The sequence below is a fragment of the Dromiciops gliroides genome, chromosome 2 (assembly GCF_019393635.1).
Source record: "Dromiciops gliroides isolate mDroGli1 chromosome 2, mDroGli1.pri, whole genome shotgun sequence".
Taxonomy (NCBI): Eukaryota; Metazoa; Chordata; class Mammalia; order Microbiotheria; family Microbiotheriidae; genus Dromiciops; species Dromiciops gliroides.
The window spans coordinates 50,108,250-50,251,635 of NC_057862.1; the positions used below are offsets into that span (position 1 = coordinate 50,108,250).

Sequence of the window (143,386 nt, forward strand, 5' to 3'; positions counted from 1 at the left end):
CAAGTCCTATGCTTCATCAAAGCATGGAGGTGGACCTCAGTTCTCAAATAGTAATAACTAACTTTCCTATAGCACAAGGTTTGTAAAGTGTTGTGCATATATTTATTATCTCCTTTTATCCTTCCTGTGATGTAGGTGCTATTTTATTCCCATTTTGCAGATGAGAAAAGTGAGACCAAAAGAAGTCTTTTTTTTTTTTTTTTTACATTCCATGAATTGTTATGGTCAAAATTTTAAATACCTCTTATCCAGTCTACTAATGATGAGCCTCTCTGGACTTCCCTAAGCTGGTCCTTGGACTCAAGAAATAGAGTCTGGCACAAGGACAGTATTATACTCCAAGTCTTCCCAGTTTACTAAAAACTGCCAAAACTTGTTCTCCACTAGCATAGGCTTTGAAGAGTTAGGTAACATGGTAGATATAGTGCTGGATTTGGGGTAAGAATGAGTTTGAATCCTGCCTCAGACACTTAGCTGTGTGACCCTGGGCAAGCCACTTAGTCTCTGTTTGTCTTAGTTTTCTCACTTGTAAAATGGAATTAGGAAGAAGAGAACAACTATGAGCCAGAGGCTGAACTCATTGAAGAAGGAAGAAGAATGCCCTGGGGATAGATAAATAATTGCCACCAGAATCTGGATTGGGTCAGAGATTTAGATAGTATGAACCTCAACTAACTAAGGTGGAGAATTCAGAGAAGCACAAGAACACTTATATGAACTGATGCAGAGTGAAATGAGCAGAACCAGAAAAAAACAATCTATATGTTGGTTGACTGCGACAATGGAAATGGAAATGGAAAAATAAAAGCCCTAAACTGAATGTTATATAATTATAATGACCAAGTTTGGCCCCAAAGAAAAGTTGAGAATTACAGAAGCACATAAAAACCTTCTTTTTTAGTTTCTCTAGAAATAATGACATCATAATTTTATGGTAAAAAAAAAAATCCTTTCCAGATTGTTGGAAGGTTTCCCTGTTTGAAGGTGGGTTAGACTGGGAAAGAAAGACGTTTCTTAGGGAAATAGATTAAAGGCAATAACAATAACAGAACAAAACAAGTCACTAGGTGCCAAGTTACCAGGTGTCAGGCATTGTGCTAAGCAAAGGGGATACAAAGAAAGGCAAAAAGAAAGAAGTCTCTACTCTTAAGAGGTTTGTATTCTAATGGGGAAAGACAATAAAAAGAAAGAAAAGAAAAAAAATAAAAGAAAACTAAAAAGCATCGGGAGTGGGAGAAGGTACCCTGATGGAGGATGGTGGAGAAAAATCAGGAGAGTGAGGAGAAGATCCCAGAGGGGAATGAAGGAATGCACACAGTTATCCTAAAATGAAGCTTGTGGAACAAACTGGACAATCAGAGACAGGGGCCCTCAGGGTAGAAGGAACTTCTTGGGTCAGAAGGCTGCAGGGTTTGCGCAGAGAAGCAAGTCTGGAGAATTAGGAGAATAAAGGGAATCTCTTATTGGGGCTATTGACCCATCTAAGGACAGTCTCCTATTTGTCTATCCCCTGAAAATAATTGTTTCCATTGAGAAAAGATTAAGGTTTTATCAAAGGGAGGACATCCCTGTCTTTCCTCTGGGAGATACAGAACAGAACAGAAGAGCAGAAAGGAAATGGGTGGTGACTATTCTCTTCTGGAATGAAAACCCTAAACTGTATTTGAACACATTATGACCTTTTCTTGTTCAAGATTCCAAGAAATATTACCTTGAGTGGTCTTGGGGAGGGAGACACGTTGGAGGGCACAGGTGAACTATGTCAGTTTGGACTTTTCTCTATCTCTAAGCTAGAACTGGTGTAGATAGTAGATGAATGGTTAATTTTAAAATGTAGTTTTAATTAATTAAATTAAAGAAGAAAATAAATGAATCAATGAGCTCAAATTAATAAAATTAAATCGAAGTTTAATTGATCAATTTAATAAATTAATAAATGATGGGCTTCTTCTAAAATCACAGGGATCAATATTAATATTTTTTCTTCTCTAGACTTAATTATTCAAAAAGCATTTATGAAGCACTGACAACCTGCCGGGCACAGCGCTAACTGCTGCAAACGCAAAGACAAAAGTGAAATAACTCCTGCCCGCCAGGAGCTTATATAGCAGTCTAATGGGGGTGTGTGTATGTGTGTATGACAGTATGTGTGTGTACATATACACACACATTTAGCTATATGTATATATATATATACATATATATACATATATATACACATATATGCTTACATACATGCCTCCCATTAGGATATATAAATATGTGTGTATACACATAGATACATAATATATTACAAATGATTACGGGGCGGCTAGGTGGTGCAGTGGATAGAGCACCGGCCCTGGAGTCAGGAGTACCTGAGTTCAAATCCGGCCTCAGACACTTAACACTTACTAGCTGTGTGACCCTGGGCAAGTCACTTAACCCCAATTGCCTCACAAAAAAACCAAAACAAAAACCAAAACAAAAAAATGAATACAAGACAGTTTGGGGACAAAGTGCACTGGCAACGGAGGGAATCAGGAAAGACTTCATGTAGAATGTGGGGTTTAAATTGAGTCTTTAAGGAAACTTATTGATGTTATTGTTGAATCTTTTCAGTTGTGTCTGACTCTTCATGTTCCCATTTGGGGTTTTCTTGGCAAAGATACTAGAGAGGTTTGCTTTTTCCTTCTGGAGCTGAGGCAAACAGGGTTAAGTAACTTGTCCAGGGTCACACAGCTAGTAAGTGTTTGAGGCTAGATTTGAACTCAGGAAGATGAGTCAGGAAGCTGATTCCTGGCCTGGTGCTCTATCCACTGTGCCACCTAGCTGCCCTTGAGGAAACTAGGGATCCCCAGGAGGTAGAGATGAGGAAGGAGTACATTTCAGGTATGGGGAGCAGCCAATGCCAAGGTAAGGAGAGGTGTCTAACAGAACCTGGGCCAGTATGGCTGGAACAGAGAATCCAAGGAAAGTAACATGGAAGAAGACTGGAAAAGGAGGAAGGGGCTGTGTTGTATAAACAACAGAATTTATATTTAATCCTAGGGGCAATAGGAAGCCCCTGGAATTTACTGAGGGGGTGGAAATGGGGTGTGTGGGATATGGTCAGATCTTCAGTTGAGGAACAATCATTTGGTAGCTGTGTAGGATGGGTTGGAGTGGGGAGAGGTTTGTGTCAGGGAAACCAAAGGGGAGGCTCTTTTGATAGTCTAGGCAGGAGGCAATGGGAGACTGACCTAGGAAGGTGACTGTGGGAGTGGAGAGGATACACACTGGAAAGATGTTTTGGGGCTATAGATGTGGGACACTGTCTATGCTGCCAGACGGCTTTGCTGAACTGTTCTTTTTTCTTTTTTTATTCTTTATTCTGAGGGATGACTCATTGGGTAGGGGAAAGAGGTTTGAAAATAAAGTGATATAAAAATGAAAGCTATTAATATGTTTTTAAAAATTCCTTGGGGGTGGGGTGCAGGAATGGCACACAGCTGGGTGGTACAATGGATAAAGCATGGACCCTGGAGTCAGGAGGACCTGAGTTCAAATCTGGCCTCAGACACTTAGTAGCTGTATGACCTTTGACAAGTCTCTTGACTCCATTGCCTCCAAACCTCCCAAAACAATTAAAATTCCCATGGGTACTAATGCAGTCCTGAGGATCACCTTCCATGACCTGCCCATTTTCTTTTTTGATTACATTTTCTAATTTCTAAACTTTCCTATCATTCATACTTAAAGCATTCAGTCAATGAATGAACAAGCATTTATTATGCACTTACTATATGCCAGGTACTGTGGCCCCTTTCCATCTTGGTCCCAGGATCTGTTTGGCTCCTGGGGTAAACAGAGATTGGTAGATCAGTCTCCCCTCTGGGGGTGGACTAAGGAATGGGCAGGATTCTGCTTTTTGAGCTTTTATGTTTTTTTTCTTCCTTCTCCCTCCTCTGTCACCATGACTAAATGAGTTCCCGTGTCTGCATCTGCACTCTTTCCTTTCTCATCGCTGTGTGCATGCCCTACTCCAAACCACGAGAGGGTATTTTCTAAGACTTGTCTACAGAGGAAAAGAGAATATAAAAATTCAGAAATAATCTATCAGGGCAAGGTGAATAAGACTAAGTAATAGTTAAAACTTTGAAAGCTATTTTATGTGAGACAGCCCTGGTATAGACAGTTGGAATTAGTGTGGGGCTGTTGGGGCTTTGTTCCAGGTACTAACCGAAGCCCCATCTGCCAAGGGAGGGAAGCAGATTTCCTCCCTAAGAAATCCCTAGGGTTTACATGATGCCAGCCATGTCTCACAGAGGTAATGGAGGTGGGCCCTAGGAAAAGACAAGTGAACAGATCCAGAGGTAAGCAAAGGACAGGGGAGATAGGACATGCCCTCTCCCAGTCCACGGCACAACTACCTTCCCTCTCCTCCTGTTTTTAATCCCAGGTGGAAATTTTCTAGTTATCACTAGATTAGAACTGTGGAAAAAGTACAAGATTCAGAGTCAAGATGTGTCTGACCCTTACTATCTGTGTGATCATGGGCCAATCAATGAGACTCAATTTCCTAATCTGTAAAATAGGAATCATAGCTATATTATACTGACCTTTGAGTGTTGTGAAAATCATTAACTGAGGAGTCATCTCTATTTTCTCCTCCCCAAAGAGGAAATAATTTATAATCATTAAAGTATTTTATTATTTTCTAGTTACATGTAGAGATAGTTTTCAACATTTTTTATAAGATTTCTAATTTCACATTTTTCTCCCTCCCTCCCCCCTCCCCAAGACAGCAAGCAATCTGATATAGGTTATATATGTACAATCACATTAAACATATTTCTGCATTAGTCATGTTGTGAAAGAAGAATCAGAACAAAAGGGAAAACCAAACCAAAAAAATAGAAAGAGTATGGTTCAATTTGCATCTACATGCCACAGTTCTTTTTTTCTGGATTTGGAAAGCATTTTCCATCATGAGTCCTTTGAACTATCTTGGACCATTGTATTGCTGAGAAGAGTCAAGTCTATCACAGTTGATCAACACATAATGTTGTTGATACTGTGTACAATGTTCTGGTTCTGCTCATCTCACTCAGCATAAGTTCATGTAAGTCCTTCTAGGTTTCTCTGAAATCTGTCTGTTCATCGTTTCTTACAGCACAATAGTATTCCATTACATTCATATACCACAACTTGTTCAGCCATTCCCCAATGGATGGGCATCCTCTCAATTTCCAATTCCTTGCTGCCACAAAAAGAGCAGCTATAAATATTTTTGTCCATATGGGTCCTTTTCCCTTTTTTATAATCTCTTTAGGAAAAAGACCTAATAGTGGTATTGCTGGGTCAAAGGGTATACACAGCTTTATAGCCCTTTGGGCATAGTTCCAAATTGCTCTCCAGAATGGTTGGATCAGTTCACAGCTCCACCAACAATGGATTAGTGTTCCAATTTTCCCACAGCTTCTCCAACATTTATTATTTTCCTTCTTTGTCATATGAGCCAATCTGATAGGTATGAGGTGGTACCTCAGAGTTGTTTTAATTTGCATTTCTCTAATCAATAGTGATTTAGAGCATTTTTTTCATATGGCAAAGATAGCTCTGGTTTCTTCATCAGAAAACTGCCTGTTCATATCCTTGACCATTTCTCAATTGGGGAATGACTTGGATTCTTATAAATTTGATTTAGTTCCTGATATATTTTAGAAATGAGGCCTTTATCAGAAATACTGGCTACAAAAATTGTTTCCCAGATTTCTTCCTCCCTTCTAATTTTGGATGCATTGCTTCTGTTTGTACAAAACCTTTTATATTTAATGTAATCAAAATCATCCATTTTGCATTTCATAATATTCTCTATCTCTTGTTTGGTCATAAACTGTTCTTTCCATAAATCTGAGAGGTAAACTATTCCTTCCTCTCCTAATTTACCTATGGTATCACCTTTTATGTCTAAATCATATACCCATTTTGACCTTATTTTACTATAAGGTGTAAGATGTTGGTCTATGCCTAGTTTCTGCCATACTATCTTCCAGTTTGGGGAAAGGATTTAAAAAAAAATAGTGCAATTAGGGGGCAGCTAGGTGGCACAGTGAATAAATCACTGGCCCTGGATTCAGGAGGACTTGAGTTCAAATCCAACCTCAGACACTTGACACTTACTAGCTGTGTAACCCTGGGCAAGTCACTTAACCCTCATTGCCTTGCAAAAACAAAACAAAACAAAACAAAACAAAACCCCACAGAAAACAAACAAACAAAAAATAGTGCAATTAAAGCTTTCCCTCATCATCTCAAATTAGAATACAAGACACATTTGGACAATTAAGCCAACAACAAGCCCCACAGTCTCTTTCGACCAAGGATATTCTGCAGATTTCCCCCTTCCTTCCTGAGATGGGCACTGAATGCTTTTGACCTCTGGACTCTAGGACTTGAAACTTAATAGGAAACGGGAAACATAAGGAAAGAAAAGAAGTAAACACCATTGTTCTGGTTGGTTCCACCCCAACAGACTATGTGTGAGGGAAAGGCTTGGTGAACGTGTTGGGGGTGACCTCTGCCATTAGGATCCTGCCAGCCCCATTGCCCTGACCCCACTGGTGAGGCTGGCTTAGGAATCAGATGGGTCAGAGGTACAGCAGCGGGCTGGCCGTCTCCCTCTCCTTCATCCCCCCCCCCTTGTCTCCATCCTGAGCCTCCACTGACTTCAGAAGGGCGGGGGTGGGGGTGGGGGTGGAGACTCCACCGGAGGCCAGGTGAGGGGTGGGGGAACTGTGCCCAGATCTGATGGGGTCACCACCTCTAGAGCTTAATTGGAGCATCACAGAATTTAGTGCTCCAAGGGACCTTAGAGATTATCTAGCCAAACCTCCTCATTTGCCCAAAAAGGAAACTAAGACAGGCAATAAATGACAGATTCAAACTGAGTTACTCTGACTTCAAATCCAGTAGTCTTTCTGACAACTCTGTGAGGTAAGTATAGAAGGCAGTATTTACTCTATTTTACATGTGAAGAAATGGAGGTCCAAAGGAGCTCAGTGACATGGCATCAGTAAAAGTGTTCAAACCCTTTCTGATTCCAGATCAAGTGCCCTTCCCCTCACCCCCACCTTTTCCCCTCACCGTAGTTTGGGTCTCAATGTGGATTGATGGGCAACTTCGGCTCCTTTGCTGCCCACCTTTTTTTTTCTTTTTTGTCATTTTTACAGGGCAATGAGGGTTAAGTGACTTGCCCAGGGTCACACAGCTAATGTCAAGTGTTTGAGGCTGGATTTGAATTCAGGTCCTCCTGAATCCAGGGCTGGTGCTTTATTCACTGCGCCACCTAGCTGCCCCATTTGCTGCCCTTTTAAAAGCCTGTGGTTAGGGGCAGCTAGGTGGCGCAGTGGATAGAGCACCGGCCCTGGAGTCAGGAGTACCTGAGTTCAAATCCGGCCTCAGACACTTAACACTTACTAGCTGTGTGACCCTGGGCAAGTCACTTAACCCCAATTGCCTCACTAAAAAAAAAAAAAAAGCCTGTGGTTGTCTCTGACCCAATCTAGTTGCCCACCAGTCATTGCCCACTCCCCTCCCCTTTGCTAGATCAGGCTAGCATTTATCAAGCACGTACTATATACCAGGCACAGAGCATATAACGTATGCCTGGGGATACAAGGAAAGGCAAAATCGGTCCCTGACAACATGAGAACAAGATATAGACATGATATAGATATAGATGGGGGGGTGGTCTGGGGCGGGGCGGGGGAAGGCATTGAGATTAAGGAGAACTGGAGAAGCCTTCCTGTAGAAGGTGGGACTTTAGCTGAGTCTTGAAGAAATCCACGAGGCAGAGATAAGGAACAGGAGAAAGCCGGGGACCATGTCATGGTCGAGGAATGTGCAGGCCAGCGTCATTGGCTCATTGTATACGCAGAGGGATGTAAGATGCTAGAATATCGGGAAAGGTAATCAGGAGCCAGGTAAAGAAGAGCTTCGAATGCCAAACAAAAGATGAACGGTCCCTTTCCCATGGCGGGGGGTGGGGGGGTGATTGAAAAATCAGCTTTCCAAAGTCCTTCCAGAAACAGGGGTGCCCCGTACAAAATCCGCTTTCTACATGAATACCTTTGTGGTGAGTTTGCCGTGCCTCCCCACATGCCTCAAAAGTGCTCATGGGAAAAGGATGCCAGGGCTTTCTAGGAGTTGAGAATGGCAGGCTTCCACGGAAGGACCCCTCAGGGACCTTTTCTTCCTGCCTGCTCTCCACCCCAGAAGCCACACCTAAGAGACAATCCTGGCAGCTCTCAGCCTCTTTTCCCCACCCACCCTTCTTTTGCCCCTGGGGTAGGGGTGGGGGGGGGGTCTGGATTTAGTGTTGACTCAGTAGGAGGGGAGCCCATGGACCTGAGTCACACCGCCTCCCACCGCCCTTCTAGAACCACCTGATTATTGCTATAGGAATTTTTTCCTCGTCTTCCTCCCTACTCACTCTGCCTGTCTCTGTCTCTTTCTGTCCCTCTCTATTTCTTTATCCACCCCCTTTCCCTCTTCTCTTCTTCTCTCCCCTTCTCTTTCTTTCTTTTCCCTTGCTCTCTCCTGTTCCTCTTTCCCCTCCCTTCTTCTCCTTCCCTGCTCTGTCTCTTTATTCTTTCTGTTTCCCTGTCTGTCTTGGTCCCTCCTCTCTCCCTCCCTCCCTCCCTCCCTCCCTCCCTCCCTCCTCTCTCTGCTTTCTCTCCCCACCATTGGCTCCACCTTCCCTGACAAGACCCAACAACATTCCTCTCGGTCTGGGTTCCTTCTTGTACTGGAGCTGATCTTGGCTCTGTGGCTGCCATGGAATTTCTTGCTGTAGAATGTCCCTGAGTTTCCAAGGAACTGACCCCTGGCTAGGGGCTTTCCCAAGCACCCTGTGCTCTCTTCCTCTCCCCCCCCCCCAGATCTTCTGATTTACAGTCGGATGCCCCACTTCTTGGGGCCTTGGCTGTTTTCCAGTTCCCCAACAGTGCCAGCTCTGCCACTAACTTTCCTATCAGTCTGAATTCTCTATTGAAATGAAAACATCACTGGGAGAACAAGTGAGCACCTTTAGCCCTGAGTCAAGTGATTGTGTTCACAGCTAATTTTAGGGTTCTTACAAAACATTTTGTGTGTTACCTCATTTGATCCTCACAATATCCCTGTGAGACTCGCTATTAGCTCTTATTATTCCTCTTTTATCAATACTTTTTTTTTTTTTTGGTGAGGCAATTGGGGTTAAGTGACTTGCCTAGGGTCACACAGCTAGTAAGTGTTAAGTGTCTGAAGCCGGTGCTCTATCCACTGTGCCACCTAGCTGCCCCAATGCTTTTTTTTGTTTGTTTTAAGTGAGGCAGTTGGGGTTAAGTGACTTGTCCAAGTTCACACAGCTAGTAAGTGTCAAGTGTCTGAGGCTAGATTTGAATTCAGGTCCTCCTGACTCCAGGGCCAGTTCTCCATCCACTGCACCACCTAGCTGCCCCTTCTATCCCCCCTTTTTTAATAGATGAGGAAACTGAGGCTGAGAGAGATTAAATGATTTGCCCAGGTCCACATAGCTAGTGATTGTCTTAGGTGGAATTTGAACTTAGGTCTATCAGGACTCAAAGTCTCCACCCTGACATTCAGCTGTCTCTACTTCTATTATCAATTAACAAGGTGGTTGTTTGTCTTTTGATCTCGAAGAGGACCATGACATGGGGAGGTGACATCATGACTCGCAGTGAATTGGATTGAAGTGAGGGAGAGCTATCTGGGGCCAGTGGCAAGACGACTGGAGATGGCCCTGGATGTTTAAGGCAATTGGGGTTAAGTGACTTGCCCAGGAGCACATAGCTAGTGTCTGAAGTGAGATTTGAACTCAGGTTCTCCTGACTTCAGGACCAGTGCTCACACCACCTAGCTGCCCTATCAATTAACACAGGGTAAGCAAAGGGAATGGTTGTTTCTGGCAGGTTCCAATTAATCAAGAAGAGACAGTATAGACCTCATGTGTGGTCGAGAAATTAGTGGGTAAAGACGAGGAGAATGAGTGACTTGGAGAACATGGATATTAACAGCCAGCATGTATTTAAATAAATAAAGGATGTCACACATGGCCTCTCACTTGGTCCTCAGGACGACCCTGAAAGGTAAGTGCTATTATTATCCTCCTTTTAGAGATGAGGAAACTGCGGTTAAGGAAGCTTAAGTGACCCCCCCCCCCAGGGTAAGTCCACCCCTAGCCCCATCCAGGGACACTGGTCTGCTTTCTGTAACTCCTAGAAGACACCCTCATCTCTCAGGTGAGCATCCCTTTAGTTACCAGGGTTGGTTTTCTTTTGGCGGGGGGGGGGGGGGTGCTGTCCCAGAAGGAGCTGCTGTAGATACTTTTTGTCTTCATGGGTCCTTTTGTCTCCTATCCTTTGCAAGACCACCTGGCTTAGGAAGGGAAGGAAAGGGGCAGCTAGGTGGCGCAGTGGATAAAGAGAGAAAGAGTTGGGATAAAGCACCTGCCCTGGATTCAGGAGGACCTGAGTTCAAATCCGACCTCAGACACTTGACACTTACTGGCCGTGTGACCCTGGGCAAATCACTTAACCCTCATTGCCCAGCAATGAAAGGAAAAAGGACAGAATTTCAGGCATGGAAGCATCAGCTGATCCATCCTCGGGACCCCCGGGATCATTGGGGAGCTTGGCCTGAAAGCAAACCAAGACCTATCTCCCTCCCCACTCCCAATCCCATTCCTTCTGGTTCTGAGCTGGGGGAAGTCACTCCCAGGTCTCCCCAGCCCTGGCCATGGATTCATCCCATAGCGCCTCTTCCTCCTTCGGCGCTGCCTGTTTGCTGGGGGTGGGGGAGGTGGATGGGGGGGAGAAAATGACGCACAGTGGTGTGACCTTGGCCTGCCACCTCCTCCTTTCCCTCTCTGGGGCCCACTGGAGATGGGGAGGGGCCAGGAATAGACAAAGCAGGATCCCAAGAGGCCGAGGCTGCTTGGGGGTAGATCAGCTTTCCCTGGGGCCCCATGCCCGAAACTGGGTGGGATGTGTCTGGTGGGACTTCCTGCATGCTTTGGGTTGTGGGAGCCTGATTTTAACCTCTCTCCTCCTCCATTTCTTCTGGGCCTCTGGTCTGAGGTCCCTGCAGCTAGAATTCCTCGAGTCAAGACCTTTGCCCTGATTTATTCCCTTTTGCATTCCTGCTTCCTTCCTGCTGCCTCCAGCTGAGCTGATCATTTCCCATACTCCCTAGTCTCCTAGTACCTCCTCTAAGGAGGACCTAAAGTGGTAGAGAAATCACCCAGGGCAGTACTGGCACCGTTCTGCATCCCAAACATCTCACCCAGTGACCTCCATCTGACTGGAGGCTCTTTCAGGGGATCGTAGATTTAGAGCCAAAAGGTACCTTGGAGGTTATTAAGCCCTATCCCCTCACTTTACAGATTAGGAAACTGAGGCAAATAGAGTTGATTGACCCACGGTAGTAGTTGGGCAGAGGTGGGATTTGAACCCATGTCTTACTGAGCACTACTCATCTCTATTCTGTGGTATTCCTCAGACCAGGGATATTCTGAATGTGGTCTGCATTCACCCCAGGGCACTCATCTTTTAACCAATTGCTCTGTTATTGTTATCATTGTTCAGTCATGTCCAACTCTTCTTGACCCTCCCTGGACCCTAGCACACCAGTCCCCTCTCCCCGCCCCCCCACTATCTCCCAAGTCTATCCAAGTTCATGTTCATTGTTTCCATGACACTATCTATCCATCTCATCCTCTGCCATTTCCTTCTCATTTTGCCTTCGATCTTTCCAAATATCAGGGTCTTTTCTAGTGAGTCCTATCTTCACTATGTGGCCAAAGAATTTAACCTTCAGCTTCAGTATCTGACATTCCGGTGAACAGTCTGAATTAATTTCTTTAAGTATTGATTGATTTGATCTTCTTATTTTCCAAGGGACTTTCAAAAGTCTTCCCCAGCACTGCAATTGGAAATTGTACATTTTGTGGCTCTCATCTTTCCTTATAGTTCAACTCTCACAGTCATACATTGCTAGTGGAAAAACCACAGCTTTGACTATACGGACTTTTGTCAGCAAGGTGATGTCTCTGCTTTTGGGTATGTTGTCCAGATTTGCCATAGCTTCCCTTCCAAGGGATAAAATTTCATGGCTGCAGTTGCTGTCTGGAGAGATCTTTGTGCCCAAGAATATAAAACCTGACACTGCTTCCATTTCTTCTCCTCTTTGCCAGGAAATGACAGGACCAGTTGCCAAGATCTTAGTTGTTTTTTTTTTTTTGTATTAAGCTTCAAGCCAGCTTTTACTCTCTTTTCTTCCATCCATTTAATTCCTCTTCATTCTCTGCTGTCAGAAAAGTATCATATGTAAGTCTAAGACTGTTGATATTTCTCCTGGCAACCTTCGTTGGGTCTTTTGATTCATCCAGCCTGGCATTTTGCATGATGTGCTCTGTATATAAGTTAAATAAATAAGGTGACACTATACAGCCTTCTCACGATCCTTCCCAATCTTAAATCTATCAGTTATTCCACGTTCAGTTAACTTGTATACAGGTTTCTTAGTTGACAAGTAAGATGGTCTGGGGCTCCCATCTCTTTGAGGATTTGCCACATTTTGTTGTGATCCACACAATCAGAGGCTTTAGTGTAGTCAAAGAAGCAGAATTAGATGTTTTTATAAAACTCCCTTGCTTTCTCCATAATTCAGTGAATGTTGACAATTTGGTCTCCGGTTCCTCTACCTCTTTGAAAACCAGCCTGCTCTTCTGGTAATTCTTGGTTCACATATTGCTGAAGCCTAGATTGCAGGATCTTAAGCATAACCTTGCTGGTCTGTGAAATGAGCGCAATTGTTAAGTAATTTGAACATTCTTTGGCATTGCCTTTCTTTAGGATTAGGATATAAACTGATCTTTTCCAATGCAATGGCCACAGTTGAGTTTTCCAAATTTGCTGGCATATTGAGTGCAGCAGCACTTGAGTAGCATCATCTTAACCTTAATTTTCCTGTGCCTTAATTTCCCAATCTGTAAAACTAGTCAGCTAGGTGGTACAGTGGATAGGGCACCCAGCCTGAAGTCAGAAAGAACTAAGTTTAAATCCAGTTTCAGATACTTACTAGCTATGTGATCCTGGGTAAGGAATTTAACTTCTGTTTGGCTCAGTTTCATTATCTGTAATATGGGGATGATAATAGTACTTATCTCTCAGGGTTGTTATGAGGATCAAATGAGATAATAATTATAAAGCACTTAGCACAGTGAATATTAGCTATTATCATCCTTACTTTCTAGAGTTGTTATGAGGCTCAAATAAAATAATGTATGCTAAATGCTTTACAAATTTTTAAAGTGTTCATATAAATGCTGGTTACTAATTTACTACCACTACCACTACCACCACCACTACCACCACCACCACCACCACCACCACCACCACCACCACTACAATTACTGCTACCACTACCACTACTACTGTTATAATGCATACGAGATCCAAGGTGGTCTGTGTTAGTGCTTAGATGGGATGCCATCTGGGCTCAGTCATTGCACATTTGTAGGAATATTCTCCTCCTAGTGCACTTAAGTCTTTTATTTGTTTTCCTTTGGCCCTAAGGAGATGACTCATGGAGAGGGACACTCAGCAGAGTAATTTCTGATCATCCTGGTAGAAGGGGATGACTCTTCCACTTTCCTCCTCTGGCATATTAGTAATCCCCCCTTTTTTTTTGAAGGGGCAGAAGATTAGAGATAATATGAAGGGTTCTTTTTTTTTTTTTTTGGTGAGGCAATTGGGGTTAAGTGACTTGCTCAGGGTCACACAGCTAGTGTCAAGTGACTAAGGCCGGATTTGAACTCATGTCCTTTTTTCCTTTTTTTTTTTTTTGCAGGGCAATGAGGGTTAAGTGACTTGCCCAGGGTCACACAGGTAGTAAGTGTCAAGTGTCTGAGGCCAGATTTGAACTCAGGTCCTCCTGAATCCAGGGCCGGTGCTTTATCCACTGCGCCACCTAACTGCCCCCTGAACTCATGTCCTTCTGACTCCAGGGACACTGCTCTATCCACTGCACCACCTAGCTGCCCTATATGAAGGGTTCTTAAAGGCAGATGTCACCCCCCATTAATCTGATTTTCTGTCCAAGGGCAAGATCAGAGCAGAGCTGCTTCTTTCTTAATGAGAGTGTGGACAGTCAATTCTAGTGCTATCTTAAAATTTCTACACCATCTGCCTCCTTCTCTGTATGTCCTGTTTTTCTTTTTTTCTTTCCATATTATTTGGGTTTTCTTAGGGCAACTAATGCTTCATTAATTAGTTAATTAATTAATTTTGCAGGGCAATGTTGTCTCCTTCTTTGGATCATTTCCAGGACCTTAAGATCTTCAGAGAGATGATTTGTGTGTATGTGTGTGTGTGTGTGGGAGGGGGATGAGGGTTAAGCGACTTGCCCAGGGTCACACAGCTAGTGAGTGTCAAGTGTCTGAGGCTGGATTTGAACTCAGGTTCTCCTGACTCCGGGGCGCCACCTAGCTGCCCTTGGGATGAACATTTTAAAAATGATACAGGAGGGGCAGCTAGGTGGCACAGTGGATAAAGCACCAGTCCTGGATTCAGGAATACCTGAGTTCAAATTCGACCTCAGACACTTGATACTTACTAGCTGTGTGACCCTGGCCAAGTCACTTAACCCCAATTGCCTCACCAAAAAAAAATGATACAGGAGCAAGGGGGTGCGTACTTCGGATTCAATAGATGACCCCAGACAAGCTCTACCAAGTATGACTCTTAAGCTAGAGACTGTGATGACAGATAATAAAATTAACCCCCGGGTACCAACTTCTGGTGATGAGTTCTGTAATATTTCATTTGGTCGATGCCCAGATGATAGGCATGTCATTCATTGCTGGGCCCATGTTCCAAAGTCTTTCAGCTTGGTGGGCCCTCCCTTTGGGCACAGCCTCTAAGCACTCTGGGTCAATGTATGCCATGATGAGGCATCCAACTTTACCAGATGATACGGAGGGTGATGAATGGGGCAGGTATTTGGGGAATGCTTGTTCAATTGAGTTGTGATATCTTGTGTGTGTGTGTGTGTGTGTGTGTGTGTGTGTGTGTGTATGCATTGATACTCTAATTGTGATTTCCTGGGGTGAGCCCTCCCTTCCCTGATGCAGCCGGACATCCCCCTGCAGCTGAGCACATAGATGGCCTCTGAGAGCTGCCCACACTGAACTGGCCAAAGACTCTTAGAACTCTTAACTGTTAGAACTTTTCTAGGCTGGTCCTTAGCACAAGGTGTGAAGGCCATCAGCCTTTCCAGCTTGGTAGAACTGGCCAAAGCTTGTGGTCTGCTGGGATAGCTTTGAATACCCAGGACTATCTTCCCCTCTCAATGAGGCATCCGAGGAGGATTTTTTTTTTTTTTTTTTAGTGAGGCAATTGGGGTTAAGTGACTTGCCCAGGGTCACACAGCTAGTAAGTGTTAAGTGTCTGAGGCCGCATTTGAACTCAGGTCCTCCTGACTCCAGGGCCAGTGCTCTATCCACTGCGCCACCTAGCTGCCCCTTGAGGAGGATGTTAATAGAGGATGTCTTCTTAAATTTTTGGACCTGACCAGTGTTATCATTTGTGTAGGAAATTTCCAGGGAAGAAACTTCTTCTGCCAATGCAGACCTGTACCTTCTCTGTGACCTGGAAAAAGTCACTTCCTCAGCATTAGTTTTTGCATCTGTTAAAATGGGAATAATTATAACCCCTTCCTCAAAGGGTTGCTCATTGGATCAAATTACACAATATAAGCAAAGTGCTTTGTAAGTTTTAAAATGTCATCTAAATGCCAAGCACTACTAACATTATTGTTGTCAGAATCTTGGGGTGTTGTCTGGGGCCCTGTAATAACCAGTATATGTCAGAGGCAAGCCTTGAATGTAGATCTTCCTCCCAGATAGGGTCTCCCCACTTAGGTGCTGCCCTTATTTTACAGATGGGGAAACTGAGTCTCAGAGAACCCAAGTGACTTATAATCATCACACATATAAGTGCCTGAGGCAGGATTTGAATCCAAGTCTCCTCGAAGCCAGGTCCTGAATCTTGTACATGCATTTATACATGCATGTCTATTTGGGTATGCACATGGATGTGTCTGTGTTTTATATTAGAGCTTGTGTTAGAATTTTGGAATGTTACTACTCCCAGAAGGGGACTTGGAAATCGTTTCATCTTCTTCTTGTGTTTGACAGAGTAGATAACAACCCCAGAGCATCAGTGACTGGCCTCCCAAGTAAAAAGTGTCAGAGCTTGCATTTGAACCCAAGACTCTAAATCCACCACACCTGTGCCACACATGTTTACATGTGTGCGTGTATGGAAGCAAGTCGGATACTAGAGTGCAAGCCAGCCGCTGCAGCTGCTGCCGACATACAGGTACAGGATGCCCCCAAAATCTTAGGGCATTTTTGTGCCCCAGGAATTTTGGGACACCCCCTACTTTACTTTAGGCCTGTTGACTGACTGACAGATCACAGTAAACCTATTCTGGAAAGATACCTTTTTTTAAACTCTTTTTTTTTTTTTAAGTGAGGCAGTTGGGGTTAAGTGACTTGCCCAGGGTCACACAGCTAGTAAGTGTCTGAGGCCAGATTTGAACTCAGATACTCCTGACTCCAGGGCCAGTGCTCTATATACTGCATCACCTAGCTGTCCCAGAAAGATACCTTTTTGAAGCATATTTGGTTCTCTGAAGGAATCCTACCATTAATCTGACCATTTTGTAAGCCAGATACTGTAACCCTGCCCCTCCCTCATCAATGGCTTCAATGGGTCTGCGCACACTGGAGCCGGCCTGCTTGGGACTCTTGGCTCTGGCTTTTAGGGTGAGCAGAGGGACCTCAAGGTAGCCATTGTACTCATGGCCACGGGGGAGCAGTGCATGCAGGCTTGTGCCCGTCCAGTCGTGGTGGCTGGGTTTGAGGCCCCAGGGCTGAAAACAGCATCCTTGGGGAAGTGGGAAAAGAGCTACATCCTGTTTGGCGAGTCTAACTCCCTCTGCCGGTTCTATTTACTGTCTCCCTTGAAACTGACTGTTCTCCCCAGGGGCGGGGACTGACCCAGCTCTCACCCAGGGCCAGTGGTTTCTGTGCCAGCAGGCATCCTTCCTACTGAATCCCTGGCTCCCAGAGTTCTTTCTGGGCCTGGCTGGGGTGGGCGGCTGCTGTGACAGCTAGTGCTGCTGCTGGGGCCCTGGGCTTTGGAGGAGGGAACTAGCAGGGGCTGCCAGGGGCAGGACCGGGGGCTTGATACTCCTTCCAGGGAATGGGCTCCTTGGGGGGCTGAGCTCATGCCAGGGCATTCCATTGCCTGAGGGATTCTGGTCAGAGGAAACTTGAGGCTAGAGGTCAGGAACCAGAAGGGGTGGGGACTAGGGCCGTGGGCAGGATGGAGCCAAGGGAAGGATGATGGGCAGGCAGGAAGAACTCATTTCTATGAGAGGAAGGGATCAAGAGAGGGAGAAAGAAAAGGCAGGGACACTGAAGGAGAGGGAAGAAAGATTTGGGGAAATCTTTAGATCTGGGGGGTACTCATTGCCCCAAAATGTGTTCGACCTTGGTTCCGGTTCTGATTTGGGTCTGCTGATGGCACTTGACCTCATTCCAAGGGCAAGGAAAGAAAATCTGGGCTGGAAACTGATTGCCCTGAGTATAACCCTTCACGAAGTTCTCTTCTCCAAACTCTTCTTCCTTGTCTGACCCCTAGAATAAGGCCTTCTTGCTGCTGTTAGGGGACACTTACTTGTCTGGACCTTGAAGGCAGAGAACCTAGGGAGGGTAGGGACAAGAGGAAAGTGGTCCCCAAAGTCAGAGTGTGATCGATCCAGGTCTAGGATGGAGGCTCTCTTTGAAATATCTTAGAATTGTGCATTGATGGAGGGAGTTTCCTCAAATATATATTTTTTTTTAAAAATGGGATTGGCACTTCCAATCTCTTCTAGGTTGGAAGTAGAGCAGCCACTCATGGGCTTGAAGGTAAGTTTTCACCTGCTCTATTTCTGACCAAGGCTGGCTGGTTTGCATCTTCGTAGACAGCCTGATAGGGTGGGAGTGGGGGCTCAGGAGCTTACCAGATGGTAAGTGTTGAACATAGTGTAGACACCTGATCTGCTTCAGGCCTCCTTTAGCAACTCAGAACACCCTGGGGGCTCAATTGATACACCTGCCTCAGCCTCCCCAAGCAGAGATGGGGAGTGTGGACCACTATCCCATGTCCCTCTCCTGTTAAGAGACCTCAGTGGTCATCTAGCCCCATGGTCTCAAACTCAAATAAAAATGGGTGGGGGCAGCTGGGTGGCACAGTGGATAAAACACCAGCCTTGGATTCAGGAGGACCTGAGTTCAAATCTGACCTCAGATACTTGACACTTACTAGCTTCATGACCCTGGGCAAGTCACTTAACCCTCACTGGCCCCCCTCCCCCCCCCCCCACAAAAGCAATGGGGGCCACGACTCCATACATAAGAATCCAGGCAGGCCACGTTTTGATCTAGGGTTTTTTTTTTTTTTTTTTTAGTGAGGCAATTGGGGTTAAGTGACTTGCCCAGGGTCACATAGCTAGTAAGTGTCAAGTGTCTGAGGCTGGATTTGAACTCAGGTCCTCCTGAGTCCAGGGCCGGTGCCCTATCCACTGTGCCACCTAGCTACCCCTTGATCTAGTTTTAAGATGTAAGAGCAGCTATGTTTTATTGTACTTTTCTTCATTTTGTTAAATATTTCTCAATTCCATTTTCATATGGTTTGGGCCACACCTGGCAGTGTTGCAGGACACCGGCCTGACATCTCCATCTAGTTTCTGTCTCACACCTGAAAAAGAGTGACCATAGTAATACCCCCAACAAAGGGTCACGGAACTCCTTCTCAAAGGCCTCAAGAGAAGGCCAACTTAGCACCTCCAGAGGGGGCCCATTGCATTCATGGATACCTCTAAATGCTGGAGCAGAGGAAGATCAGTGTGCAATTGAGCAGAGCCTCTCAGAAGGAGGCTCCCCTGGTTCCAAACGATGCTCTGGAGAGGAGAAGGAGGAGGAAGAAGGGGGAGGGGAGGAGAGGAGGAGGAGAAGGAAAAGGGGGAGGAGGAGGAGAGGAGGAGGACAGGGAGAGGGAGGAGGAGGAGAAGTAGGAGGAAACGACAGTGGAGGAATGGGTCTGCAGTTTAACAGGCACTGACAGATCTCCCAGGTGGCTCCCTCCCCACTCTCTGGCCAAATCGTAGAACTCCAGCCCTGGCATAGCCCTGAGATTCTGCTTGCTTCACCCATTTCATAGAGGAGGAAACCAAGGCAAAGGAATATTTGGTGATTTGCTATAGGATGAAAACTTCTCGAGGGCAGGGCCTGTCCAGCTTTTGTGACTGTGCCTGCCCAGCATGGTCCTTGAGAAATGTTTGTTGATTGCGCAAGGTCGAACAGGTTGAGTGACAGCTTGGACTGAAATCCAGGTCTCATAGGATCAATTGCTTCAGAGCTAAAAGAGAACTCAGAAGTCACCTAGTTCAACTTTTCACTTAACACTTGAAGAAACTGAGGTCAAAGGAGACTCCATGATAGTTAAAAACAATAGCTCACATTTATATAGGGCTTCCTATGTGCCAGGCGCTGGGCTAAGCATTTTATATTTATTTTTCTCTTTTGATCCTCACAATTATTATTCCCATTCTATAGATGGGGAAACTGAGGCAAACAGGTTAAATGACTTGCCCAGGGTCATAAAACTAGTGTCTGTGGTTGGATTTGTTTTGTTTTGTTTTGTGAGGCAATTGGGGTTAAGTGACTTGCCCAGGGTCACACTGCTAGTAAGTGTTAAGTGTCTGAGGCCAGATTTGAACTCAGGTACTCCTGACTCCAGGGCTGGTGCTCTTTCCACTGTGCCACCTAGCTGCCCCTGTGGTTGTATTTGAACTGAGATCTTCCTGACTTCAGGCCCAGTGTATCACATAGAGGCCACTAAATGACTTGCCTTGGGACATATGGTGTAAAAATCAGAAGTGGGGGGGATTTGAACCCAGGTCTTCTGACTCTAGGTGAGTGCTGTTTCTACTGTACCACAATTCTCTCCTTGACTCCTAGGCTTATTCTCCCAGCATTACATGAGCTTTAGTCCATCAGCAATGACCCTTGGCATCCACCCAGAGGACCACCCAGTCCCAGAGGCCAATCAGCATTTATTAAGCACCCTGCTGTATGCCAAGACTATTAGATGCTTTTAGGGGAGGGACAGACACCAAACTGCACCAAACAGGATCGTGGCTCCCAGGAGCTGAGAAGTGATAACCCATCACATTACAGATCTATCACAGAGGAATTAACTGAATTCTCTTTGGACTCATGACAGCAGGTAGGTCAATGGACCTGAGTGTCAGGAGACTGGAACTCTAGTACCTTTTATGCCATTCATTGCTAGAACAACCTCGGGTAGGTTACTTTTCTCTGGGCCTCGGTTTCTCCATCTGTCAAATGAGCGGTTTTAGTTAACTGGACTTGAAGGTCCCCTCCGACTCTGACTTTTCATGATTCTAGTCTAAGGATTGTGGTGGGGGGTGGTGGTGTCATGGGACAGCCTAAGAGCAGCCTGTGTGCATAGAAAACTACCAACCAGCCAATTTCTTTCTCCTCCCTGTCTCCCGCCTCTCCATGCTGGGGTCTGGATCTAGGGGACCTTGACAGGAAAAGGCTACTTGGGACCTTGGATCCTCCATCTGTAAAATGACCCTCTGGGCTTGGTCCAGTGCTTGGGTTCATCTAACTCCTAGCCCAGGTGGCTGGGGGTGAGGTCACTCCTAAAAGCCCCCAGACAGGCAAAAGGATTCCATGAGTTATCCCAAGAACCCATTTTGATCCTTTACTGTCTTTCCCTTGTTTTTTTTTTTTTTTTTAGTGAGGCAATTGGGGTTAAGTGACTTGCCCAGGGTCACACAGCTAGTAAGTGTTAAGTGTCTGAGGCTGGATTTGAACTCAGGTCCTCCTGACTCCAGGGCCGGTGCTCTATCCACTGTGCCACCTAGCTGCCCCTCTGTCTTTCCCTTGTAATAGACTGCAGTCATTGCAGCTAATTACCATCCCATGAGACAGTGGATAAGGGTGGACCCTGGTTTGAACACTCCCTCTTGATACTTACCAGGTTGGTAAGCCATATCATCATTGTGAGCCTCTGTTTCCCCATCTGGGAAATAGGCCTACAACACCTTGAGTGCCTACCTCCCATGGCAAGACTCCAATGAGATCATGCACAAAACGTACTTTGTGGAACATTAAATTACTGCTGGAAGGTCAGTTATCACTTTATCTTTATGTAATATCCCTTTTGGGTGGAGAAGATTTATGCTTCCTTCTATTTCTCCCCCCTGCCAAACTAGTTTGGAAGTCAGAAGACCCAGGATCAAATCTTGGCTCTATCACTTTTTAGTTAGGTGACCTGGGGCAAGTCAATTTACCTCATTGGGCCTGTTTCCTTGTCTGTGAAATGGGGATAATAATGTCTGTGCCTCAAGCCTCACAGAGTTATCATTAATCTTAAATGTTAAAACCTTGGACCTAGGACCTAATGGATGTTTGCTCTCTTGGGTTTTGTGGGCAGGTAAGGGTGGTGGTGGTGTTGTCATTTGTTCTTCGTTCTCGAAGAAGACCATGATGTTGGGAGGTGATGTCAGGATTTGCACTGAATTAGATTTAAGTGAGTGAGGGCTGTGTAAAGTCACCAGACTCACTCTCTCCTCCAGACCCACCTGGGTCCAGTGGCAAGAGAGAGATCAGGACGACTGGAGATGGCCCCTGATGTTTGAGGCAATTGAGGTTAAGTGACTTGCCCAGGGTCACTCAGCTAGTAAGTGTCTGAGGCAAGGGCTACTTTTGGGTTGTATGAAGTATCCTGGATTAGGTGTCCAAGGACCTGAGTTTGAATCCTCCACCATATGCTTCAGGTTTCTTATTATGCCTCACACCCCCTCCCCAACCGGTCACATGCTGTTTGATCCAGTGACACTGGCTTCCTGGCTTCTACTCCAACAAGGCTGTCTATCTCTTGCCTCTGGGCATTTTTCTCTGGCTGTCCCTCAGGCCTGGAATTTCCTCCCTCCTGGTTTTTGCCTCCTGGGGCTTCCTTCAAGCCCCAGATAAAATCCCAGGAAGCCTTTCTCAACCCCTCTTACCCCTAGTGCCTTCCCTCTGCTGAGTCGTTCCCATTAGACTGTAAGCTCTTTGTTTTCCCCAGGGCTTGTCCCAGTGAGAATGACTTGGCTGCTGGGCTTCCTCTTTCCCCCGACTTAGTGGTCTAAAGGCAGCTCAGTGGGTAGAGCCTTGGAGTCAAGAATCCCTCAATTGAAATCCTGTCTCAGATGCAGGCTAGTTGTATGACCTGGGCAAGTCACTGGGCCTCAGTTTCTGCAACTCTAAATGGGGATAATAAGAGTACTGCCCACCCAGGATTGTTGTGAGGAGGGAGGGGTAATATATAAAAAGTGCTCCATGATGTTATTGTTATTGTTATTATTATTCCCTAGGCCAAGACTATCGTGTAGTAGGAACAATAGTGGCTTATGGGTCAGAGAACTGCTGTGTGACTGGTCTGGTGTCTCTCCTTCTCTGGATGTTGGATAAAGTGAGGAAGTTGGCCTTCCAATGCTAAGTCTGTGATTCTCTGATGCCTGTGCCCGGCCCAATGACCCTCTGGTAAAGGAGCCCAACATGGAGCAACGCATCCCTGTCACCTCCCCCACCCGCTTCCCATCCCAGAAATAAAGGCAGCTTGGACACGGAGACGTTGAGAACCAACCAAAGCACCATTTATAGAGGTCCCGGAGAATGCCCACACAATCCCAAGGAACACTACCTTCTCCAACAGGGGGGAGTGCCGAGGGACCAAGCCAGTCATGGCTGGTTGCCGGCTTAGCATCCCTGGGTCTCTCCTGGACTTGGTCCTTGGTCTTCTTGCAGAATGAGGTCTTCCTGATGGCATCTTCCCAGGATTCCAGTGCCAGAGGTGGCACCCGGTCCATTGTCTGACTCAGCTGCTCTGTGACCCCTGAGAGCCGGCCGGTCAACCCCCTTCTGTCATGACCTGGACCCCAGAGCTGGGATCCTGGTGCTTTGCTCCCCAGGTTGTTTGCAAGCTCCCAACCTGGTCCGCTTTAGCAATGTGTTAAATAGATTTTTGTGCAATATCCCTTAAATAAATGTGGATGCCCTCCCCCAGGGAACTCCCCTAAACCCTGAATATATTACCTTACTGACTGGGTGGCCACTAGTGGATAGGAGCCATCATCTCTCCTCTCTCCCCCTATCCCCACTGGCCCCTCTATGAGGGGGAAGACCTTGGCTCCTGGCTGCCACCATTCTTGGGTCCTGAGGGGAAGCCCCTTCCCAGAAACTCAAAGCAGTCAGATTGGGAAGGTGGTTTCCCCCATTGTAGAGTAAGGGAGGGTCTGTATTGGGGGGAGTGGAATCTTGAGGTGTGGACTCCTGAAGAACCCCATCTCTAGCCAATCTCCACTATTGTCCAGGTTCTCTAGAAGGGGAGAGCCTTCTCTCTTTGCCCTTCCCTTGACTCGGGGGACATGACTTACCCAAGGTCATGTCAGGAACGGGAGGTGGGATTTGATGGACCCACAAGTCCCTCTTCCCACTGGTCTCCCCATACGGCCATCCTGCCTCATAAATATTCAAATTGGGGCCCCCCACAGAGGGTCAGCTTCATTTCCTTAGTTCAATTTTCCATCCCTGCCCCCACTTTCTCTTCCTAGTACTAACCCTCCTGAGTTCTGTAGGCATGGTGGTGTGGGGGAGGGGAAGATCCTTGATCCTCGTTCCTGACCCTTCTGGGTCTTTGTTCCACCTCTAGGCCTCCCCTCTCTCTCCCACAAGTTATTGGGTTTCTCTTTCTCATCCGATAGGATGGTGATGGGGTTGGTCACCTTGGTCACCCTGAGAAACCCATTGAGAGGAAGGAATGAGAAGGGCTAGAAGGGCTAGAAGGAAGTAAGGAAAATGGAAGTGGGAGGTAGAAGTGGGACCCCAAGAAGGGGAGAGAAGTGTCCGTCAGAGCTGCTCCTGGCAGGCCAGGGACTCAGACCCAGTACTGGCCATTCTTTAGGGCAGGGTTGGGTGTCCGGCAGAACTGCAGCAGCTCTGGGTCCTGCTGGCCCCTGGCCTCGGGCCCCTTGCCGGGCACCGACGTCAGCGGGATGGTCTGGCCGGGGTCGGTCTTGCGGAAGGTCTCGGCGTCACTGGCCAGGCCATTGCGAGGCTTGGCCGACAGACCCTGGACGTTGTGCTTCCCCGTCTTGTTGCGCTTGCGGAGGTAGAAGAGCAGGGGCAGGATGAGGGCCAGCAGGAGCAGGATGAGGCAGATGGGGATAATAATGCTAAACATGTTATCTTCGATGAAGCGGAGGAAGGTGCCGCCTTCTGCGGGCGCAGCGCTGGTGGGCGTGGCCTGGCCCTGCCCACTCGTTGGGGGCCACGTCTGCCTCCCTGATGTTGGGGGGTGGGTCTCTCAGGCCCCTTGGGCCCTGTCACCGTCCGAGAGGAGCTGTCCTCTCCCCGAGAGCCCCGCTTGGTTTCGGAGGATCCGGGAGAGATGAGGAGAGTTACAGCGTAGGGCCGAGATGCGTTGTAAGGCTCGGACACATAGTCAAGAGAAGCCACAGCCGGAGGCACGCCCCTGGCCCAGAGTTCAAAGGTGATGCTATCGTGCAGCGTTGGGGACTCCCTACCCTCTGGCTTGCTCAGCTCCAGCCCGATCAGCCCCTCCTGGAGGTCCTCCTGGGTGAAGAGCTCCACCCGTTGGGCCTGAGGCTCTCGGTCCCCATCTCGGGGGAACTGCACTATTTGTCCTCTCCGTGGTCCCTGGAGGATGCGGAAGCGGGGCACACTCTGCGTCTGGTTGGCCAGCTCCCCAGCATCCAGGATGCCTGTGTCCAGACGAAGGGTGGTGCCCTGGGGCCAGGGTTCACCAGCCTGCGTCCGTACTAATGCCCGGACGGTCACGTTCACTGTCGCTGACGCATTGGCGCCACGGGCAAGTGAGAGGAGGTGGAATTGATCAGAGGCCGAGGTGAAATTGGTGAAGGAAAAGGCCACTTCTCCTTGCTCCACTTGCTTCTGGCTAAAGCTTGTTTTGGGCTGCCCATTGACCAGCAGACGTCCATGTTGGGGCATGCGGGTGATGGAATAGGTGGCGTCTGGCTCTTCTTGGTCTGATATCACAAACAGGTGCTGCTGGGTCAGTGGGGCCCAGTTCAGGCCCTGGGGTATCTCTAGTGGTGACCGGGTCCGTACCTCAATGGAGGACGGCAGGACATCCACAGACAAGGAGGTGTCCACAGGAGGACTGGCCCCATCAGAGATACTCAGCTGGAAGATGCCCAGGGTGCTGCTGCCGTTGGCTGTGAAGATCAGTCTCCCAGCATCCACGTCAGCCTGGGTGAACCGAGTCACAGGGGAAGGCTGACTGCCCATTAGCAGGAGGTAGCCATTGTGGGGCGCCCTCCTCACTTGGTATTCAATCTCTTCAGGAGAAGAATCTGGATCCACAGCGCTTAGCTGAGCCCGAGAGAGTGGGGCATGTGTACCCCGAAGGATCTGCAGGGGCCTGGAAGCTTGGGGCTGGGGCGGTTTCTCGTTGACATCCCGCACAGTGATTTGAAAAGTCTCAGAGATCACTGGCCCACGCTCTGCTGTGGAGGGCTCAGCAGAGTCTTGCTGCCCAGCCTGGGATGGAGGCTTGGAAATGGAAGACCATCTCTTTGGGTTCCGGAGCCTTGTGGGATGTAGGCCAATTGCCCCCTTGCCAGGTCAGACTGCAGGAGTATGGCTGGGCAGCATCCAGGTGGATGGCTGCCCACCCACAAATTCCCATGGCTGGCAACTCTGTCACTAAAAGACTATGTTGTGGAGGGGCCCGATCCTGCGGTGGGATGCTGGCCAGGAGGTTGGAGGCATCCAGGGATGCCCTGGTGATCTCTCCCCTCTGACCCTCGAGGGACCCAGGAGACCTGAAAAAAAAAAAAGAAGAGAAGAAGAAGAAAACCAGAATAAGTCAGTGTTGCTCTGAATCTCGGGAGGGGGGAGCAGGAGAAGAGGTGGAAGACGAAGGCCTGAAGGAAGGAGTAAGTGTGTCCCACATATAGGATGAATGAGTGAAGGAATTCATTCATTCATTCACACAGGGGATGGTAAACTGAAGATTTCAAGCTTATTTCAAGTCTTTCCTGATTCCCTCAGCTGTTATCACCCCCCCCCCCAACACACTTAATTATCTTGTATGTATTTAGTATATTTCCTTTACATACTTATTGACTATTGACAGACTTGTTTCTCCCCAGGACAGGGAATGCTCCATTTTTGCTTTGGAATCCCAAGACTTAGCACATGGTGAGTGACAGCCTTATTGTCACTGGGCTAAATAACTTATTGTTTGAAGGGCAGTCCCTGTCTGTGTCACTACTTGGAGGGTTAGGGACTGTGTTTCCCCTAACAGACTAGGGGCTACCTAATCATGGAAAAGTGATTGGATCTCCCCACTGCACCATGGCTCTCATGCCAGGGGTTCCCTAAGGATCCCCATCTTTTGTGAGTCCTCCTCTTTTAAGTTTACTCAAGGGTAGTGTCCATCAGGTCGAGAGCTCCCGGAGAGTAGGGTGGGGTCTTTCCTAACCCATTGCCTTTTCTCTTTCCCAGTGGGCTCAGAACACGGGGTATTCCATGAGTCTTTCTTGTTTCTTTGGTTTTTGGTTTTGGTGAGGCAATGGGGGTTAAGTGACTTGCCCAGGGTCACACAGCTAGTAAGTGTCAAATGTCTGAGCTCAGATTTGAACTCAGGTCCTCCTGAATCCAGGGCCAGTGCTCTATCCACTGTGTCACCTAGCTGCCCCTCCATGAGTCTTTTTGATGGGCTAGAAGTTGGTGACTTCTACTTAGTTGGCATTGGAGCAGAGCTTTCCGTACTAGGTATTGGGACTATAAATTTGAATGAGAGGAGAGAGGGAAGCTTCTGGTAGTCACAGGATTTCTTTTTTTTTTTTTCCTGGGAAATGGGGGTTAAGTGACTTGCCCAGGGTCACACAGCTAGTAAGTGTCATGTGTCTGAGGCTGGATTCAAACTCAGGTCCTCCTGAATCCAGGGTTGGTGCTTTATCCACTGCTCCACCTAGATGCCCCCAGCCACAGGATTTCTAGCCTTGCTTCTGCCTACAGGGACCCTGGGACAGAGAACAAGAATGCAGGGAGCATCATGGGGCAGTGGTTGGTCCCCACTTATCCCCAACTTAGCTTCACATCGGACTGCTCAATAGCTCCTCTGCTTGAAGCTTCTCCTAGGTTCTTTGACTTTCCAAGGTTTTGGGAGGAGCCATTGGCTTCCCACAAAGTAATATGCCGTCTTCCCTGAGGTTTCCCCACCTTACCCAACCTGGCATCACCTCCCCCCAAAACCACAAATAGTTTTCACCTTCATTCTTCCAGAGGCGACTAGAACGCTGGGAACAGGAGACCTCAAAGGACACGGCAATGGAAAGGCTGATGGCAACGTCTCGGGCAGGGGGTGAGGATACCCGGAGGCCCAGAGTGTCCTGGGCCAGCCAGAAGGGTTCTGAAGGCATCTCATGTTCATAAAGTATCTCCCCGGCATCCACCTAGAAGAGGAGAGGAATCATCTGGGATCTGTGGTTGGCAGGGAGTGAGGTTTCTGAGGTTGGAAGGAAGTGGGCACCCCCTCCAACTGGGAAATTAAGAGGTTGGGGCTGCTGTGTTCCCCCACCAGACCAGAGACTTCCAAAGTTGGGATGGTTTTCCCCTCAGAAGCCAAGGTATGTGTCAAATCTTGGGCTAAGAATGAGAGTTTTCCAGAGTAAGGATGTCTTTTTTTGTTCCTTCTACCCCTCCAATGCCCAGAACAGAGATCTGTAATAAGTAACATAATTGACTTTTCGATGTAAACGAGCCTGTCAGATCCTTCTAGAAGGGTTTGGTGGAGAGAAGGGAAGCTTAGGGCTTGTGATGCTGTCCAGAGAAGGCAGGACCAGGGAGGAGAATCTGAGGAGCCTGGGAGGGGCTAGGATAGCGAACTACACCAATGTTAACATTCTAATCTTATACTACCTCTGTGCCAAGCACGGAGTAAATGCTTGTTGACTGATTAACTGTTTAGCTCCTAGCATGTCTAGGACTAGGTGATAAGGTTCACTTCCTTGGTCAGATACATTTGGAGTATTGTGGACACACTAGATTTTAGGAATGACGTTGACAAATGGGAGCCCATAGGGAGAAAGGCAACACAACCAAGATGGTGCAAGGACTAGAGACCATGGCATACAAGGCACTAGGGAAGAGATGAGTTGGGGGTGAGTAAGGTGAGATCGTGATGGAGTGGTGATTGTTACAGAAGCACGGCACTCCTTGTTTATAAATATATCATGAAATAATATTTTTCTCTGGTCTACAAAGCCCTTTCTCGACTTCTGGGGTTTGTGGGGAGAAAACCCTTTGGAAAGGAAGGGGATAGCTTGAGGACAAAAAGGTTGTTCATAAGGAAATTGGTTAAAGGGGGGTAACCCTAATTTAGAACAAAGAATAACTGACTTAATATTGTCTTCACCCTGTGAAGATTGGCTATTGACCCATCCAAAGGCTATCTCTTGTTCTTTATCCCTAGAAGGAATTCCCCTAAGATCCACCCCTAGGAAGTGCCTTCTATTCCCTTGGAAGGGAAGGGCCCTCTTCTATTCCAAAGATATTGCCCTTTGGGAGGAGTTCTATTGATTCCTTAAGGGGAGTGGTCCAGAAAGGAATGGTGTGGTGACACATTAACTCAACTGCTCTGTTAGCCCAAACTATTTTTATACGTTGTGATTTTCTTCTTCAAGATTCTTATGTTACCTAAAATTTTCTTGGAATGGAGATATACTGGAGGGCATGGGAGATCCATTTTGGACATTGATCTAAGCCAGGAATGGCTTGGATATTAGATTAATATTAAATTTAATAAAATTGTTTCTGGTGTATTTGTGCCTGAAATTCATATGGAGTATGAAGATTTTTAGTCTTTGACGTTTATGTCTCTAATATTTGAAAGTCCGTCATGTGAAAGAAGGAATGAATAGTTTTGTTCTGCTTGATCCCAGAGAGAGGAACAAGGCATGATGGGTAGAAAGATGTCAAAAGATTGATTTTAGTTTCAATATAAGGTGGATACCCTTAATTATTATTTAAAAGCTATCCACTTTGGTGGACATTCTCCATCACTAGAGGGCTGGCTTTTCCACCGAGGTCAGGCTGGTCACTTGTTGGAAACATTGTAGAGGGCGGTTCTGTTCAGGAAGGGGTAGATGACATCAGAGAAGTTCCTACTGGGGAGAGTCTATGATTACAGACTGTGTCTTTCCTTGTAAATAAATACCCCGGGGCTCAGAGCTGTTGGTATTGTTGGAGGAGAAGTTATTTGGGTGGCCTCTAGGGAAGGTGGGAATTATGCCGCTAAAATTCCTTTTCCTATCATGGTCTCACGTTAGGAACCCTGGGGAAATCTTCCATTTCTCAGGTGACAAAATTGACAACAATGGTTGCCAAGGCAGCTCTGCTGAAAATTTCATGAGGAGGAGAAGCAAGAGATGTGGTTGGTGACCCTGGAGACTTGGAAAAGATCTAATAAAATAAATAAACGAGAAGGAAGCTGGGCCTGTTTGGGCTGGAGAAGAGAGGACTATGGGGGTGTGGGGAGGAGGGATAGCTGTCTTCAAGTATTAGAAGGGTCAGCAAGTAGAAGAGGGAGAGAGGGAGGGAATAAGCATTTTAAAAGCACCTACTGTGTGCCAAGCACTTTTGAACAAATATCTTATTTGGAAGAGGGATCAGACTTATTCTATTTGACTCCGGACTGCAGAGGCAGAAACAAGAGCAATTAGTCTAATTCCTCTTCCAAATGAGACAATATTTGTAACTGCTCTTGATTGAAAACTTGCCAGCAATGAGAACTATCTGAAAAGGGGAATGTGTCTTCCCTGTGTCGATTATTTTTATTTACCCTGTATCTAGTTTGCTTTGTATATATTTGTTTGCAAGTTGTCTCCCCCCATTAGATTCGAAACTTCTTGAGGCCAGGGACTGTTTGTTTTGCCACTGTTTGTATCTTTGGCACTTAACACAGTGCCTGGCATATAGTAGGCATTTAATAAATGTTTATTTATTGATTGACTGAATGCACTGCCTTTGGGGGTGGCTCTTCCAATTCAGTTCCATTTAATAAACACTTACTAGGTGCCTACCACATACAAGGTCTTATACTGATATTACAAAAACTGTCCCTGTCCTCAGGGAGTTTGCAATTAAACCGGTGAGGAAATAATACGGAAATGAGTTTAATTCAAGGTAGGGTGTGATTTGGAGCAAAGGAGAGATTCAAAGTGGTCTAGGAAAATTTGAGGAGACAAAGATAATTTTTAGTTTGGGGAAGAGTTCCAGGTAGAGGATGAACAAAGGCTTACTGGAGGAGGAGGCACCTGAGTCAAGCCTTAAAGGGGGAAGGGAAGGAGGGAGGGAAGAAGGAAGGAAAGAAGGAAAGAAGGGAGGAACCTACTCTGTTCCTGACACTATGCTGAGCACGTTTACAATTATTATCTCATTTGATCCTCACAACAAGCCTGGATTATCCTCATCTTGTAGATGAGGAAACTGAGGCAAAGAGAGATTAAACAATTAGACGAGCTTCTTTGAGCTAGTAAGGGTCTGAGGATGGATTTGAACTCAAGTTTCTATGGCTCCAGGTCCAAAACTCTATCCACTGCACCACCTGCTGCCTCCCCCATAATAATCTGTTTGGCAAGTGGTTTCATTTACCATCACAGACTCTCATTAAGAGATAATGAATATGAATGTCACAAAAACGTGTGAATTGGGTTTTTAATAGTGAATACTCTCCTGATTATTCTTCATCTGAGAACAGAATCCTAATTGGTGAATTTACTAAGAGTTTTCCCCCATTTTAAAAGACAATAAGTAGCCTCTCCCAGAGTCCTCTAGAGGGTGACGTTCCAGATCTCTTACTTGTATTAAGCAGGTGTTATGCAAATGGTAAGAACACTGCTTCTAGCCATACATAGAAGTGTGTGCCTCTACTTTCACATCTATAAGATAGGGGCAATCATTTCTTCACTACTTACCTCATAGGGTTTTTTGTTAGGGAAACTGCTCTGTCAGTGTTAAAGTTCCAAAATTCAAGTTACAATGAGCTTGATGGACTTTCTGGTAATGTTGAAACTTTTTTTTTTTTTTTGGTGAGGCAGTTGGGGTTAAGTGACTTGCCCAGGGTCACACAGCTAGTAAGTCTCAAATGTTTGAGGCCGGATTTGAACTCAGGTCCTCCTGAGTCCAGGGATGGTGCTTTATCCACTGTGCCATCTAGCTGCCCCAATGTTGAGACTTTTGAACAAATCATTGAGTAGATTTGGGGTTGTGCTGACCTTCAACAGGTGGTGTTGTAGTGGCTAGAACACTTGAGCCTTTAACACAAACTGTGTGACACCGGGCAAGTCGATTAACTTCTGCCTCAATTTCCCCGAATGTAAAATGGGAATAATAATAGTACTTACCTCCCAGGGTTGTGGTGAAGATCAAATGAGATAATATTGGGGGTGGGGGGAGAACGCTATTGAAATGTTAATTCCACCTTCTTTTTAAAAAAACCAATGGTGTGTTTCATTAATGGTTGACTGCCAGCCAGTCTATCCTCAGTAAGCATTGCTATTAATTAGGAGTGCATTAGCTCAGCCTGAATAGTTCTGAGCCTGGCAAAATAATAGATTGGGCTTGCATTAACTCTCATTCCCAAGGATAATTACGGTTTTAAAAAAATGTAAATAGCCTTTGATGGGTCTCTAGTCATAGTAGCTAAATAAAGGAATGATTAGCTTTTGAAGGGAAGCAAGGGGGAAGGGATTGATAAGAAGAGTTCACCCAGATAGCCTGGAGAGGAGAGGGTTTGTCTTCCTCTTCCAGAGGAAGTTGTAGAGGGGTCCACTCATTGCCTTGAGAGGATATGGGGAGGTTTCTGGAGGCATGGATGGTAACTCGTCAGCATATCTCTTTAGGTCCCGTCTTTTGGGAGGGAGCGATCAGCTTTCCCAACCATTCCACCATCAGCCCACCTGAGCCACAGAGATGGCATCCATGGGAGCCGTGGTGGCATAGCTAGATTTCTCTGACCTTTGATGACACCTGTCTTGTGACATTCTTCCTTGAGCATAGACCTGCCCTATGACATCTACCCTAAGTCCAGGTCTGACCACATCACTGCTATGTAACAATCCTTAGACTCCGGGGACCTGGACCCAGCCGTGGAAAGAGATTGGTGGAGGCCTTCAGGCTATGGTCAGAGGAAACCATGTGGTTCAGGGTATGAGTGTTCCTGAACCCCAGATTGTTGGGGGAGGAACTAAGGATGACACCGAGGCTGAGAGGCAGAATGGGTGAATTGAGAATTCCTGGATAGAGGGGTGTGTGGTTGGCAGGGAAACAGCTCAGAGGCATTACTGTCCCAGAATGCGCCTTTCTGTGGGAAGATGGAGAATTCCTGGTCAGCGCCAGTCTCCCAGTTCTCTTGTTGGCTACCCCAAGTTTGGGAGTTCCTGGACTCAGTCTTCTAGAGTGAAAGGGAGAGTTTGGGGGCAGCGCCAGTCTCCTGAAGAGAAAAGAGGCTCATATATGGGGTTGCCCGAGCTAGAGGAATGGTAGGAAATGATGATAGAGAAAAGTTAAAGATCTGGAGGGTGAACTCTGCTATTATAGCCGGGCAAGCTCTATTTTGATGGTTTTGTACATGTTTTTCAGTGGTTTTCAGTTGTGTCTGAGTCTTCATGACCTCATTTGGGATTTTCTTGGTAGAGATATTGGAGTGGTTTTCCATTTCCTTCTCCAGCTCTTTTTACAGATGAGGAAAATAGAGGCAAAGGTGAAGTGACTTGCCCAGGGTCACACGTCTAGTGCCTGAAGCCAGATTTGAACTCACAAAGATATCTTTCTGACTCCAGACCAGGCACTCTATCCATTTCACCACCTAATTGCCCCATTTTGCACATAGTAGGTGCTTACTAAATGGTTGTTGGGTGAAGGAGTGGGTGTTCTGTGGGCTGTGCAGACTTGCTGATGTAGTCAGTTATGTCTCAACATACATACTTGCAGAGGTGACAGACTTGAGACTCTTCTCTATTGGATTTCTGGGCCTGGACAAAGACAAAATCTCTGGCGTTAAGGGTTTGGGGGATGGGGATGAGCTCAGGAGTGGACTCTCTGCTTACCTCTGCCTGTGTGAAGTTCTTCAGGGCATCCCCACTGATCCCCAGCCGAGAATGGGCCAGCCGCCCTAGCCGAGGGCCCCGTTCCACCAGGTAAAACAGGTGCTGGGGGTTTGTATCTTCATTGGTGGTCACTTTCAGGTTTTGATTGGTAATGGTCTGGAAGGCGCCTGTGAGAAGGCAAGTTGAGAGCCCATTAGCTTGTGGGCAGTCATAGGATCATGGATTTAGGGCAGAAAGAAAGGGAACTTAGAAGTCATCTGGTCCAACCGCCTCATTTTACAGATAACAGAACTGAGTCACAGAGAAAAGTATCTTGCCTAAGGACAGTCAGAAAGGTAGTAAGTGACAGAGCTGAGATGTAAACCAAGATGCTCAGTGCTTTCAGTCCTGTCCAACTCTTCATGACTCTATTTAGGGTTCTCTTGGCAAAGATACTGGAGTGGTTTGCCATTTCCTTCTCCAACTCATTTTATAGATGAGGAAACTGAGGTAAATAGGGTTAAGTGACTTGCCCAGGGTCACACAATTAGTAAGTGTTTGAGGCCAGATTTGAACTCAGGAAGATGAGTCTTCCTGATTCTAAGCCCAGTCCTTTATCTGCTGTGCCACCCAGCTGCCCTCTGAACCTTGACCTTGAACCAAGGTGCGAGGTGGGGGGGGGAGGGACTCCCCGACTCTAAATGTAGTGGGATTCAATATTTTGCAGCCACAACCTGTCCGGGGACTGCTTGGTAGCGAGAAGCTAAAGGGCAGCCTGGGTTCTTGGGCAGGCTCAGCTGCTGCTGCTCTGAATCTGATTGGCTGAGGTCAAGGGGTTTCTTTGTTCTCAACTGTCAAGAAGAGTAAGCATAACCCTAATCTATCACTTTGTCAGGCTCAGCGGCACCATTCTGACAGGCGAATAGCCCCAGTAAAGACAACAGCTGGAGAGTAAATAAACAGACCATTAGTTTGCAGGCAGACTCACCTGGACAGATGGTCAGGGCTTGGTTGCTTTCCACGGTGATTTGTCGCAACTTTTGAGCCTTTACAGAGAAGAAGTGTCCAGGGGAGACATTATCTCCATCAGAGAGGTTGAAATGGAATCCACCATCCAGGGGCCCTGGAGAGTGACAGAAAGCGGTGCCATGAATATGGCTTTGACCTCTGCCTGTTCCCTAGAGATGGACCACTTTGGGGTTGGGGCACCCTGTGGTAGTGAGGGCTAGAGATGGGATAGATCCTTTTGGATGCAAGGTCGGAGTTGTAGGGGCGGAGGCTGGTGGTTTGGAGGGTGGGTGAAAGGAGTATTGGGCAGGGAGTCAGGTAGCCTGTGTTCTCGTTCAGACTTTGGTGGTTGGGCACGACACTTCGCTTTTCTGAGACTCCATTCCCTTAAGTAGAGATAACTGTCTTCACCTGCTCCAAGAAGATGGGGGTGGGGGGATGGCAGATAAGATTGGGAGAGGGCTGATCATTACACCACCCTGTTCATAACTCTCCCAACCCTTCAGCTCCCGAGTATGTGCTGAATTCCCTCATCCCAGTGTAGGTTCCTTGTCAGGGATAGCTGTGGACACCTGGAATCTCTGCTACTGGGGAGGCGGAGGCTGGTGGATTGATTGAGCTCAGGAGTTCTGAGCTGCAGTCGGGCTAAAGGTGATCAGGTGTCTACACTAAGTCTGGCACTAATATGGTGGGTCCACAGGAGTGGAGGCCACCAGGCTGCCTCGGGAGGGGCAAACTTGTTCAAGTCAGAAACAGAGCAGGTCAAAGCTTCTGTAACAATCAGATGTGGGACTGAGCCTAGACTCAGTGTACTTTCAGCCAGAACCAGAAAGGGAGACATTCTGAAAAGAAAGGAAGAAGAAAGGAAGGAAGGAAGGAAGGAGGGAGAGGGAGGGAGGGAGGAAGGAAGAAATAGAGAAAAAGGAAGGAAGAAAGAAGAAAAGGAATATAATCTCATTGAGGGCAGGGACTGTCTTGTTTGCTTTGATGTGCATCCCCAGTATATAAACAGTGCCTGGCACATAGTAAGTGCTTTTATAAGTGTCTGCATGTCCATCTGTCTGTCTGTCAGTCTGTATCTCCACTAACCTTCATGGACAAACTGAACAAGCCCATTATTGATCTGGGCCTGAGTGAACTGCTGGATCTCCGTCCTTGGTGACAACCTCAGTACCACCCTCCCGTTGGTTGGTGGCTCGATGGAGAAGATCAAATCTTCAGGTGCGGAGTCAGCATCCTCTCCTTTTAGGATATCAGGGGTGATCTGGGCTGTGGCTCCTTCCCACATCTGTAAGCACATCCCAACAATTAGCCCACCCCTAGTTAATAGACCTAGATCTTGCTAATAGGTGGCAGTCAATAGCCAAGATAGTGGTCTTCTTTGCTGGGAGGAAGGGTACAGGAATTGGGGCTTACCATCCTATATATGTGGGGATCAGGGCTGCCTTTTTTTCTTTTTGCGGGGCAATGAGGCTTAAGTGACTTGCCCAAGGTCACATAGCTAGTAAGTGTCAAGTGTCTGAGGTTGGATTTGAACTCAGGTCCTCCTGAATCCAGGGCCGATGCTTTATCCACTGTGCCACCTAGCTGTCCCTGGGCTGCCTTTTTTATATGGTCACTTACATCCCCTTCCCCATCCCTCCCCTAAACCTCTGGTGACTCCCCACTGATAAGATAATTGAGTCTAAATGCCTCAGCTCATCATTCAAAACCTTTCACGATCTGGCCCATGGCACAGTGGTAAGAATCATAGATTTGGCATTATTGGACTTGAGTTTGAATCCACTTACTACCTATATGGCCTTGGAGGAGCCAGTCATCTCCTCTGGGCCTCAGTTTCCCCATTTGTGAAATGAGGGGGTGAGGAATAAATTACCTTAAAGTACCTTCTAGCTTTGATGCAGCAGTCACACCACCTCTCCATTCTTACTTAACACCCTCAGCTTTCCAGCCAGGTCCAACTCTTCCCTGTGCTCTGTACACACCAGGCTCATTCTGCCTCTGTGCCTTTGCCAATGCTGCTTCCTGTTTAGAATGGCATCTCTTCCTCTCTCCCATCTGAGTTCTATCCATCTTCCAAGGTCCCAGGCTCACCTCCTCCAGGAAGCTTTCCCTGAATACTCAGCCCCAGACTGACTTTTCCCTCCTCTGATATATCATGTAGCATTTACCATTGCCCACAATACTCAAGACTTGATCAGTCTCTTCTGCATATAGATCTGCCTTATCTTTCCAAAGTATAGGTCTGCTCAAAACCCTTCAATGGCTCCCCATTGACTACTAGTAAGATTGAACCCACATAGCCTGACATTCAAGGCTCTCCTCAAACCTTATCTCATAGTACCACTCAACATTTATTAAGTGCCTACTATGTGCCGGTAGAGGATTAAAAAAAGAGGCAAAAAAGACAGTCCTATCCACACGTTCTGTGTGATACAGAGGAAAGAGCACTACTACACATTTAGAATCAAAAGAATGTATTCAAAGGCTGCCTCTGATGCTTACTGCCTGTACAATGCATTTGAACTCAGGTTTTCTCCACTTCAGGTCTGACACTCCAGCCCCTGTTGTAATTAGCTGCCTCCTTTAACATTTCCTGTCCACCTTCTCCCCAAAGCTAGGTGCTTCCCCCAGGAAATTACTTTGTATTTCCTTTGATTAGATTATATATCTCCTGACATGTGAAGATGCTGATGTAAGCTCCTTAGGTGTACAGACTGTTTAGCCTTTGTAGACTCATTACTTCCCTGGTGTCCAAGCACACAGCAGGTGCTTAATAAATGCCTATTGATTGATTTCAGAAGAAATGACTGGTTGTGTGATGATAGTAAAAGATCCTGGGAACTGGAAGCTTAAGGACATCCCAGAGATTGGTTTTTTTTTTTTTTTTTTAGTGAGGCAATTGGGGTTAAGTGACTTGCCCAGGGTCACACAGCTAGTAAGTGTTAAGTGTCTGAGGCCAGCTTTGAACTCAGGTCCTCCTGACTCCAGGGCCGGTGCTCTATCCACTGCGCCACCTAGCTGCCCCCCCCCCCAGAGATTGTTAAATCTAATTTTCTCATCTTTCAAATGAAAAAGTTACAGGCCTAAGCCAAGGTCACGTGCCTAGCAGAATAAGGTCCTTGGGATCTTCGAGTTCCTCAGATGTGGTGCTGGGTGTTGTAGGAAGTGGTTGTTAGAGTACATTCCAATCTGAAATTCTATGACTTAAAAAAAGACTTAGAGTTTAAAACGGCTATCTGAGGCAGAGAACTGACATATAGAATTATGGGGGTAATTGTAATATGTTCATATCTAAATTAAAAGAAAAGACGAAGGGAGTGAAGAATGGGAACTGACGCTCAGAGAGACGAAACTAGAGGGTGGGTATTGTGTGTGTGTATGTGTGTGAGTGAGTGTGCATGTGAGTGTGTGTATATGTGTATAAGTGTGTGTATGTACGTGAACATGACTGTATGTGTGTGAGCATGTGTGTACATGAGTGTGGATTATACGAATGTCTGAGTGAGTGTGTGTGTCTGTGTTTGTGTGTGTGAGTGAGAGGCCCTGGCTGTGACCACCCCACAGTGGTGGCCCACCCTGCTACCAGGTGACTCCAATACACACACCTAGGCAAGCTAAAAGGGAGAGGGCTCCCTGCCCCTGGCCCCCTCCCTGGCGCCACGCTGGGGCCCATCAGCCACCAGAGCTTCCCTAGGGAGCCATGGGGCTTCCCGCTCCAGATCCTTCATGTTACTGACACCTGTCCTCCAGGAGCTGGGTCTGTGTGTCTGCCCCCTCCAACTTGCCCCTCCCAACCCGGGAGTGGGGTTCCACAGAACCAGAGAAGGTCTTAGCCTGGGCAGAGCCTTGCTGAGGAACACGACCCCAGGAAGTTGAGGCTCAGGGGGGCCCCCGATGCCTGTCTCCCCCACCCCCTCCATCCCTCCTCTCCCTTCTGGTTGAGAGCTGAGCTCTCTCTCCCAGGAGCCAGAGCCTTTCAGTTCCCCGGGAGGACTCAGGCTTAAAATGGACACAACTATTGGCCAGGGAGCCCAGAGATGGGCTCACATGCTGGGATCAGAACTAGGCCCTTGGGGAGAGGAGAGAGGAGCAAGAGAGGAGGGTAATGAGCCCAGGCCCAGGGGCTAGTTGGGGGTGGAGGGAGTGGGTCTGGGAAGGGGCGCCAGGGAGCTAGGACAGTGCTCTGGAAGTGGGGGTGGGGTCCTGGGCCAATTCTGCTGATACTAGAGCTCTGCCCAGCCAGAAGTTCCCAAAGAGGAAGAGTGGAATGACCCTAGGCTGGGGAGCTAGCTAAGTCTCCACCTCTCTGTGATGGTCCCCTCCCTCTCTCTCAAAGAGCCAGCCTGCAGGGGGAGAGGCTGGGGCTCTGCCTCTCAAGGACGGGGCGGGTGGGAGGCCAAGAGCTCTGCATCAGGAAGCCCAACTGGCCTGAATCAAGCCATTGCCCTTGAGCCAGGTGGTCTAGGGAAGCCTATGGGCCCCTTCTCAGAATCAGACTTTTTAAATGATTGGAGAAAATGCTGAATTTCAGTTAAAGGCTAGTGAAAATGATGTCGTTTCCTTCCCATTCAAGTTCACAGACCCCTTTTAAGCAACGACTAACATTTATACAGCATCTCCTCCATGCGTGGCACTGGGCTGAGAGCTTTACAAGTATCTCATTTGATCCTCACAACAACCCTGGGAGGCAGGTGCTATTATCCCTATTAACCTGAGGCAGACAGAGGTTAAGTGATTTGCCCAGGGTCACCCAGCTATGCTCCATGGCCCCATTTGAACTCAGGTCTTCCTGACTCCAGGCCCCGTAATCTATCCACTGTGCCCCAGAATCATAGATCTGGAGTTGGAGGGGCTTAGAGGCAGCAAGTCCAACCCTTTTCTATTACAGATTAAGGAAACCTGAGGCACAGAGAGATTAAAGCGATTTGCACGGGGTCACACAGCTAATTGGTGTCTGAGCTGGGGTGTTGAGGCTAGGTCTTCCTGCTCCAAGAACAATGGACAATGACTACATTAAGTGTTTGAAGGTCAGTTTTGCTCTTGGTACCAATCCCTGGTGGATTGGTTTAGTTTGCTGGTCTGGAGGGTTTTAATTCTTTCCCTCCCTCCTGTCTTTCCTCCTATCCTTCCGGCCTTCCTGATAGCTATAATTGTATTCTGGCGCATAGTAAGCTCATAATTAAGGACTTATGATTGATGGAGATAATAATACTATAGAGCCTCCCAGGGTTTCATAGGAGGACCATAGATCTAGACTGAAAAAGAACCTCAGAGGCTAGTGGAGTCCACCTCCACTCCTCATTTTTTTTTTTTTTAGTGAGGCAATTGGGGTTAAGTGAGTTGCCCAGGGTCACATAGCTAGTAAGTGTTAAGTGTCTGAGGCCAGATTTGAACTCAGGTACTCCTGACTCCAGGGCCGGTGCTCTATCCACTGCACCATCTAGCTGCCCCTCAACCTCCTCATTTTACAGATGAGGAAACTGAGGCTCATCAAGGTAAAGTAAATTGCCCAAGGTCACCTAAGTAGTAAATGGCAAAGGCAGGATTTGAACCTAGGCCTCAAATCTGGAAGACTATGGGAGTGCCAGTTATCTTTGTGTTCAGAGGCGGTCAGTGTAATATAGCGGAAAGAGAGCTGGCTGTGGAGCCAGAAGACTTGGGATCGAATTCTGCCTCTGATGTTCGCTATTCACATGAGGCTGGACAGTCAGACCTGAGAGGCCACTGAGTGCAAACCTTATAAATAAAGGCCAAGAAAGGCTACGTGACTGGACGGCTGTTACACAGCTTACTAGCTGTCCAAGGGAGCATTTCAACTCAGGCCGCCTTGATCCTGAGCAAGCCCTCTATGCACTGCCCCACTTCTCAGGTGTAGTAATAGTAGCAGTGGTGATGGTAGTGGTGGTGGTAGTAGTAGTTGTAGTGATAGTAGTAGTAATGGTGGTGTAGTGTTTTGTTTTGTTTTTTAGTGAGGCAGTTGGGGTTAAGTGACTTGCCCAGGGTCACACAGCTAGTAAGTGTTAAGTGTCTGAGGCCGGATTTGAACTCAGGTCCTCCTGACTCCAGGGCTGGCGCTCTATCCACGGCGCCACCTAGCTTCCCCTGTGGTGGTAGTAGTAACAACAACGATGATGATGCTAACATTCTGATATAGCCACTTTTAGGTTTGCCCCAAAACAGTATATACATATTTCATCTATTCATAATTTCATTTGATGCTCACAATAATCCCTCGAGGTATAGGGGCTTATTTTTACTCCCATTTACAGATGAGAATAACTCTTTGAGGTACTTGCCCTGGGGTTGAATAGTTGTCCACTGTGTCAGAGGTGAATTCAACTCAGCTCTTCCTGACTCTAAGCCTAGTACTCCATGTACTCTACCACCCAGCTTCTAGTGGAATTTCTCCTCTCCCTGCCCCCTATGTCCTCATCTGTTCTAGTGAGGTAGTTGGACTAGATGGCTGGGGGGGGGGTGGTTACTTACAGAATTAGTTCAGGATTCTGGATCATATGGCCTTGGGAAAGTGGTTTGATTTAATTTAATTTCTCTGGATGTCAGTTTCTCTATAAAATGAGGGATAGGTGTCTGCCCCAGGACAGGGGTCTCAGGAAAGCTGACTGACAGATCTGAAGGAGTAAGGGGACTTCATGGCATTGTGATGGGGACCCTGGGTGGCAGGAAGTGGGAGCTGCTTACCCTTCCCCCCTCTCCTCCATCCTTGGTGGAGTGGGAGTGGGAGCTGCCTCTCCCCTCCCTCTAAGCCCTCCTCTGATGCTATGCACTGAGAGATGTGCCGATGCTGCACCTTGTGGCCACATGATGGTACTTAAATGTCCTCTGCTTTCCCAAGAAGATAGCCGTTGTGGGTACTAAGCCCTTCCCCAGCCAGCACACCTCCTGGGCCTAGGTAATAAGGGCAAGGAAGTCTCTGCCGCAGAAACTCAAGGGCAGGCTCTCGTCTTCTTCTTTGCACTTGCACCCTAGCACTAGCACAGGTACGTGCTTTCTGATGCATTTATTAATCCTGTGGGTTAATAAAAATCCAGGCATCCCCCCCCCCAACCCCGACTCCCCATTTCAGGCATGGCAAAAAAAATTCTGGATGCCAACAGTCTACTTTTAAGAAACCTTGGAAAATGGGAGCAGTCAGGTGATGCAGTGGATAAAGCACCAGTCCTGGAGTCAGGAGGACCTGAGTTCAAATCCGACCTCAGACACTTAACACTTACTAGCTGTGTGACCCTGGGCAAGTCACTTACCCTCATTGCCCCACAAAAAAAGAAAACAAACCTTGGAAGAAAATGACCCATTTTACTTGGAACCAAGTAGGGAATCAGTATCTGAGGCAGAATTTGCACTCAGGACTCCCGACTCCAAGCCCTTTACTCTTAGCTCTCAGCTAGAACTCCAGTAGCAAACAGGATAGTAGGGATGACATGTCCCTAGCTCATCCTGTTCCCACATAGCTTTAGTCCCATTTTTTTTGTCTCCCATAATCCTCCAGGACTCTGCCTTTCTCTCTTTGTCTCATATCACTGGCCTCCACTTATTTTCTCCTCCAGGTAAACGACTACTCTCCACAGCCCCAGAATGCTCCCTGTCCTTGCCCACCTTTGCTCATTCTGTTGCCTATGCCTTGAATGAAGTCCTTTAACCTAACTCAAATGCCACCCCTTCCATGAAGCCATCTCTGATTTCCTCCACCCTCTACCCAATGAATTAATTCTTCAGCTCTCCTAGAAGACTTTGTTTTGCACCATTCTATGGGAATGGATGGGAAGGCATTTCCTATGTGCTCCAAGGGCTAAGCGCAGAGACAAACAGAAACAGAAACCGGAGCCAATCCTTGTTCTTCAAGGGGCTCACATTCTGATTGGGAGAGAGCCCATGTAAAGGAGGGTTCAGGTTCAGGTTCAGTTCATGGAAGATGTGAAGGCTGGGCAGGACTCAGATTTTGTCAGGGAAAATTACAGGGTGGATGGCAAGGCCCTCTGGACCTTGGGGATTGGACAGGGCAGGGCGGACAGTTCCCAACTAAAAGAAGAGTGAGTCCAAGGATCAGAGTGGAGCAGATTACTTATCATGTAATATGGGGCATTATAGTTCTGTGTGTCTGATCACTGCTAGATTGTGAATACCAGGAAGTCAGGGATCATAACTTATCTAAGCTTTGTATCTCCTCTGGGGCCCCGAACAGGGCTCTGCTCACAGTAGGTGCTTAATAAATGTTTGGAGAATAAATGAATAAATGAAAGGGGAGAACAACCTGCTACTGACTGTACCCCACTGAGTCCCAGGGGAATCCTGCCTGAAGTCCTCTTAACAGTCCCGGAAAGTGAATCATGTGTATGAGGGGGAGTCTCAGCCCTGGTCTCTTATCAAAGTTCTTCTAGTTGGTGACACACTGCTGACTCTGTCATTGACCCTATGAATGTTAGCCGCTTGGTGTAGGATGGTCCTTCACAGAGCCGCTACTAACCCTTCACAGTGTAAGTAGGAGCACTTCCCGGCTGGGAGCTGCTGCCACGATGCTCCTGGAATCTCTGAGTGTTTTCTCCAGGCACATGGGAGGGGAGTTGGGAAGGATTCTGGGAGAATCTTGAACACTAGCTACCACAGCTTTCTCTCCTCTTCTGGGGAACCCCCCCCCCCCAGGTCCTTACCTGCACACCAGTGTTGACAGTGAGGGTTGGGACTTGGTCGTTGAGGGGCAGGACAGTGATGCCAAAGGCCACTGGCTGGCTTTGTCGGTCAATCTCGGAGGCATTGGCCACAAGGATGAAGCTGTCAGCCAGCGTCTCGCTGCCGTCATGTATGTAACGGATCAGCTGCTTCTCTACCTTGAGAGGGATGGGCACACAGACAGAGGGGTCAGAGGCCAGCGCAGCCCTCCTCCTGCCCCCTTACCCGCTCCTAATGTCTAACCACTGTCTCTCTGGCTGCATCCGGCCCCAAATCCAGCCACCCCTATCCTGTTGGCAATGGCTGCTCACCACCTTCTCACAAGCTATCTTTTTACCCCTCCATGACTACTGCTTTCTCCCGTTTTCTCAGGGGACTTCCTGCCAGCACAGGGGCCAAATGAGATTTAGTTACCCTGGCATTCAAGGCCCTCTCCAACCTGGGTTCCCTCTACCTGTCCAGCCTCATTTTCCTTTCTCTCCCATCATCATTCTACTATTCCATCCATGCTGGGCTGCTTACTATCCCTCACACATGCTGGGCTCCTTCTGGCTGCTGAGCCTTCTCTTTTTTCCCTCTCCTCTCTTCTCCTGTCTGCCTGGTCCAACTGAAAATGTCCTTCAAGGCCCAGTTCAGGCCTGCCTCCTCCAGGAGGCATCCCTTGACCACCCCAACCTACAGTGATCTCTCCTTCCTCTGATCCTTATTGCACCCTCTGCCCACTTAGCAAACCCTTTCCTGTGCTATCAGTAATCCTTCCAGCTGTGACCCCTGTCTCCCCAACCAGATGGGAAGCACCCAAGAAGAGAGACCACATCTATACCTCTTGTCTTAGCACCAGCGTAGCCTGGCGCAGGACTGAGCTTGAGGTGATGAGAGCCCAAACTCTTCTTGCTGGACATTCTAGGCCTCGGGGGTCTTTGCAGACATCAACCATCACTCCCCTCTGTTCTCTAAGCTCCAGCCCAACTCCTCAAACGACTCCTCAGGCATGCCCAGGGCTGTCCTGCTCCCAGGCTTCTGCTATTGCTGTCTAGATCTAGACTGGACTCCCTCTTTTCCCTTTAAAGCCTACCTCAGATGCCTCTTCTTCCAGGGAAGTCATCCCCGATTGTCCCATCAATAGTGAGTCTGCCCCTCCCCGCTTTGTTTTTACTTCTCTTTAAGTCATTTATTATGCAACACTGTATTATGGCTGATATTTTATCTCTCTACTAGAATGTAAGCTCCCAGAGTGGAGGGACCCCTTGTTGTTGTTGTTTTTTTTTTGGTTTTCGTTTATTTATTTATTTATTTGGTTTTTGCAGGGCAATGAGGGTTAAGTGACTTGCCCAGGGTCACACAGCTAGTTAAGTGTCAAGTGTTTGAGGCTGGATTTGAACTCAGGTCCTCCTGAATCCAAGGCCAGTGCTTTATCCACTGCGCCACCTAGCTGCCCGGAGGGCCCCCTTCTTATCTAAACTTTTCATTTCTGTGCTGCACACAGTAGGTTCTGAATTCTTACTTGCTGCTGCTGCTCAGTGCTGCTTTGATTGGTTTGTTAGGGATCCCTTTCATTCCCACCCTGGGGGCTGCCTGCTGGGGATGACGATACCTCTTTCCATGTGAAGGTGTTGAGGTTTCCATCCTGGGGTGTCTCTCCTCTCTTGATGCTCCCATGCCGGGGCGGCTCCAGGACCAGGAACTCTAGGCCAGACAGCGTGGGGAAGTAGGGTCCAGTGACCCTCAGCACCGCAGGGCCCAGGGGATGGGCACCACCTTCTGGTACACTGAAGTTCCGGGTCTCCAGGGGGATAGTGACGGGCAGCACCTGCAGCTCCACTTGGACGCCTTCCAGGGTGGTCCCCACGCTGGAAGCTACATCCAGGGTGAAGCGGTCAGTCCAGCCCTCCGCCTGGGAGTGGAGGTACAGGACCCGGCCCTCATTCACATCCTCCTGAGAGAAGCTGTGAACAGGGTCCAGGCTGGGCGGCTCATTAGTAGAGGCTCCCTGAGAGACGGTCACTAGGTAGCCGGCTCTTGGAGGGTCAGTCACCTTGTAGACAATCTCTTCAGGGGGCACGTCTTCCTGGGCCACCTGTGGGGAGAGGGAGGAGGGTAAGGGAGGGTGAGTGGTTGGGAGGAGTGCAGGGAACAATGGAATATTTGATAGGAGGGAAGAGGAGCTGCTACCGTTGCTTTCTCTTCCCTCCCTCCCTCCCTTCCTTCCTTCCTTCCTATTCCCCCTCTCTTCTTCCCTCCCTCTTTTCTTTCCTTCCTTTTCTTCCCTCCCTCCCTCCCTCCCTCCCTCTCTTCCTTCTAAGATTTCTAAGGCTACTGAACACAACTGGGGGGGTCTATCTTAAGACACAAGGGGGCACTCTTCCTCTTCTCAGACTGTCTGGACCTCTGTATTTTTCTACACAAAAGACTCTTTCTTGGGATAAGGAAGGGTGGAGGTGTGAAGCAGGTGCCCATTCACCCTCTACCACGAGTCCTGAGAGGGCCTTGGGCAGATCTGCCTGTAAATTCTGGGCTCACACCAACAGGGAGAGGGAGCTGCCTCCTCACTGTCTGGTATCCACCCTCTGACCACCTTACCCCCAACCCCAAGGTGCACTAATCTTGTCCAAGCCCCAAGCTGGACTTCTGAGTTCATCATTCTAAGCTTGCCCATCTTACAGATGAACAAATTGAATCCAGAAGTCACTTGCCCAAGTGACCAAGATCACACAGAGAATTGGTACCAGATTCAGAACTTGAAACCATGTTTCCTGTGTGTGAGATTTCTGCTCAGAGACAGAGAATTGCCTCAGAGCCCTCTTCATTGCTGCTCAGCCCTCAGGGTCTTTGGTTTACCACAGGCATGAATGCATGGTGTATATGTGTGAGTGTGTGTGTGTGTGTGTGTGTGTGTGTGTGTGTGTGAGAGAGAGAGAGAGAGAGAGAGAGAGAGAGAGAGAGAGAGAGAGACAAGGAGAATGAGAGGAAGAGACAGAAAGGTGAGAGAGAGGAGACAGAGATAGAAAGAGATGGGGGGGGGAGAGACAGAAAGACAGAGAAAGGAAAGGACAGAGGGAGGGAAGGGGGGGAGGAGAGATAGAGAGAGTGCCATCCGCAGAGGCAGTGGGGCTGATGGGAGATTTCGAAGTCAAGGGGTGGGGGAAGCTTCCACAGATCCCATTCACCAATGAACTTCATCTTGAATCCTCAGGACCTCTTAAGCAGTGTTCCTCACCCCCTGTTCTTGCATATACCCTTTGATGTCCATTTTTGGGGAGAAGTCCCAGCTTCCCCCCAGCCATGGGGATTTGGGGCCCCAGGGCAAGCTCCTCACCTCAAGGAGATCCCTCTTAATTTCAGCTGCCTCCCCCTGGAAGACGTAGATCTTCCCCTGATGCACCGTCTGAAGAGGGGCCAGTGGTCTGTCCAGGGACACAGTCACCTTCAGGGTGTCCTCTGCAGTCACCTGTCCAGCCTCCACTGAGAAGCCCAGGGCATCTTGGGGATTGCGGCTGCCATTGTGTTGATAGAGGACAGCACCTTCCAGTAGATCCCTCTGGGAGAAAGTGGTTGTGGGCTGGCCTGCCTGGAGCAGCTGCCCCCAGCGCGGGGCAGTGGTTATGTGGTAGTGCACCTCCTCGCTACTACGAATGTCCACATTGGTGTCTAGGCCTAGCACAGACGTGTCAATGGTCCCTTGGCCCCCCTGGGGGACGACTAGACCGGAGTTGTTTGTGATCCGGAGGTAAGGCTCGGAGGCCTGGACCTCGAGCAGTGCCGTGGACTGGTGTTGGCCATCTGACACCTGGAGCTGGATCCAGCCTCGGTCAGCTCCCGAGTGGACAAACAGGACCTTCTTCTTCCTTAGATCTTCTTGGGTGAAGCGGTAGACGGGCCGGCTGGGGTCATCAGCAGCCACAATGCTGCCAAAGAGCAAATCTTTCCGGGTGAGCACCAGCTGGGCATCGGTGAAGCCCGAGTCAGCATCGGTGAACGCCACATCATCTGTGGTCAGCAGCCGCCGCCCACCCCGAGCCACACGGAAGACACGGCTGACCGTCTGCACTGGGGCGTGGTCATTCACTGGCTGAATGGCCACACGGAAGACACCTCGGACCTCCTCCCAGGCCATGCCACCGCTGCCTTCACCTTGGCGGACTGCCACAAATGGGATGTCATCTTCTGTGGTCTCTGAATCGTCGTGCTGGTAGACCAGCCGGCCCAGGAGCAGATCATCATTGGTAAATGTCGTCACTGGTGTGGAGTCTGACCCGGAGCCCTGCCCTGTCCCCTGCCACACCAGAGTGCCATGACGTGGCTTTTCTATGACCTCATATAGGTAGTTGGCGCTGTTGAGGCTCCTGACAAACAGGTGGTCTTGGGAGATGGTACCTTTGCCCCCCTCAGGCACAGAGAGGAGCATGTTGGTGAGGACCGGGGCATCTGGGTCCCCACCGATGCGGATTGGGTAGGTGTAGAGCGGGGAGAAATGTGGTGGGGCCGTGACACGGAAGAGGAATGAGTCTTCAGCTTCCTCAGAGGCCCGGGCCGTGGCCCGATAGCTCACGTGGCCCTTCTGAAGGTCTTCTTGGGTGAAACCCTGCTTATCTGTCAGCCGCATGCTGTGCAGTCGGAGGTTACCCTTCCTAGGGGCCTGGATAATCTCGAAGTAGAAGGAAGCAGGGCTGAGACTTGGCTCCTCCTCCAGAGTGGCCTCTAGCTGCTCAGTGGTGAGCACCTCCTGCCGGGTATCATGGGTCAGCAGGGGCATGAGCCTTAGCATCCGGATGGCGGCCTTCTGGATGGTGACCAGGAAGGTGTTATTGGTCAGGGTCTCCTGTCCCACCTGCACCTCAAATATCATCTTCTCACTGGTGTCTTCGGTGTGGTGCTGGGGGTCTGTGCTCAGGTAGCGCACCTGCCCCTGCTCAATGTCCCTCTGGGAGAAGGAGTCGACAGACCTCCAGTCGCCCCCAGATGCTCCACTGGCACCCTGCTTCTGGATCTCCCCATAGAGCAGGGCTTTGGTAAGCCGGTACAAGATGCTCACCTCCTGGTTCACGGCATTAGTCTCGGCTGACAGGTTGGCAGTTGAGATGGGCACAGAGGAGCCCTGTGGCACTAACAGCCCCGTGTTGTTGTGGATCTGGATGGTGGGCCGGATGGCCACCACCCGCAGCACGGCCACGGGGCTGGTGTCCACGCCGTCAGTGACACGGAACAAGATATCCTGGGTGGGGCCGCCTCTGTGGACGTAGGACAGGCTACCTGCTTCCAGCTCCTGGCAGGAGAATTCAGCAACCCGCTCGCCTGGCTGGTCATTGCGTTCCACCGTACCACCCTCCAGGTGCTGGCTTCCAATGAGCTGGAAGGTAAGGCTCTCACAGGCGGTGTCTGGGTCATAGGCTTGGAAAATTTCAGGCCCGAGGGCCTTTTGTGTGTGCTGCAGGATGACCATGAGGCTCCCATGGGGGAAGACCACCCGGGGCGGGTCGTTCAAGGGGTTTATGCGGATGGGCAGTATGTAGGTCTGGCCCTGCCGGAGGCACTGAGGCACAGGGCTCTGGGTCATCACTGTGACCTCTAGCACCAGCTGGTCCTCGGGGTACTCGGATCCATCATGGATGAAACGGATCTTCCGACTGACCACATCAAGGAGAGTGAACTTCTTCCGGGCTTGAGCCCCAGGGATGCTGAAATCCAGCTCCCCGTGTTGGGCTTCACGAGTCACCCCGAACAGTACCTGGGACTGCCGGATGCCGGCCTCGCTTAGATCTAATGTGGGCTGAACGTGCCTCCACTCCAGCCAGGCTGTGCCCCCCTCTGCCACTACCAGGGGGCTCAGGGTCAGCAACTTGGTGAAGTTGGTGAAGATGGACGGGAGTCCTGCCTCCAGGGTGCAGGGCTCCGGCATCTCCAGGCCTGGCCAGGCTTCAGGCGCCAAGGTGGATGCCAGCTCATACACCTCATAGGCGTCATCCTCATACTCATCCTCGAGGACTCCGCAGCCTGCAGTGACGTCGCGGGTAACCAGTGCCCTCTGCAGTCCTTGTCTCTCCCCATTGACGATCAGGTCCTCCAGGCAGCCCACCAGGGATGTGTTGGCGATGGCAGATGCCAGGCCCAGCCTGTGCTCCCGCAGACGGCGGGTGGCCTCTTTGTCCAGACCCCCCAGCAGCAGGCTTCCTCGAGGCTCCAGGTAGCTGTGGACACCCCGGTTGGAAGTGCGAGTGGGGTACTGGTCCACAGAGATCTCTAGCATGTGCACATCCACGTGGACACTGATCTCATGGGGCTGCCCGTCTGCCACTGAGACACTGTTGTGCAGCATGACAGCCCCGTTGCCCTTCTCCACTATGGCCCGCAGGTGTCCGTCAAAGATCTCCAGGTAGATGAAGTCACCTTGCGGCCCCCCCGCCTGGTATGCCAGTGGCGCTCGCTTGACCCGTGTGGTTAGCGTGAACTCCAGAGTGCCCTCGTCTCGAGTACTCCAGGTGGGGAAGGCGGCCAGGGCCCGGGGCCCCGTGAAGCCCAGAGCCTCGTCTTCACTGGCCGAGAACTCGGTGGCGCAGCCGTCCCTTACTCCTTCGGCCATCCGGGCCAGGATATCCAGGCCATTGAGGGAGGCCTCCTGGAGGCAGCCTCGGAGTGGGCGGCTGGCCTGGGCCAGGTAGGAGAGATGCAGGCTCCCGGGCCCTCCCACAAAAACACCATAGGAAGCCTCTAGGGGAACCTCAGGGGCAGTCGTAGAGGAATTGAAGAGGTTATCAACTGTCAGGGAGACCTGGCCATCTGCCACCATCACCTCCACGTCGTGTGTCCCCAGGTCATTGAGTGGCACTTCTTCAGGGGACTGCAATGTGGTTTCTTCATTTCCCTGGACTAGTCGGATCTGCAGAGGGAGAAAGCAGAGTCAGGAATAGGGTCAGGACCCATGGGGGCCCCCAAGGCCTTATCCCCTACCCAGATGGTGGTGGCCTAGGCAGGTGGGTCAGCCGCTATTAGAGACACCTCTGGGAAGTGGTTGGAGGAAGAATTACACCTCAATCCTTCAAGGTTTTATTGGCAGGGACAGCCCTTCCTCATATACAGGACACAACACCTCCACAGATTGGTAATGGCAAATTTCTTTTTGAAGTTTGGATCTGGGATTTCATTGGTGGAAGGAACCAATGCAGGTCAATACCTGCTCAGCAACTTATAAGTCTTAGAGAGTTCCCTGGGGCGCTGAGAGGTTAGGTGACCTGCCTAGGGTCACACAGCTGGTAAGGGTCAGAGATGAGACTGGAACCTAGGCCTTCTTTTCTCTGACTCTGGTTCTCCATTCAATGTACCATGCTGCTTCTTTTTGTGTGTGTGTGTGTGTGTGTGTGTGTGTGTGTGAGGCAATTGGGGTTAAGTGACTTGCCCAGGGTCATACAGCTAGTAAGTGTCAAGTGTCTGAGGCCAGATTTGAACTCAGGTGCTCCTGAATCCAAGACCAGTGCTTTATCCACTGCGCCACCTAACTGCCCCTCCATGCAGTTTCTTAATAATAATTGTAGTGAGCAATTTAAGGTTTACAGAGTGCTCCACTGACCTTATCTCGTCTGAGCCTTAGAACATCCCTGTGGGATAGGTGTTATTATTATCCCCATTTTACAAGTGAGGAAACTGAGGCACAGAGAGGCCAAGTGACTTTCTCAGGGTCCCAAAGCCACTGTGCCTCTTATCATGGCTCCTGGTTCCACGTTCTACCCACTGCTCCACACTGCCTCACCAAGGCCCATTCTATAGCCTACTTGGGGATGAGCCTCTCAGATCTGAGGTAAGCCAGTCTTGGACAACAGATACTGTCTCTCACTGGGTCTTCCCACCCCGGCAGGGTCCTCCAGAGCTTTTGTGAACCTAGGGTCAGCTCTGTGTCAGGATGACGCACCAGAGAAGGGCTGTGGTGGAGAGACAGGGCAGGGAGCATCCGGGACAGGGCAGCAAATGTTTTTCCACGTTCTATAGGAGGAATGGGAATCACCGAGGAACAAAGGCACTTGTCAAACATCCCTGAGCTGCTGGATGGCCCGGCCCTGATTCTGTGCCCCCCATTGCTGCCCTCTTCCTACTACCAGACTGGTTCTGCAGGCTTTTAGGCAGCAGGGATCAACCTTGATTTCTTGGGCCCTGAAGTTTGGGGCCTCCCTCACCCCACAGTAGGCTTACATCTCAGGGATGTTCCTGGGGGGGGTCCGGAATAGAGAGTGGGGATACCCACCTGCAGGCTGCCAGAGCGGACTTCTACAAGGAGGTGGTCGGTTGGGCCGGCTAACAGGAGGAGAAGGGCTTCTGGCTGGGCTGTGGAGAATTGGAGCTTCACGTGAATCTCACTCAGGGCTTCATTGAGGGGCATCTCCAGGTGGTTCTCCCCAAAGAAGGAAGCTGTAGAGAATGAAAGATTGGATATGGGTCAGGCTGGATCCTTCTTGGGGATCCTGGGCCATTCAGAATGCTCGGCTCCTGGAATGTTAGAACTGGAAGAGGCCTTACTCAGAATGCACCTTTGAACTATTACTAGGACATGGGAGTATTTGGCTTGGAAAAGAGAAAATCCAGTAGGAGGATCATCACGGAGAAGGGGGACTCCATTTGCTCTACCCATCCCCACTGGGCAGTTGCCAAAAAGCTCAATCAAAAGGGGCAATCCCCCCCCCCAACTTCTTAACAAGTAATGCTCTCCCAAAGCAGGTAGTGAGTACTCCATCACTGGTGGTCTTCAAGAAGAGTCTGGAAGACACTTGTCAGGGATGATGTTAAGGGGATTTCTGTTCACACAAGGATGAGATTTGGCCAATGGATTCTCCTCCAGTTTGGAGACTCCGTGCATCTGCATATGCTCACCTCCTTCTTCCTCTCAGGCCTTGGAGGTCCCAAGCTGCCAAGAGCAGCAGCTTCTCCAAAACCTTTGCCATTGGTTTGGTTGGAAAGTCAGCCTGAATGATCTGAACAATAGACCTCAGAGAGAGTCTATTAGAAGGCAGTTAATGAGTCTGCTCAGTGCCCCATTCTGGAGAGAATTTCCTCCATTGTGTGGAATGATTTCCTGTTATGGAATGATTTAAGGATCCCCTGATGAGTAAGCTGGCCCATGCTGATTTTTTTTTCTTCTGATTACACCAAGGAGAACAGCTAGGTCTCAGCTGCCTTCTGTGTGGACTGGGCAGAGAAGCTGTTCCCATATGGTTGGGGATTGGGTCCAGGTGGCCATGGTCTTCCCTAATATCCCCCTCATCCCTCAAAGCAGTCTGTTTCTCCCCATGGTTTAAGTTGCCACCTATTCCAGGAAGTCTGCCCTGATTAACTCCATTCTCTCGTCAACCCAGTGGTGCCCCTTGCTCATCTGTGTTGTGAGCATACAAGGGCTCCCCAACTGGGGTATTTTATGAATTGTGTGCCTACCTGATTATACTGATTTGTATATTTTTCTCTTTTGTCTCCTTCTAAATCAGACTGTCCTTATCAACAATAACAAGCAGTGTGTATATATATATATATATATATATATATATATATATATATAGCCGGACAATGAGAGTTAAGGGACTTGCCCAGGGTCACATAGCTAGTAAGTGTCAAGTGTCTGAGGCTGGATTTGAACTCAGATCCTCCTGAATCCAGGGCCTGTGCTTTATCCACTGAGCCACCTAGCTGCCCTTGACAGGCAGCATTTATATGGTGTGCTTTATATATGTTTTATTTGTTGTTCAGTTGTTTCAGTCATGTCTGACTCTGTGACCCCATTTGGGGTTTTCTTGGCAAAGATACTGGAGTGGTTTTGCCATTTCTTTCTCAGCTTATTTTGCAGATGAGGAAACTGAGGCAAACAGGGTTAAGTGACTTGTCCAGGGTCACATGGCTAGGAAGTATCTGAGGCTGGATTTGAACTCAGGTCTTCCTGACTCCCAGGCCAGTGCTTTATCCACTCTGCCACCTAGTTGCCCTTCATATATGTTACCTCATCTAATCCCTACAATAAATCCTGTGTAGTAGGTATAGTTGTTATCATACCCATTTTATGGATGAAGAAACTGAAGTTGAGAGAGTTAAGTGACTTGGCTAGGGTCACCCAGCTAGTAAGCAACTGTGGCATAAGTTGAGCTCTCATCTTTACTCCAAGTCTAGTGCTGTAAGCACTGAGCCTCCTGGACACCTACTAGTTTGTTACTCAAACTGTATAAAGGCCTCACAGCATCTAGGAAATTCTCCCCAATGACTCATTTCTCTCTGTCTATCTCTGTCTCTCACACCTCTGTCCCCTGCCTAGGGTCTGGCATCCCTTTAATCTATGATTCCAATATTTTTTGGCTTTGGGGGGGCGGGGCAATGAAAATTAAGTGACTTGCCCAGGGTCACACAGCTAGTAAGTGTCAAGTGTCTGAGGGCAGATTTGAACTCAGGTACTCCTTGACTCCAGGGCCAGTGCTCTATCCACTATGCCACCTAGCTGCCCCCAGCATTTCTTTTTTTTTTTGGTGAGGAAATTGGGGTTGACTTTCTCAGGGTCACACAGCTAGTAAGTATCAAGTGTCTGAGGCCAGATTTGAACTCAGGTCCTCCTGAATCCAGAGCTGGTGCTCTATCCACTGCGCCACCCAGCTGCCCCCAAAGAGAACCGTCTTTTTTTTTTTTTTTTTAATGGGGCAATGGGGTTAAGTGACTTGCCCAGGTTCACACGGCTAGTAAGTGTCAAGTGTCTGAGGCTGGATTTGAACTCAGGAACTCCTGAATCCAGGGCCAGTGCTTTATCCTCTGCGCCACCTAGCCGCCCGCCCCCAGCATTTCTGATAAGGAGAAGGATAAGAAGATGTTTTCACAGCTAGGCTGGCATCCTACCTGGATCCAACTGGGGCCACATGATTCCTACCTGCAGCTTTAGCCCTGGGACCAATCTATCCTTTGGGCAAAGGGAAATACTAGGTCTGGTCTGAATATGAGTTTAGTGAGGTCCCCTCCTGCTTAAATCTTTGATCCCATGATCTTGTGATTAAATGGCCCTTAATTCAGATCCTGGTTTATGCCCTGTGGCTTTAAACCAGTCACTCAACCTTTCTGATCATCATCAGTCTCCCTTATCTATAAAATAAAGGGGTTTAACGACCTGACTTCTGATTGCAATTCTAAAGCTACGATTCTCATTTATTTTCATTCTGCTTTTCTGTTTTACTTTCTTTTGCCTGCCTCCAAGTGTGGGTGTCCTTCAACATTTCCACCCCCAAGACTCTGTTCTTGGGCCTCTTCTCTTCTTTCTCTATATCTTTCCCTTGGCAATCTAATTTCCAATGAACTATTACCTTTTTATAGATGATGCCCAAATTCTGCCTGGCATCTTCCCTGATCTGCAGCTCTACATTTCTAGCTCCTTGCTGGATATCTTCATTTGATGACATCCTGCCAACATCTCAGTCAACATGTCCTAGATCAAAACTTCTTAAACTGTGGGTCATGATCCCATATGGGGTCACATAACTGAATGTGGGGGTCGTGGCAAATTTGGCAACATTAAAAAGTTATGTATAGGGGCAGCTAGGTGGCGCAGTGGATAGAGCACTGGCCCTGGAGTCAGGAGTACCTGAGTTCAAATCCGGCCTCAGACACTTAACACTTACTAGCTGTGTGACCCTGGGCAAGTCACTTAACCCCAATTGCCTCACTAAAAAAAAAAAAAAAAGTTATGTCTACCCATTTTATATGCCTATATACGTAAAAATTTCTCAGGTGAAAAGGGGTCACAGGTGGAAACATTTAAGAAGCCCAATTCTAGATCAAACTCATAATCCTCTCCCCTAGTCTTTCTCCTCTTCTCAATTTCTCTTTTTCTATTAATGGCACTGCTGTTTTCCTGGTCACTTTGATTGGGAACATTGAAGTTATCTAGGAATCTTCCCCCTCCCTAATAATCTATATTCGATCATTTATCAAATCCTTTTTGATTTTTATCTTCCCAATATCTCTCACATCTGTCTTCTTTTTCCTCATTCATACTGCATCTTCTTTAGTTCAGATTCTTGTCACCTTTTTTCCTTGTCTATTGCCAAAGCCTCCTAACTGGTTTTCTTCCCTTTAGTCTCTGTGATTTCATCCAACCTATCCTTCACTCTACTGCGAAAATAATCTTCCCGGTACAAAGGTCTTAGTATTACTCCCTTACTCAAAAACCTTCAGCAGCTTCTTGTTGCCTATAGGATCAAATACAACCCTTTATCTTGGTATTTAAAACTTTAAACAATTTGAATCCAACATCCTTTTTCTTCCTAAAAGCATCTTTTAAAAATTATGTAATGAGTGTTTGACAAATGCCTAGATCACCTTAGATGGAGGCACCCACGTGGAAAACACTGGGAACCTGCTCCTTGGAGATTTGGAGAACTGGTACGCATGGGTAAATGTTTTGGTTGGCCGACCTTGTGGTTAGGAGCAGTCTTTTTCCATTAGTTTCTTAGCCAGAACTATCTATCTATCTATTTATTTATTTATTTATTTATTCATCCATCCATCCATCCATCCATCTGTCTGTTTGTTTGCTTATTTATTTGTTCATTAGTTTGTTGGTTCATTTATCCAATTTTTCATTCATTTATTTGTTTGTTTGTTTATTCATTCATTCATCTATTTATTTGCTTATTTATTTATCTGTTTATTTACTTATTTATCTGTCTATATATCTATTTATTTATTTTGTCATAAAAGTATTTTATTATTTTCCTGTTACATGTAAAGATATTTTTCAACATTTGTTTTTATTGGATTTCTAGTTCCAAATTTTTCTCCCTCCCTGCTTTCCCTTTTCCCTCCCCAAGACAGTGTAATGATTGGAATAACGCCACCTGCTGGAGACTTACTGTAGAAGAGTTCCGCCCATGAAGCGAAGGTCTTTGAGAGCAAGACCAGGAGTCTTTTCTTTGGCGTCAGGAAGTGACGCGAGTTAGTGGGAGGAGGAAGGAAGAGACTGGCGCTCAGTCTCGCGCTCTTTCCTGGGGACTCTGGCGGAGAAGGGAGCTAGAAATGTGCTCTCCCTTTAATAGATAGGAATCTAGGCCTTTCTCTCTCTCTTCACCAAATTCTTATTCTCCTTAATAAATTCTTAAAAGCCTAACTCTTGCTAAAGCTTATAATTTATTGGCGACCACTTATTAGATATTTTAGACAGTTTAGCTAGAATTTTAGCCCTTAACAACAGAAAACGATCTGATATAGGTTATATATGTACAATCACATTAAACATATTTCTGCATTAGTCATGTTGTGAAAGAAGAATCAGAGCACAAGGGGAAAACCTCAAAAAAGAAAAAACAACAACCAAAAGGTAGAAACAGTATGGTTCGATCTGCATTCAGAATCCACAGTTCTTTTTTTCTGGATCAGAACTATTTATTTCTTTATAAAACTGCTTATTTAAAGTATTCTCTTTCCTTGCATTCTAGTCTAGAGGGAAGAACTCATTCACTCACAGCCATCCCTTCTACCTGCCCCACCCCCACCCTCAATCTATGTAGCCCTGGAAAATGGGCTTAGGGTTTTGATCTTCTCTCATTTGTCCTTTTCTTTCCATGTGCAAGGAGGGCAGTCCCTGACCCTGAAGCTGGCGCCATGGGGATATTGGATCCCAGTATTCCAGGCCAAAAATTGCACCCAACCCTGCAGAGAAAGGCTAGTTCAGTGGGGTTTTGGATTTGAAATTGATGAGACCAATGCTATGTAGGAATTAAGTTAAGCCTTGAGTCTAATCCCCTTCTTCTCCCCAGAGACTGACGTGGTATTGGGGGGATGTACCCCCAAGATGTAATTTTGTTCTTGTTAGGCCTTTGAGTGAAATATTCTTTTGTAAAAGTTAATGCATGTTAAGTAGTGAAGTGGAACTAGTGTGCTGGTCACTGGCTCCTCTGAAAGAGGGAGGAACACAATTAATGGGGGCTTGAGCCAATGCCATGAGGGAAGAGAATCCTCAACCCTCTAAGAGTCCCAAAGGAGCGGGGATAGTTATACACTTAGCCTCAGACAGTGGAGCCAGAGCAAACCCATGATACACTGTGAATTTAGCAATCATTAACAAACACACACATTTAAATATACAAAGAACAAAAAAGAAGATTACATAGGAAAGAAAGAAGATTATATATGTGAGCTTCTGTTTTTCAGTTTATTTTAAAAATATACACTAAATTTAATAAGGTACCTACAAAATTGCTCCGTTTGTCTACACTTTTTTCCCAACCATATTTCCTATTCCTCTCCTTTACACAGGCTTCATTCCAGCCCAAGCCAGCCACCAGCTAGTCTCCGACCTTGACATTCAACATCCTGTTTCTCTTTCAAGAAACTTTCCCTGTTCCCCACAGCTGAAAACCACGTCTCCTTCCTTTTCTTGGGACTCTTTGTCCACATTTTTTCTTTATCTTTATTATTTGTTCCACCTTGTATTATATTATTTGTGCGTCTGTTGGGCATCCCAGCTATTAGCTTATAAACTCCACGAGAGCAAAGACTTCCCACCTTTGTCTTTGCAACCCCCAGGCCTTGAACACAGAAAAGGGCTTGTTGTTCGGTGCTGATTAGAATGTGGCTAGAGGCAGCAAGGTGGCCCATGCTAGACCCAGAGATGGGAAGACCAGAGTTCCAGCCTTGGACAGTTACCAGTTGTGTGATCTCTGAAAGTCTCTTCATCTTTGTCTGCCTCAGTCTCCTCATCTGTAAAATTGGGATAATAACAGTACCTATTTCCCAATATAAAGCAAGACAAAGTTTGCAAACCTTAGATCATTGTATAAATGCTAGCTATTATTTTATTTTATTTTTTTTTTTAGTGAGGGAGTTGGGGTTAAGTGATTTGCCCAGGGTCACACAGCTAGTAAATGTTAAGTGTCTGAGGCCGGATTTGAACTCAGGTCCTCCTGACTCCAGGGCCGGTGCTCTATCCACTGCGCCACCTAGCTGCCCCAATGCTAGCTATTATTATTATTAAGATTGCATATTGATGTTATTTTCAGTACCCCAGTATATTTTTCCTGTAAAAGAGATATGTGACTGTCCTTAGGCAAATCTGCCTATTTAGGCATTGGTTTTCCCTTCTGTAAATGGAAGAGATTGCACTAAATAACTCTAAGACCCTTCTGGCTCTGATGTGCTGTGATTCTATGGGTTACAAAGGGAGACTTTGCTATGGTCATTCACCTCTATTTGGAGCAGACTCCACTTGGGCCAATATCAATTAACTGACAAGCATTTATTAAGCACTTACTGTTTGCCGGGTTCTATTCTAAGTGCTGGAGATAGGAACAAAAATTAAAAACCAACAGTCCCTGCTCTCAAGGAGATTCCATTCTAATGGGAGAAACAACATGTTTCTAAATGAGTACATACAAGAGAGAGAGAGAGAGAGAGAGAAGACGGAAGGTAACCATAGAAACGATCTAGGCAGTGGAGATAGCGCTGGACTAGGAGTCAGGAAAACCTGAAGTCAAATCTGGCCTCAGACACTTATTGGCTAGCTGTATGACCTTGGGCAAGTCACTTAGGCCTGTTTACCTCAGTTTCCTCATCTGTAAAATGAGCCGGAGAAGGAAATGGCAAACTACTCTAGCATCTTTGCCCAAAAAAACCCCAAATGAGGTCATGAAGGGGTCGGACGTGACTGAAATTACTGAGCAACAAAAATAACCCATAAAAGGTAAGGCAGTAATAGCTGGGTGGGACTGGGAGAGGCCTCCTTGGAGAACATAGCTCTTGAACTGAATTTTAGAGGAAGTCAGGGATTCTATAAGATGGAGGTTGGCAATGAGAGCATTCCAGGCATGTAGGACAACCAATACAAAGGCATGGAGTTGGAAGATGGACCATTGAGTTTGAGGAACAGGAAGGAGGCTGGTATGGCTATTCCACCGAGTCCATGGACAAGGGGAATGTGTTAAAATACCAGTTAGTTGGGGGAGATCTAGGTTGTGAAGGACTTTAAATGTTAAACTGAGGAATTTGTATTTGATCCCATAGGTAATCATGAGCTCACCAGAGTTTATTTATTTATTTTTTATTTATTTTTTATTTTTGTGGGGCAATGGGGGTTAAGTGACTTGCCCAGGGTCACACAACTAATAAGTGTCAAGTGTCTGAGGTCGGATTTTAACTCAGGTCCTCCTGAATCCAGAGCCGGTGCTTTATCCACTGTGCCACCTAGCTGCCCCCAAAATTATTCTTATAACCGCTTATTGTAATATTTGCCTATTGTTTTGGTTGATCTTTGGCAAATTACTGAAAGGAGTAGAAATAAGTTTAACTAATGTCTTTCTGATCTCCATGGTTTTTAAAATTTTATTTATTATTTATTTTTTTATTTTTTTGGTGAGGCAATTGGGGTTAAGTGACTTGCCCAGGGTCACACAGCTAGTAAGTGTTAAGTGTCTGAGGCCAGATTTGAACTCAGGTACTCCTGAATCCAGGGCCGGTGCTTTATCCACTGCGCCATCTAGCTGCCCCTCACTGGAGTTTATTGAGGAGGAAGAGGGTGACATGGTCAGACCTACCCAATATGGCATCAGGACTCTTATTCTATGGCCATGTCTCTTGTGACCCTGGATGCTGGTCTGGTCTCCTCTCTTTCTCTCTCTCCCTCTGCCTTATTCCTAAATCCATTTGTCTGCCTCAGGTCCTCTGCCTTTCCCTGTTTTCCAGTCTCTTGTCCCTGTTCTGACTTCCCTTTCCAGTACTGACCTCGTTAATCAGTCCAACCACAGACTGCTCCGCACTATGAACCTTGTGCCTCCCTGCTCTGTCACTGTTCCCATCTTGCAAAGTCCTGGGTCATCCCCATCTTCCACCTTCTCAACTTCTGAAGACAGACGGCGGAAGACACCCAACCACCTGAAAGCATCCACTAGGAATTCTTGGTCTCTAATTTCAAATGGGCTTTCACTGCTGCATGCAATTTCTTTTATCCCCTCACCCACAGCAACTCTGCTGACTCTCTTCTTTCCTCATGCTTGTTACACAACCTCCGTTCCCTTCCCTCTTTTTTTTTTTTTTTTGGTGAGGCAATTGGGGTTAAGTGACTTGCCCAGGGTCACACAGCTAGTAAGTGTTAAGTGTCTGAGGCCGGATTTGAACTCAGGTACTCCTGACTCCAGGGCTGGTGCTTTATCCACTGCGCCACCTAGCTGCCCCTCCCTTCCCTCTTATTAAAGGTCATGGCCCCCTACTGTACTGAGAAAACAGAGACCCTATATCTTGAGCAAACTCTTCTCCCCCTATTCTACACCTCAAACACCCTTGACATCATCATCCCCCATTCTCTCTTCCTTTGCTTCAGTTTCTTCCTTGGAAACTACAGCAAAGGAAGAGCAAATGCAAATCCTGTTGTCTAGGTCAACTCTAGTCCCATCCTGTCCTGTCCTATTTTCTCCGGAAGTTATTTCCTTTGATTGTTTCCTTCCACAACTCTCCCGCCCCCTCCCCTCTTTGCTGTCTATAAATATGCCCGGTCCATCCCATCCTTCATTGGAAACGTTTCACCTCCTCAAACTTTCATTCTATATCTCTCCTCCTTTTCCCAGACAAACTCTAAGAAAGAGCCATGTTTACCCCATGATTTCATTTCTCTACTTCTTCTCACTTCTGCACTCCCTGCAACTGGCTTTTTTTTTTTTTTTTGGTGAGGCAATTGGGATTAAGTGACTTGCCCAGGGTCACACAGCTAGTAAGTGTCAAGTATCTGAGGTCCAATTTGAACTGAGGTCCTCCTAAATCCAGGGCCAGTGCTCTATCCACTGTGCCACCTAGCTGTCCCCTGCAACTGTCTTTTTGTTTTGTTTTTTGTTTTTGTTTGTTTGTTTGTTTTTTACTGAGGCGATTGGGGTTAAGTAACTTGCCCAGGGTCACACAGCTAGTAAGTGTTAAGTGTCTGAGGCCGGATTTGAACTCAGGTCCTCCTGACTCCAGGGCCAGTGCTCTATCCACTGTGCCACCTAGCTGCCCCCTGCAACTGTCTTTTAACCCCAACGCTAGACCCACCTGCTCTTTCCATGGTTACCAATTAGCTCTTAAATGCTGAATCCAGTGTCTTTTCCTTGTTTCCTTTCTCAGCCCTTGTCCCCTCGGGCCCCTTTGCAGAATTTGACACTGTTTACCACCTGCTTCTCCTCCAAACTTTCTTCTCTCTAGGTTTTCATGACACAGGTCTCTCCTGATTCTCCTCCTTCCTACCTGTCCAACCACTTCTCAGTATCTCAGTACCCACTCACTGTGTGTAGCCTCTAAGGTTCTATCCTATGTCCTCCTCTTCTTCCTCCTCCTCCCCCTCCTACTTCTTCTCTCTCTCTCTGTCTCTTTCCGTCTGTCTCTCTGTCACTCTGTCTCTCTCCCTTGGTAATCTTCCTAGCTACCATGGGGTTAACTATCATCTCTTTGTAGGTGACTCAAAGATCTAGAAATCTAGCCCTAATCTTTCTCTGAAACTCCAGCCCTTCATCTTCACCTGCCTTTTGAATACCTCAAACTCAGCATGTCCCAAAACAAAACTATCACCTTTCCTACAAACCTTCCCCTTTTCCTAATTTCCCTTTTACCGTCAGAGATGCCACCATTGTCCCAAAAACCCAAGCTCTCAGCTCAATGATGTATTTGACCCCTCACTCACTTATCCAATTTGTTGCCCAATTTTGTCATTCCCCCTTCATAACTCTTCTTCTCTTCCTTTACACAGCTACCACCTTTGCTCAGGTCCTCATTGCTTTTCTCTAACTGGTTTACTTGCCTAAAATCTCTCTTTATTCCAATCCATCCTCCATCCAGCTACCAACGTGAATTTCCTAAAGCCCATGTCAACACTCTTCTCAATAAACTTCAGTGGCTCCCTATTACCTTCAAGATTCAAAATGAAGTGCTCTGTGTGGCATTTAAGGCTCTCCATCACTTGGCCCCTTTATACCTTTCCAGTCTTCTTACACTTAACTCTCTCCATGTACTTTATAATATAACTACATTGGCTTACTGTTCCTCGACCATGATACAATCTCTCATCTCCATGCATTTCTGCTGGCTCTACCCTCTTGTCTTCAAAGGCCTCTTAGCTTTTCTGTCTTCCTTCAAGACTCCGCTCAAATCCTGTCTTCTTGAGGAGGCCTTTCCTGGGTTCCCCCAGCTGCTAGTGCCTTCCCATCTTCCATTACTCTGTAGTTTTTTGTAGATAGTGTGTTATTTACACATTGTGTCCTCCATTGGATCATAAGCTCCGTGAGGGCAGGGACTCTTTCCCTGTGTGTGTGTGTGTGTATGTGTATGTGTGTTCAGTACCTAGCACAATGTCTGATATGTAGTTTAATAAATGCTTGTTGATTGATCTTGGCAACATCCTCAGCTCCTCCCTCTCCCTCATGACCCATATGCAATTGTCAGTTGCCTCATTGTGTCCATTTTGCCTCCATGACATCTTTTGCATATTTCCCCTTCTCTCCACTCCCAAGACTCTTATTCTAGAACCAGCCCTCATCACCTCTCCTTTGGAAATCTCAATAGCTGCTTCTTCTTCTTTTTTTTTTTTTTGGTGAGGCAATTGGGGTTAAGTGACTAAGTGACTTGCCCAGGGTCACACGGCTAGTAAGTGTTAAGTGTCTGAGGCTGGATTTGAACTCAGGTCCTCCTGAATCCAGGGCCAGTGCTCTATCCACTGCACCACCTAGCTTCCCCTTCAATAGCTTCTTAATTAGTTCTTCCATCTTTCCTATTTCCCTCCTCCAGGCCATATTTCACCCCCCTGGAAAGTGATATTTCTAAGAACAGCTCTGACTATGTCACTCCCCTACTCAAAAACTATCAGTGGCTCCCTGTTGCCCTTAAGATTGAATACAAATTCCCTAGCTTGGAATCCAATTTTTCCAGACTTATTCACATGACTTCCATTCCCACAGTCTACAGTCTGGCTAAACCAGCCTCTCAGAGATGTTCAGACTCAACGTTCTATTTCTCTTTCTAGTGGCGTTCTAAGGGCTACCTTCAGTCTCTGTCTTAGAATCTTCAGCCTCCTTCAGGGCTCAGCTCTGATGCCATCTTCTATAGGAAGACCTTTGTAACTTCCAGACATGGGAGCACTCCCTTCCTCCTCAAGTGATCCCACACTTACTCTTCCATGCCAATGTTGTACCCAAAGGCAGAAGGTGAACTGCAGTGGTCAGCTAGTTTTTATGTTTGTTTGTTTGTTTCCCCTTGTCTCTCCAGTGCCTAGGAAAGTGCTTTGAGAAAGGTGGGTACTTAACAAATGGTCATCTAAGGAGTGAGAATAAAAGAGAGGCCTGGCCTTCTGTTGAAAGCATTGACTTTAAATGCCCTTGTGGGGGAGATAACAGAGTCAGGTACCTCTGGTGGCTCCAAACTAACCCTTATCAGAACTTTAGTGAGGGGATGGAGTATCTGCTCCAGAGAGAGGCCAATGCTGAATCAGGTTTATTGTTGGGAGAAGGGACGGAGTCTGTGTCTGGGCCCAGAAGCCAGGCTGTGGCCACAATTAGGTGGCCAGTCTGAGGCTGAGTGTAGGTTACACCTCTGGGGTGAGGTGAGGATGGGGGTTTGGAATTGGGTTGCCAATATGGAGACCTTGGTGCTCTGGTTGGGGTGGGGGCCAGGACTCAGGGATGAAGAATAAACAAAGCTCTCTGTCAGGCTCCTTCCTCCCCTTAGTCCTGCTCACAACCTGGCCTGGGCTAAAAAAATCAAGAAAGCTTCCAGGCCTAGGGAAAGCCTGCATGACGCTGGCCCTGAGAAGGCCACGAAGACCAGCGCTTTGGTTCCCTCACTCGCTGCCTGCCTTGGGCCTTGGCTCAAAGGTTGTACAAACAGCCTTTACTGGCCTGGTGCTCCTGGTCCGTAAAAACGCCTGGTAGGTCTTTGTCCTCAGCTGACCTCTCTGCCTGTCTCTCTTGAAGTCATTCTCCTCTGGACTGCTGGTCCTGACTCAGCCAGTGGCATCGTTCCTCAGTGACTCATTCCAGCAGAGTGCAGAGTCACCCTTACCCTGTCATTTCCCAACATGGCACAGTAGATACAGCATCAGGAAGACCTGGGTTCAAATTCTGGCCCTGACACTAGTTTGATAGCCCTAGGCATGTCACTGAACCTGAGACTCCATTTCCTCATCTGTAAAATGTATGGTTTGGACTATTTGTTCACTAAGGTCCCTTCTGCCTCCAAATCCTATGATTGATTTAGTACCTACTATGTGCCAAGCACCGTGCTCAGTGCTGGTGATAAAGAAAGGGGTGAAATATTTACTGCCCTCAGGAAGCTTATAATTTACTAGGTGTGTGTGGTGGTGGTGCTGGGATACAACAGGCATACAAGTAAGTAAATACAAAGTCATTTGAAGGGGAGAGGCATGAATAAGGGAGGGGGAATCAGGAAAGGCTTCCTGTGGGAGGAGGCATTTGAGCTGCACTTTGAGAGAAGTTAAGGGGTGGAGGTGGAAGAGACCGCAGAGGCCCTCTGATTCAGCCTCCTCTTATTGATGACTGTTGTAGATGGAAAAAGTGAACCTCGGGGAACAGAGGTGACTTGCTCAAGGTCACATAGACAGTAAGCGTCAGAGCCAGGAGCAGATTTCAAGTCTCCTGGCTCAAGGGCTGGTGGATGACCTTGCCACGGTCCTGCCTTGCTTTTCTACACTGGGAGCCGCTTGAAGGCCAGGACTCTCTGCCTCCTCAGACCAGGGGCTTCCTGAGGGCCTGGTGCCCTGACCAGGGCTTTCTCAGGCACTCAGTCCATGACATTGATGGATTCCCTCTGGCTTCCAATACCTTAAGATTCAAGACCTCAGCCTTCTTTCCATGATTTCTTTTTGAACTTGGCGTTTGTCTCCTGTTTCTTGATGACCGACCTCCCCTGGCAGGAGCCACAGAAGCGAAAGAGAGATTCCCTGGCAGGGAGGTGGGGGCAGGGGAGGCAGCTGGGCCCAGGAAAAGTATTTGTTTAGCCCAAGGCAGGCTCTTGAAGACCCTGGAAATGGATCCAGCCTTAGGTCGTCCTCTTCCTGGCACAAGTGCCTTCCCTCCTAACCCTTCCCTGGGCACACAAAGCTGGTTTTCTAAAGCAGGAATCTCTTTTTATTGGGGAGAGATCATCTGAGCCCGGGTTGTTATTGCCTGTCTGTTCCCGAAGAGGACCATGACATCAGAGTGATGTCATGACTTGCAGTGAATTGGATTTAAGTGAGGGAGGGCTGGGCAACGTCACCAGCCTCACTCTCTCCTCCAGAGCCATCTGGGTTCAGTGACAAGATACTTATCAGGATGACTGGAGATGGCCTGGGATATTTGGGGCAATCAGGGTTAAGTGACTTGCCAAGAATCACACAGCTAGTTAGTGTCTGAGGTGAGATTTGAACTTAGGTCCTCTCTGCTTCAGGACCAATGCTCTATCCACTGCACCACCCAGCTGCCCTGTTGAGCTCAGATACTATTAGAACAGGAGGGGACTTTAGAGATCATCCCACCCCCAACTTATTTTAAAAATAAGGAAAAGTTAGGTGGCTGGGGCATCCCATTCTTCCCTGGGATCCATGAGAGCCAAGGGTCTGGTGCAATGGTGATAGTGTTGCCAAGACAGGGATTCCTCACTTTTTTTGTTAGGGACCCCTTCAGAAGCCTAAAGACCCTTTCTCAGAATGATGTCTTAAGTACGTAAAATAGGGTGCCCAGGATGATGAAGGAAGCCCATTCTATTAGAATACAGTTACCAAAATATTTAAAAACCAAATCTGGGGCAGCTAGGTGGTGCAGTGGATAGAGCACCAGCTCTGGAGTCAGGAGGACCTGAGTTCAAATCCGGCCTCAGACACTTAACACTTACTAGCTGTGTGACCCTAGGCAAGTCACTTAACCCCAATTGCCTCACCAAAACCAAATCCACAGCCCCCAGATTAAGAATTCCTGATCCAGGGGGATGTCTTAGCTTCCCATGGGTTCAAGATGAGAGTCTAAGGTTGAGATCATCTCCTTGGATGGTGGCTTCTCCCAAATTCATCATGAGGTATTTGCTGGGCATGTGCTGAGCAAGGCACTGAGCAGGGAAATGGGAAAGGAGAGGCTTCTAACTCTTAGAGAGCTCACATTCTAGTCTGGGGAGATAAGATTCCTCATACAAAGTCACTGGCTTTGGAGTCGGAGGCTTCAAATGCCTCCTTTGATATTTGCTACCTGGGCTACCCTGTGAAAGTCACAACCCCCTTGGGTCTCAGTTTCCTTATCTGTAAAATTAAGGGGCTGGACCAGATGACCTCTGAGGTCCCCTCCAGCTTCAAGTCTCTGATATACGCCGTTGGCCAGGCCAACGGCGACAGATCTCTACACTTTCTGTCTCCTTGTGGGTGTGGCCAAAGGCAGGTTACTGGTATTTTGACATTTTTCACTTAATGGTCTCCTTGGCTTTGAGAGGTTGAGGACATGCACTGACCACTTCTCAGGTCCAAGGACATGCTGAGGACACATAGGGCAGGCCGGTCATGGAGCCAGGAAAAGATGGACCACCACATTGGTGTTCATGAAATGTTGGCATCTCGGGAGGGTTGTCTACTGATGGTTTTTGGAAAGACATGGAGAAGCACTTAGAATAAGAAAGTGCGGCTGGTTGTGCTCTGTACAGCAGAGGGAGAGACCACGCTGAGGGTGACAGGGCCAGAGGTCTGGACCATGAAGGGATCTGGAGCCCAATCCCCTTATCATCCAGTACAGAGGAAGAGCTGAAGCCCAGAGGGGTTACAGCTGGTGCACCTGGGATCCGAAGCACAGACCCACATCAGAGTAGAACCTGGGACAGACAGTACCGTGCCCAGTATCGTGATCTCCTATGGGGTTGGTGGGCTGCCATTGTTCTCTGCCTCTGAGGATGGGGGGAAGCTGTGGGTGTGTGGGAGGAAGAGGACTGGCTCCTGTTCTGGGTGGTAGTGGTCTCTTCTTGTCTCCTTTTTTTCTTTCTGTCTTTCATCTTTATCCTTCATCTTGGGGTATGAGGGGAGGGACAAATTTGGGAAGTACTGGTGCTGGGGTAGCAGGAATGGCAATGGGCCATTCAGGGCCAGTCAGGCCCAGGGGTGGCTATAGGTCTGGGGATGGGATGGGGCGGTCACTTTCCCTTATGCCCTGCAGAGGCAATGATGCCTGTGGACTTCCCCAGGGCAGAGTGGATAATAGTGATCTGTGTCTGGAGGTGGACTAACCCATCCACAGGCCTAGTTTGGCCCTGCTACCCACCCTGGCACTCATGGCACAGGGGACCAAGTCCCTGTAGTTTATCAGAGGCAGAGAAAAGATGAGAGAGGGAAACAAGAGTCTCACAGAGACACAGAGAATGAGAGATTGGTGCCCAGAGAGACAGGCATACACAGATACACTGAGAGAATCAGAGCTAGAGAGATACACATTGAAAGGGAGAGGAGACCCAAAGAGAAAGAATGAGAGATAAGGACAGAGTGATACCCTGAAAGACAAAGACAGATAGAAGGAAGGAGAATGAAAGAGACTGAGAGGAAGCTGACCACATATAGATAGACACAAAGGGATGCAAAGAGAGACATATGCAGAGACAGAACAAGATAATGAGAGGGGGAGGGAGAGAGAGAGGGAAAGAGAGACAGAGAGAGATAGAAACAGAGACAGAGAGAGACAGAGACAGAGAGACAAAGAGAGACAGAGACAGACAGAAGAGAAGAGAAGAGAGAGGGAGAGAGGAAGAAATAGAAAGTGGGGGAGGGAGAGAGACAGAGAGTGAGAGAGACAGAGAGAAGGAGACAAAGAGAAAGGGAAATAGAGACACAGAGAGAGACAGAAAGTGAGACAGAGAGACAAAGACAGAGACAGAGAGACAGAGTGGGAGGGAACAGAGACAGAGAGAGACACACATAGAGGGAGACAGAGAGAAAGGGAGACAGAGAGAGGGAGACAGAGAGAGACAGAGATTGAGAGCCAGAGAGAGGCACACACACAGAGGGAGGCAGAGAGAAAGGGAGACAGAGACAGAGAGACAAAGAGAGAGAGAGAGACAGAGAGAAGAAAGCGGGGCGAGCCTGAGCTTCAGTGAGAGACAAGAGGCAGCGGGCCTGGCAGAGAAGAGCCGGAAGGTGAGCGCAGGCCAGGCAGGCCAGGCAGGCTCTTGGACTGTCACAGTTTCCAAACTCCAGGCCAAAACTCCAGGTCTCCTTAGCTGATGTTTTTCAGTGAAAGGGATGGGTGGGTGGAGATTCTGACTCCCCTCCTCCTGTTCCATTGCCCCCTAATCCTCCAGTCTCCCAACCCCACCCTTGGGGGCACAGCACAACCTGGTCCTCTGTAAGCACCCTCTGCCCCCACCCACAGGAAAGGGGCAGGGCCAGCAGCTCTCAATGAACCAATTCAGGCCTTGGGAGGCTCTGGAAAGTGTCTCGTCTCACCCTTCCTCCAGCCCCTTTCTCCTTGCACGCCCCCCCCCCCCAGCTCACATGTCTCGTGGCCAAACGGTCCCCTGCTTCCCCTATTCGATTGTGAGCTCCTTCAGAGAAAGAGCCTGGTGTTTGCCTTTCTCATATTATCAGCCCTTAGTACCACGCCGGCACACAGTAGGCACTAAATAAATGCTTGTTGACTTGAACACTTGCACTCCCCCTGCTCCTGGTTTGACCTCTTGGACTAGCAGAATGAATCGAAACCCTTTCCCATGAGACAACCCTTTGGATGTTTGAAGACAGCCTTTCCTTCCCCCTGAGTTTCTCTTCCCTAGGTTAAAGAGCTTTAGTTCCATTATTGGGGTCCCCAAAAGGCCTGACCTGGTTACCCTCCCCCACACACTCTCCAGCCAGGCTGTGTCCTTAGAAGGCGGTACCCAGGGGTGAACATGGTATTGAATGACAACATGTTTCATGGATGGTCTGAGCCGGGCAGCATGTAGGGGATCCAGTCTTTCTTAGACTTGGGGGACTTAGCTTCTAACATGGCCTCTGGGATCCCTTCCAATCCTGTAAGATCCCACGAGCCTTTTGGCTGCCGTATTCCGAGGCTGACTCATATTGGACTTGGAGAACACTAAAATGTTCAGGTCAGTTATCTTCGCTGAGTGACATCATCAACTGCCCCTTAGCAATAGATGGCTATTGTTTTCGCATGGTCAAAGATTATCACTGCTGTTAATCCATAAATTTGAAAAAAAATTAATTCATTTGGTTAAAATCTTAACCTTTTGACTTATAACTGACTTTCTATTTTAAAAAAACCCAACAACTCACTAAGGTTTGCAAAGTGCTTTACATGTTATTTCATTTAATCCTTGAAACAACCCTGTGAAGTAGGCGCCATTATTTTTTGGGGGGTGGGGCAATGAGGGTTAAGTGACTTGCCCAGGGTCACATAGCTAGTAAGTGTCAAGTGTCTGAGGCTTGATTTGAACTCAGGTCCTCCTGAATCCAAGGCTGGTGCTTTATCCACTGTACCTCTTAGCTGCCTCCAGTAGGTGCCATTATTATCCCCATTTTACAGATGAGGAAACTGAGGCACAGAGAGATTAAATGACTTGCTCAGGGTCACACAGTTAGTAGGTATCTGAGGCAAGATTTACATTTAGGTCTCCTCGACTCTGAGTCCCCACTGTGCAACCACTTGAAACAAGGTTTTATTAGTCAGTGAATCAATCAGCGAATATTTTTTGAGTACCTGCTATGTGCTAGACAGTGGATAGCCCCAGAGCGAGAGGGCCTTGCCTTTGACACCTACTGGTTTGTAACCCTGGGTAAGTTACTTAACTCCTGGGCCCCGGGGTGATCCCCTGAGACTCCTGACCCATTGGGCTTTTCTGTTTTTTGAAACAAGCTGAAAAAAAAAAAAGAAACAAGCTGTGCCCCGTTGAGATTCACTGAACTTCAGACACTGTTTACTGCACAATCTGGACTCACCTGGTCATACTTAGAAAGACCTGGTTTGGGAATTTGCTGCTGACACAGGCAGAGGGTCCCTTACGGGGAGAGTAAGGGGCAGCACAGAAGCTCTAGACCCAGGGTTCAGTCTGACTTCCACCTGAAGCCTTTTTCTATACCTCTTTGATCCATCTGGGTACCCACTGATGGGCCTGGATCCCTCACTCCTGTCCCTCCCAGAGATATTCCCAAGGACACTCATGGCACTAGTGTCTTTCATCCATAGGATGCCAGCTCTCCCACGGCTGGGAAATCCCAATCATAATTGACATTTACATAGCACTTTACACTTTGTAATGAAATGCCTATACATGGCTTCATTTGGCCCTCAATAACTTTGGCCGACCTGTGGTCTAGAATAACTGGGGCAAGGGAGGATGGGTATTATTCTCATTTTATCGATGTGGAAATGGAGGATGGGAGGGCTTAAGGAATTTGCCCAGGGGGCACATAGCAGATGAGTGTCCACACTGCAGGATTCCAGAATGCAGCACTAGTATGCTGTCCTCATTGGCATGAGACTTTGCTGGTTTGGGGAGGGGTGGGGAGAATAGGAAATCAGGGACTGTTACCCGCTAGGTTGGGTATCAAGAGATGGGAGTCCCAATCAACCTTGTTACTAACTCACTGTATTAACCTTGAGCAACTCAGTTCTCTCAGAACCTCAGTTTTTTTCTCTTTCCTCTAAAATAAAGTTGGATTAGATGCTCTTGTTCAACCTTTCAACTTCCAGTTTCTTTCCAGATCTAAAACTCCCTGGCTCTAAGATCGTGAAATCTCTGAACTGGAAGGATCTTAGATATCTCTTACCTTATCAGATTATCCAACCTTGCCCCTAGTATAAGAGCCCCACCTCACAACACGCCTGTTAGGTGCCTGCCTATTCCTAGGGTTGGGAGCCCACTGCCTTACAAGGCAGTGAAGTAGTGAGGAAGTGAAGTCTCATTGTTACTAATGGGAAGCTGGCTCATATTCTTATACGTTTCCCTCTAACCCTACCTTCCATTTACCCTGTATTTATCTTTGTATATACTGATCTGCGTATGGCTTTCCTGCCTCCTTAGAATGTGAGCTTCTTGAGGACAGGGTCGGTGCTTAGCATGGGGCCTGCCACATGGTAAATGCTTAACAATTGCTTGCTTTAAGCTGGGGGTTAAAGGCATAGACATTTTTTTTTTTTTGGAGACAGCTATGGATGAGTAGATTTTTTTTTTTTTGCAGGGCAATGAGGGTTAAGTGACTTGCCCAGGGTCACATAGCTAGTAAGTGTTAAGTGTCTGAGGTCGAATTTGAACTCAGGTCCTCCTGAATCCAGGGCTGGTGCTTTACCACTGCGCCATCTAGCTGCCCCTAGCATGAGTAGATTTGCGAGAAAGACTGAGGGGCAGTACTGCTGGAGGAGGCTAAGGGAAAGGGAGGCTTAGGAATAGGGTATGCTGGGGGAGATTGAAGAAAGGGAGGAAGCCTCTGTGTGTGTGTGTGTGTGTGTGTGTGTGTGTGTGTGTGTGTGTGTGTGTGTATACAAGCTTGAGCTTGTGTGCTCCTGTGGCTTAGTGAGGAATGTGTGTACATGTGTTGACACGAGTGTTTGTAGATTGGCATGAATGTGTGTGACGACATGTGGGTATGTTCAAAATGCATACAGGGTGGCACATTTGTGGAAAGTCTGCGTGTGCGCATGTACAAAGATGGGTGTGTTCATGGGTGCCAGTATGACTTTGAACAAGGGGACATATGTGTTTGGGGTGTCATTGTGTGAGCACATACATAGGGCCATGTACTTACCAGGTACATGCTGGTGTGAGTGTGTATCAGAGGGAATCTGTGCATTTGTGGTCCGGTGCATATGTAGGAAGAGTGAGTGTGTGGGTGTTGGTGAGCATGTGCGAACAATACTCAGGTTCTGAGGTGTGTGTGTGTTTGTGTAAGGGGTGACATGTTTGTGGGTATCAGTCAGGGTCGGGGTGTCTGCTGGGCTGTGTATGAGGATGAGTGAGGGAGAGGTCTGGGTACCATGTGGATGGAGAGTTAATTACAGTTGAACTGGATTCAGGAAAACCCAACCCCAGCGGTGGGCTGTCGCTCCCCCCTCACTGACTCCCCCTCCCCGCGCTAGGCTCCATGAAAGGGGCTGTATGTTCCTGGCTGGTCCCCACCTCTTTCGCAGTTGGGGTTTGTTTAAGGTGGAAAAAAGCACCGGTGGGCCGAGGGGCAGCCCTGGCTTCAGCTCCCAGCTTCACACAAGACCTGCTTGTCTGGGGCCTGGCGGCCCACCTCTGAGGGCTGGAGGTGGAGTCCTTCCTGTTTTCCTGCCCCCTTCCTGAGCAGCAGGGACCCCGACTGCACAGAGGGAGCCTGTGTTCACTGGATTGGGGTTCTGGCCCCTCTCCCAAGGGAGGAGAGCTGGGGTGGCCAGAGGCGGGCCTGGGGGCCATGAGACCAGAGAAGCCAGCCCAGAGGTCTGGGGGCTGGGATCACAGCACGGATCACCCACTGACCAGAATCCCGGATGTTGGAACTGGTATTAGAGCAAATGGCAAAGGTTTTCTACTCCAGCCTCTGACCCGCTCCTCTTCACAATCCCCCCTTCCACAGACCCTGGAGGACATGGGCCATCTCTTAGAAGATGACAAATTTAGAGCCGGGGGACCTCAGAGGTCATCTAGTCCAACCCCTTCTTCTTACATATGAGGAAACTGAGGCCCAGAGAGGCTCAGTGATTTTCCCAGTGTCTTTTTTAAATGTTTTTTTTTTTTTTTTTTGTGGGGCAATGGGGGTTAAGTGACTTGCCTAGAGTCACACAGCTAGTAAATGTCAAGCGTCCGAGGCTGGATTTGAACTCAGGTACTCCTGAATCCAGGGCCACCTAGCTGCCCCATCCCAGTGTCTTTTGATGACAAAACCCACTGATCTTTTCACCATACCAGATTGGTCTACAACAACAAGGGACTTGAGAGATGAAATATCCCCAGGAGGAAAAAGGATGGGGAAAATTTTGGAATAATATAGAAGAGATTGAAGCCCATTCTCATACTGACAAAAGGCTATATATAATCAATATTTTGTCACATGCATTATTTCTACCTCAGTTTGTCCAGCCAAAAAAATGGGTGGCTTATGTACCTGTTTGTCCAATCAAAAAATGGACATAGGTACCTCAGTTTGTCCAATCAAAATATTGGCGCAGACACTCCCTCCTGTCTAAATTGGCTATTAAGTGCTACCAAATCAGTGACTGGAAGCAAAGCATGAATTCTAAATGTATCTTGGATTCCTTTACCTCCCCGTCCAACTCCTGACTTTTAATTGATTTGGGGGGGGCAGGGCAATGAGGGTTAAGTGACTTCCCCAGGGTCACACAGCTAGTGTCAAGTGTCTGAGGCCAGATTTGAATTCTGGTCCTCCTGAATCCAGGGCTGGTGCTTTATCCACTGTGCCACCTAGCTGCCCCTACAACTCCTGAATTTTAAAGGGGAAGATGTCACCAGCATCCAGGAGCATCCACATTTTCTCAGCCAGCCTCTCCTCATCTGGTAAAAGACACAAGGACTCTATTTGGCCAACGCCCTCACTTGGGGGATGAAGAGAATGACAACTCCTTGAATACCGTGCCTGGCATGCAGTAAATGTTTTCTGAATTAAAGCGAAGGTGGAAAAGGATTTTCAGAGGGAGGCAGAGACTCCCACGAGGCCACACAAGTCAGTGCAAGAGGACAACGTCTGTCATCTCTAACGATTGTGGCTGGCCCAACTCTCCCCTGGCTTTCCCTTGGCACACTTCTAGAGGGTGGAGAAGACCCCAGTACTGTCTCCAAGAAGCCCAGGGACCATCTCTGGCGGCTGCACGGCCCTCACCATAGGGCCCTCTCCCCAGAATTGCTTGGGGCGGTTCCAAGGTGTCTGGGCCTGGGAACTGTGTCCAAAGACTTAGGCCCCAGCTGCTCCCTGCACGGCTGCCCTGCCCTTATCCCATCCCTCCTCCCACCCATGAGACAGACGCTTAATACCTTTGCTGTCAGGGTGTCTCTGTCCCTGTCTCTCTCTCCCACCTGCCAAAGTACAGTAAGCCTGCTCATTTCTTTGGCCCGTGGCTCTCGTTTCTCTGTCTCCCGTTTCTAAGGACCTGGAACCTGCCCACGTCCCTCTTCTTTTCTGTTACACTCTCTGCTCCCTGGCGTAGCTCTCTTGATGTCTAGACCTGTGTCTCTGTGTCTCTCTCCCATGTGTCCTGTTGCCTTTCTCCGTCTCTGCATCTGTTTGTACCTTCTCATCCCCCCCCCCCTTCCATGTCTGTGCCTATTAAGTTTTGTTTTTCTCTTTTCTACCTCTAGGTCTCTTCTTTGCTCTCTTTCTTGGATCTATCTCTTGCCTTCTATCTCCCCTCTTGTCTCCATTCCTCAGAGCCCAAGTCAGGAGGTGGGCAGGGAGGTAAAGGCCTGAGGCGGCCCTGAGATACATTTAGAATTCATGCTTTGCTTCCAGTCATAGATTTGGAAGTGCTTATAAGCAATGTAGGCAGGAGGAATGTGCCCACTTTTTGATTGGATAAACTGAGGCACCTATGCCCACTTTTTGATTGGACAAACAGGCACTTATACCCATTTTTGGTTGGACAAATTGAGATGTCTATGTCCATATTTTAATTGACCAAACTGAAGTACCTAAAGGGGAAGTTACTCATTAAAAGACACTCTGAAATCCACAAGTTTGTTACACATCCGTTAACTCCTGTCACTTCTTTGATCCCCCTGTCCCAGGAATCCTTTTGCTGTTTCTGAGGCCTCTGTTGCAGCTTCCCAGGCCCCCTTCTGTCCAGGCCAGTCCGCTCCCTGTCACATTCTTTGCACCATTGCAGCCAGGCTGGCCCCTGGCAGCCCAACAGGAGCATTCCTGGGCAGTGGTGGCCTTGTTACTTTATAAGGGAGAAAGCTCTGGAGAGCAGGAGCCGGGTGCGGCTTGGGGTGGTGCTGGGCACGACTAAAAGCCAGGCTTTCCGGCAGACTGGGAGGTTCCTGCACGTGGGGCAGGGCGAGAAAGAGACCCATGTAGATGGCCATCCACACAGAGAGACAAAAACTGACTACGCATATGGAGAGAGATGAGTGAGAAAGATGAGAGAGAGGAAGGGAGGGAGGGAGGGAAAGAGAGAGAAAAAGAGAGAGAGAGAGAGAGAGACATTCAGAGACAGACAGAAGCTTAGGCAGAGACCCAAAAGCAGAGAGGCACAAATAAGGGGAGAATTAAATTTAGATAAGGAAGGAGCCAGACAGTGGGAGCCATCAACCCTGAGATAGACAGGGGGATACATAAAGGGACCCAGAAAAACATCAGACAAAAACCCAGGGCTGTCAAGAAGGCACAGGGAAGCTTGGGGAGGTGGGGGATGGAAATTAGGCCAAGAGACTGGATGAGACTGACCGTAAAATAAAAGCAAAGAGACGAGAAAAAAGAGGGGGAAAGATCATGGAGACAAGGCTAGAGGTTAAAAAGATGAAAGAGAGAGGGAGGGAGAGAGAGAGAGAGAGAGAGAGAGAGAGAGAGAGAGAGAGAGAGAGAGAGAGAGAGAGAGAGAGAGAGAAAGAGAGAGCTGTACATACAAGGTAAACAGTGAGATAGGGCAGAGGTGTGCACACATGTGCCTAGCACAGTGATATAGGGTTGGAAAGAGAGATGATCGTTAATTAATTGGCTGGTTGATAAAACGTCCCCCATCCTCTTCTGTCCCCAGGCCTAGGCTATCACGCCTCAAGGTTGAGGGTATACACACCCAGGCCTTGACTGTCCCTTAAAGAACGATCCCAAGACAGGGAGGTAGACAGGGGGCACAGCCCTGACTGCCTGAGGACTGGGGTATGTTGGTACCAGTGACTCGAGCACTGAGTCAGTCAACAAGCATTTATGAAGCCAGGCTGGGTGCTAAGCAAAGGCAAAAACAGTTCCTGCCTCAGTGTCCTAATGGGGAGGCAATTTGTAAATAGGCAGCTACAGAGGAGCTCTCCCCAGAGGGGAGGGCAGATCTGCCAGGGAGGGCCAGCTGGATATTCGAGAGACCTTGCAGGAAGGACGTCTGGGCTCAGCTGCACCCCTGGGCCAGCATTGCCTCGGCTCCTCTCCCGGCCCAGCTTCCCCTAGTCTCAGCCCCGAGGCATCAGGTGAAGCTATCTTGGCTCCCACCTCCCTTTCCAGATATTTACGTGGCCTCCCTTTCGGATGCTCTGATGTTTTCCGCCAGAATGGAATCCTAGCTGTTTCCCTGATTCGTGTCCTGGCCTCCTTTGCTCTGTGATTTCTCTCTGGCCCAGCTGCCTGGAATGCATTCCTTCCTCATCTCCCTCAGCCTGGCCTTCTTGGTTTCTTCCAAGGCCCAGACCAGATGCCATCTCCTCCATGAAGCCCTCCCAGATTTGGCCCAGATGACCGTGAAGGCTTCCCTCCTCCATTTTCCCAAGCGGTGGGATCTCTTTTGTCCCCATCGGATTCTCCCTTGTACTATGCCTGTGTTGATGTGTGTATATTTCCCAAACCTATGTGTACATCTTTTATTCCTTTCCCACCGGATCATAATCTTCTTGAAGTCAAGGACTGCGTCATCTCTTTTCTTTCTGAAGTCCCAGTACCTAGCACTGATAGTCTAATTCCCCAGTGGATCTGGGATCTCATTAACTGGCATCCAATTAACAAGAGGATGAATTTAAATGGGAAGCAGTAGGTGGTCCTGGCCCCTTGGAAGAAGCCTGTTTTGAAATTTTTCTTTATGGAATCTTAGAACCCTTCCCAAGAGAATCAGAAAATCATAGATTTAAAGCTAGAAGGGACCTGGGGTGGGGGTGGGGCGTTTAGTCAGACCCCTTCTTTTATAGAGGACCTAGACAGGTGAAGTGACTTGCTTAAGGTCATACAGGTAGCAAAACCAGGATTTAAGTCCAGTGCTCTGACTCCAAACCCAGTTCTCCCTCCCTTGTACAATATCCTGCTCACCTTTCACAGAGGTAGTGCCCAAGTCTCTGCCATCAGCCCTCTCTTTTTCTCTTTGCCCCTCTCCACCCTCCCCTTCCCCACAGCTGTCCTCATCATCTCTGCCTTCTAGGTCACTATCTCCAGACCCGATCGCCCCACTGAGCTCCAGTCTTGCCTCTCCAACAGCCCATCTCGACCTGGATGTCCCTGTCTCCCCTCTGACCATCTGCTGACTGTGGCCCACACCGACCTCATCATCTTCTCAGGAACACCTGCTGCTTTTCCAAAGCTGAAGGATCGTAGAGCTGGAAGGGACTCATCTTACAGATCGATGTCCCTATTTCTGCTCAAGGCACCACCATCGTCCCATTTACTCAGATTCAAAATCTGAGTTATTTCTGACTCCTCCCTCTTCTGTCCCTTATCCAATCAGTTGTCAAGCCACACCCAAAACATTTCTCCCATTTGCCCCTTCCTTGTTTCCCTCACTGTTACCTAAGCTCTTCAAGGGCGGGGGTCGTCTTTCCTTTTGTTTTTGTATCTCTAGTGCTTAGCACAGTGCTTGGGCACATTGTAAGTGCCCGAGAAATACTCATTCATTCATTCATTCATTCACCCCCACCCCTGCAACCATCCATTCATCCCTGTTGTCACCGCCCTGCTTCAGGTCTCGCCTCTCATTTGGGCTACTGTAATAACCAACTACCAACTGCTCCATTCTCCAATTCACACTTCACACAACTGCCAGAGTGATTTTCCTAAGGTACCACTTGGACCATGGATGGTACTCCCCTGCTCAAAAAGCTTCCATGTCTCCCAGTGGCCCACAAGATCAAATACAATTTCCTCAGCCTGGTGTTCCATCTAGTCCCTTTCTTCCATTTTTTTGGGGGGGGTGGTAGGGCAATGAGGGTTAAGTGACTTGCCCAAGGTCACACAGCTAGTAAGTGTCAAGTGTCTGAGGCCAGATTTGAACTCAGGTCCTCCTGAATCTGGGGCTGGTGCTTTATCCACTGCACCACCTACCTGCCCTGCTCTTTCTTCCATCTTATCTCCCATTAACTTCCAGGGTCTGTGCCCATGGAAAGACTTTATCTTCCTCCCATTCCTGGGCACCAGAATTGTTTGGATGGGCTTTGGCTATCGGCTCCCGGGTGGTGGCAGAGAGGCTAGAAGACAGGGTTCCGAGGGAAGCTGGGTATAGTGGCCAAAGGCCTGAACTTGAGTCAGAAAGCCTTGATTTCAGATCCCTCCTCAGACAGTTACCAGCTGTATGTGCCTGGACACGTCCCTTAGCTATGCTCAGCCTCAGTTTCCTCAAGGTGTAACAGTAGCTAGCTTACAGGGTTGTGAAGATCAAATGAGTTAATAGGTAAGGTATTCTGCAGACCTTAGAATGTCCTATAAATGTTAGATGGAATTAGTTATTATCACCACCACTATTATCAAACTTAAGACTGGATTGGTTTTTTTTTTTAGGCAGGGCAATATAGGTTAAATGACTTGCCCAGGGTCACACAGTCAGTAAGTGTCAATTGTCTGAGGCCGAATTTGAACTCGGGCCCTCCTGAATCCAGGGCTGGTGCTTTATCCACTTCGCCACCTAGCGAATTTTAGGTTTTAAGCCAGTAGGGAGGACCTGACTAGGCAGCCTCTGTCCCCAACACTGAGATAGACTGAGTTATGATCCCTGTCCCTGGGGAGGCACAGATTCTCTCAAGTGCCAGAGGAAGCTTCCACTGCCCCATCACCTGCTCTAGCCCCCTGTCCATAGGAGGAACCAGAAAACTCTCCTAATTGTCAAGTTCAGCTCTTCCACCTCCTCCCCCCCCCCCCAGCCCAGGAACAAAACCTCCTTCCCAGAGTGAGGACTGAGTTCTGTTCAGGGCGACTTCATGGGGTCAGAAGGGGTTGCCAGAGACCAGCTGTTTCTAACCGAGATGATGCATCTCCAGAGACCCCTCAGTTCTGGTGGCCTTTGTCCAGCATAGAATCCATCGCCTTCCGGGCCAAGGCCCTTCTTTTACTGCTTCTGAAAGAGACTGGCTTTGTCATCTCGTTCCCTCTCCTTCCTTCCCTCTGGTCTCTCTAGGCCAGGGGTTCTTAATTTCCTAACACAGATTTTCAAAGGTTCTTGGAGAGATTTCAGGGGGGTCTGTGACCTTGGACAGGAAAAAAGACTTCCATCTTTATATTCACTAACCCTTGGTTTCTTTTCTAATGCTGTGTGTATTATTTCATGAATTTAGAAACATTTTTCTGAGAAGGGGTGCCTAGGCTTCACCAGATGGCCCAGAGGGCCAAGCCATGGCATGGAGAAGGTTAAGAACCCCTGCTCTCAGCTGAGTTTCCTTCCCCTGGCTCCTCCCCACTTCTTTCATCCTTTCTGGTCTTCAGGCCTGTCTCTGGCCCCCAACCCCTATTGAAAAGGAATGGAATCAGAAAGCCTCAGTTCAGTTCCCAAGTGTGGGCGGGTGCTTCCTCCCCTCTGGAACCCTTTCTTCATCTATAAAATGAGGGAGTCAGAGGCGATGACCTCCAAGTTCCCCTCCATCCCCAGATCTGTGATGTGAGGAGCCTTCAAACTGTTTTTCTCTAACTATCCTTGGCCTTACAGCAGGAAGCTGGGTTTGCCTTCTCAATGGGGCCCAAAGACATTGAAGGGAGCTTCTTATTCCCCTTCTAACAGTGAGTCGCTGTAGTTGCTAGCATAGATAAACAGTCGGGGTGGGTGGGTGAGTACACACAGTTACCCCACACAGGCCCATACATGGCCACACTATGTGATGTGTGTGCGCATGGACGGCAGCTGGTGTAAGGGAAAGATCACAGTACAAGGAGTCCAGGGGTTCTGGGCTGTGGTCCAAATTCTGCCACTGATCTTTGCTTGAGCCCCTGCCACCCTCTGGGCCTCACATTCCCCAAATATAAAATGGGGGGGGTGTTAGGTCACGTGGTTTCTAAGGCCCTTTCCCTTGTATCTAGGCTCAGCATCTAAAACAAGGGGGGAAAGGAGGATCCCCTCTTTTAGCTTGCAGATGGGGATTATGTGAGTTGACTCTGTTTTATCAACCAGCCAATTCATTAAATGACTTTTTGACAATTGAGGGTTCCATGATCCAAGTGAACATGGATTCCTCCATTTCCCTCACCCCATGGAGGACTTAACTACTCCTGCATTTTTTTTTTTTTGGTGAGGCAATTGGGGTTAAGTGACTTGCCCAGGGTCACACAGCTAGTAAGTGTTAAGTGTCTGAGGCCGGATTTGAACTCAGGTCCTCCTGACTCCAGGGCCGGTGCTCTATCCACTGCGCCACCTAGCTGCCCCTACCCCTGCATTTCTGATACCCCCAGTCACTAGGCATTCACTGTCTGGGGCTGGGGTGGAGAGTTAGGAGGACATGAAGAAAGAAACCTGACAGACAGGAAAGAGTTTTGGGTTTAGATGCAGGAAGAGAGTTGATCTCACTGCTGATATTAGCTGTGTGATCCTGTGCAGGTCACTTGACATCTCTGAGCCTCAGTTTCCTTATCTGTGAAATGGTGACAGTAACACCTGCAGCTACTTACCTCCTAGGAGTACTGGGAGGCTCACCTGAGCTAATGCGTGTGAAGTAGTGAATTCCTTTGTAAACCTTCAAGAGCTATGTGGATGTCAGCTATCCTTAAGAAGACAAACAATCAGAAGTCCCCTCTCCTGAAGTCTGCCAACTTTGCTTTTCTTACCTTGGAGAGGCAGCAGAGTGTAACAAATAGTGATCAGACCTGGAGTTGGGAAGAGCTGGTTTCCAATCCTGCCTCAGACCCTTACTACTATTATTAGCTAGCATTTATGGAGCCACTTAGGGTTCGCAAAAAACACTCTTACAATTATTGTCTCCCTTGATCATCACAACAACCCTATGAAGTCAGTATCATCACCCCCAATTTACAGATGAAGAAACTGAGGCCCAGAGAGATTAAGTGAATTGCTTAGTATCACACAGCTCATAAGTATGGGAACCCAGGTTTCCTTACTCCAGGTCTAACTCTCTGACCATTGCACCATCCTAGCTGCCTCTAGCACAAAAATTACCAGCTCTGTGGCACGGAGAATATCACTTAAGCTTTCTCTTGGCTTCAGTTCCTCTAAATCTCTTCGCTTATGACCCCTCTTCTCTCCATTGCTTCTCGACTTTCAGTAGTTTTTCTTCTTCCGTTTTCCTAACCAAACCCGAAGTTCTTAGTATCTGTCACCCTAGAAAAGCTCTGGTAAACTCATTTATAGTGAGGTGTCAGTGGCTGAGAATAGCTACTAGTCCTCTCATTTCTAGGGGTCTTTGTGGCCCCAGGGGGAACAGGAAAAACCTTACCCCAAAGAAATAGAGTTTTGTTGTTTTTTTTTGCTGGGCAATGGGGGTTAAGTGACTTGCCCAGGGTCACACAGCTAGCAAATGTCAAATGTCTGAGGCTGGATTTGAACTCAGGTCCTCCTGAATCCAGGGCTGGTGCTTTATCCACTGCGCCACCTAGCTGCCCCCACCACCTAGCTGCCCCCAGAAATAGAGTTTTGATAATGGAATTGTAGATATCCTGCCAGTTGGGTGTGAGGAATATTTGGGAGCAGGGGGACATTCCTCCTGCCTCTCACATCAGACATGCCCCATGTGCAGCCTGATAGAATGGAAAAGGCCCGGAGCTCGGAGTTAGGACACCTGAGCTCTCGTCCCAGCTTTGTCACTAGGTGACCTCTCACTGCTTCCATTTCCATATTACACACATGGAATTGGATGAGAGAAGAGGGATTCTCCACCTTCTTTGTGCTCTGCACACCTTGGATGGTCTGGTGGAGCTGAGGGACAGGTAAGGAAACTGAGGCTCAGAGATGTTAAGTGACCCAGCCAGGGTCACACAGCTAACACCAGCTCCTCAGAATCATGTTTTGAATGGAAGGAAATGCCCAGTTTCACTTAGAGGGGAGCACTCAGAATGACGTCAATTTTCCCTCCATATCAGTTCACAGACCCTTGACGTCGGGCTGATCATTCCTGGCCTAAATCTTTGAGGTCCCTTCCAGCTCTGTCAACCTCTGACCCTTTCTGGCGCTGCAGGAAAAGCAGGTCCCAATCATGGCTCCCTCCCGATTCATTGTCCTGCTGCAGGACTGAAATCTTGAGTCACAGCCCCCTTACTGTCTGACCCAGAGACACACAATTAGCTACCATCTACGGCTTGGCACAGAGTGGTTAAAGCCCAGTACAAATGAGGCCAGAAAAGGTTGGATTCTTCTCCCGGACATTTACCTTTGCAGGGAAGGCTGCTTCCCCAAGGCCAGATAGAACTGTCCTTGACCCCAGACAACCCTGAAGGGTGACCTAATTCCGGCCACTTGAGGCTGTAAACTCAGTTTACCGATCCCCAATCTCAGGTACAGATTAATCCCTAAACACATTCAACCATTCCACAAATTAATATAGGCATGTCTTTATTCACAAGGCGGGCTGAGCGTGAGAATGTAGATGGTTTGGGGCAGCTCTTACCCATGGCTGGAGACAGTTCAGTGAGCCTCTCACTGGTGATCAGAGGGAACAAGGGGAAGAATATGGCCAAACATTTCCCCGAATCCTTGTGAGTGTTGGCCGATCTTCTTGGCCAAGGTTGGAGTTTGCTAGATCTGACAATGTGTATGACTGCTCTCCAATCCCAAACATTTGTCAGTCAATCAACAAGCTTTTATTCAGAACCTACTATGTGCCAGTCCCTAGAGATACAAAGAAGGCCAAACTATTTCTTACCGGCAAGGAGCTCACAGTCTAAGGGGAGATAGCATGAAAACAGACAATGTGTATGCAAGATATATAGAGAGTAAATTGGTGGTAATTTCAGAGAGAAGGCACTTGTAGGAAAGAAGCTATTCTCTGAGATGCTCCTACTCATGATGGTTTAGGAGACTTCATGGAGGGCAGGCTCAGTAAGCCTGGGCGACCCAAGCTTCCCCTGAGGCCAGGAAAGGCCTGGGGGAGCCCTGTCCTGTGGCCCTTCTGGGAGCTGGGAGGGGGGACAGAAGGCACAGCTGAGCCCAGACTTCCTTTCCCTCAGAGTTCCCTGACCAGTTGATAAAACTCCCTCCCCTTCCCTCTATTTCACAGCTATTGCCATTTGTCATGATGTGCTCTAGTCTCTTGGGGGTGGTGAGTTTGGCTGTGCCTGCTCTCTCCCTCCCGATCTGGGATATCTCTTCAAGGTTCAGCCAAGGCCTCAGCCTGTGTGCCCTTAGCCTTGAGGCCTGGTATCCTAGACAGGGGGAAGGAAGGGGAATCCCCCAGATGGGGACTGGGTGAAGTCATGTGTGTCTGGCTCGCGGCCCCCAGTGCCGACTTTGCTATCTCTTGGGGGCACGGTCTTCACTTTCAGCTACTGTGCTGGGAATTCACCCAAGAGGAGAGACACAGGGATCTTCTGCTTCCCAGGGAGGGGCCCTGCAACCAAAAACAAATGGCTGCCTTCTTTTAGAGGGGAGGATGAGCCTCCACTCGCTATGCATAGAACAGAGAAACCACAGCCAGACATATGCCCCGTGACGTTTACCTGGGCATGTGGCTTGGGTGTCCGGGAGGGTACGGGGTGGGGGGTGATGAGACTAGGGTAGGACCCCGGCCCCACCCAGGTGGATGTGAGGCCCTGAGGAAGAAAGGAGCAAGGGCAAATAAGAGGGCTTAGGAGGAAATCCTGCAGCCTCCAGAGTCCAGCCACCTAGGCTTTGGGGGAGAGAAGAAAAGCCAGTGGGCCGGAGTTGGAGATGCTGAGGAGGAGGAGGCAAGGCCTGAGGGAGGGAGTGTTGTGGGGGCCAGGAGGAGGCTAAATAGAGCCTTTGTAAAATCCCCTCTCCTTCCCCAGGGCAGGAAGAGGCTGGGCCTGCTGCTGTGGTTGGGGATGATGCCAGTGTATGTTTGCTTGCCTTCTAATTTTTCTCCCTGTCTTGGGAGTCAGGCGGATTTCCGGGCCCGCCCTGGGGCTCTGTGTGTCTTCTGCCTATTTCTATTCCCTTGCTTCCCCTATTTTCCTCATCAGAATGGAGCAAGGCACAAGGGGAGGGTCTCTCACCCAAACTGGCAGAAGCCAAGATTGGGGAGGGGGAGATGGTGAGGGTCTGTCTATAGGCTCATAGAACAGAGTTGGAAGGGGCCTGAGAGGTAGGGAACCTCATAAGGCAATGGGGGGACTCAAAGGGTGTAAGGGCCAGAGGTAGAAATGAGTACATCTATTTCCAGGCCTTACCTCCCTCCCCTGTGCTGGCTGGCTGTGGGCAGTCCTGGGTCCTAGAGTCTGGGGACATGTGCTATCTGTCCCTGGGAAAGGAACCACATGGCAGGGTCCCTCTGGAAACACATTCCTGTTTTCGACTCACTGGGGCGTTTCACGGACTCTCCCTCTCCAGTAGGGTGAGTGTCAGGCTACACTTGGTGACAAGTGTAGAACATCTGCCCATTCCTGTTTGAGCCATGCCTCAGACTCCCTACTTATAAAAGGGGTATGGACCCTATAAAAGAGGCGTCATGAAGAGTTCATTAGACATGGCGCCCCGAGTGAAGGGTGTGTGATGGGACCAGAGTGGTCAGATGGGCTGAATTTCTCTAAGAGAAGAGGGTCTGGGGCCAGCTAGGTGGCACAGTGGATAGAGCACCGGCCCTGGAGTCAGGAGGACCTGAGTTCAAATCCGGCCTCAGACACTTAACACTTACTAGCTGTGTGACCCTGGGCAAGTCACTTAACCCCAATTGCCTCAGCAAAAAAAAAAAAAAGAGAGAGAGAGAGAAGAGGGTCTGAAGGAGCCTCTGGAAGACCCGGACACGCATCTGGCAGCGGAATCCTTAGCTCCAAGCTTAGGTATCAACTCCACCGGGAGGGCCCCTCTGATCACTCTAGTTGGGAGTGCTCTCTCCCTCTTGAAATTCCTTTGAATACTCCAGACTTACTAACACACACACACCAGAGGTGGCCTGGGGTGCTGACAAGGGGCTGGGCTGGGTTCAAATCGGGCCTCTGATACGCACTTGCTGTATGACCTTGGGCAAGTCATTTAACTCTTAGCACCCCCAGGAAAGTCTCTAAGACTACAAGTATCAGAAGCTGCATATCAGCCTGCAACAAGTGGAAGAGTTCCTTGCAGGGAATTCCTGACACAAATGTATCCAGGCTGGGTATCAAGAACTCACATTTCTACAGTCCTTTGCCTTCCTCCCAATAAGCTCCTCCAAAATATAAACATATTATATGTCCACTTGTGCTCCTCAGTAGAATGCAAACTTTGTGTGGGCTTCTCTTTTCTTTCTTTCTTTCTTTCTTTCTTTCTTTCTTTCTTTCTTTCTTTCTTTCTTTCTTTCTTTCTTTCTTTCTTTCTTTCTTTCTTTCTTTCTTTCTTTTCCTTCCTTCCTTCCTTCCTTCCTTCCTTCCTTCCTTCCTTCCTTCCTTCCTTCCTTCCTTCCTTCCTTCCTTCCTTCCTCCCTCCCTCCCTCCCTCCCTCCCTCCCTCCCTCTCTCTCTCTCTCTCTTTCTTTCTTTCTTTCTTTCTTTCTTTCTTTCTTTCTTTTCCTTCCTTCCTTCCTTCTTTTCTCCCCTCCCTTTCCTTTCTTTCTCAATGCTTCTCTTAGTGCCCAGCACATAGTAGGTACTTAAATGATTGTTCAGTTGAGTTCAATTGAGCGTATGCTGTTCTGTGAACACGCGTGCCAGTGACTACACAGGTGCTTCAGTGTGTATGCATGGGGCATCGCTATGTGAAGGAGAACATGTGGGTATCTACAGATGACGAGGGAGCTCCATGACTAGTATGTGAATGGAAACACTGACAGTGGTTGGGCTGACTCTGGGATAGGAGGCTGTCAGAATTGGAATGGGGGCTGGGGAAGGAGAGAGCTCCGTCCACATTTTCCCCTTCTAGTCCCCAGGGCTGGACTCTGGGAGTGGGGGCTGTCGGAGGGAAGGAGGAGAGAGACATCTGTTTTAGCTGGGGGCTCATTGAGCAGCTCCAGCCTTTCCTCTGGCTTGGAAGCTTTTCAGGCTGCCTGAGTCAGCCCTGGGAAGGAGGGGCTACTTGAGGGAGAGAAGTGGCTCCTTCTACCTGGACACTTTCCCTGAGCCCCTGTGGGAGGGCACTGGAGGCTCCTAACTCTACCACTGACTGACTGTGAGATCTTGGCCTAGTCACTTCTCTCTGGTCTTCAGGTTTTTTCCTTCTGTTAAATGAGGGGGTGCAGATAAGATGATGTCTAAGAGCCCTTCCAGTTCTAAGAAACAACCTGTGTACCTGTGAGTGCCCTCACCTGGGCAGAGCTCTCTGTTATGGCAGCAGAGACAGGAGGAGGGGGTGGGTGTGAAGCTTCTATTTGGCAGGTGTTGTGGCCCTGGGAGCAGCCCAGATCCTAGGGTTCTAGATTCCAGATCTGGGCTGGGGGCAGAGAGGCTGCTGGGGTCTTTCCACAGACCTCCAAAGGACCCGTAGGGAAGAGTTTTGCCTGTTTCTCCATCCCCCGCCCCCCCCCCCATCACCAGGGCACCCACACTGTTGTTCATACAGTAGTTTGCTGCCTAAAGCAATGAGAAGCAGCTGAAGGGAAGGGCTCCCATGTCTCTGCCAGGCCTGGGGGGTATTGGGTGGGGCATAGTTGTTTTCATCCCTAGGTCCAGCCTCCTTAGAGAGCATGAGTGTGCCCAGCACCAGCCTCGCTGAGGTGGCCGTGGAGCCAATGAAATGGTTATAAAGGTCTAGTCCTTGTTCTCATTAAGGCTGAGGAGCCCAGGAGGGGTACCTCCCCTCCCTGCCCCCCCTCCACTTCTGCTGAGGGGTCTGCTCTGACCTGATCTGTGCCAGCTGGAGGTAGGGCAGGACAGCACAATGTCAGAGCTGGAAATGACCTCAGAAAGCAGCTAGTCTGCCCTCCTCCTTCTATGGCCAGAAAGGGGAAACCAAGGCACACAGACAGACATCTCTGCACCACAGACATCATCTCTTCCCTGGGAATTAGAACATAGGAGGTTGTTCTTGGCCACTGACACCTTGGTGTGGATAAGTTTATCAGACAGGGACGACTGCAGAAAGCAAGTTTGGAAGGGGTGGGGGCTGAGAGGAGAGAAGTGGGGAGGGAGGGGACACATTTGGTGAATGTCACAGTTGTCAGCAGGGAGCCCTGATCACCTGACTTTGCCACCTCCAAAGTCCTAACCCTCCCCTCTTCCATTCCAGGTTCCAGGCAGTCCCCAGTTGGTCACTTATTAGTCATTAACAGCTAAGTATGAATGGAAAGATCAAATCTTTTTCAAGATAGCTGGGGGGGGCGGAGTTATGAGAAGGGAGGGGGTGTCCCTGGGGAAGTGTAATGTTAGATGCTTACAAGGGAAGAGAAGAAGGATATATAACTGGGTGGAGTGCCTGGTACACAGTAGCCACTTACTAAATGGTCATTGATTAATTGGAGAGACAAGTACTGTCTTATGTGAAATGAGCCTTGTCTTGGGAGATGGAGAGGGCTGAGACAAGCTCCCTGAGACGATAGGCTAGTCTTACTTTCTTTGCAAAATGAGGAGGTCGGGCTGGGTGGTCTAGGCCAGGGGTCCTTAACCTTTTTCGCCTATGGGTGTCTTATCTATCTTATTTGGCAATCCAGGAAAGCCTATAGACCCTCTTCAGAATAAGGCTTCTAAATGCATGAAAGAAAACATATAGGCTTATAAAGGAAACCAATGGTATTGAAATGTAATTATTGAAATTTTTTTTGGAAAAAGTTCATGATCTGCAGGTGAAGCTCTCTTATTCTCTATTAGAGAACAACAAGTCTGCCATTTTAAGAGTGTTTATTAGCTACTCAGGAGCCTGGCGAATGGGATTTCCATGTGTCTCTGTGTGAGGCCAGAAATGGATGGAGATGAGTCACCCAATGATTAGGATCGAGTTAAAGATGCTCAGAGAGGTCCTGGATGGAGGGAGATTGGGGTGGGGAAAAAATGGAGTCCACTTGGCAACTGCATAGGAGAGTTCTTTTTTTTTTTTTTTTTTTTTGCAGGGCAGTGGGGGTTAAGTGACTTGCCCAGGGTCACACAGCTAGTAAGTGTCAAGTGTCTGAGGCTGGATTTGAACTCAAGTCCTCCTGAATCCAAGGCCAGTGCTTTATCCACTGTGCCACCTAGCTTCCCCCATAGGAGAGTTCTTATGAAACTTGTTTTGAAGCAAGACAGGCTGTGGCAGGGCCGGTCTCTGTCCTTTCCCAATGCCTGGATCTGACCCTGTCACATTGGACCCCTGCTCAAGAAGCCCCCATGGCTCCCAGTTCTCTCTCTCACTAAACACATTTCTCTCTTTGACATTTAAAGTCTGACTCTAGCCTACCTTTCCAGGCTCGAGGAGAGAGTGAGGCTGGTGACTTTGGGCCCTTCTACCTCACTTCAATCCAATTCACATGCAAGTCAAGACATCACCCTCCTGATGTCATTGGTCCTCTTCAGGAACGAAGGATGAACAACACTTTTCCAGGCTTAGGGCATATTGTTTTCCTTCATAAGCTCTCTGTTCCAACCAAACTGGGCTATTTGCTATTCCCCTCACATGACTTTGCATCTCCTAGGGCCATCTTATCTCCCTTTGAAGGCTTTTCTCTATGGCTGGAATGCTCTCTGGCCTAACCTCCTATTCACAGAATCCCTGCTTCCTTCAAGTGCTACCTCTTCCTTGAGGCCTATCCTGCTCCATTCAGTGGCTGGTGCCATTCCCACCTCTCCAAATGACTGTATGGTTTTTTGTTTTTTGTTTTTTTTGGTGAGGCAGTTGGGGTTAAGTGACTTGCCCAGGGTCACACAGCTAGTAAGTGTTAAGTGTCTGAGGCCGGATTTGAACTCAGGTACTCCTGAATCCAGGGCTGGTGCTTTATCCACTGGGCCATCTAGCTGTCCCAATGACTGTATGTTTGCTGTGAGAGGCAGCTAGGTGCTACTGGGGACAGAATGCAAGACAGATTCAAGTTAAAACTTGAACTCCAATATTCACTAGCTGGGTGACCCTGGGCAAATCACTGAACCTCTGCTTGCCTCAGTTTTCTCACCTGTAAAATGGTTGTACCCATCTCCCAGGTTTGTTGTGAGGATTAAATGAGGTAACCTAAGCACTTGGCAAACTATAAAGCTTATATAAATGCTGGCTACTATTATCTACTTTGCACATTTATTTATCCATGTTAACCCTCAAGAGAATAAGCTCCTTGAGGGAGGGACTGTTTGGGTTTCTTTGTCTTTACATGCCTATCACAGCACCTAGTACATAGTGGGTTCCTTCCTTCCTTCCTTCCTTCCTTCCTTTCACAGGGTTAATTGACTTGCTCAGGGTCACAAAGCTAGTAAGTATCTGAGGCTGAATTTAAATTCAGGTCCTCATGACTCCAGGGCCAATGCTCTTAGCCACCGAGCCACCAAGCCACCTAGCTGCCCCTAATGTTCTTTTTGTTTTGTTTTTTAGTGAGGCAATTGGGGTTAAGTGACTTGCCCAGGGTCACACAGCTAGTAAGTGTTAAGTGTCTGAAGCCAGATTTGAACTCAGGTACTCCTGACTCCAGGTCAGGGCCAGTGCTCTATCCACTGTGCCACCTAGCTGCCCTGCCCCTAATGTTCTTAATTGTTTAAGTGAATGGATGCATGAATGACCCCAGGTCTCCTGACTCTCAAACCAAGGTACTTCTGTAACACCAAGCTGCCGCTTTTCTCATCACTCTTCTATCCCATCCTCTAAATCCTTTACTCTCCAGTTTGGTGTCTGTCACCCAGATCTCTATCCTAGGGATATTTCTGTACCCACCAACCACCTTACACTAATTCCACTTTGTAGATACAGGATCTGGGGGACATTTATGTTGTGGGAAGGCTCTCCAAAGACAGATATCACCCCTTCTCTAATGGAACAGATGTCTTAGCGTGTTGTGTGAGGTTCATCGGGGTTAAGTGACTTTCCCCAGGCCTCACAGCTCGTAGGTGTCAGGGGGATATCGAAACCTCGGTCTTCTCAACTCCAGGTTCAGTAACACCCCAACTGCTACCACACCCCCTGCCTTTCTTTGTTGACATGGATACCACCAATGCTACGGGAATGAGAAAACCTCAGTCTAATAATGGCTTTCACAAGCCCATGTCCACTTGGCGGGCGTTTTATTAATGCAGCTGTTTTCCTCTGGGGAAGGTGTTTCTGTCCAATAACTGGGTGGGAACACCTGCCTAAGTTAAACATTCTAAATGAAATCCGACATGTTTTTCAAAATAGTGCGTCGGTGATATTTTGGGGGATGGCTTTCTTTTTTGGGCACCGTGCTTTTCCTTGTGGCTTTGCTGGGGCTGATGTGGACCGTCCAAAAGAGGTCAGGCAACATGTTGTGACTGAAAGAGCTGTGCACCGGAAGGCTGAGGCTCAGTTCTGTGTTTTCCTCATCAAGTGACTGACCTCGGACCAGTTACTTCTTCAGAGCTTGCAGTTTTCTCCTCTCTAAAATGAAGAGCTTGAATCAGATTAGCTCTAAGCACAGAGAGGGAGACTTACTGTGGAGTGCTGTGCCCTCACTCCTTTCTACTCTCCTGCCACCATCCAAGTTGAAACCCTCATCACTTCTGGCCTAGATGCTTTCAATAGCTTCTTAACTTGCTGCCTCTGTTCCCTCCCCTTGTCAATCCATCCTTCACCCCCTAGCCAAAGCCTGATTTTCCTACCTGGAGAGTCTGATCATCCTATTATTCCCTTTCTTAAAGACCTTCCGTGATTCCCTTTTGCCTCTAAGATAAAGTACTGGTTCTTTGGCCTAGCATTCAGGGCCCTCCACAGCCTAGCTCCAACTTCATTTTCCAGATTGATTTCACTGTCCTGCAGCCAAAGGGGACTACTCACTCTTTCCTAATCTCATCTTGGCCTTACTGTTGTGCATGCAGTTACACAGATCATCTCCTATGCCTGTGACAAATTCCCCAGCAATCCTAAAACCTTGCCTCTGCCTACCTAGCTCCTTTCTCTCCTTCAGGGCTGTGTCCTTTGTGATTTCTCCCATCCCTCACTCCTGCATCCTAGTTATTTGTGTACACTGTCTGTCCGTCTCTCGGAGATTACACTGAAGTCAAGCACTGTGCTTTGCTCCAAATCAATGAGATGACAGAAGGAAGAAGCTCAGTCACCTTAGAGCTTGTTCCCCTATGGAGAAGATCCAGGCAGGAAAAGAGCAACATATTCAGCTGGGAAGAAATCGTACCCTCCCCATTTCCCTTCTTTACTTGTTTTTGTTTTTGCTCAAGGCTTCTACTTTCTAAACTCCCAGGGTCACAGGATCACAGATCGAGAGCTGGAAGGAACTTGGAAGATCTTTTCAAACCCATTCATTTTTTTTTTTTAAAGTGAGGCAATTGGGGTTAAGTGACTTGCCCAGGGTCACACAGCTAGTAAGTGTTAAGTGTCTGAGGCTGCATTTGAACTCAGGTACTTTTGACTCTAGGGCTGGTGCTCTATCCACTGCACCACCTAGCTGCCCCCAAACCCATTCATTTTTACAGATGAGGAGAATGAGGTCCAAGGTCAGTTAGCTAGTGAGTGTCTGTGGCAGGCCTTCCTCTCTTCATAACAGAAATTGCTGTCTTCCCTCCCCGCAACCAGATCATCGGGGGCCCTTTGCTCCCCCTTTGCTCTGGGTTCCAATAGATCCTTCTTCCCTTAATTCCATGGAAATCAAGTTGGGCTTTTTTCCAAGGAGAGCTTTTACTATGAAGCCAAAGGAAAAGAAAACATTTACAAAAGCCTAGAAATGGACGCTCCCACAGATCATTTTCCTGATCCTAATGTTGAGCTATAGTCAGGCTAAGTTGGCTTCCCTCCCTTCTCTCCCTCCCTGTCCCTGTCCTTTTCTGGCTGCCCACCCTCTCCTCTCAACCCGCATTCCCTCCAATTCTCTGTCCTTCCCCTGTTCCTTTGGGACTCTTTAGCCTTCTCTGCCATGGTGTAGTGAGAAGAATCTTGGGATTGGAGGACCTCAGTCTGGGCTGCAGGCACAAGTCAGCCACTGTGGTTCTATGACTGTGCTCGGGACTGCTGGGCTTCAGGCTCTTCCCCTGTGGAATGCAGGGGATGGCCTAGCTAATCTTCAAGGTCTTTCCCAGGTCTAACCATCTGTGGATTCACAGAATCTTCTGGTGGACCCACTTAGCCTTCTCCTGTCTTTCTTATTCTATAGGAAAGGAGGGAACTGGGAAGGAATAAGTATTTATATAGCACCTACTATGTGCAAGGCACTGTGCTAAGAAGCACTTTACAAATATTATCTCATTGGATCCTTACAACAACCATGGGAGGTAGGTGCTTTTATTTTCCCCAGTTTACAGTTGAGGAAAGTGAGACAACAGAGGTTAAGCGATTTGCCCTGGGGTCACACAGCTAGTAAGTATCTGAGCCTAAATTTCTTTAAACAAATTTTTTTTAATTAAAAAAAAATTTTTTTTGAGGATAAATTTCAACTCAGGTCCAGAGCCACCCAGCTTCCTAGTTGAGGTAGGGGAGGGCCTGTTCTGGGATTCTGAAGCCCATGGAAGGACTAGTTCTCACCCCAGCAGTCTCAGCACAGAGTAGCATCAAGTCCCCCAGAGAACTTAGTTTGTGGTCAAATTCTATCTTTAACAGTCTCTTCAGGGCCTTGCTCACTCTTTCTGGCCAATCAAGAATCAGGAATATTCCAGGAAACTGTTTGGAGGCAGCCAGAGGCAATGACAAGAGCACAGGACTCAGACTAGAGAATTGAATGCTCATGGTTCCTTCACTTACTGACTCAGAGTAATCACAGCTCTCTAGGGGGTAGATGAGAGTCAGGCTCTAGAGGAAGATGAAGGATGAATATCATAATCTTTGGCGCACAGAAGATCCTGGGGGAAGGAGATGCCCCCTTCTAGCATGGATTCATTGGGTTATTTCTAGAAGAAAGAAATGTGAGGCCTCTTCTTTCTGTTTGGTCTACAAACACCTCTGCTCCCTCTGCAGGGAGGCATGGAAGGTGAGGGGGCACATTTTCCACATCCCCTCCCTCCTTTCTCTTGCCTCACCAGAAATTGCTCTGGAAACCGTGGGACAGGATGTGTTGCTTGCTTTCTAGGGAGCAGCTGGGGGTGGAACGGAGGAGTGAGGAAGAGGGGATGGGAAACTTCTCTCTGAGCTGGTCTCTCAGGGCTGTGAGTGATCATTTGCCTCCCTAACCCCCACCCCCACCTCCTCAGGCTTGGAAGAGTATCTGAGGATGAAAGGGTGGGGGCTGAACCCATACTATGCATCTTCCCTAGGGAGGCTCTGACTAGGACTGAATGAAGGCCTTGGGGAAAGAGAAAAGGAGAGGAAGAGAGAGGGAGGCTGAGAGGAGGTAAGAGTTAGGAAGACAGACAGAAAACAGGAGAAAAAAGAGAAAGAGAAAAGGAGGGAATGGGGCACAGTTAGAAGGAAAGACAGATGGAAAGAGAAATGGAGGATCCATAAATTAATATATAAATGTGAACAATTATATTCTTTGTGTGTGTGTGTGTGTGTGTGTGTGTGTTTGCGGGGCAATGAGGGTTAAGTGACTTGCCCAGGGTCATACAGCTAGTAAGTGTCAAGTGTCTGAGGCTGGATTTGAACTCAGGTCCTCCTGAATCCAGGGCCAGTGCTTTATCCACTGCACCATCTAGCTGCCCCTGAAATTATATTCTTTTTTTGTGTGTGTGAGGCAATTGGGGTTAAGTGACTTGCCCAGGGTCACACAGCTAGTAAGTGTTAAGTGTCTGGGGATGGATTTGAACTCAAGTCCTCCTGACTCCAGGGCTGGTGCTCTATCCATTGTGCCAGCTAGCTGCCCCAACAATTATATTCTTATTACTATATAGGATAGAGCAAAAGAAAGGGTTAGGGCTAAGAGAGAGGAAGGAAGGAGGGATCCAGGAAAGGAAGGAGGTCTATTTGATAAGAGATATGCTTTAGTCAATCAAATGATATGGTTTGAATCTTTGTGATAAGGTTAAAGTCAGCAAATGAGAACCTGAAAAGTGGCATGGCAGAGGGGAAAGTGCTAGCTAGACCTCAGCTCAGGTCCTTCCTGCCTGTGAGATGTTGGACAAACCATTTCCCCTCTCTGGGTCTCATTTTTTTCTGTATAAAATGAGGAGTTTGAAGTAGATGATTTCTACCATCCCTTTCAGCCCCAAATCTATGATGCTGTGGTCCTAAAGTCACTGGGTAAGCACATCCCATGGTTATCTACGTCTAACTTAGCTGGGCCCTTTCCCTAAACCTGCTTTGGGGAGCTCTGCTTCACCCTGGGGTTTTATGAGCTATCTGGGCTCCTTCTTCCCCATCTATGACAATGCTACAGAGCCTAGGCAGCAGAAAGATTGGAGGGGGTGAGTCCCCAGAAATCTCAGCAGTCCATAAACCATAAAACAGTGCCATCCATGAACTTCGTCTCCTGTTCTTTGCCTTTTTCCTCTCAGCCCCTTCATGTTCTCAAGGTCCTGTTGTTCTCTCCCCTTTGGTGTGGAAGAGTAAAAAGAGTCCAGGTGTTGGAGTCAAGAGACCTGGCTTAGAATCCTGGCTCTGACACTAGCTGTGTGACCTAAGCCAACTTACTGAGCCTCAGTCTTGTCATATGTAAAATGGGAATAATAATGCTTACACTGCCTCCCTGAGAGGTTTGTTGTGCTCTGCACACTTTAGAACATTAAGTGAGAATTATTTGTATGAGAACTTGCTCTCAAGAAAGGACTTGATATTATTGACTATGTCAGAGTTCAGGGAAAGCTGAACTCTCAAGGGGAGTTCTCCCAAGGGGTTTGTACTTTATACCTCTCCTCTGACAGGGGGGGAATGCAAAGCTCTCAATTCCTTTATGAGTCAACAGTGTGATATAGTTGCTTTAAATACCAAAAAAAAAAAACAAAACCCAACCCCCAAACCCAACAACTAATGAAATCTAGGGTTGGAAGGAGGGAAATGATAATCCCCTTGTGTTTTGCCCTGGTCCAACCACATATGGAGTATTATTGTGTGTGGATCTGGACACCACATTTTTGAAAGGATGCTGACAAGCTGGACCGGGTGCAGAGGAAGGAAACTATTGTCAAATGAGGATGGAAGAGAATATCTGGCTGCAGCAGCTCAGGAGAGTGTGTCCAAACAGCAGAGACCCTGTCAGGGGGAAGTGGGGCGAGATGCCTTCTGCCTGGTCCCAGAAGGCAGAACCGGGGACAATGAGTGTAAGTGATTGCAAGCCAGACTCAGAAGATGAGGAAATACCTCCTAATGAGAAGTTGGACTGGGTTGTCATGTTAGTGGGCTTCCCATCCCTGGAAGGGATCAGCAGAGGCTGAAATGCACCTTAGCAATGATCCATAGGGAAGATGCCTTCTACATAGGTAGAAGTTGACAGTAGGTGACCTCTAAGGTCCTTTCCAACTCTGAAATTCAATGATTCTATGAATCTTGGGCATTAGTTGACAACCAGGAGGGGGAGTGGGAGAAAGCTACCTTTTTGAGGTACCCCTGAAATTCCTTCCACACTACATCTGTGTGGAATGAACCAACAAAACAGGAGGAAGATGGATTCTCTTTTCTCCTGGGTGCGGGGCGGTGGTTTTGTAGCTGTTCTCCCAGCCCCCCCCAACTTCAACACTCCACCTCAGACCTGGCTGCACCACAGGTATAGGGGGAATGATTCAGACTCAAAGGAGGGAAGGAGGAGGAGATGATAAACTAATTCTCTGGCCTCAGAGTGGGAGATGATCCCAAAGCACCTTACAGACAATCATCAAGGTCAGGGGCCAAATGGTACCATCTACAGAATTTATTCTCTGTGTCTATGCCCAGTGCCCCCTTCTTCCAGGTACTTGGGTCCTACTAATTTCCTTGGGATCCTCTTCTTAGGGAAGCATCTGTCCTCATTCCCCTTAGGTTAGGAGAGGCTGAACCTATTCCCTCTCCAAGGGGTGTTGGGAGGTTTCATTTTAAGGGGTACCAGGAGAGGGCAACGTAGAACTCAAGGAGACTGAAGGGCAAGTTTCAGGCATTGTGGGTAGGTCATAGAGGGAGATTTAGGAGATGGGGTAGGGGCCTTCCTAGAAGCTGCCCTTTAGTCTGGAGAGCAGACTAAAGAGGGTAAAGAAAGAAACCCATATTAGAAATATAGCTCAAACAGAGGAACCTCAACCCCCGTAACATCTTTACATGTGGTGCTCATGGTGGGATGTTTCTAATCTAGCTGAAACACTGCCTTCCTATCCCCCCCAAACCCCATTCCTTGGGTGTTTTGAGATCTTGCCTGGGTCATCTGGGGAGAGGAGAGGATTCCTCCTGTTCCCTATGGGATGGTGGGAAGTTGAACCAAGGTGGAGAGAGGGAGACTCTCAGGGAGAGAAGTGACATATCACTGAGTCAGAAGATTAAATTCTAAATAGATCCTAGGAGCCCTCAATCCTAGTCTAATCAAGCAGGCTCCTGCAGTAGGATGCCCTTGACATGTATAACCTGTATTAGATTGCTCGCCATCTCAGAGAGCGGGGAGGGGAGGAAGGGATGGAGAGAATTTGGAACTTAATTTTTTTTTTTTTTGCAGGGCAGTGAGGGTTAAGTGACTTGCCCAGAGTCACACAGCTAGTAAGTGTCAAGTGTCTGAGAGCGGATTTGAACTCAGGTCCTTCTGAGTGGGTGCTTTATCCACTGCGCCAACTAGATTCCCCGGAACTTAAATTTTAAAAAAATGAATGTTAAAAATTGTTTTTGCATGTAATTGGAAAAAATAACATTTAAAATATATAAAAAAGGACAAAAGTAGTATGTGCTTGAAAATCCCTTAGCCTTGTGCCATCCACATGAGATCCAGCTGATACCTCTAGGCAAGGGATGGTAGGGCTCTTTATTTCCAGTGATTGATGACTCTGAGAGGCAGGGGGTCTCCTTATCCTCTGGGTTCTGTGGGATTGACGGGGAAAGGAACAGCCTTGGCTTTACTACCTTGGCCCTGCCTAGGCCCTGAGTGTAAGAAGCTAAAAGTCTTGATGTCATGGAATGAGGATGCAGGGATGGGAGGATGGGGGTGATGTGGCAAGGAGGGCACCCAAGCACAATAATTCTGACTCAGGGCACAGAATTCCTCATTCTCATTTTCCTTTCCTCTTTCAGACTCATTTCAAGGTTAGGGTTGGGGGTGTCAATAATAATCTCTATAATTTATATTTAAAGTTTGCAAAACACTTTGTATATGCCTTATTTTGGCCTCACAACAATCCTATGAAGTAGGTACTGGGACTTGGCAGCGAAGTGGCCAATGGATGGAGCAGTGGACTTGAATTTGGAAAAACCTTTGCTGGAATTTGGCCTCAGGCACTTGCTAGCTGTGTGACTGGGCAAGTCACTCTCTGGCCTTCAGATTTCTATAAAACTGAGATAATAATAGCAGCTACTTCCCAGGGTTGTTATGAGACTCAAGTGAAATAACATGCAAATCACTTTGCAAACCTTACAGCATTATCTATATGTAAAACACAAGCCCTTATTATTGCTTGGGAGAGGACCCTGCAATATCACTGGTGTAAGGAATACCTTCTCTCAGGGCAGTTTGTCTCCTGTTCTGTTGTCCAGGGTACAGGGTTGTCTAGAGAGTGAGTGACTTGTCCAAGGTCACATAGATAGCATGAACTTAAACCAGTTTTCCTGACTTGGGGGTGGGGTGGATGGGAAGAAGATAGATACTAAAGGCATTAAAATCCCACTCTGCGCATCAGAACAATGGAGGCTCAGAGAGGTTGTGACTTAGGATCATAGGTTTAGAGCTGGGAGAGACCCTAATAAGCCACTGAATCTAATCCCCTTATTTTACAGGTGAGAAAATGGAGAGGCTGTGACTTAGGCAGAGGTACATAGCTCTGGTGTGAGGCAATATTTGAAGTGACATCTTCCCAATACACTACCTCCCGTAGCTACCTAGACATGCCAATGGTCGCATAGCCAATAGAAGGCAGAGGGAAGATCTGGACTTAGGTCTTCCTGATGCCAGATTCAGCACTTTATCCCTGCTGCCTCCCAGGGAAGGAAGGAGCTGGGCAGACATTCAAGGTGCTTGTGCCGTCGTCTGGGTAGGACAGCTAAGTGGCAAAGTGGATAAAACACTGGCCCCGGAGTCAGGAGGACCTGAGTTCAAATCTCACCTCAGACACTTACTGACTGTGTGGCCCTGTAAAGTCACTTAACTTCAATTGCCTTAAAACATCTGGGGCCATCTCCAGTCGTCCTGATGTATATCTTCCCCCTGGACCCAGATGGCTCTGGAGGAGAGAGTGAGGTTAGTGACCTTGCACAGCCCCGCCTCACTTAAATCCAATTCAGTGCAAGTCATGACATCTGTCATGGTGCTTTTCGACAATGAAGGACAAACAACAACAAGCCACAGTCTGGGTGCCTAGAGAGGGAGGCAGAGTCAGACCCAGAACTCAGGGTGAAGCCTCTTGTTCCCAAGGGTCTCTGGAATGACCCATTGTGGAGCAGCCTTATGTGGGAGACATTATATAGTCCTTAAAGCTTTACACATAGTCACTCACAACTCTGGGAGGTAGGTGCCATTATTCCCATTTTACAGATGGGGAGATCTAGGGAGACAGAGGTTAAGTGACTTGCCCCAGGTCACAGAGCTGGTAAGTGCCAGAAGCAGGATTCCTCACACTCAGCGGTTTATTCTGCCCTAGCTGTCCTGAGCTGCCATGAACTTGAGTTCAGGTCTCTTCCCTCCCACGTACTACCTGCCCAGCTGTCCTCTCACTACCAGAAAATGAAAGCCCTGGTCTGGACAATCCCACAGCTCTCGTCCACCGATGCGTTTATGATCCTATGTTCTTTGCAGCAAACCTGATGGATTACCAGGTGCTTCCATAGGCATGAGGTCATCTGTTGAGTGATCCCCAGTCCTGCAGTGAGTCCATCAAAGATTCCCCCAGGGCTGAGCCCTGGCACATGGAGCTGTCCCGGGGCTGAATGCCCTTGGCTTAGCTCCATATACCGCCCAAAATAAAGTTCAAACTGCCACATTTAGGGCCCAGCCCCAGCCCCTAGACTCCCCCCCCCCAGATGACTCACGGAACATAAACGATCTCTTTTTAAAGCATCTGAGTCACTGGTGGTGGCTGTGGCATCCTGGGGAATGTGTCATGGAGCCATTATCCCACTTCTCTCCCTCCTCAACTCCCCCCACACCCCACCCCGACGGGGCCGCTCCCTGGCCTGTGGTCGCCCCACATGCCCACAGCCCAGCCCTTCTGCTGCTGGTGGCTGCTCCTTAATGGAGCTGTTTGATACCGTTGCTAGCCTGTCTTGGAGTCAGGCGGGCAGCGGATCCTCTTCTCTTACGTCTGTGCCTGAGGGTCCGAGGCTCAGATCCTCAGTCTTGCTCTTCCTTCCCTTTTGGCAAAGAAAGGGCCCCCTGCCATCGCCGCACCCAATCCCAACCAAGCACACGCTTGGAGTTCTAGGGTGAAGTTTCCCCTCTCCCTGCAGGAGAAGTTATGGGGATAGAGATTAAGTCTGTCCTCTCAATTCTGTCTTAGGGGCATCTTTCTTCTGAGAACAGTGGACTGGGCGGGGAGGGTCCTGGGCGGCTAATCTTTAGTAGAAAAAAAGACAGACCTGCTATTTATAGCAGGTTCTAAGATCCTGTCTTAATTCTGGTCCAAAGCCTCCCTCCTCTGCACCTAAGGGGGAACAGACCCTCTCCTACCTATGTCTCCTACATCAGGATGCTATGGGACAGACACCAGCCCCGAAAGCCGAGAACCTGGAGTCAGCTCTGTAACCTTGGACATGTCACTTCACCTCTATGGAGACTCAATTTCCTTATCTGTGAAATGGTGTTTAGATCAAATCAGAGTTTGCACATAATGGACTTTGTGAACCCTAAACCACTGTATAAATATAAGTTATTATGACATAAAGTTCTTTGGAAACCCTAAAACATTAGGCAAATGTGAGCCATCAGAAGTTGTAGTATTCTTGTGGGGGGTAGATCCAATGACTCCAGATGCTTTGATATCCTCTGGGAAAGAGATGGAGAGAGAGAGTGACTGCTGGGGCTGCTTTCATGGGGTTCATCTGGAACCTGGGTTCCCACCAAGGCCCTGCCCCTTGCCAATTTGTGCTAGTGTGACCTTGGAGTCTTAGCACAGGGATAACAACCCTGCCACCCCCTGCCTCATGTGGCTGGTGAGCAAAACTCCTCTACTCTGCAAATCTCAAATGGGGAAACTGAGGCAGTGGTGACTGACTCTAGGCCACAGATAGAACATCTTCCTGTCCTGGGCTCTTCTAGCGGCCATCATACTTTTGTGTGTTTGAATCTTGCCTTTCCAATTCAACTGTAAGCTCTTGGAGGACTAGAGTGGGTATGGTTTGGCAGGAAGAATGCTGGAACTAGAGGCTGGAGGGACCTGGGTGCGAATTTCACTTTTTTTTTTTTGGTGTCGAATTCCACCTTTCAATACTTATTAATTGTATGCCAAGTGACAACCTCAGTGTCCTCGTGTTTAAATTTGGGCTAATAATATCTTCAATTATCCACCCCCAAAGAGCTCTGGGGCCACTTACTCCAATCGATAGCTGAATGATGCCTTGCAAAGAGTCTCAAACTTAGAATTATAGGACCCATGTTCAGATCCCAGCTCTGCTACTTCCTGCCTTTATCCTCTCTCCGGGCCTCAGTTTCTTATCTGTATACCTGTATATCAAATGATCTCTAAGGCCCCTCCCAGTTCTTCATCCATGAGCCTATGACAGGGTTGTTGGAAGTATCATAGGGGTAACAAAGTGCTTTGCAAACCTCAGTGAGCTACAGCCCCAACCCAGGATTTCAGTAGCATGGGGAGTTCCCCCCACAGGGGCAGATCAGCACCGTCTCTGCCCTGGACAGCCTTAGAGCAAAAGTTCTGGACTTTGGGTAAAACAGGGTTTGTTCCCCCTTGGGTGCAGAGGAGGGAGGCTTTGAACTAGAGCTCTGGGGTCCAGAGCTCTGTCCTCCTCAAGGGGACTTTGGATAGATTTCAGGGAGTATGTGAACTTAGATGAGAAAAAATTATAATCTTATAAAATCCACTATCTACCATATTCTTCAACTGGGAATTTAAAAAACTCTATTTTTGAGGATTCCATGGGCTTCCAAAGACTGACAAGGGTTAAGAAGCCCTGCCTCAGAGAGCTGTCTAGGGCACAGAGATTAAGCAACTTGCCCAGGGTCACGAAGCCAGTCTCTTTCAGAGGGGCACTTGAACCCGCATCTTCCTCCTGGCTCTGAGGCCAGTCTTCTCAATACCACATTATGTTGCCTCTCAAGCTCTATCAATATCAGCTTTTCTTCTTTTATCCCCTATAAGGGGTGGACACACAGCAGGTGGCCAATAATGATCGAAGGAATTGAAATCCAAGTCAGAGATATTGAGGTCAGACATAAGGAAGAACTCACTTCCCGACTCTTGGGGGAGATCAATCATTGGGATAGGTGACAGAGAGCTCTGGACTATCCAAGCAGGAAAACTAAATTCTGCTCTGGAAGGCCTGGCCAGTCACCAGCCTGAAGGCAGGGGGCTGGGCCAAATGTTCCCCCCCCCCCCTTCAGTGGGGGATGGGAGAAGGGGCAACAGCTGGAACCCTGGTCTCTGTTCTGGCCTCCTTCAGGCTGGGTTCCAGCCCAAGCCGACTTCCTTTGTACTCCCACCAGGCATCCTGGGCCCTGTTTGCTTACATCCCCTGGGCAGATGTTTGGAGTCATCCTGACAGACCTCTCCCTCCTGGGTGACGGGGAGCCTTCCCTCTATGGGCTTAAAGAAATCCAGGGGAAAAGGCACCATGGCTGCTCCTAAAAATAGACCAACATCCCTGGAACAAGTGGATTCTAGGTCTGAGCTGACCCTGCCTGTCAAAGGGGACTGGGTGGAGGAAGGAGACAAACTCTCTCTGTGTACAGGGAACCAGGACTTCAGGGGCCAGAGCTGTTTCTGCCTAGTATGGGGAATCAGCCTAGGATAGAGACCTCCCCAGAAGAGAGAAGACAAGTTCCTTTGTAATGGGAATGGGTGGGGAGTGCTTACTCACCTGTTGGACCTGGGGAGCTGGGGAGGGCAGGAGGCAGCCGCAGGGCCCTAAGCCCCAGTACAATCGGCCCAGTCAGGAGCCTGCCTTCCTGGAGGGGAGCCGAGCCCGCTCAGAGGGGAGGCATCCCATCCCGGAGTCTAGTCTGGACCCCACCCACCTACCCGCCAAAACCCATTCCAAAGAATCTTTCTCACTTTCCCTCAGGCCCCAAACCTAGCGATAGCCTCAAACAGCTAACCGGTGGGCTGGATTGCCCAATAGCGGCAGGCTAGAGTTGGAAAGAGTCTTCTTAGAGATCACTGAGTGCAAACCTCTCCCTAGGCCTAAGAAAAGAGGCCCAGAGAGAAGGGATCTGTCCCTAACGTTCTAGTTATTAGCCGAGCTGGGACTAATTCCTTTCTCTGGGCTTTGAATCTATCATACCTCCCTGCTCCTTCCGGGCTAGTCCCTGGGGAGCTGTTTGACAGCAGAGGGGTCAAAGACATTTGTCTGGGGTTTGCCTGTCCCCGTGGGAGGTTGGTCAGAATGGAAGGGAGGTAAGACAGGGGCTGCGGTGAAGGAGAGCAATTTCCGTTCCCACCAGGCATGGAGACCCTAAGAAAACAGACCCTGTTGGAATGAAGTCCCAGATGCTGGCAGAGGAAGAGAGAGCCCTGCCCCGATTCCCCTATTTAGGAATGTCATCAGGACCCCAAGGCTCAACCTCAGTCAGGAAGAGGGGGTGGGAGCTATAAATACTGACTTGGGCTAGCCTGGGCCTTGCGTGATTCCCACGGCTCAGGCCTTTCTTTCCTTCCCTTCTTTGCTCACATGGGGCTGTCATTGGTGCTTTCTCATCAGCTGGAAACTCTTAAAGTAACTCAGGATTTTGGCCCGTACACATGGGGTGTATTTTCCAACCAGGGGCGGGGGAGAAGGAGGAGGAACAGAATCGCTAACCATCTGACAGATAAATGCATTAGGACTTTCCAAAGGAGTCCGAAAGAACTCTCTGTCTAGCACTCGATTCTGGCCCAGTTCTGCCAGGGGGAAACCCCCAGACTCTTAACAGTAAGGTCTCATGGGAGGTTACAGCATCATAGAATGGGGAATATCAGAGCTGGAAGGGCCCTTAGAGATCATTTAATCCAATCCCCTCATCTTACATGAAGGTTAAGTGACTTGCCCAAGGTCACACAGCCAGTAAGTGTCAGAAGTAGGATATGAACCGGTTCCTCTGACCCAGTGAACCATAGGGAGACATTTGAAGTGCTTTGCAAACTGCAAGACCCTATAGACACGGGATGAATGAATTTTGGTTGAATTAAATGGACTAAAAGTCAGAGCTCCCTCTTCTTGATCATATCCCTACTGGGCACAGGCAACCACCCCCTTCTTTTTCACCACCTCTTCTTTTTAGAGAGGGTCTGATGCCTGGGTGGTGGCATCTTTCTCCCCGGTGAATGCGGCTCCCCAGAAGGGAAGAGGCATATAGGGCATTTGAAACACCCCGCACACTGAAACAGTTAAACCGTGGATAAAGGCAGGAAATCTGATGAAGAACAGACCTCGGTGAGAACAAGGCCCAGGCTGCTCTCACGTCTGGGAGCCCGCCAAGGGAGTGGGGGTAGGGAGAGGGGAGTTCGAACCATTCACAAATATCCCATCTCAGAGTAGGCCAGACCCATCGTTTACTGTGATGCTGTGGAACACTCTGCTAGCAACGATTATTCCCCCATCCCAACACATGCTGATCCATCCCAACCCACCCCCTTCCTCTCACCACCTGCACCAGAACCTGTCCTTTTAATTAAGGCAACATTGTTCTGCTTTGTTGGCCTGAAGGGGCTGGAGTAGTCTTGGGACAAGGGCCAGGCCTTGAGAGAGGGGTGGGATTTAGAGAGACCTGCATGAAGAGAGTGTGTTCTGTCTTGGTAGAGGGACCAGAAGGAGGGAAGATGATGAAGTGGAAATAGGTAAGGGGAATATTCCCCAAACTTGACCATGGATGGATGCTTAGCCAGGATTGCTCCTAAGATCCCTTTTAGATCTAAATCTATGACCATATAGTGTGGAATCATAGGTGGAATAGGGGATTGCCTGCAGTTTTATCCGAGAGGCTCTAAAGTGTGCTGCTAAACCGACCCCTACATACCTTCTTCATCTGGCTGCTATCAAGCTACTTTCTTATCTAGCCTGCCTGAAATTCCCAACAAGAATCAATGAAGGTGTCAAAATAAAAAGCAAGAAGACATTCATCATTTCTGGAAGGTTCCTTTGAAAGTAGGCATTGTTTTGTGAAAGGGGGACACGAGAAAAGGAGATACAGCGTAACTGGAGGAGGGAAATGGGGACCCCACACGTGAAACATTAGTGAAAAATAAAGGATAGTAAATGATGGAGTAGGTGAGTATGTGGTGTAGACACCATGTGGTGTAGACAGTAAGGCACTGGAAGAAGCCTACAAAGGAAGAGATTGTGTGGACTGGCTTGGTCTGGGAAGTCTTCTTGGAGAAGGGGATCTTTGAGTTGGCTCCTGAAAGATGTGGGAGAGAAAGAATGCATTTCTAGGGGACCATCTCATAGAATTGTACAATGTTAGAGCTGCACAGGACCTCGGATGTTGTCTAGTGTGGATTCCTTATTTTAAGGGGTAGGAATGCAGGGTCAGGGAGTGAAAGTGCCTTGCCTGAGGCCAGAGGATCATAGATTGAGAGCCCAGAAGTTATGGAGTCCAGACTCTTAATTTTACAGATGAGGAAACTGAGGGCCAAAGAGAAGTCAAGTCTTGCTTGGGTCACACAGCTGGTGAGTAAGTGATTGAGGCAGGATTCGACCCCACGTCTTCCTAACTCCAAGGTTAGCATTCTCTCCCTTATATTGCATTGCTTCTCATATGGCCTATTCATTTCAACACACATTTACTAAATGCCTACTATGTGCAAAGGCCTCATGAGGTGATAAAAAAACTTCCTTGGCCTCTGGACCATCCCCACCTCTAGTCTCCTAAAGTCTTTCCAGGCTCAGGGCCAAGAGATCTCAGCCAGAGGGTAGCCTTGACGCTGGGTGGCAGAGAGTGATCCCTCTCTGATAGTCACAACACTGGGTAAAGAATCTTTCACAACCCCTTTCTCCCCCACCTCTGGAGCCAACGTTTCTAAGTCTCTCGCTCTCTGTGTATATACATGTCTATTTCCAGTTTTTCCTTCCCTCCCTCCCTCTCCCTTTCCCTCCCACCACTCCCCCGACCCCGTGGCAGCACGCCCAGTTCTCCAAGCATATATACTTCCTCTGTGATCTCAGCACAAGCCACGCTCCTTGTCTGTCCTCGGCTCCTGCACTGAGCCAGCCTCCCTGCCCCACCTGATGCTACTCCTCCTCCACACCAGACCTGAAAAAACCCCTCCTTGTCAACCCTTGGCAGGCTAGAAGGAGAAGGGGCCAGGGCGGAGGGTGGGTAGAGGGGAGTACGGTTAATTTAGCTCTTGGACTGCTTAGAATCGGTGTTAAGCATTAAATTCTATGCTGCCTTACCCAGGACTTGCCCCTCTCCCCTGTGTAGGACAGGGCTGGATCACCTTGCTGGTAAGGACCCCCTTGTCTGCCCCCTTAGCTCCAGTCACTTCCCTTCTCAAACATTGGAGGATGGAGATCCACCCCATTTCTGACCTCCTACTGTCCTAGATAATCAGCACCTCACTCTGCTACATGCTTCTATACTAACTATCCTGGGCTGGCGCCTAACTAAGTGGGCAAATTCTGCAATAGTAGCCAGACCGGGAGCTTCCTCCCGTCTTCCTCATTATGTAGATGGGGGCCCAGGAGGTGTTGAAAAAGCACTGGACTCGTCCTCGGGGCGCCCAAGAGTCTAATTCCAGTTCTGTCACTAACTAACTGTGTGACCTTGGGGAAGTAACTTTCTCTCTCTGGGTCTTACTGCATCACCTGTAAAATGAGAAAGCTGGACAAACTTAAGGTGCTTCTGTGGTGACTTCCAGTTCTAGCCTTTTAGACGTCTGTGTCTCTCAGAATAATTGACCTTAGAAGCTAGAAGCCTTCCTAGAGATTATCTAGTTCAATTTATCCAATTCATTCATTTCTTTTTTTTTTCAATTCATTCATTTCATTTCACAGATGGGTAAACTGAGGCTAGTAAGTAGCAGAGCTAGGAAGAAAACTTCAGTTTTCTTACTCCATTTCCGGTGCTCTTTCCATTACACAATGCTCTCTAGTAGTTTGAATAGTCTTGTTAAAATTGTTTATATTCCTCTACACGAGGGTATGAGCCTGCGGGGCTTCAACAGTTAAGGAGTTAAGAAGAGCCGAAGGATGACTTTCAGTGGGCTCTCTGAGGTTCCCTCTAACCCTCAGATTCTGTGAAAGCAAAATGGAGCGAGGGAGCAGAGCCAGAGTGGAATGATGGCTCTGGAAAGGTTTCAGTGGGGCTTCAGAGGCAGGGGGTTCGACTTGATGACACGTTCAGGTCATTTCGAGACAGCTAGGTGATGCGGTAGGTGGAGCTCTAGACCTGAAGTTGGGAAGACCTAAATTCAAATCCAGCCTCAGCTGGGACCCTGGGCAAGTCACCTAATTGCCACTTGCCTCAGTTTCTCCATCTGCAAAATGGAGATAACAGCAGCAGCATCAGAGTCGTTTTGAGAGTATGATGAGATAATATCTGTAAGGGGGTTTGCAAACCATAAAGTGCTATACAAATGCTAGGTATTATTCTTATTTCCAGTGTGTGGGCATTTTGGGAGAAGGGGAGCCTGTGGGCTGGTGCTGTTGGAGAGCTCCTTATAAGTCAGGCTTCTCCCAAGCAGTGAAGGAGGCCTTGTTCTGACCCCTGGGGTACGGGTGGGGTGGGGTGGGGAGTGGAGGGGAGCGGGGAGGACAACAGCTGCAGAGAATCTGGGATGGTTGTGGAGAGGAAGAGGTCAGGAGGTGGAACCACAGGCTGACAGGTCCAGGGGGAAGGGGTTAACCCTAAAGTCCTTTAAGAAGCCAAGCCAACTTGCCCAGCTCTGATAACAGCTGTGTGATCTTGAATAAATCCCTAAGCTTCTCTGGGACTCCCTGTCCTCCTCTGTGATATGAAATAGTAGGGCTAGAGTGTGTCTAAGGTTCCCCTCCCCCTGCCCGCTACAAATCCCAAGATTCTATCTTTCCCGATATCTCCCCTCCTCCAGTCACTAGTCCCCGGATTCTCTCCCAACCCATCTTCCATAGTGAAGCCACATTAGTCTTCCTAACACCACCTCCCCACTCAAAACTCTTCATTGGCTTCCCACTCCCCATAGGGTTAGGGCATGCATGAAGATGGTCCAAGAAGGTGGAATTCCAATTCCTTAGCTATTCAAAGCCTTCCAAGATCCGATGCCAGCCTACCTTTCCAGACTCATGACCAACTATGCCCCTACACACACACACACACACACACACACACACACACACACACACACACACACACACACACACACACACACACACACACACCCTCTTCTCCAGCCAGGCTGTTCTCCTTATTATCACCTGCCCAAGCCATGTTCATTCCTGCCTCTGCATCTTTGCTGCCTGACGTGACCTCCTGCTTTCCTTCCTGCTGCTTCAGGTCCCAGACATCCTTCAAGGTCCAGGAAGCTTTCCCTCATCATCTTAACCCTATGATGACTTTAGAGCTAGAAGAGACCTTGTATTCACCCAGCCAAACCCTTCATTTTACAGGAGAGGAAACTGAGGCTCAGAGAGGTTGAGTAATTTAACAAAGACTATATGGCTAGCAAAGAGCAGTTCCTTGCCTGTCAAAAATGGCAAACCACAGGGGGCAGCTAGGTGGCACAGTGGATAAAGCACTGACCCTGGAGTCAGGAGTACCTGAGTTCAAATCCGGCCTCAGACACTTGACACTTAGTAGCTGTGTGACCCTGGGCAAGTCACTTAACCCCCATTGCCCCGCAAAAAAATGGCAAACCACCCCAATATCATTGCCAAGAAAACCCCAAATGGGATCACAGAGAAGTGGACAGAACTGAAACAAATGAACAACAAAGGTCTTCCAAGTCCAAATCCATTTTTCTTTCTACTCCCCCCACCCCAGGCTCCAGTGCCTCTGGGATTTCTCCCTCCTGTAATCTCCAGTGGTCCTCACTGTCTGTACCTCTAGCTGTCCAGTACTAGTCTCTTTAAATAGTAAGAATCCTTTGCATTGGGGGCAGCTAGGTGGCACAGTGGATAAAGCACCGGCCCTGGATTCAGGAGGACCTGAGTTCAAATCCGGCCTCAGAAACCTGACACTTACTAGCTGTGTGACCCTGGGCAAGTCACTTAACCCTCATTGCCCTGGAAGAAGAAGAAGAAGAAGAAGAAGAAGAAGAAGAAGAAGAAGAAGAAGAAGAAGAAGAAGAAGAAGAAGAAGAAGAAGAAGAAGAATCCTTTGCATTCTTAGAGCATTTTGCAGTTTCCAAAGCACCTTCTTTCATCTAGTCTTTACAACTCAACATCCTTCTGAGGTCAGCATGATGCGCAGTATTAACCCCATTTTACAGATAGGACCTTTAGCCTTAGAGAAGTGAAATGACTTGCTCAAAGGCACACGGCTATAAGTGATAGATGTGGGATCTGAACTCAGGTTTCCTGACTCTTCCACAGGGGCTCCATCTATCTTGCCAAGTTGTGGGTCTTTGTATCTCTTAGGTCTCCACAACCTGATTGTAGGACTCTTATGGGTAAGGGACTGCATCTTCATTAGGACTAAGAGGGTCATTTGGTCCAGTCTCCTGCATGATGCAACCCTCCCCCTTAATGATAGCTCTAAAAGAGAACCAGAATCTTCCATCCCCCAACCTCCCCAAACAGTTTTCAAAACTTTGATCTTTGCACTGATCCTTCCTTTTATTTTTTCTCTCTGAATCTCCACAAATCCTCTTAATCCCCTTCTTAAACCTTTTAACAAAGTGACTTTGGGCAAATAGATTAATTCTTTTAGTTCTCAATTTCTAATTCTATAAAATGGGGATAATAATATGCCTATTTCCCAGAGTTGTTATGAGGATCAAGTAAGGCAATAATTAGAAAGTGCCTAGCATAGTACTTGGCATATAATAAGTGCTATATAAAAGTTAACTATGATGATGATTATTAATTAATTAAATGAGTTCATTAGATTGGATATAATTCTAACACGACAGGGTGCTAAGAATCGCTCTTATCTTTCCTCTCAGCAGGTGGCAAATAGATCTCAAGGGATGTCCTGAGACCTCTGTCCACATTTTCTTTTCTTTTCTTTTTTTTTTTTTTCTTTTTTGCAGGGCAATGAGGGTTAAGTGACTTGCCCAGGGCCACACAGCTAGTAAGTGTCAAGTGTCTGAGCCCGGATTTGAACTCAGGTCCTCCTGAATCCAAGGCCCGTGCTTTATCCACTGCACCAACTAGCTGTCCCCTCTGTCCACATTTTCTACCCAAGGCACAGTGGCTTGGGAGACCTTCATCCCAGGGAGATGGGAGAAGGGGAAGCAGTGACACTTCAGCTGAGGCATCAAGCCCGGAGATTCTAGGCTGGAGAGTGTCAAACCCAAACTAGCAATGCTGGTCCCCAGATCCTGGGGCAAGGAGCAAGAAAGGTACCCCAAAATCGATGATGAGAGAGAAATTCAGCTGGGGAAAGGGGAGGATCTGGAGGGGGATGTGAGATCACTGACCACTAGGGCCAGTGTGGAAGAAACTCTTTGGGAGGAAAGAGAGACCCCAGAACGCCTGGGCGATTTAGAGCCAAGATGGGGCCAGCCGCCAGCCAGCCCAACCCTCTCATTTTACAGATGAAGAAACCAAAGCTTAGTTAGGGAGGGACGTGATGTGAATTGCCCACCATCATACAGGTAGTGAATGGTGCAGGTGAGATTTGAACCCAGGACCTCTGACTCCAAGTCCATTCCTTTTTCCACCATGCCACCTTGCCTTTGTACCTAGTGCCTAGCATGGTGGCTGGAACATGGTGGGTACTTCAGGAATGCTTGTTGGTCAGTCTCTGAGGGAGCAAGCAGGGAAGGGCGCAGAGAGGAGCTCATCTTGGGGCATGGCTACAAAGACAGTCACTGCATGGCAGCTTCCTAGGGGTTTCTACCTGCTGAAGTCCAAGTACTCCAAATTCTGATACCCTGGGCCAAAGTTCTGCCCAGCTGGCCCTAGTTAGAGTCCAGAGGCTGAGGACTGACTTTGCTACTTTGCTACTGACTTGTATCTGGTGGAAGCCCAGTACATTTTTTTTTTTTTTTGGTGGGGCAATGGGGGTTAAGTGACTTGCCCAAGGTCACACAGCTAGTAAGTGTCAAGTGTCTGAGGCCGGATTTGAACTCAGGAACTCCTGAATCCAGGGCCGGTGCTTTATCTACTGTGCCACCTAGCCGCCCCTGGAAGCCCGGTACATTTTGTTCAGTGTGTGTGTGTGTGTGTGTGTGTGTGTGTGTGTGTGTGTGTGTGTAAGGTCCTCTTTTAGCAAGCCATACCTGACTACCCTCAGCCTACAGTGATGATCCCTTCCTCCTCCTAACTCCTAGTATTTAGATCTTTCAATTTTTGGTCTACACCGCCTTGGGCTTTCCTCATTGGAGTTTTGCCTCCCGACTTTGTTATAAATTCAATGGTAGAGAATGGCTCATAACAATGGCCCATCACAGTGCCTGGCCCATGGTAAACACTTAATAAATCTTTGTTGATTGAACAATTTGGCAAGCATTTATTAAATAACTACTGTGTACATAGGATGGGAAGACAAGAACAACTCAATGACTCCCATTGGGACTTTTATATGGGTCTGCATATGTATAGATGTATACTATATGCTAACAGAGCAGTATGACCCAAAAGGTAAAGGAGAAAACCAGAGAAAGCCCTCCAGGCAAACTGGAAGAGAAGTGAGCACCCGTTCAGTTGGGGGAGGAATGGGGAAGGCTTTATGAAGGGACTAAGGCCTAAGCTAAGCCTTGAAGAAGGAGAAGCATTCTGACCTCAAATATCAAGAGGGAATGAATTGTAGGTATAGAGGGACACATTGAGCCAGGAGCGGATTGAGGATCAGCTACATGGGCCATGTCAATAACATTAGCCAATAAACATGCATTAAGCAGCCAATACAGATACAATAGATGTTCCTTACCCTCAAGGAGCTTACAATCGAATGGGAGAAGACAACATACAAAAGGAAGCTGAAAAGTGGGGTGAGGGGGGCAGCTAGGTGGCACCAGCCCTGGATTCAGGAGGACCTGAGTTCAAATCTGGCCTCAGATACTTGACACTAGCTGTGTGGCCCTGGGCAAGTCACTTAACCCCCATTACCCCGCAAAACCCCCAAAAAGGTGGGGTGAGGGAGGGTACCAACCAGGGGGCTCAGTGGAGAAGCCAGAGATATCCCAGAGCAGGGTAACCAGGTGAGAGATGAGCTGTTCTGAGCTCAGCTCCCTCTTTAAATGGAGGCTTTAGAGTTTGTGGCTCCACCCTTCAATTAGAGGGGCAGAAAGTAAAGGATGTGGAGGACCAAGGCTGATAGGGCACTGCAGGATAATGTTTTCCCAATTCCTCCGTGGAATGGAGGGAAAGGAGAGAGATATAGAAGGATAGGGCAGAATCAGGCTGTGGTTGGTTTGAAATCCTGGGATCCCAGCAGATGGGGTGCTGGGTTATGTCAGAAGAGACAGAGAAGGTGAATACAGACCGAGCTGGACAAAGACAGACACAGAGATAGTGACAGAGACTGTGGAGGAGAGGCAGAGTCAGAACGAGAGGGAAGTAGAGATGGAATACCAGACAGATGCTCAATAAAATAGTGATTGAAAATGAGCCTAAAAACTGTGTGTGTGTGTGTGTGTGTGCGCGCGCGCGAGCGCGCGCATGTGCGCGGAGGTGAGGGACTATGGGTGTGGAAAACTACAAATAATGTCAGACTTTTTCTGGCTAGTTTTACTGAACTGCTCTTTCTTTCTTTCTTTCTTTCTTTCTTTCTTTCTTTCTTTCTTTCTTTCTTTCTTTCTCTCTCCCTCCCTCTCTCCTTCCTCCAACCCTCTCTCCCTCCCTCCTTCCTTCCTTCCTCCCTCTCTTTCCTTCATTTTCTCCTTTTCCTTCTTTCCTTCCTTCCTTCCTTCCTTCCTTCCTTCCTTCCTTCCTTCCTTCCTTCCTTCCTTCCTTCCTTCCTTCCTTCCTTCCTCCCTCTCTTTCCTTCATTTTCTCCTTTTCCTTCTTTCCTTCCTTCCTTCCTTCCTTCCTTCCTTCCTTCCTTCCTTCCTTTCTTCCTTCCTTCCTTCCTTCCTTCCTTCCTTCCTTCCTTCCTTCCTTCCTTCCTTCCTTCCTTCCTTCCTTCCTTCCTTCCTTCCTTCCTCTTTGTTATAATGGATTATTCTCTGGGGTAGGGAGGAGGGAGGGATATCTTGGGTAATATAGGTGATGTAAAAACAAAATGTTATCAACAAACTTAAAATTGTATTTTGATAAGAGCAAATGAGTCTAAACCAAAGCAGGAGACATTATGGTCAGATAGGAAGAAGGACTTTCAGATGGATGGATGGATCCAATACCAGAACTGAAAAGAGGGAGACTGTAGAGTTTCAGCCTCTCCCTTGTCCATCCTCCTGTTCTTACTTTTCTATTTAGCTAGAGACCGGGGGCCTGGGGGAAGTGATCTTTTGAAACTCCTCCCAATTTGGAGCTGCTCTTTTCAGGACCTGGCACCCTGTTTGCACTTGGCCCTATCTGATTTTCTGAGACAAGCATGGGGTTCCTTAATGGGGCCCAAGCCCTGTGACAGGAGCCCAAGGCTCTCCTACCCCTGACTCATGGGGTATCCTACCCTGACTCACTTCCCCTGGAGGAAACTCATGATGCTTCTCCCCTCTCCCCACAAGCTCTCAGGGGGCTGAGGCTTCCCCATCTGATTAGTGGGCAAAAGGGTGTGGTTCTTTCTACCCCCAGGCCTTGTGGGAGGGGCATTGTTTTCGGACTCTTTCCCTGCCCAGGGCTGGTACCTTCTGGTCTGTCGGAGGTCCTTCATCCAAGCATGCCCCCAACTCCACCCATCAGATCTAGCCTGGATAGAAAACTCATTGGTACTCAGGTATCACACTTGAGTGGTGGTAGTGGGGATGTGGACCACTGTTTTACCTGAGTGGGCAAGGCCATGCTGCCACAAAGAAATGAAGCTAGGAGGGTGGAATGAGGAGAGATTTTGGGGGTCAAGAGAGTCTTCCCAGAGCCTACTGAATCACACTGCGATGGGTGGGAGCCTCCAGAGCTGGACTCTGAGGGTGAGGCTGGCAGGGTCACTGGCACCCTGGGCATTCCTGTGGTCTGAGGTGGCTGTGGCCCCATCTCTTTCTTTTCTTTTCTTTTCTTTTTTTTGGTGAGGCAATGAGGGTTAAGTGACTTGCCCAGGGTCACACAGCTAGTAAGTGTCAAGGGTCTGAGGCTGGATTCGAACTCAGGTTCTCCTGAATCCAGGGCGGGTGCCTTATCTACTGCACCACCTAGCTGCCCCAGGCCTCATCTCTTTCTGCACACAGCTCCCACCAGGGATGGAGAATTACAGAAGGCACCGTCGGAGGGTGGGAGGGTGGGAGCTTGGGAGCGGGGGTAGATCTCTGAGTAGGGCTGGCTGGCCAGCACCCTCCAAGGTGAGTCCTCGATGGTATGTGGGTTTGTGGGTGAGGAGCCCAGGGTCCTGCCTGAGGGCACTAGCAAGCGAGAACCACCCAGTGTGTTGCTGGATGGGTGGTCTTCCTGCTTTGGGGAGGCTTTCCTAAGTAAGGCATGTTGGGGGAGGGAGGTAGGCGGCCAGTGAGGAAGGACACTAAGGTAGCAATAGGCAGAGGCAGTGGAGGAGACTGATGCTGATGGAGATACAAAGGCTAAGAGGCAGTAGAAGAGCCAGAGAAGGTGGAATTCAGACAGAGGGACAAAGGCAGAGGCAGAAAGAGATAGAAGGAGACAGAGATAGTGGAGGAGAGGGAGGCAAAGACAGAAAGAAAGGGAAGTAGAGAGAGAGAGAGACAGTGGGAGGCAGACAGCCAGACACACAGACACACGGAATAAGCGGAGTGGGGCTTGGGAGATGGGGGAAAGCACAAGAATGGCGGGGGGGGGGGGGGGGGGGGGGCTGGGGTCAAGAGAAGTGTGTTCCTGTGGCTGGGGACAACGGTCAGGCTAGGCTGCTGCTGACACTGCTGAGGCGACCTTTCCAGGATCAGCCACCTACTGAGCCAGTAAACTCAGAGCCTGAAAGGTGGAAGCACCCAGCCCACATCCTCTCTGAAGTACCGTCACCCCCTACCCCTACCCCCCCACCCCGTCTAGTCCCTGCAGGGAGTCCTGTGTACCACCTGGGCATTGGGTCCGATGGGCTCTATACCCATTCACCAGTCCCAGGCCACGCTCTTGGGGAGGGGCAGTCATTCCCCAGGATCCGTGGATTGGGAGGGAGGGGGCCCTGGATAATCTGAATGTTGGTACTCAGCCCATTACCATCCTTTTCCAAATCTTTCCAGTAAATTCACAATTCCCTTAGACTTGCAAGGGTCTGGGAACTTATTTTTTTAAAAAATATTTTAATAACTTCATAATTGGTTTCTTTTATACTCCTCTGCTTTCATTTTATGCATTTACAACTGAGAATAAGCTTCATTCACCACACTGCTGAAAGGGCCCATGACACAAACGAAGTGAAAGAGCTGGGGTTCAGAGTCTGCTTCCTCAGTTCCCCTTAACCCAACCTTAGAGTAGAGAGGCCAGAGGACAAGCTCTGGGGTAGGAAGCAGGGAGGGGGGAAGTTAGAACTGGAAACTGTCCCAAAGCTGGGAGAAACCCCTGGAAACGGTCCCAAAGCTGGGAGAAACCACAGCCTGGCTAAATCACAGCCTGAATGTACTGTACACTGACTGTGGGCACTTCAACATTCCGTGCCTCAGTTTCCTTTCCTGTAAAATGAGGGAGCTGGACCCGATGGCCACCAAGGTCTCTTCCAGCTATGATTCACTCTAAGTCTGAATAACCCACAGGCTGGACAGTCCTCAGCCTGGACAAGCCACAAGCTGGACAAACCACACCCTGAACAAACTACAACCTGGATAATCCGCAGCCTGGATAATCCAGCGCTCAGTACCAAGGTCCTAGGAAGAGGCAGACTTAACTCATTTCATCCCTGGCAGTGCACGAAACTTGCCCCCAGAGAAACCGCCATTCAGACCCTTGTCCTAGGGCCCAAGGAGGATCATTCATAAACCAGCTGACCTCAGTGCGGGCTGGGACCCAGCCTGTCAATACGAGAGAGCAATGTGCGACATCTGTTGGGTTCTGGGGCTTGGCAGTCCCGTTTCTAAACTCCACATGGCTGGGGGTGGGGCAGGGCTCGGCTTGGGTGGGGTAGAGGTGGGGGGTAGGGGTGGTGGTGGATGCCCTGACAGGAGAAGAGCTGTGCAGACTGCAATTCCTGCCTGGTGGTCCTGGCCCAGAGCCCTGGGGTTGGGGCTGGTCCCAAGGGCACCCTGCCCAGCCCACCCTCCATGGATTCCAGCACCTGACAAGCCTCAGACAGTTCTCCCTGTGCCTCACTCCTCAAGGTGGGACCCTAAGAGGGTGCCCTCCAAGTCTAGATCTTCCACTATACAAGACTGGGCTTTGGAGTGAGGGGGTGTAATCACCCACCTGAGAACCATGCCCATCGTGGGCATGCCCACTTTGGCTTGGGACCTGGGGTCCAGGGAGCAAGGTGTTTGTGAATCGGGGAGATGTGCCCCAACATGGACTCTTTGCCCAGCTTCTCCTTATCCTGGCCCAGTGCCTCCCTTTGGTCCCCGCAGCCTCGACTTCCCCCTCCCCCCTGCCCTTTCCCCTCAATAACGGCGCTAGTTTTAGTGGGACCACGGAGGGGAGCAGCCAAGACTTACCTCCAGAAACAGGGCTGGGCAGTGGCGCGCACAGGACCAGAGAGAGGAGCAGCGGGAGCAGCGGCCCCCTCCGAGGCCATGGCTGGGGTGGGCTCGGGACCTGAAGCATCTTTGCTGGGCTTCTCAGATCAGTGCTCGGGGCATTTCCCAGAGAGAGCTCAGGAGAGGCAAGAAGTGGAGTGGGATCCCTCCTGGCCACCACTATATTTAATAGCGCTCGGAGCGAGGGGGAGGGGCCAGCAGCCCGCTAGGCAGACTGGGTTCAAACAAGCACTCTCAGATTTCAGGCTGGGTCTCCCCCTCCCTCACCAACCCTTCTTAAAGGGCCAGTGTAGAGCTTGACTCCATGGTCAGGTTTCTCTTCCCCTGGGAGATGAGGGCTTGGCACTTGGAGCTGAGAAAGTTTTTCCCTCTTTCCTGGCAGAAGCCAGACTCGGCAGGGATTCATGGGGAAAGGACTCTTACAGGTTACCCCTACCCCCAACATCATCACCCTCCCAATCAGTTTGTTTCCTGAGGGTATTTGGGGCTTGAGGTCTGGAGTCTGGGCAGAGTTCCCGTTAACCATGGATTACAGTTAGAAAATTTCTGTTGGGCATACTCTGATTCTCTCTCACCCACCCACCCACCCAAGAGGTATCTAAAGATCTTTGGGATCCCTTCTCCCAGGTGAGGTCTGGAATGGGGGAAGGAATGGTCTGGGACTCTATAATCCAGGTCCAGGGCCTGGGTCACTTGAGGCCAGCCAAAAGGATGGGCTTGTCCAGTCCGCTGCCTCCAGTCAAGCAGCCCCTACCTGGACCTGGGCAGTGTGTGCGCACACTGTGTTCTCTGCAACAGTCTGGTTATATACACCAAGAGCTAAAACCCGAGTCTGTTCATGAACCTGGCCTTGAACGTGGACGTGGGCTCCTGTCTGAGTGTGCTGGCCAATGTATGGGTGTTAGTGTGTGAGTGTGTGTGTGTGTGTGTGTGTGTGTGTGTGTGTGTGTGTGTGAGAGAGAGAGAGAGAGAGAGAGAGAGAGAGAGAGAGAGAGAGAGAGAGAGCGAGCTTGTGCCTCTCCCAATCTGGACACAACCCTCCTTTTCACACACTGACCCTCTTCAGGGACGTTGTGATCCAGCCAATCTGGCTTTCTTACTGTTCCTCAGAAATCACGTTCCATCTACCACCTTGGCACCGGTTGTCCCTCATACCTGGAATTCATTTACTCCTTTTCTCTGTGCCTGTGCCCCCCCCCCCAATTCTCTCGGGTCAAAGCCTTATTTTACACAAAGCCTATTCTGATCCCCCTTTTGCTCCTGCCTCCCCTTACATTATCTCATATATACCTTGTGTGTGTGTGTGTGTGTGTATCTGAATGCTCAAGCTACCTCATCCCAAAGTCCAAAGTATGGGACTCTCTCCTTATTGGTGGAGATGAAGGCCCTGCCCTGTGTGTGTGTGTGGGGGGGGGGTTGGCAAAAGGTGAGAGCCTCAGTTCTCAGCCAGTGTCCCTTTGGAAACCCTTCAAGGCCCAAGTCTCTCCTACTCCCTACTTTGTCTCAGCTGCCAAATTGATCAGGGCAGAAACAGGACCAAGTGGAAGTCTGCCTGTGTCACCCCTAAAGACCCAATAAACTCCAGTGGCTCCCTATTCCCTTCAAGGTCAGATATGAAATCCTCTGTTTGGCACTTACAGTTTTTAATAACTTGTCCCCTTCCTACCTTTCAGTCTTCTTACATTTTTCCCACTCTATGCACTTTATGGTCCAGCCACACTGGACTCCTTGCTGTCCCTAGCACAAGATGCTTTGTGCCTTTTTACTGGTCCCCAGGCCTGGAGAAGGAGGAGGAAGAGGAGGAGGAGGGGGAGGAGGAGGAGGAGCAGCAGCAGCAGCAGCAGCAGCAGCAATAACATTCTTCTGTGAGTTTTGCTGCTCTGGGCATTTTCCTAGGTGTTATTTGGATGTTTTTTGGAGCGATTGTGTCATGAGTTCGGGAGCTCACTGTCTTTCCTCAGCAACAGCAATAACAACAATTTAATTGTTTTAGGTGTGTCTGACCTTTCATGACCCCATTCTTAGATCCTGGAGTGGTTTGCCATTTTCTTCTCTGGTTCATTTGATAGATGAGGAAACTGAGGCAAACAGCCGTTAAGTGACTTGCCTAGGGTCACACAGCTAATGTCTGAGGTCAGCTCTAAAGTCAGGTCTTTGTGACTCCAGGGTGCATGCTCTATCCAATGGGCCTCTTAGAATTCCTTGCTTCCCTCAAGACTCAGCTCAAATCCGACTTTCTACGGGGGCCTTTCCTGTTCTTTCTAACTGCTAGTGCTTTCCCCTCTAAGATTACCTCCTGTTTATTTTGTATGTATCTTGGATGTACTTAATTATTTTCATAATTTTTTTTCTCTTTAGAATGTGAGCTGGGGCAGCTAGGTGGCACAGTGGATAAAGCACCGGCCCTGGATTCAGGAGTTCCTGAGTTCAAATCCGGCCTCAGACACTTGACACTTACTAGCTGTGTGACCTTGGGCAAGTCACTTAACCCCCACTGCCCCACCAAAAAAAAAAAAAAAAAAGAATGTGAGCTACTTGAGGACAGGTACTATTTTTGTTGTTCTCTGAGCATCTGGCATTTAGCCCAGTGCCTGGCATCTGGTCAGCACCTAATGACTGAATCCTTGTTAAGGACCATTGAGGAATTCTACTCAGCTCCTGACTGAGAGGTGGTGGACTCAGGATGCAGGATGAGACATACAGTTCTGAATGTGGCCAATAGGAGAATTTGTTTCGCTTGACTATACTTATTTGTTATGAAGCCTTTGTTTTTCTTTTTTCTTTTTCTGTTGGGAAGGAGAAGATGTGGGAGGGAAAAAAGAAATGCAGAATAATTGAAAAAAATTTAAGAAAATAAATGCTTGCTGATTGAGTGCGTTTTCCCTTAGGACTCTGAGTGATGTGGAGGGGAATAAATGAATGAATTCACACAGGTCAGCCATTCTGCAGGAGAGGCAGTGGGACAAAAGTGCTGGGTTGGAATCAGATCTGCCACAAACTTGGGGTAAGACCGTGAGCCTCAGTTTCCTCTTCTGTAAAATGAGAAAGTCAGACCAGATGATCTCTAAGGTCCCATAGATCACTCACGTTCTTACTTATGGAGTAGCGCTAAGAGCACCAGGTCAGAAGACTTGGGTTCAGATCCTGACTGCTGTTTGCTATCTGTGTGACCTTGGCTATGTCATTTTACATTTTTGTACCTTTGTTTCTTAGTGATTCTTTTTTTTTTTTTGGTGAGGCAATTGGGGTTAAGTGACTTGCCCAGGGTTACACAGCTAGTAAGTGCCAAGTGTCTGAGGCCAAATTTGAACTCAGGTCCTCCTGACTCCAGGGCCTGTGCTCTATCCATTGCACCACCTGGCTGCCCCTCCTTTGTTTATTTATTTGTAAAATGAGGGGCTTGGATATGATTGTCTCCGAGGTGTCTCCCAGTCCTAGATCTATAATCCTAGGGCTATGAATTGGCCCTTTGGTGGTCACTGTTGAGGCTTCCATCTTTTCCTGGGCTCCTTCCCCACATGGAGTCCCAGGTAGCATGGTATCTACCTGAAGCAGGGGGGAATCTGGCCAACAATCTGAAGATTCCCCAGGAGGTCATATACACCAAGCCCCAAATAGTCATCCCTTCTGCCTCTGCCCCTTCAACCCCTGCCCACTGGGGAAGGAACAAGCAGAAGTCTTGGGAAAAATTGGATGTATGGCAAGGGAGGACCCTCCCTATGGTTATTTAATGGGTGACAATAGGGAGAAACAGGTTCCCCTCAAGCCCAGGAAACACTTGGCCTTTTTGTGACTCACTGTCTTGGAACAAAGGTAATTGACACATTGATTATTGGAGGTGCAATAAAGTCTCTCTTTTTTTTTTTTTTGCTTTAGAAATGTTATTTTATTTGATCCACACAATAATACTGAGACATAGGTACTATTATTATCCCCCTTTTAAAGTTGAAGAAGCTAAGGTAAAGAGAAGTCAAGTGACTTACCCAGGGCCACACATCTAGAATCTGAGATCAGATTTGAACTTGGATATTTCTGACTCCAAGATCAATGCTATATCTACTGTGCCACCCAGATGCCCCCAAACCCCTGTCAATTCCCATATTAACCATCTCCAAAAAATTATACCTCAATCTACACACTAAGCCCATCACTTCTCCATCAGCTGGAGGATAGCCTATTTCATCATGTCATCTAGAATTGTTGTTGGTCATTGTTTTTGATCAGGGTAACTGTCTTTCTAAATTGATTCTTTACAATATTGGTGCCATATAAATTGTTCTCCTGGTTCTGCACACTTCACTCTGCATCAGTTTATAGAAGTCTTCCCAGGTTTCTCTGAAGCCATTCTCTTCATCATTTCTCATAGCACAAAAATCTATGACACTCCTATACCATAAATTGTTCAGTCATTCTCCAACTAATGGACAACTCTTCATTTTTCAAAATTTACCACAAAAAGAGTTGCTATAATTATTTCTTTCCCATGTAGGTCATTTTATCCTCCTTTGATCTCTTTGCAGTATAGACCTAGTAGTAGTACCATGGTGCAATAAAGTCTTAATGGTGGAATGTTAGGCAGTGTGACCATGGCGGAGGTGCTACATCTAGACTGAAGGGGAGCCTCCTCAGTGCCCCTCACATGGCATGGTCAAGGCTAGCCTCTGGGGGTCAGATAAAAGTTGGGAAACTCTTGTTTCAGCAAATCCCAAGCAGTTACTTTTCCAGGTAGGGACAGTTTGTCTAACCAGAAGCAAGGGGGCAAGTTTCAGACTCCTGGACACTGAAAGACAAGTGAACAAAAAAGTAAACCAATATGCAAATGGGGGAAACATGCAAATGAGGGCTTTTAAAGAAACCCCAGAGGTGTGGGAGAGTGATAGGCTCAGGTGTTCTCTATTACAGGTCTGCAGGTCAGACTGACCGTCCCAGCTCAAATATCTGGCCCTTGCCTGACTGCTCCATTATGATTCATTGAGTATTTTCAAGTGCTCCTTGGTGCTGAATGAAACAGCAGAGCCGAGATTTATAGCTTCATAGACTGTTGGATCAGGAAGGCACCTTAGAGATCTGCTAGCTTATGTTGCTATAGGCAATGTGGAAAAGGAGATAGAGGGTGAATTTGGAAAACCTGAGTATCCATTCTGTCTTAGACACAATCTGTATGACCCTGGTTAAGTCATTTAACCACTCTCAGCCTCAGTTTCTCCATCTGTAAAACAAGGATAATAATAGCACCTACCTCCCTGGATTGTTGTGAGGCTCAAAAGAGATAAAATTTGTAAAATGCAATACTAACCTTAAAGCACCGTAGAAATGCTAGTGCTGCTTCTTTCTCCTCCCCCTCCTCCTCCTCCTCCTCCTTCCTCCTAGTGGCTCCTTCACCAGTCTTACTCTAGGGATTTTTCCCGTTTCATTAAGTGTGCTGCTAATTGTATGGAATCCTGGAATTGGAGTTGGGACGGACCTCAGAGCTCATCTATTCCAACTAATTTTCAAAAGGAATCCCTAGTCTAGTGTACCTCGCAACTGTCCCATTCATGTTATATGTACATGCACCAATTTCACCTCTGCCAGTGTGTGCCATTGTTCCCCATGTGGGAATTTATTTTGATTTGGGGCCCCTGCCTTTGGGCTGAGATTCAAAAGCCTTAGACTCTCAGGGGCGGGTGCCCCTCCTCCTCCACTTCAGTTGAGCCAAAAAAGCCCCATGGGCTTTTCAGGACTCCAGGTCAGACAGATGGAAAAAACAAAAAGCCCTAGCTCCCTAGGCCCTGAGGGGAGCTGCCGGGAGATCCCAGGTTTGTCCTGCCAGGCCCTAGCATAGCCCATGCGGAGGTCCCAGGAGTGCAGCAGGGGGCCCAAGGTTTGAGGGGAGAGAAGGAACATATCGAGACAGAGAAGGGGGGAACACCGGAGGACTAGGAGGATGCAGGGAGGCCAGAAGATTAAGAGGACAGACAGAAGTGGGGCTGCTACAAGGATGCTAAGGAGACTGAGGCTGTGTAAAGAGAGGGTCAGACTAATGGAGGTTGGGGGAGACCAGAAGATAAAGAAGACAGTAAGAGAGGAGACAGAAGAAGGAGCAGTACGGAGTGAGGGGCTTTTCAGGGGTTCATCACTATGGTAAGGAGTGAAGCAGTAAAAGTGAAAGTACAGGGAAGTTGGAGTGAAGGAGGAAAAGAGTAAAAGTTAGAGAAAGCTGGAGCACACCCTAAGGCAAGAGGCCACAAAGCCTCTTAAATTATAAGCAGACAGGTTGTATAATTTGCATTTCTTAACCCTTATCTTTTACGTTGATTTTTATAAATAAACTCTGCTTTGATTATTTAATTAAGAGGCTTCATAATCTTTTGCTTATCAATTTGGGAGCAGTGTGGACAAATTTTGTAAATGGCCCATATTAAGTTAATAGCAGTCAAACATGGACAGATCAGTCAAAAATCCCCAGATTAGTCCTCCAGTCAGATTAGGCCCCCTAGCCAAATTAGGCCCAGCTAGTCATTTAAAAATATTCTTACATTTGAATGGCAACTGGGGCAGGATTTATGGCCCAATGATAATTCTTCTGAAGTTATAATTTTTCATATAGAAATACTTTTCCATATAAATCCAGTTATAATTTTTCTAGGTGAGTTATAGTTAAAATTAAATTTTTTTTACACCCATGAGCTTTGGAGATTTACTTTGCCCTTTTACTTTTTTTGTTTTGGGGCGGGGCAATGAGGGTTAAGTGACTTGCCCAGGGTCACACAGCTAGTAAGTATCAAGTGTCTGAGGTCGGATTTGAACTCAGTACTCCTGAATCCAGGGCCAGTGCTTTATCCACTGTGCCACCTAGCTGCCCCCGCCCTTTTACTTTTTAAAGTAATTTTTTGGATATATTTTTGTTTTTACATTGCCTTCATTTCCAAAATATCCCTTCATATCCAAATATACCCTCCTGACCCAGGTCACCTGTTCTTGTCACAAAAAAAGAGAAAGAGAGCAAAAATTGGTTCAGCAAAACTAACACATCAGCTAAATCTGACAATCAATTAATAAACATTTATTAAGCACTCTGTGCCAGGTACTGTGCTAGGTGCTGGAAAACAAAAACAAAAATGAAAATCTTTGCCTTCAAGAATCATACATTTTTCTGTGTGACCCTGGGCATGCCTCGTTTAAAAAAATCATACATTCTTTCAGTGGATAAATACATATTAATAAATATATGTAAAAATACTCAAGTTATGGGGGCAGCTAGGTGGCGCAGTGGATAGAGCATTGGCCCTGGAGTCAGGAGGACCTGAGTTCAAATCTGACCTGACACTTGACACTTTATTAGCTGAGTGACCCTGAGCAAGTCACTTAACCCCAATTGCCTCATCAAAAAAAAAAAATCCAATTCAGCGCAAGTCATGACAGCACCCTAATGTCACAGTCTTTTTCCAGAACAAAGGACAAACAACAATCCCCATTGCTTAGCACAGTGCCTCATACATAGAAGGCACTTAACGAATGTTTGTTGACTTACGGAAGGACCATTATAGTTTTATTCCAAGTTATTTTCCAGAATGGTTGCAACCATTCACAGCTGTACCAGCTGTTGGTTGTAAGCCCCTCGTCCAATGACCCGGAGGACCTGAATTATACCAATCTGGTAATTTTTGCTATTAGTGAAACAAGAAAACAAAAGGAAGAGACAATCAAATGAAAGGATGACTGGTAAGTTCTCCTTGGAGAGACAAATGAAAGAGTTGGCTAAATGGGACACTGAAAGCAATGGGAAATATCATTCCATGGGCCATTAAGTTTAACTGTTAAACTGAAGCTTCTGCTACAATGGTGAGACCGAAACCCGCCTCGGGCAGGAAGTAGTGGAAGTCTAGTGGAATGTAAGCTCCTGTAGGGCAGGAGTGGCTTTGTCTTTGTCTTGGTATACCCAGCACCTAGCACAGTTCTTGCAATATGTGCTTAATAAATAATTGTTGAATCTCCTTTCCAGGTGAAGAGACATGACAGCCAACAGTCAAACCAGATTAGAATGTAAAAGTCATGGAAAGAAATTTTAGTGAGAAAGATGGTGGAAGATTATGAACAGCCTTATCTTTAAAAAATAGGGAGAAGTGGGGGCAGCTAGGTGGCACAGTGGATAAAGCACCGGCCCTGGATTCAGGAGGACCTGAGTTCAAATCCGGCCTCAGACACTTGACGCTTACTAGCTTGTGTGACCCTGGGCAAGTCACTTAACCCCCATTGCCTCACCAAAAAAAAAAAAAATAGGGAGAAGTAACGAAGGGGAAAAAAAAGTTTATAGAAAACTTGGTAAGAGACCTAAGTTAAATTATCCTGAGTCTGATTTTTATATTTGCTTTCTCCTGCTAGGTAAGGGAAGCCATTTCTCTGTTCCGAGGTTCTATTTCACTTAGGGTTAGAGAGTCCTTGTCACTCCTGCATCATTTCATTATGAAAATCCTGTGCTCTCAAACCCATGGGGCTCTGCTAAAGAAACAAAATTGCTAGTGTGGAGCTACTGTCTCCCTCCCCTCTCCCATCCCTGACATTTTATCATTTACATTTACCCAAGTCAGTAAAAATGCTGAGAGGGTAAGGTTATTATCTTCTTCCTATCCAATCAGATCTCATCCATCTGCATATGTGGTTGTAAACAGAACTCAGGCTGTTGCTATTTGTCCATCATTCTCAAAGAGGACCCATGACACTGAAAGAGTGATGTCTTGAATTGGATTAGAGTGAAACAGAGCTGTGAGTTTAGCTCCCTCCTCCAGATTCATTAGAATCCTGTGGCAAGACATAGGTCAGCCTGAATGTCGATGGCTTCCGATGCAATGGGTGATCTTGGTTTGTCTAATTAAGGTCTTTCCTAGGTCTAGGTGTGTCTATTATATAAAATAGTTGACACTCACTTACTGTAGTGTGAAGATTGTTTTGGGCCATGTAGACTTCTGTATGTTTTAATTTGCCCCATTAGATAATAAAGTCTTTTGCTATTTTATTTTATTTTATTTTTTGGTGAGGCAATTGGGATTAAGTGACTTGCCTAGGGTCACACAGCTAGTAAGTGTTAAGTATCTGAGGCCAGATTTGAACTCAGGTACTCCTGACTCCAGGGCTGGTGCTCTATCCACTGCGACACCTAGCTGCCCCAGTGATTACTTTTACAGTTTTATTTTGTTATGAGACCGCTCACAAAATGAGAGTAATCTATAATATGTCTGAGGTCGGATTTGAACTCAGGTCCTCCTAACTCCAGGGCTGGTGCTCTATCTGCTGCACCACCTAGCTGCCCCTTAAAGTCTTTTGCTTAATGACAGTGAGAATGCTGAAGCTAATGCAACTCAATTCCCCAGTCACTAGACAAGGAGCTCACATGCCCTAAAAACTGGGTGATCCTTTGCATTCTCTGTCTCCCTTCTCTACCACTCCAGCACCATCATGGCAGAATCAGAAGGGAGGCACACAGGACCAATAGCCCCTTTTGTGTTTTTTGTTGTTGCTTCAAGGGTTGCCATAGCTAAAGAGGCTAACCATCAGTGGGCCAGCCCATTGGTGACGAGCTTTACTCTAGGCTGGTTCTTGGCAAGGGAGCTCTGTCTATTGCCAGCCCTAGATAGCATCAGATGATATTCCAGCATGGCACAATCTGCCAGAGCCTGCCCTCTGCTGGCATGGCCTTTGAGAGAGCAGGCTCTGGAAGACAGGTGGCCTGGGTTAGGAGCTGTCCAAGTTTTATTAACTTGGCAGGCAGTTTCAATTTATTTCAATTTGATGCAGGCAGTGCCCACTCTAAGCAAGGGACCATGTTAAGCATTTGAAATTAGATAGGCACTTCCCTTAAGGAGCTTACTTCCTTTGGGAGTAGATGCGACCTGTATCGGATAAAGAAAAACAAGGTAACTTGGAGGGGAAGGGTGGGGATGAGGAAAGCTTTGTAGAGTCAGTGGCACCTGAAGTCAGCCTTAAAGAAACAGGAATTCTGAAGGACAGAGATACTGAGGCAGTCTATCCTTGGGGGCCGAGGGTGGGGTGGGGTGGGGTGGGGCTGTGTAAAGTACTGAGGCAACAGTTGAAATATTGAGTTTGGGGGAACATCTCATAGTCCAGTTTGTCCAGATTGTAGTGTGTAAGAATGGGAATGATATGAAATGAGGCTGGAAAGGTAGGTTGGAGACAGATGGTAAAGTCTTAAACGACATGATAAAATTAGAAAATAGCCTTAAGAGAATAAATAAATAATTGATGTATAAAGACCTCAATAGTGTAAAAGGTTAATCTGGCTATTAGTCTTAGGTTTTTTTTTGTTATCTTTGAGCAATGAAGTGACTGCTCTCATTTTTATGGTCTGTAGACATCCTTTTGGTCTGGTTTAGAACTTACTCCTACTTTTAAAGTAGGCAAGTGGGCTCTCAGATCCAGTAGAATCAGTATAGTTGTAGAAAGTACAATTTTTGTTTAGTCATTTTCAGTTGTGTCTGACTCTTCATGACCCCATTTGGGGTTTCCTTGGCAAAGACGCTGGAGTGGTTTACCATTTCCTTCTCCAGCTCATTTTACAGATAAGAAAACTGAGGCACACAGGGTGAAGTGACTTGCCCAAGAGAAAGTGCAATGGTGAAATATTTTGTCAATCATGGGATGGTTTGATTGAAAGTGCTAAGAGAAATTATAATAATACCACCATCTATTTCTCAAGCATTCATGTGCCTTGAGGAAATGCTTTAGGGACATTCTTTTATCACTTGAAACTTAGAAGTGGGAATCAGGACACTTTACAGACTTGTTCTCATTTTTCTCATTGAATAGTTTTCGTTTCCTCATTTGTTTACCTTGAGTGAGTTATATTCTCTTTCTCTTACTCAGTTTCCTTTGCATCAATCTCTTCCATTTCTGAAAAGAAGAACCAGGAACAGTGAGGCAGAAGTAAATAGGTAGATTTTTGTCTTGATGGGAAGGAAAACAGTTCCTAACAATCAGAACTATTTAAAAATTGGGTGGATTGCTTTTACAGGTGGTGAGTAAGTATTGGGTGAAGTAACCACTGAGGTTTTTTGGGGTCTTTTGAAATTCCGAGATTCTGGGAAACCTATCGAAAATATTGCTAACAGGACAGGTAGGCGGCACAATGCATAGAGCCCTGGCCCTGGAGTCAGGAGGACCTGAGTTCAAATCTGACCTCAGACACTAGTCGTGTAATCCTGGGCAAGTCACTTAACCCCAACGGCCTACCAAAAAAGAGGAAGGGAAGTACTAACATCAAAGAATGTTTGTACAACATCCCTAGCATCTCCCAAAAATGCTATAGGGGAGATAAATTGGCATTTTGCATCATACTAACAAATCCACTCAGAATAGATTATATTTGTGCCTTTGTTTTAGTATTGACACCTGAGGCTTCTTGAAAGAAAGAGTTTGGTTTGAGGGCTCCCCCTGCTACTTGGAGAGGCTGAGGCTGGATCCCTTGAGCTCCAGAGTTCTGAGCAGCAGCAGAGTTAAAACTGACTTGGTATCTGCACTGTCTGGTACTATGTCTGGCATCCTTAGAGCAGAGGACCAACAGGTTGCGTAAGGAGGAGTGAACCAGTCCAGGTTAGAAAAAAACCTTCTATGCCAATTAGCCGTGGGATTAGGTCTATGAATGATTTCTATCCTGAGTGAGATGGGGTCCAGAGTGAGATGAGTGTCCAAAAAAAAAAAGAGTTGAGTTTCTTAGTCAATTACTTGAGTTAATATTTTTTTAAAAATTCTATTAAAAATTTGGTATGCTCTCAAGAGGGTTATTCCTGAGCTAGGTTGGTGGAGATGACCTCTGAGGTCTCTTCCAACTCTGAGATTCTAGGATCTATTGAATGGGGGTAAATATAAAAAGAGGCAATGTTAGAGAGGATATCATCTGAAAATGACCAGTTTTAGAGGATGGTGTGTGATGCAAGACTGGGGAGGTGATGGTTCCATTGTGTGCTTGCCTGGTCAAGACTGTGTATATTTCATTCTGTTGTATTTCATTCAATTCTGGGTGCCATGTTTTAGGAACAGCATCAGTATGCTAGAGAGAATGAATAGAAAGGTGGCCAGAATGATAAAAAGGTCACCAAGATTCTAGGCTTGTAGATTCAGAGCATCTGAATTCATCTTTCAGGAAGGGACCCAGTTCAGCCCCTTCATTTTGCTGGTGGGGGAAGTGGGGTTGTGAGAGTGAACACTCCCTTCCCACCTAGATCTGAGCTCAAAGGCATTAGATTCATACCCTTGCTGGGGATGGGGAGCTTGACCTCTGAAAAAAGGGTGAGTTAAATTTTTATTATGAGGGCTCATTATGCCATCACCCTGCAATAGAACTCCAAGGAAAATTTCTTTCTTTCTTTTTTTCTGGGCAGGGCAATGGGGGTTAAGCCCAGGGTCACACAGCTAGTAAGTGTCAAGTGTCTGAGGCCAGATTTGAACTCAGGTCCTCCTGATCCACTGTGACACCTAGCTACCCTCCCCCCCCCCTCCACCCCAAGGACAATTTCTTAAGCAAAGCTTAGGAAAGGTTCATGTCTAGGATTTCCTCAAAATGGATCAGCACAGTATCATCTAGAAAGGTACTCAATGTACAATGCAGATAAGTTATAGGACGGCGCTTTACTTTCTCCACCACAAAAGAAATTCCAGCACACAAAAGACTCATCAGCATGCATTGACAAATATGTAAAACATGAAACACTAACTTAGAATTCCTGTTATACTGTCCTAGGAGCTTAATACTTCAAACATGAAGACATGAAACACTTGACTAGATTGTTGAACAGATATTGGCTACCAAGGCTAGGTACATGCCTCTCAGGATCGCTGTTCAGTCACCCACGCTCAGGGAAAGAAACACAAAGCTGAAGAGATACTCAGGGCCTGGAGATCCAGTCTTAGACTCATTTAGACAAACACATGATTTTGATTGTGTGTGTGTGAACTGCTGCCATGACTGTAGGAGGGAAGGGGTGGGGGGAGACATTCTGCTCCCCCTCTCATTGAAAGTCTGAGAGAGCTTGAAGTGTCCTTAGCAGCCTTGACAGATGGAGAGACAGACAGACAGACAGAGACACTCAGTCAGAAATAGAGATACAGAGACAGAGAGAGATACAGACAGAGACAGAGATACAGATAGTCAGAGAGACAGAGAGAGATACGGACAAAGACAGAGAAACAGAACAAGAGAAGGTGGAGTCACTCCTCCCCAAATTTCCTGAGTGGGAAGCTCCTCTTGGCTCAGGGCTAATTCTTTTGGGCACAGCCTCCTTTCTCTGTCTTGGGAGCCAAAATACCATTTAGGGATTTCTGAGTCATCCCAAAGCACAGTTTCATTGGGAACAATAAGGGGTCTGCCATGCCCTCCCAGGGCACAATTCCTTCAGCTCTGAGCCAGAGCACATGTTTTTCCAAAAGTGGCCCAGGGCACAAACAGGACCAATTCTATCCATGGTTCACGGGATGGTCCAGCAGATTGAGAGGTGGGAAGGGAAGGGAGCTCCCCTCATTACTGCTATTATTCAAATGGGGAAATTGAGGCCCAGAGAAATTAAGTGACTTAGCCATTGTCACACAAGTAGAATTACAACCTAGTTCCCCAGACTCTAAATTCAATACTCTTAGGGGAAGCTAGGTGGCACAGTGGATAAAGCACCAACCCTGGATTCAGGAGGACCTGAGTTCAAATCCAACCTCAGACACTTGACACTTACTAGCTGTATGACCCTGGGCAAGTCACTTAACCCTCATTGCCTCACCAAAAATTAAAAAAAAATTCCATGCTTTTTTCACAGCAGTGCCATAAGAGGATCAAATGGGGGGTGTTTTGCACTGAGAAAAGATTTACTTATGGGGGACATGAGTATTTGAAGGCTGGTCATATTATCAAAGGGGTTAGGATTATTTTCCTTGGCTATAGTGGGCAGAAGGAGGGACAATGAATAGAAGTTTCAGAGCTATAGATTTAGCATTGATGGAAGGAGAAAAATTTTAATAATTAGAACCAACCCAAAGTCGAATGGGCTCTTTTGGGAGGTGGAAGGGTTTTTTTGTTTGTTTGTTTGTTTTTGGTGGAGCAATGAGGGTTAAGTGACTTGCCCAGGGTCACACAGCTAGTAAGTGTCAAGTGTCTGAGGCCAGATTTGAACTCAGGTCCTCCTGAATCCAGGACCAGTGCTTTATCCACTGTGCTACCTAGCTGCTCCCTGAGGTGGAAGTTTTTAAGAAAAGGTTGAATGACCTCTAGTTGGGCTACATTGTAGAAGGATTTCTTATGTAGGGATGAATTACTATACACCATAAATCTGGAACTGGGAGGCACTTTAGAGTTCATCAAATATAACCCTATCCTTTTTCAGAAGAGGAAAACTGAGGCCTAGAGATCAAGAGACTTGTCCAAGGGAGTGGGATTTGAACTCTGTTCTTCCTGACTCCATATTCAGCATTGCTATTCACTACCACACACTGGCTCCTTGGACTAGGTGGCTTCTGAAATCCTTTCACCTCTGAAACTCTACAATTCTGCAGTCACTTTTATCATGTCTGTTAGGAGTGAAATTGAAGAAACCCTGTAGGAATGAAAAGATGAAATAAATGACAAGCAATTGCCCCACTGTTATCCATGGTGCGCAGAGATGGCATTAGCCTGGGGCATTTTAGGAGAAGGAAGGGTTGTCATTAGTTGCTGGTGAGTGATTAAGTTGACCATAACCTTGCTCAGGAGACCCAGGTAAGCCCTGGAAAGTTGTGGTTGCATTGCATAGATTTCCTGGGAAATTTCTGTGGTCTGGGTGTGTCTGTCTCTTTGTCTGTCTGTATCTTTCCGATTGTGTGCCGGGATGACAGCTGGAGAGCAGTGTTCTGTGTCTGATTTTTCCTCTCCCCGTGCCATGCTTTCTTGGTATCTTCCCCAACATTATGTAGATGTTGGTAATTAATTTTGAGTAGGGCTCTTGCTCATGCCATGAAGAGACAGGCTCTGAGCAAATCTGGGGGGATCCCCCGAGAGGGGTCCCCGGTCTCCCAGCATCCCCATCTGGATAGCACGTGTCACTGGAGCTTCCCCCCAGCCCGGCAGCACATGGCAGGCCAGTGCATCAATAACTTCATTAATTCCACAATTCTCCAGTTGTTTTTCCTTCTCTCCATGTCAGCAGGCACATGGTCTTTATTAAAGGCTAATGACCAGCCAAGTTTGGGCTCAGGGGAGCGGGGGTTGGGGGCGGGGGCTAGTGGGATGAAGGCATATAAGCCAAAATCACTTTCTTTTTAGGAATTAAAAAAAAATACAAGTGGAAAACTTAGGGTTTTGCCTCCTTGGAACTTGAAAACTTTGGTAATAAAGCTACCCTTCTCCTCATCTCATTACCCCCACCCCAAAACTCATAGTCAACACATGGATTCAGCCCCCCAATAGCAGAGAATACCTTGATTTCTGTGTTTCATAGAGGCCTTTCCAAAACATACGACCACTTACCACCTGTGTATGGTTCAGGCCTGGTGGGCAGGTCACCAGCTGCCAGAAAGATCTGAACTTTGGAGTATCTTCCCCCAAATCTATCAACAGGAAGAGAGAAAACCAAACATGAGGGTAGAGAAGAAGAATGAAAGGAAGGAAGGAAAGAAAGAATTAAGCATTTAATACTGCCTACTATGTGCCAGGCACCGTGACAAGTGTTATAAAAATATTATCTCATTTAATCCTCACAACAAGCCTAGGAGGTAGGCACTATTATTATCATTCCCATTTTATAGTTGAGGAAATTGAGGCAGAAGTTAAGTGACTTGCTCAGGGTCATGCAGCTAGTAAGTTTAGGTCTGAATCTGGATCTCAACTCAGATCTACCTGACTCAGCGCCCTATCCACTCCACCACCTAAGAGAGGAAAACAAATCATGGTGGGAGAGAGGAAACGAAGTATTAGGGGAGGGAAGCAATAAAGTATGAAGAGAAGGAGGTAAACAGACCTGCTCAAAGTCACACAAGTAGGAAATGGCTGGGACTTGAACCCGCATCCTCTAAACTGTACTCTGTCATCTCTCAGTGCTAGATTATGTGACTAGACTCATAGAACTGTGAAAGAATGTGTGTTATTTCATGGCCCCAATATTCCCCCAAGACTTGTGGTCAAGAGAGTCTCACTAATCAAAGGAAATTCTCTTTGTACTATAGGTCCCAGAAGCTTGTGCATGAGCTCCCCAATGTGGTGGCATTACTTAGTACATCCTCTGATTGGATGGGAATGCTTCCAGTGGGTGCCATTTAAAAAGGGTTTGGGGAACCTTATCAAATAGGTTGGGGTAGGGAGGTGTGAAGAAAATAACAGTCATCTCTGGACTCTGCCTGTGCTAGTGCAGGAGGTAGCAAGGGCATCACCCAAGAGTTGGTGAGGCAAAGATTTAGGCATCCACCTGCAGTTCTCAAGGGAGATCAGTGCCACTTCTTCCTTCCTGGATGACTTCGGTTACGTCTACTTTCTCTGGCCCTCAATCTTCATCTCTGTCAAATGAGGTTGATAGACTAGGTTATCTCTAGCTCTAAACCTGTGAGCCCCAAATCTTAGGCTTCCATGTCCCAAGAGCTAGGAGAGCCCAAGCCTTCAGCTGCTGCTTGAGAAAGATCAGTAGGGGCTCTGTCTCTAATGTACTTTCCAGTTGGGTCCTACCCAAGACCATTGGTTGTGGAGAGTTAGAAAGTCAAGTAACTAGTTCTGCCTGTTGGACTGGCCCCTTTGCCCCAGGGAACTGGTGTTTCCTTTTCTTACTGTGTTGGGGACACAGTAGGGTTGAAAGAGTGGATTAGCAAGCCCAGAAGACATGCTGGGGATGGTAAGCATGGAAATGGGTCCCAAGAGTGTCTGATACCTGTCATTATGTTACCATTCTGTTAATTCTTTGCTTGGAGATCATATGTCTTCTGCCTTAGTCTAGTATAAACACCTATGTTGATTATATTCACTCAAAGATGTGAATTTGAACAGACAACTACTGCAACAGAACCAAGTAGCTGAGAGGGGGCCACACAGCAAGAGTACTCCTTGGCTACATGGAGAGGTGGCTAGCAGAGGTCTGGAGTCAGGAATATGACTTTAATGTAGCTGTGTGACCTTGAGCAAGTTGTTTAATCTCTGTTTGCCTCAGTTTCCTCAATTGTAACATGGGGATAATAACTTTAAAGTTATCTGTAAAGTGGGGATAATAACTTGCATATATTTGTAAAGCACTTTGCACAGTGCCTGACACATAGTAGGCATCATAGAAATGCTTCCTCATCTAGAATCATAGAGTTTAGGAGCTGGTAACTCAAGTTAGCAATCATTTATTAAGTACCTACTATGTGCGAGGCACTGTGCCAAGTGCTTAGGATACAAAGAAAGGTAAAAATAGTCATGAAACTCACAATCTAACTGGGGATATGACATGCAAACAACTATATCTTGTACAGACTAGATAAATTGGAGACCATCTCAGAGGGAAGGCACCAGCATTAAAAGGGACTGGGAGGGGCAGCTAGATGGCGCAGTGGATAGAGCACCGGCCCTGGAGGCAGGAGGACCTGAGTTCAAATCCGGCCTCAGACACTTAACACTTACTAGCTGTGTGACCCTGGGCAAGTCACTTAACCCCAATTGCCTCACTAAAAAAAAAAAAAAAAAGGGACTGGGAAAGGCTTCTTGCCAAAGGTGGGATTTTAGATGAGATTTGGAAGAAGCCATATGAGCCAGTAGGTGGTGGGAGGAGCGAGAGCATTCCTGGCATGAGGTTAGGTAGTAAAATGCTGGGAGCCAAGAGATGGAGTGTTATGGTTGAGGAACTATTTATTAGAAGGTCAGTGAAGGTGAATCATGGAGGGTAGTAAAGTATAAGAAGATTGGAAAGGTAGAAAGGGACCAACAATTCAATTCAATTCAATAAACATTTATTAATGTTTACAACATGTATATGCCAGGCACTGTGCTAAGTGTCTGGGATACCAAAAGAGGCGAAAGACAGTCCCTGGTTTCGAGGAACTCACAATGGAATGGGGGGAGAGAACGTGCAAACAGATCTATTCAAAACAAGCCAGACACAGGATAAACAGGAAATAATTAAGAGAAGGAAAACACTGGAATTAAGAGGTGTTAGGGAAGACTTCTTGAGAGAATGAGGAGCTACTGGAGTTTATTGAATAGCACAGTGATGTGGTCAGATGTTCTTTTGGAAGAGCGATCAGACAGAGGGGCTAGAGATTGGATTGGAGTAAATGCTGCCCTTCTCTGCTTGTCTCATTTCACTTTCTAGAAGGAGGGTATTCAAGGACCAGCTCAAGCCTAGTCTTCTCCTGGGAGACTTCCCTCACCACCTGATTCCTTTCTGTTCTCCCACAACCTTTAGTATTTGTGCTCCCTTTAGGCCTGTAGGACACCCAGGCTAGTGATGTGGGGTGTGTTTTTATGCTGTTTTCCCCACCCTGCTGTGGGTTCTTTGAGGGCAGAGGCCTTATACTTCTTTTGTCATCCTCTACAGTACCTAGCTCAGGGCTCAGTAAAGACTAGCTGAACCAACAATAAATGACCAGAGCCTTCTTCCAGTGAGGTGCAGAGAGGCTGAAATATCAAATGTTCATGTTGTTTGCATTCAGGGCAAAGGATTGGGGCTGGAGGCATGAAGGGCTGGGGACAGAGGTGGGAAGAGCTTGGTTTGGAAGGGCTACAGATGGTTGGTGGTCAAGGATGGCAGAGGAGAAAGGTTGTGATTGGGGCTAAAGTCCTGGGGGATTGGGTACAGAAAGGTCTGGGGGCTACAGGAAGGGCTGAGATTGGGATGTTTAAGGGTTGGAGTTGTGGTAGCTTGAAGGGCTGAAGGTTGAATGCTTTACAGGGCCAGGGTGGGACTGAAGTCTGGAAGTATAGAGTAGGAAGCCTGGCTAGATGAAGAGCAGGGGTCCAGGATGGCTTGAATCTGAATATGTTTCCTGGACCCCTTTAGCTGGGAGTTCTGTGAATCAGGGCCAGGAGACTCCCTGGAGGCCAGCAAGGCTTCTGTATTCAGTTTCTCCACACCCTACTCTCAGATGGAAAGTACCACAGGAGGCTCCCTCCAAGTTTGACACAAATCCCTCACTCAGTCAGCCTGGAGAAGGAGGGGTGATGGTGGGGGACTAAGGCTTCAACAGGGTTATTTATTCCCAACAATTACACAATTCAGGAGCAAACGGGTTCTGTTTGCTACACTCCGGGGGCCCGGGGCTGGGGCCAGGAAGCCAATGAGGTTGGGGGGGAGAGTTTGAGGGGAGGAGGAATGGAAGTCCCAGCCAGAAAGTTGTTCCAAGTTACTCCCAAGCCGGGAGTAATGGAGACAGAAGTCCAAACTCTGTGGGCCCGTTCCCTGCTATTCCCTGTCCCCAAGAAATTGGGGAGCACACGCGTGTCCATGTATGGTATATGTAGAAATGGTCTCAGCACCCTGTGACATGGTCACCTATGGCTAAACTCACCCTCCGTTTTTTCGTTTTTTTTTTTCGTTGCTTTCCCCCTCCTTTTTATGGGGTGAAAGGGGTGGGGGAGGAGAGGATTTCTAAATATTATTTCATGCCGTTAACCCTCACTCTGCTATTCCTGGCCGTCTACCAGGAATGATTGAAGCTAGGAGGGCTAAGGGAAGGAAGACCATATATTTCCACTAGCAGGATTAAATGAAATCCCACAGGTCTTTATGGAACACGTGCTTTATGTGCCTAGCATGGCACTAGGTACGGTGATGGAAAGAGTCCAGGACAGGGAGGGACTCCTAGGAGGGTCTTAATTCTGACTCCACCACTAACTTGCAATAGGATTAGAATAAGCCACGTCGCCTCGATGGGCTTCAGTTTCTTCATCTGTAGGATGGGGCTGTGAGGATCAAATGAATTAATTACGTTTATGAATATATGCCTGTATGACATGGTCCCTGTCTGTCTTTCAGGAGGTGGATCTTGGGATCAGAAGACTTGGGTGGGAGTCTTGCTTCCAACACTGCCTATTTGCATGATCCCAAACAAGTAGAGTTAATGAGCAATTATTTAAAGCCCACCATGTGCCAGACACTGTGGTAAGTGCTAGGGATACAAACAAAGGCAAAAAATAAAAAAGCCAAACAAAAAAACAGTCCCCGCCCTCAAGGCGTGTACAGTCTAATGGGGGAGACAATATGAAAACAACGGAGTACAAACAAGATGTATACTGGTCGAATGGGAAATAATCACAAAGGGAAGGTATGATTCATGTTAAGCAAGATCAGGTGAGGCTTCTTGCAGAAAGTGGGATTTTAGCTCTCTCTCTCTCTCTCTCTCTCTCTCTCTCTCTTTTTTTGGTGAGGCAACTGGGGTTAAGTGACTTGCCCAGGATCACACAGCTAGTAAGTTGTCAAGTGTCTGAGGTCAGATTTGAACTCAGGTCCTCCTGACTCCAGGGCCGGTGCTCTATCCACTGTGCCACCTAGCTGCCTCTTTAGCTCTCAATTAATGTCTCTCATTCTTGGTTTCCTAATTGGCAAAATGGGCATAAGAGTTAGGCTACCTACCTTATAGGGTTGTTGTGAAGCAAGTGTTTGTTAGTCTTCATTTTTCTTTTAGAACTTTTTATTTTGGTCAAGGCAGTGAGGGTTAAGTGACTTGTCCAGGGTCACACAGCTAGAAAATTTCAAGTGTCTGAGGCCAGATTTGAACTCAGATCCTTCTGAATCCAGGGCCGGTGCTTTTTCCACTGCACCACCTAGCTGCCCCCTAGTCTTCATTTTTCAATCATGTCCCAGTCTTTGAGGCCCCATTTGGTATTTTCTTAGCAGAAATACTGGAGTGGTTTTCCATTTCCTTCTCCAGCTTATTTTATAGATAGGGAAACCGAGGCAAACAAGGTTAAGTGACTTGCCCAGGGTCACTCAGCTAGTAAGTGTGAGAGGCTGGATTTGAACTCAGAAAGATGAGTCTTCCTGATTCCAGACCCAGCACCCTGTGCACTATGGTGCCACCTAGCTAGCTGCCCCTCGTTAGCCTTTAGGGCTATCTAAATTTACCTTAGGATTTTTTGTAAACTTAAAAGTCCTAGATACATGTGAACTTATTAGTAAACCCCCTGAAAGCAGGGATTGTTTGTTTTTGTCTTTGTATCCCTGGTACCTAGGGCAGTGCCTGGCCCTTAGTGCTTGTTGACTGATAGCTTATTATTACTATTGTAGTCATTGTCGTCTAGCTGGGGAGACAAGGTTATAAAGGCATATAATATACCCAGCAGGCACTCAATATTTGCTCATTGAATGAATGAACAGTTTGAAGGCAGATATGGTCCTAATAGAATAAGCTATGCTTTCTACAGAGCGATTATTACAGGGCTGAGTTGTTTTTGGTCCTACGGGTAAAAAACAAGAGAAGCTGATGGGCAGGCCCCAGAAGACATGATCCAATATGAATAAGTGTATAGAGTTGTCCAAACTGTATACAAAGGATCAAAGGACTTCCACTCACCCTAAGTTACTTTGCCCCTCTGGGCCTATTTCCTCATCTGTAAAAGGAAGGGGTTGGAGGAGATGGCCTAAGTTCCCTTCCAGTCCGAAGTCTATGATTCTGTGATCCGGTGAAGTAGAGAATCTATTAGAATTCAATGGGGCTCATCAGGGAGGACTTTTTGGAGGAGTTGTCTTGGCTCAGTCACTTGAAACCAGTAAAGATTGGTGGAGGGAGCAGGAAGAACAGCTATAAAGCAGTCTTTTGCTGGTATGGTTGGGCTAAAGAGCCGGGGGAACCCAGGCTTCTATTTCTTAGCCCCTTCAGGCTACCATGCCAGGATCTCCCTGATCAAGGCTTGGGTTTCGGGATCAGGGTGTCCGGCTTCTCTGTAAGTGATTATCAGTTCCTTGAATCGGAAGTTCCAGCATTGCCTCCTTTTAAAAAATTTTATTTGATTACTTTCCAGTTACATATTACATGTTGCCTCCTTTTTAGGCCTGGTTCCCTGCCCCATGGAATCAGGGAAAAGGTTCTTGGCTCTCTGTCTTCCTTCCCTTCCCTCCATCCTGGGATGAGAATTGCCTGCTGGGAATATATGGGAGATTGGGCAAAGGTTAGGCCTGAATGAGCCAGCTAGAGGAGATATGACCATTTACCTTCCCTTCTGCCCTAGAGGCTAGGATCTCTCCTTCCTCCCACTCTTACAGCTATCTCATCTACTACCCCCAGTTCAATCCAACAAGTATCTTCCTCATTGCTCTCTTACAGGTTTTGGGGATGAGTTCACTATATTTGATCTTGGATAAACAATGCTCTGGTGGGCAGCTTGGTGGCACAGTGGATAGAGTCAGAAAGACTCATCTTCATGAGTTCCAATCCATCCTCAGATACTTCCTAGCTTTGTGACCTTGTGCAAGTCACTTAACCCTGTTTGCCTCAGTTTTCTCATCTGTAAAATGAGCTGGAGAAGGAAGTGGCAAACCACTCTAGTATCTTTGCCAAGAAAACCCCAAATGGGGTCATGGAGAGCTTGAAATGACTGAACAACAACAACAACAACAAAAAGTATTGTTCTGGCTTATGGTCTGGAGTTAGGTTCTTCATGTTTCATTCACTCCTGAGGGTAGAGGGAGATATCTAGTTATCTTAGTCTTTATGTAGGAATATGGATTTAGCACCCAAACCTGACATTCACTTGTGAAGCTTTGGCCGATTGACTGAAAGGAAGCTGGAGATTCTAGAATGCTTAGACATGTGAACCTCCAAATTGGTTTGGGAGTCTTCAGAGGTGGAAGAGGACGTTCTGTCCTGGGATCCACAAGGGAGTAAGATGTTCACGACTATTATCACTCAGCTTGCAGACAGCCATGCTTCTGGTGTTCATGAGGAGCTGTCCAGTTGCAATTAATTTAGGGGAAACTAGAGGGTGAAGTTGATCTCATAGTCCCAGGCCAAGTTGAGTCAAGCCAGAGATGGAGTGGCTCAAGGCAGTCTGGTCCAAGATGAACTGGGGAGGAAAGGGCCGAAGAAGGAGAGGCCTGTCACGAAATTACTCTTCTTGAGTCATTTGAGGGACAGAGGGCTTATAGTTCTCATGTGACACCTATGGGCTATATTTGCTACTCTGTGTGTATATCATGAGATATTTGGGACACCGCAGTAGTGGCAGTCATGTGTTGACTTTCTCAAGCCTACAGGATGACGGTTTGTCATTATATCACTTATTCAGTGAGGGAATGTAAAATCTGACTTGTCTTTAGGTGGTGCTCTATCTAGCCACCAGCCAAGTGGACTCATCAGAGTCTCTCTGGCACATGTGTAGGAAAACCTCTCTCACTGCTGCATTGTGCAATTTTGAGCAGCAGCATCGAGCAGGTTAACTGCTTGCAAACAGGGTTCAGATTTAGCTGGAAGATAATATGAAATACCGCTCATAAATATTAAAAATAGGAAATATATGACTCTTCCCCACCCTGTATTTGGAATTTCCTCTCACTGTCAAAAAAACTCCCCACATTCAGTATACTTTGGCCAGATAGATTATTAAATCTCATGAAAACAAAGGGGGGAAAAGGCATTCCTTACATGCAGCTTTCCTCCTTTTATCATCTCCTGAAACTCTTCCCATTTACCTTACCAGTTCTTTAGGGGCTGGGAGGCATGTGTGTGTGTGGGGGGGGGAGAGGGGGGTGGGGATAGTCCCAAATCATCTGAAAATTGTGGGATTAAGGGACACGTTGCATGTTTAGGACTTCTCTAGAAGGTCAGGGATTATACTAAAGAGAAGCAGAGGAAATGTGAGGTGATGATGGGAACAAGTCATCATTCTCTGCAATCTCATCAGCTGATGGTTTTTTTTCCCCAATATCAGAAATGTCTGTAGTTTTATCAATGGAAATAACATTCAAGATGCATTACCATTTGCTTTGCTGTCACACTCTAAAGACCATGGGGACTTTCCATTAACAGTTTTAAAATTTATTTCATTAAATATTTCCCAATTGCACATAAAAGTTTTTGACAATCATTTAAAAAAATTTTGAATTCTGAATTCTCTCCCTTCCTCCTGCCCCTCCCCCTCCTTGAGAAGGCAAGCAATTTGATGTAGATTATACATGTAAAGTCATGTAAAACATATTTCCACATTAGCTATATTGTAAAAGGAAAATGAAAACAAAATAAAACAATAAAGATAAAGAAAAATTTTAAAGTATGCTTTAATCTGCACTCAGAGTTCATTAGTTCTCTCTCTCTGGAGGCAGATAGCATTTTTTCATCAATTTTTCCACATCACCTCCAGCATTTGTTATTTTCCTTTTCTGTCATGTTAGCCCATTGGATAAGTGTGAGGTGGTATGTCAGAGTTGTTTTCATTTACATTTCTCTAACCAGTAGTGATTTAGAGAATTTTTTTAATGCGACTATCAATAGCTTTGATTTCTTCTTCTAAAATCTGCCTGTTCATATCCTTTGACCATTTATCAACTGGGGAATGGCTCTTATTTTATGTGTGTCTATCTCTTCTTTATCTGGAGTTGACCAAGGGAAGAGAACAAGTCTCATGTGTTAGCAGCAATGGGATGCTGTTGCGGCCACTTTCCACAGTCCTAATCCCAAAGGCTAGAATAATTGCTACCCAGAATGATTACCAGAAATCATCTCTTAAGATCAGGGTTACTCCTACCTCTTGTCATAGTAGCAATGGCAATCAGTGTCTACCTCCATCCACACAGCCATCAGCAAGTGTCTCTTCTGGTTGAAACAAAGGAAAAAGGGAACCCCAAGACCTCTCTACCCATGAACAGAGCGTGTTACTTTCCAGTGTCTCACAATTCTGTTGCCCCACTTCAAAAACTTCCAGGGCATCCCTAGCTTGCCGCAGAAATGAAATATAGCATTAAAACTATCACTATACCTCAGTTGCATTCTATTCTGAAAGCCTTAACTTGGGGAAGAGGCTATTATTTTGGAGAAAGGGTAGAGCTACACTAATGTGGCAGAATTATGACCGTCCGATGTTGGTGGGAGGAGATGCTCCCTCAACTTTCATTGGGTCATCTGAGACAAATGTTGCACTATCCTCTAGGACCAAGATGGTGGCTTCCTGTAGACACTAGGCTTGGCGTTGCTGATTGGGGAGGAGTAGTTACCACATTCCCTGAGGCATGTCTGGTGAGATGACAGGTTCTTAGGGTGGCATCCTCAAAGTCTGTAACTCTTGTTAATTTTTCTTATTTTCACCCTTTCCTAAGTTTCTTACAAGCTCTTGTGAAAATGCATTTCCTGCTTTGGTCTGTAACCAAGAAGGATATCCACACTCTATAGAGAGTGTATAGCAGCAAGAGAGATGGAAAGTGTGGATAGAAGAGCTACTACAAGTTGGAAGGGGTAGTTATTAAATCATTGCAGTTACTTAGTGACTAGAGAGGGCAGCAGGTAGAGAAGCAGACTTGAATTTTGTTTTTTCTTTAACCCATTTCCTCAGGGGGCCAGAGGCAGAGCTTACAGTTTTGTTGGAAGCTAGATTTCATTCCAGACTCCAGGGCTATGGTGGGATTGTGTGTGTGAAGGAAGATCCAAGCCTCAGTTTCCTAAGTGAGACCAACCTCTCAGGAGGATGAATAGGAGGAGGTGGGGGGCAAGGGTGGGGCCTCATGTGGAAACATTTCAGAGACGAGGACTGGCATGAGGCCAGGGAGTCTGGCCAGCTGGGGATATGGAGATGGGAGGGGGTTCCCATCCCTCCATCCCCTCCTCAATTTCCCTTTCCTCCAACCCTCCCTCTGTACCTCGGAGGCCTATAAACATGGCAGGATGCCATGTTGGCTGGGACACACAGATCCAGTCTCTCTCTCTCTCTCTCTCTCTCTCTCTCTCTCTCTCTCTCTCTCTCTCTCTCTCTCTCTCTCTCTCTCCCTCTCTCCACCCCTCTTCTCTCTCTCTCTGCCTCTCTGTCTGTCTCTGTCTCTCTTCCTCTTTCCCCCTTCTCTGTTTCTGTCTCTCCTCTTCTCTCTCCCTCTCTCTCCCTCTCTTCTGTCTTTCTCTCCCTTCCTCTTCTCTCTTCCTCTCTTCTCTCTCCCTCTCCTGTTATCTTTCTGTCTCTCCCTCTCTTCTCTCCCTCTTCCTTTCTCTCCCTCCCTCTCTCCTTTCTCCCCCTCTTCCTCTCTCCCTTCCTCCCTCTTTTCCTCTTCCTCACTCTCCCTCCTTCTCTCTCTCCCTTCTCTCTTCCTCTCCTCTCCCATCTCTCTCCCTCTCTCCTCCTCCTTCTCCTTCTCCTTCTCCTCCTTCTCTTCCTCCTCCTCCTCCTCCTCCTCCTCCTCCTCCTCCTTCTCCTTCTCCTTCTCCTTCCTCCTCCTCCTCCTCCTCCTTTTTCTTCTCTCTTTCTCTGTCTCTCTCTCTCCCCTCCCTCCCCCTTCCCTCCCCTGTTGTTGTTGCTGCCTCTGTTCAGGAGTGGATTGGAAAAGCTGACGAGGAGGAGTGAGGAGGCTCTGTGCCCAGGACTTTGCACCAACCAATATTGTGCTGAAGCTGGGACTCCACCCAAGCTCTCTCTCATGTCCCTCAGAAGCCAGAGGGTACTGTCAGAAGTGGGCCTGGAATGGACTAATGGTCTGAAGGGAAGTAGATGTCCTTGCAGAAATGGACCTCAGGATGGAATATTTTGGTCCATTCATTTTCTAAGTGATAATGAAGCAGCTTCTCTGTGCTGAGCTCCGCGGGTCCTGATCTCAGTTTGGTCTTAGTTCAGTTGGTTTTTCCTTTATTTTCTTTTAAACATTTTAATTAAAGTTTTATGGATGCTTTTTGTTTTTATACATATCACTTACAGGCAAACCATCTCTCCACCCAAAGAGCTTTCCCTTAAGGAAAACAGTTAGAGAAAAGCAAACCGCACAATGACCACATCTGATAGAAAAGGCAACATTTTGTACCCATGGTCCCCCGCCTCATCAAGGGAAATACAATTTATTCATCTCTTCTCTGGGGCCAAGATTGGTTATGTCAATGAGGGGTTCAGTTGTTTGAGGAAATCGGGAAAACTTCTTGGCCTGGCAGTGATTTGAGTGGCTTCAACTGGTGTTTTATTTTTTTATTTTATTATTATTATTTTTTTTTAGTGAGGCAATTGGGGTTAAGTGACTTGCCCAAGGTCACACAGCTAGTAAGTGTTAAGTGTCTGAGGCCGGATTTGAACTCAGGTACTCCTGACTCCAGGGCCGGTGCTCTATCCACTGCGCCACCTAGCTGCCTCCCTATTTTTTAATGAGAACAGAAATAAGTGTGGTTTGGTTCATGATTCTGTAAAGATGAATCCAAGTCACAGATTCAGGGCGCTGAAAGGGATGGATCCCAGGCATTGTCTAGTCCAGCATCTCATCTCTTTCGGGACGATGGTTTACAGGATCCCTAATGCGGGGTCTCCAAGTCCTGCTTGCACTCTTCCATTAACAGGGCACTCAATCCCATCATGCTCCCTGTTCCATTGTCAGGCAGCTCT

General features: G+C 47.7%; 1 protein-coding gene across 1 annotated transcript; it reads right to left on the reverse strand.

Annotated features, from left to right (window-relative positions):
- Positions 1-22,761: 22,761 nt before the first annotated feature.
- Positions 22,762-116,016, reverse strand: CSPG4 (chondroitin sulfate proteoglycan 4). Its single transcript, XM_043985858.1, is given in 13 exon segments — positions 22,762-24,442; positions 24,502-25,738; positions 25,741-25,832; positions 25,835-26,019; positions 27,458-27,657; positions 33,313-33,479; positions 34,280-34,414; positions 35,389-35,587; positions 42,969-43,145; positions 44,582-45,064; positions 46,304-49,861; positions 51,218-51,381; positions 115,885-116,016. Coding segments are annotated over 13 exon segments (7,059 nt in total). The 5' UTR covers positions 115,994-116,016; the 3' UTR covers positions 22,762-24,089.
- Between the last annotated feature and the right edge of the window lie 27,370 nt (positions 116,017-143,386).